General features: G+C 39.1%; 2 protein-coding genes across 3 annotated transcripts in view; one reads left to right on the top strand and one right to left on the bottom strand.

Moving 5' to 3' along the window:
- Window positions 1–19,690: 19,690 nt before the first annotated feature.
- Window positions 19,691–119,763, top strand: CERS6 (ceramide synthase 6). Of its 2 annotated transcripts, XM_015634271.3 has the most exons (11): window positions 19,692–19,962; window positions 51,787–51,892; window positions 54,105–54,235; window positions 70,154–70,211; window positions 84,316–84,366; window positions 86,919–87,011; window positions 93,287–93,415; window positions 96,541–96,647; window positions 110,457–110,613; window positions 111,613–111,636; window positions 113,917–119,763. In XM_015634271.3, the coding sequence occupies exons 1-11, from the start codon at window positions 19,793–19,795 to the stop codon at window positions 114,076–114,078; spliced, it is 1,188 nt and encodes a 395-aa protein (XP_015489757.1). In that variant the 5' UTR covers window positions 19,692–19,792; the 3' UTR covers window positions 114,079–119,763. The 2 variants fall into 2 exon arrangements, with proteins under 2 accessions (XP_015489758.1, XP_015489757.1); XM_015634272.3 differs by lacking the exon at window positions 111,613–111,636 and having other exon boundaries at window positions 19,691–19,962.
- Window positions 119,764–124,847: 5,084 nt separating this feature from the next.
- SPC25 (SPC25 component of NDC80 kinetochore complex) overlaps window positions 124,848–128,775 on the bottom strand; it is a 4,164-nt gene continuing 236 nt past the window's right edge. The window contains exons 2-7 of the mRNA XM_015634280.3: window positions 128,408–128,577; window positions 128,254–128,319; window positions 127,362–127,508; window positions 127,112–127,216; window positions 126,720–126,818; window positions 124,848–125,780 (exon numbers count right to left, since the gene is read on the bottom strand). Coding sequence (XP_015489766.1) covers window positions 125,647–125,780; window positions 126,720–126,818; window positions 127,112–127,216; window positions 127,362–127,508; window positions 128,254–128,319; window positions 128,408–128,561 — 705 coding nt within the window. The 5' untranslated portion in view covers window positions 128,562–128,577 and the 3' untranslated portion in view covers window positions 124,848–125,646. The remainder of the gene's footprint in view (window positions 125,781–126,719; window positions 126,819–127,111; window positions 127,217–127,361; window positions 127,509–128,253; window positions 128,320–128,407; window positions 128,578–128,775) is intronic.

Raw genomic sequence — 128,775 nt, 5'->3', positions numbered from 1 at the left:
ACCACTGAAAAATTAACTACTCTAGGCTTACACAAGATTTTCCTGCAATACAAATAAAATAGTTTTGGCTATGTTTGCTTGAATTAACATTTGAACTGCACATAGTACTAGTCCTCTTCAAAGCTGCCTAGAGATTCTGGTAAAATCTTTATCCAACTATGCAACTTCTGTGAAGCATTGATGTATGAATTAGTCAAAGATCAGGAGGAAGGTCTTAAATAAGTTTAAGCATTTTTTTTCCTCAAATTATATATCAAATTTATATCTCACCAATATTTCAGATTAAAAAAAAAATGCAAGAAAAAATTTACCAGCTGTATTTGCAGGGAATGTAAAGATGATTCATGAGAGATGCAGGACTCAGTCCTACTGCCTAAGGCACACTGGATACAGTACAAGTGATGCACCAGCATACGAATGATGACACCCTTCAGGAAACTCTCCCTGCTGACCAAGATGATCCTGGTCTGGAAATAGTGCTGCTCATTCATCATCACCAGTAGGACTTTTCTTAGGGCACACATCCAAACACATTTAAAAACCTGTGTACTCCAAGGACAATGTGAGATCTCTCAACAAGTCTCAAAACTCTCTATTACTTTTAAATAACAATCTTATATTCTACAGAGCTGGGCGCTGATTCAAGTGCTGGACAATATTATGAATCAGGAAAGTAACCTGTATTGATTTGTATTAGTGCTGATCTTATATTCCTCAGCAAGTTTCAGGTGACATTTCCTCTTTCTTGATGAATTATAAGTTCATATTTCTTGTAGAGACAAGTCAGACAAGCACAAAGAATTACCACTTTCAAATGAGAGGTTTCCAAACAGAAAGAGCTACTGTTTTCTCAGGTTTTGAAGCATTTTAACCTTGTGCCCCAAAAGTTGCCAAGCTGGCTAGCCTGGATGCTAGAACCACTTACTTATTGGAGGGAGAGTAATACTTCAAGGCAGGCAGACAGGCTTCCTACGGTTACCAAATCAACACAGTCCCAGGCTCCACCACCCCATCAGTCTTCAAGGTCTCTGCAGAGACTGCCACACAACATCATTTAGCAGTGCCCCCAAACTGCAAGGAGAGAATGAACTGATTTCTCTCAGCCAAGTGACAGGGCCAGGGACACTGAAATCAGAGGCAAATAGACCTACCTCACTTGCAGGCTGTCAGTTCTAGGTTTGAAGGTTGATCAATGCCCTACAAAAGATGTAATCTTCATATTTATATTGTGTCTGCACTGTACCAGGCACTGCTGAAAGCTGTGAGGTCTTCCAGCCCTGGCACTGTTGAACAGGTCTGCCAGCCTTGGCACTGTTGTCTTTCTTCAACAGAAAAAGACTGTGTTTTTCTCTGATTGTACCAAATTAAATTTGGATTATGGAACCAAAATTTGCATCTATTTCATTATTGATTTAATAAAATCTTCTATCAGAAAGCAGAAACTGTGGGCCATGCAACACTGAAATTGATAAATTACTTAAATAGGAGCTGAGAACAAAGAACCAATTTTTAATTAATTACCAACTCTGAAAATTGTCCCTAGTTTTCTGTTGTGGTGTATGTTCAAACTTGTTTATGGCTTCTACTGTAAGAAGTGTCTCAACAGAGTTCTCATATGCCACAAGTCTTAGAATCAACCAGGAAATCTCTCTGCAGTGTCATTATGGCAACTTCAGTGACCATCATAAAATTTAAAAGTAAAAATACTCCCCTTTATGTTCCAGTCATTATTATTATGACACAAGTGTTGGAGGGAGTAAGAGAAAGAAGAGAAAATGGAAATCACTACACTTTCCAAAATCATAGTTAATGGTTAGACTCCATGATCTTAAAGGTCTTCTCCACCCTTAACAATTCTATGATTCTAAGGCACATATTTATTTTAACCAGTATTACTGTAATTTGGGCCAAGGTTATTTAAAACCTCTCTCTTGCCATTTGTCTGCATTTTGGTTTTAGAGTACAATGTTTTGGAATGGCAGCGACTGACCAGAGTAAATGTTTCTGGAGGCGCACGGGGGCTTTGTTTGAGTAGATCTCACTTGGTGTAATGGTGTTTCTAACAGGTATCCTGGGGGCCCTCAGCTCTCCATACGACTGAGGGTTATAACTGAGTAACAAGTTACAGTGTGCAGTTAGTATTACAGGAGGTAGAGTCTATCAAGCAGCATGCCAGCTAGTGAAACACTTCTAAGGGCCATACTGGGCAGGTCCCAGGGAGAGCTTAGGAACACTGAAGAGCTGAGCTGCCAGATCCTTCCTCCGCTGAAAATGCAAGAGATCAAGCTAGAGAATTCTGCACAGACCAAGGAGATTAGGATGCCCATAAGATCCAAATTCAGAACTAATTACCAAGAGTCCTAGTGGACCATAGGACTCTGTCAGTAATGTCATACACTACCACACTACCTATTTACTGTGGAAATTACATTTTTTCCTGTTCTGCAGACTAAAATTAGCCCTGTTTGACAGCTGGAGAGGAAGCAGAACTACAGTGATAAGAAGCGTTTTGTCTAAGGCATTGCTGTGTTCCTTTCACAGACATGAAGACATTAACTCATATTCCCTGTCTCTCAAGCTAGTTCTGGTCCCACACTTACTCTTACATCTTAATCAAGAGATCCTTTTTCTATGCTTTCTACAGATTTCTGCTCCTGACACAATGATAAATGGTTGCAAGCATTTAAGTAACTTTCCAACCCTCTGTTTTAAGACAACAGTGGAATGTGCTTGAAATGAAGGCCAAAATCAATTTTTGAAAGCTGAAATGAAGATATAGAAGGAGCTTACTCTTCTGATAGAAGAACTTATGTGGCCAGTTGTTAGGCAGCTCTGCTAAACTGGTTTCACAAAAGTATTTCATAGTGTACTCATGATGAGAAGTGCTGCTGAATGGTTCATTTTGTGTAGAGCAAAGCACTTTATTCACAGCTTCAAAGGAATCTTTGATCAGATTATTCGTACAAGGGTTATTGAAGGCTTGTCATGGCTGATATGGCCAGAAAGTGTCAAACAAGGAGGGTAAGCACATATGCTGTGGTATCACTGAAGCTATCAAAATTTTCCCATTAATACATTAATAAAACAGGATAAGTATGTTTAATTTAGGTAACTAATAAGAAGCTATTTGCTATATTTTTTTAAAGGATTAAAATTAAAAAAAAAGTACATTTAATTAATTGAATACACTTGACTTCCAGGGGTTCCTAAATAAATTTTTATGTAAGGTTTTAGAAATCTCACAGGAGACAGGCTTGTTCCATAACTGCCAAAAAAGACAGTAGTAAAATAGCCTTAAAAACTTACCCTACAGTCCCCCCCAAAGTCCTAATTTTCTTGCACTTTTTATATTGTGAAACTGTAACATAAAGACAAAAAAAAAGAGGTATTTTTAAAAAGTCTGTTTTCCTTTTATCACCCCAGTTTACTTCCACAACAGAAAAGAAGCTGAAATTATATAGGAGGCTGGCATCTAGGAAATAATCTAGGGGAAATTTTAGCTTAGAAAAAGAGAGTGGAATATTTTTAAATGGTCTCTTTGAAGTTTGTCAACTGAGACAGAATAGATTTTTCAGTGATGAGATATGCAATTTACGGTAGATTGAAAGTACAAAATTAAACTAATCATATGTCTCATAGGAGTCCAAACTAATTTACAACTTAAAATGAAGCATCACTGCAGGTTTCTCAATGGGCATTTGTGGCCGAAAGAGCAAACAAGTCACTAAAGGGGAGAAAAGGAATAGCAAATACACGTGATGGAAAAAAAAATCTCTCATTGCTTGTATTGACACTGCAGCATCAGCTGCATAGTCTTTGTAACTACATTTCAAAAAGGATATCACAGAGGTAGTTAGAGTGGTTTCAGAGAAAAAGGTAAATCAAAAAAATATGGGAAGGGTATCGAGGGAATGGAAAAACTCTCACATAGAGACAAGTTAAAAATACAAGATATATTTGCTTTAATGCAGAGATAAATAAGAACATGGTAGATAAAAATAATGTTATGAACTTACTTGAAGCTTTCTATCTGCAGTACTTTCACAGGAAAGAACAAGACAACATGCAATTACATTAAAGAACAGGCATACAAAAGTGATGAGGCTCAACACTGGACAGCTAATATAGTCTTTGTATTTCTCCAGCATGAGGAAAATTTTGAAGACTGACAAGTGATAGTCAGAGTTTATCTAAATAAAAAATAGCCAGAGTTTTAATTATACTCAAAGCTCTCTGAAAGGTATTTTTAGGTAATTTAAAAATCTCCATTAGATCAGGAAGAAATCTAAAGCATGTGTAGGTGAGAATTGAAGACACAATGTTTCCCTCACAGGCTGGCTGCAGAGGTCTTACATATTCTTCTGAAACACCTTGTACTGACTGCTGGCAGATAAAAGAAATCCTTGGTCTGATTCAGCTGCCAAGTTCTTGATTTGTTCCAGGACACATTAAAATATTAAGTTTTTGACCTTATCTTTCAGAAAAGTATTAATTGCTTTAATTGCACTGACAATCAATCATCATGATACAAAATACTAAAGTAGCATGCGCCTGATGATGAATTTCAGACGCTAATTTAAAAGGCTGGAATGCACTTTCAAGTCTGTTTGCCATGGCCTGCGCTATGTGTCAGAAGAGCTGCAGAGCCTCCTCCCAGGCCACCCGCAAAGGCTGTATCTGCTCTGAGCCCTCTGGGCTGGCTTCTCACCACATGGCTCTCTCTTTCTCACTCTTGTTTTATTTCAGCTTCCTGCAGTCATCAGCTCGGCTCTGCTCCAGAGCCTCTGCTCTGTTGTCCTGCAGGCCTCACAGTAGAGCAGGCCAAAGGATTACAGGAGGTTCTCCCAGCAAAGCAGAATTTCGTGTGCAGAAGGTGTCTTGAAGCCTCAAACAGGAGAGGCCTCTGTAAAACTGTATCAAAAGGAAGCATCCTCTGGCTGTAGCTACTTGAATTTTTTGGGTATCTTTGCTCTTTTTCATAGGGATATTGCTTTGTATTTGGGACAAGGGCAGGGTGCTTGGAAAGTCTTTGTTTAAGTGAGGAGACCCTTTGGTGTGGAGCAGGTTAGGTGTGGGTAGAAGGAAGTAGTTTGAAACTATTTGTGATTTAGAGATCTCCAATTAAAACACATCAGAATACAAATTACACGACTTGTATTTCAAAACAAAGCAGTTATAGAAGAATGAATATACTTCATCCAGATATTATTCTTAACACAGTATTTAAATGGTGAGCAAACACCCAGTAACTGCTTTTGTTCTGGTACAATGACAATCTGTGGTTTATAGGCTGTTAGCTTTTCAAGCTAAACCCTAGACCTTATGCTAGGGTTAATTTTAACCAGCTCATCACTGCAAACTTTTCACAGCTTGGTTTACACTAGGATTGGAAAAGGTGTTGATAAACAGTGCATGTTAAACTGAAGCTTTCTCTAGCAGAGTGTCAGTAGAGTAAGCACAGCCACAGGGTACATAAGGATAACAGCTGCCAAGTGAACTGAAGGATTTTTCATGTTGGGGTATCCCTTTCTCCCCACTCCCAGCCTGTCAAGATGGCTATGATCTTTCTGCCAGCAAATGCCACTGTCTGAAACCCTTGCATGCCAAAAAGTTGACTATTTGTAACACTTGGTTTCCACACAGCATGAGCACAAGGAGGCCAGATTTCCAAACGGCTGAGTTTGCCTTATAGGTGGGGCCACATCACTCACACTTACAGAGAGTTACACAATATCATTACCAGCCTCCTACTTTCTTGCCAGAACATGGTCACCAGGCTCCCAGGGTTGATGGTTTGGCTTTTTTTTAATTGTGGCCTCAATTTTGCATAATAGTCTCCTAGACATCTAGCCTACTGTAACATATGGTAGATGTTGCACATTCTTCAGTAAATTGCTATTGTGAAGTCAGGAGGAATGCCCCAGGAGAACATTGTGTCTTTGCTATGTGAATGTATGCAAAACAATTGGAGTAAAATGGCTTCTCACCTGGGGAAATCTGTCACAGAAAAGAATTTTGACATGTAATGACACCTACAAGGGTCCACCAAAGTGAATGACTGTGAGACAGTCCCACTACGTCTGCCTTCCAGAACCCTGGGCATGTAGGCAGTATGTGGGCTGCAGCTGTTGTTCATCCCTATGGCATCTTTCCCTCCTGGCATGTTCACACAGGTGGCATTGCAGTCTGCAGATCTCTTTGGAAGTGTGTGACTCTACTTGTTCACATTCAGTTAGTGTATTCCCATTCATCATCAGCTGCAAAAGGGAGTGGATCCCCTGCACCTTGACCTGATGGCCCATTAACATGGGAGGCAGGCAGGCAGCACCTGTGGAAGCCCAGGGTTAGGTGAGATGACAGGGCAGTATGGGCTACACTGCACAAAGCCAGGTGCTCCACCAGGGCCACCCCTGTGGTGGGACACCAGGCACCCTTGTAGCAGTGACAGGTAGAAGTCAACCAATAAGTAAGTCATTTTTGTCCCTCCCAGCTGCCTGATGATCCACAGCCTGCTTTCCCCCAGGTTATCCTATCAGAAGACAAAGAATTCAAAAGGTGCATTTAACAGATTTTTCTCTGAGTAAATCCCAGTCTAGAAGCCTGAAGCATAATGGAGTGGCAAGTCAATTTTTTTTTTCTTCCAACTGCTAATCTTCCTTAGCTTCTGGATGTCTTTTTGCTGATTCTCAGAAAGGGTGATTTGTAGGTGTTTATTGCTGAAATTTGAAGTGATTTAAAATGAATGTTTAAATGTAGCATGACTTTCAGAACTAAGTTATTAATATATTAAAAATTTTCTAAGCAGTTAATACTTTTTAAGGACTCTTAGAATTTACTAGCACACTTCATATATTATAGTTTATGAAGAAATGTCAATTAACCCACACAATGTGCAGTCAAGATAGATGAGGATTAAGTCCCTACAGCCATTGGAATAGCAGAGATGCAATGACCTGAAAATTCTATCTTTAGTTCCTTTGCCTGTAATTAATATAAACTCACTAGTGAAGTGCCTTTCCCCTTTTTATTAATCCCTTCTCTACAGTTCTGAATCTCTGAAGCAATTAGGACAGACAGCATATGTTTTCTTGATTCTTCAGATCTGACTTCAGACTTGCAAGGGCTGCCCAGCCAGGCTTGGTAAACTAGAGGGTTGGGAACAGGATACAACCATCCTGGATATGTGCAATAAATTTCCAGTTATGCAGAAAATGCCAAGATGTGTAACCAACCAGCTCTCCAGCTCCTATTTCTTGCACATTTTCCTTCCTTGCACATTTCCGAATATGCATTATGTCTCTTCTTTACTCAGTGTCAGCCCTTCCACATTAAATTTTGTTTGTTGTTGTCTGCCAGCCCACAAGTACAAGAATCACTGCAAGACTATGGAGAATGTTCTTTTGGGCTTGGAGCAGAAGCTGAGAATGACTTGTGACCTTGTCTGCAGTCACAGAGGCATGGATCAGGATAGGATGACCAAAATATTTTAACAGGGAGCAGAAGTTAGTGCTTCCATGCTGTCCCCCTTATTTCCAGAGGCACATGGTGAAAGCAAAATCCTACTGTTCTGACTCCAGTTGCTGTGGATTGCACACATTTTCACACATACTTTGTTTCTGGTTTGCATTTCAGAGCCACACAGCTATCACTGGAACCGGGAAATGAGTAGAGCTGTAAATGCATGTGGTTAGCTGACTAGGAGAATATTTGAAACTGCTCAGATCCTGATGTGGCTATCAGCCACACAGCTCAAGGATATCAGAAAAAAGGGCATAACTAACAGAGGCTCTGAGACACAAGCTCTGGTGAATACTGTGAAGTAATTCAGACTTCAGGTTGGCAAAGAACTTCATTACAGTATTCATTTTTTCCCTGTGAAATTAGCTAAGATTTAGCCTCAAAGAAAAGAGGAGTGTAGTTCCTCATTTGTCTTTGAAGACAAAAAATGCTGTATACTGTTTCTGCTATTTTACAAATGAAAAAATTAAGGTTAAGGGATGTAGCAGGACTTCACTGAGACAATAGAATTTCAGAAGTAATAGGATACTTATGGTGCTTAGAGTTGCAGGAAGACTAAGCTGTGTTTTGGTTTAGAAATCTTGTCCCACCAGCTGAGTTATTTATAATGTTACACTCCTTTGTGTATCTCCTTGCATATAGCTCATTTTTTAAGAAGGGGGGGTCTTAAAAATGATGAAATATTCCTTTAAGAAGCTCTGAGATCAAGGAGAACTAGAAACCTCCAGTTAAATGAAATGATGGAGAAGGCACAAATCAATGTATTGGGAAATAAGCCAAGAGTCATGGTGACAAAAGGATCTCTTAGTCACCATCTCAGAAGCTTATAGTAGGTCTATGGAAAGAAATATATCTAGTGACTTAATAGGCAAAATTGATAGGATTAGATCAGTGCTGAGAAGCAGCTGTGTGAGCAGCATATATATAAGATGGAATTACATTAAAAGATGAAGGTCTCAGGATTTAAGGATTTGGAATATTAAGCTTAGAAAAGTAGTAAACTCAGAAGTCAAAGCTGCTAGACAGTTGGTGTTTGGCACAGTTTCAGTTACTGCACCAGGGGAAGAATAGTGGCATTTAATTGGCATAGCTATGTAGTTTGAGCCACGTACAGAGATGCATTTGTAAAACCAATTTGTAAATACAGAGGTGCTGCTTGTAAAACCACCAAAGTATCTTCAAGTTATGCATGGGGTTTTTTTTAAACACCTTTAATGGCTAGCCTGGGAAGGCAAAGATTTTTAGGAATCTTTTCTTCAATGTCCATCCTGATATGTGTTAATAACAGCAGACAAGATGAGAAGAAACTTGCTGTTAACGGATTGCTTTCCAGATTGCTGGAAAATACCACAGTGCTCATGGTCATTTCTGTAGTGACAATGGAACAATTAACTGTTAACAAAAGGTGGATCTGCTTTCCATTTACAGTACTTCTATACAGGTAACACAGACATACTGTCAGCTGTCACCCAAAATTATGACATGGCCAACCCAAACAGAGGCACTCAGTGGTTATTCTACTAGCACATCTCACTCATGGATCATGGCTCCATAAGGTATTTTTGTAGTGCTTTTAGCTACTAGATAGGGAAATAGCATATGAAGTGTCCCTTAAGGTAAGTGCTGTGGACAAGCTACTGATCTCTACTCCTTCCAGGCAGACACAAGACTTATCACCCTTAAACAATTTATTGTCAGGTGCAGTTCCTTTCATATCTGCCTCACCTGATCCTTGAGTCAATCAGAGTTACTATCAGAATTCAGTCTTCTGTTAGTGCTGCTTTCCGCTCCTCTGAAGTCAGTGGCAACAAAATTCTGTTGCTGGAAGTGTTTCTCATGTACCTTTCAGTCACTCCTCTCAGCTTTTTGCAGAATTAACAGCAAATGCTGAGGTAGACGAAGATTGAAAGATGAGGTTTTAAAACCACAAATCCATTTATCTCCTTGGCAATATGCATTCCTTATGGCTGGTACCTTTTTCCATCCTAAAATTGAAAATCTGGTGATATTGTTTCACATCCAAGTGGTATGAGATGTATCCTTGCTCATATTTGCCTTGCTGGCTTATGGGATGACTAAACATGCTGAGAAAGTTTTGGTAAACATGACAACTATCTTCAATGTTTCTGGGTGAATGATTTTAAAAGCATATTTTTGTACCTTCTTAATTCCTATTTAAAACAGCCTCTACCTCTATACTCTTTGCTGGTTTCTTTTGGTTCCTAGGATAATCTAGTAATCAAATCAGCATGAAGTCAAACAGAACATCATAATTCTGTGAGTGCACTAATAAACACAGTAACTGTCTCAAATAATACTGCAGTAAAAAGATACATATTTTCATGGCTTAAATTTTCTGAACATTGAGTTTGAATAACAAGTAAGTAGCAAAATGATCACATATACAGGAAAGAACAGAAGGGAGGCAGGCAAGTGAGAAAGAAAAAATTGCTTAGAAACTAATAAAAAGTCTGCATAAAGAAGGTATTAAGAAATTGTTGATGCAGAAAATCAAGGAACTAAACATCAATTACAGATTTAAATACCTAATTAATGTGCTCTTGTTACAAAAGAACACCTGCAAAGCACTGGCGGCTGGTCTTTTTACAGTTACTGATTGGTGGAGTAAAAATTAAAGGGAGGAAATTGTCATTGCCGAGAGTGGTTAAAAGGATTGACAAATTGACATTAAGTGCTCCCTCACATAGTGACTATCCACACTGTTATTAGCTCAGCCCATCCTTGCAGACGCTTGCACTTTGTTCAGTGCTCAGCTATCCCTTAATTCCTCCTCAGTTTGTTCTATATCATGGAATAGGTTTCATGAAATACAATTCAACACAATAAAATAAATTTACTAAAGGAAAATAAAGAAATATTTTCCTATTTTACTATATTTCCTTTAATTTTAAAAGTTATTAAAAATAAAGTATATAGATACTGACAAAATACTTGTATTTATGGAGTGGGACTCTTCTACATTCTATAATACTACAGAGCCTGAGTCAGTTTACTATAATGTATAAATCTTATAGGATATGTGATGGGGGTTTAATCCCAAGACTTTGTTTGGACCCTCTGCTTTCAGACTGACTTATGGAATATTACTGCAGTGAAATAAATACATCAAACATGCTATTATGGCACATAGAAAATATTGCATTCCTACTGGAAAAAATAGAGGATTATAGCAGTTGTATTGTGACTGTAACTGCTGACTGACTTCAATAGGATGTAAACACTAATGTAGCAGGAAGGCACAGTATATGACCCAAAATAACATGCCAGAGAATTTTTATTTTGCTTTTCAGTGAAAACTCAAGGTAGAAACTGCACAATATTTTCATTAAAATGGTAGAACTGTACTTTGGAGGACAAACTCCAAGCTGTACTTTGAAGGACTGGAAAAACATAATACAGCATTTGAGTGTTCTAAGTAAGTGGCATTTATTCAAAGGCAGGTAAATGGGGGGGTGGTGGTATTTTGGAATTCAATGCAGCTTGAAGCTCTGTATGTCTGACTCTGCTTAACCACAGCTCATGTGAAGAGTTTTTGCATTTGAAATTATATACAGGATGCTCTCTGGCTTGTTCTATTGTTTCCTGAAAAGGTTAGCTATGGAGCAGGCACATCTTATTCCATAAGTGAGGCAAAAGCTCTGTTCCCCATTTGTAAGGGCCACAGCATATTACAAGCAGCACAAATTGAGCTGAAAAAGAAGACTGAATAACCTGAACTGGTTGTGGTGAGACTGGAGAGCTTCTCTTCCCGAGGGCAGAACAAAAATAAATTGTACTTGGTGATCAAATCCTCTGGAAGGATAAAGAAAGATAGTATTTACCTTACTTAAACTATGTCCCTGTAACTCCCTTTCCTACTCCTCCTGCCAACACTTTGGCACCAAGTCAGCTGCATCTTCTTCACCCTCTGCTGATATTCTAAGTGCACAGTTAGAAATGACTGTATTGTGATTTACATTATTTCATTTGTTTCTGTGATGAGTTCATATTTTTAGAACCAGCATTTTCTTCCTGATGTTTAATTACTTAGGGTTTTAGTAAATGAAAGCCTCTTCAATTGATAAACAATCGCAAATAATGACAGTGATGAGAATGCTAGTTAAAAGATTATGATTAAAATTAAGGTATACCCTTTCTTTCCCTATGGAATATCCTTTCCAAGAAAAAGTCATTGTATTGACTGAAACTTTGGCGAATTTTTTTAAGAAAAGTCTGCCAATATTAATTGATATTACTCAGCTCCCTTTATTTGCTTGGATCAGAATACTCCTGTTTAATTTAGCTGTCTTGATGTGAACCTCATCCACCAGGGAAGCTCCCAAGCTTTTGCAACTGCATTTATTCTGATGTTTTATAAAGTGGGTTAGCTAACAAAAAGTAGTTTCCAATGTACAGTTTATGATTAGAAAGTACCCAAATTCCAGCCTGGCCCCCTTCATTGTGCAGAAGGAAAGGCTTCTTCAGCACTGCAATAAAAGCTGGAGTGTAAGGAGGAAGCATTAGCACAAGCAGTGTTTTGCAGCAATGCTGATCAGCACTGTAGTGTGATACCTGAATTTGGTTAGTCTGGAATGAAGATCACCCATGTCAGCAATATCTACCTTTAACTGGGAAATGAATTAAATAGTACAACTGCACTGCATGTGGCAAAAGGGTGTACTCCTCCAAAATTCCACTTCCAGAAAGTTATTCATTGGTGTACCTGATTTGTTCAGGTCAGTTTTATAGAAATTCATTAGATGGTACATCTAATCAGTTAAAATAGCCTTCTCCTATTTTTTTTTTTTTTTGTTTCAAATTTATATGAAGTTTAAATGTACAATAGTTACAGCAAAATAGCAACAGCCTGATGACAAAGAGAAAATAATAAGCTCAGCCCCTGCCTTTGCTGTTAGTCTGATAATATTCCTTAGAAATCAGAGACAAAACTGCCACTGACTTTAGAAACAGATTGCAAGGCCTTTGGCAACATTGTTGAAAGCCGTCAGCAAGGCTTTCAATGTTGCTTCGAACAATATCCCCATAGGCAAACTCAGAAAGTGTGGACTGGATGGGTGCACAGGGAGGTGGATTGAAAACTGATGGAATGGCACATCCCGAAGGGTCATAATCAGTGGCATGGGATTTAGTTGGAGGCTTGTCAGTAGTGGTGGTCCCCAAAGGCTCAGTCGTGGAGAAAGGTTTACCTTATTTGTTGGGCTTTTTGTTGAAGGGACAGATTCCTACTCAGCAAGTTCCCTGATGATACAAAGCTGGGAGGAGCAGCTGATATCCCAGAGAGCTACACAGCCCTTCAGGACCTTGACTGGTTGGAGAGATGGGCAGACAAAAACTGAAATGCAAAAAAAGACAAGTGCAGGGTCTCTTAATTCTGCATCTGTGAGAGAACAACCCCATACACAAGTACAGACTGAGCACCTGGGGATCCTGGTGGACAACATGCCGTCCATAAGCCAGCAGTGTGTGCTTGTGGCCAAGAAGACAAATGGTATCTTGGGCTACATTGGGAAATGCACAGAAACTGATGCACAGGAAGTTCCACCTGAATATGAGGAAGAACATTTTACTGTGTGGGTAACCACACACTGGAACAGATCGCCAAGAAAGGTTGTGGAGTCTCCTTCACTGGAGATATTCAAGAACCCTCTGGATGTAATCTTGTGCTCTGGGATGAACCTGCTAGAGCAGGGAGGTTGGACCACATGACCCGCTGTAGTCCCTTCCAACTTGACTCATTGTGTGATTATACACAAATGGCATAAGACCACAAAACCACTAATACCTAGTGGATTTGTTTCTTAACACTATGTGCTTTTAAGAACTCTGGCTTCTAGGTCAAAAGCAACAAAGACATTAGAGCTTTGGAATCTTTTCTAAAGAAAATCACCTCAACTCTGAGGTTGTGCTACATATGTTGTGCTAAAAATAAGTTTCTAATAACCACTTTTAGTCCTGTTTGATAAAATGTTGATATATGAAAATGTTTGAATGGTGGATGGCAGCTTTGGGTATCAAGAGGAAGACAAAGGCTCTGAAGAATACAAATGTACTGCAGACACTTATTGGAGGAGTGTTACCCACAGGAAGAGGTAAAATGATGGCACCGGTCAAAGACTAAACAACACATATACAACATTAAAACAAGGCATATATATAATGTTTTGTGTAATAATATAGTACCTACGCACAAGACATGGTAGACAAAGTCTATTGGTGCTTTTTGTTTTCATGGGAGGGATAAAAACAACCCCTTTTTCATAGCTGGGATGAAGGTACTCTCATTTTTCTGTTGATTAGTTATCTGCCATGAACTTGTAAAAGAGAGAACACATGCTGGTGTTGAAACAAAGCTGGGAAACCTCAAAGTGTTGTTCTCTGGTTTTGGCTCTCCATAAGTCCAGAGAAAACAGAAAGAGAGTATTGTATTTTCAACTCAGAAAATGCTTAAAGCCATGCCTAACTAATCTACTGTGTCAGTGCCCATAATAGCTGTGTGGCCTGTATCAGAGGGAGGAGATAAGAAAGTCAGCTTCCATTTGTGGAGTGGGGACTGTATTTACAGGACACAGTAATCTGTCACATTCACTACAGGGCATAAACAGTGCTAGTTACCCCAGGAGGGAGTGTGGCCCATTGTGTTATCCTTTCAGCTTTCTGATATCTTTTCCACTAAAATGATTTAAGTGCAGTAATGCATGACCTATAATCTTGGGAATTTTGACACAGTCAGTATAGCTAATTACTATCACTAGTCAGTATAGCTAATTACTATCTAGAGCTTTAAAGATAAACTTGTACCAAAAAAATACTGTGTCTGATTTCATCCAGTCCTTTGGTTTATATTTTACTTCCAAGTCACATAGAAAGTAAAATAATCTTATTCTTGCAATGTCATTATGAAATAAAAAATGGATGCTTTGGTTTAAAAATGTCAGAATTTATATGTGATAATTTGTGGAAATTAAAATGTTAATTAAATAAATTCAGCATTAATTTAGAAATATTTTAAGTCAACCCAAATGTGTATTTTGGGTGAAAATAAAATTCTGTACAGCTGTGACACAAGCATAGTGAAATTCATAGGGAAGATGTGAATTTTAAATCTGAATGATAAGAAAACACAAATTTATTGCCAGCCTTTTAACTGTCCCCTAGCTCCTAGGCAAATAGTAATTTACATCTAGACGGGGTCTTAAAACCAAATACTAAATAGCATTGGCTTCATTCAGATATGAACACAAAGTATTACCAAGTAACTACCAGATAACATTGTGACTGATGTTAAATGAGCTCTGAAGAAAAATCTGAGGTGACCAGGTAAATGTTCTTCTGGGCCGAATGTAATTACCTTGGAAGCTGTCTGAAAATGACTAGAAAATAAGAAAATTTAGTTCTGAAAGTAATTTCTGGAGTTTTTGGGATTGTGGTTTAATAAAACAGCAAATGACTCCCAGGCTGCCAGGATTGGAACACAGCTCACAGCCCTGAGATGGGAGGTTCTGATCTCACAGAAGTTCATACTGACAATGTGAATTCTCTGTAAATGATATGACAGGTCAGCATTGTGGTAGCTGACTTTTTATGCTAGATTAGAGTTCTCATTGCATGGAGAGTCAGGTATTGTCTATCCCCCTCACAGCTGACACAAAGCTGGCAGAGACTCCAGATTGCGTGTTCATTGGCAAGTTGGACACACCAGTGTGGCTGGTCAGAGCTCACATTTCACTGAGCATTGGAGACAAGGCCTGGCTTCTGAGAGTCTGCAGTCCCGCAGAGCATGTCTGGATGCTGAGGAAACAAGATGCATACAATGTACAGTAAATTTTAATGTTATGCATGTTTGAAAAGTCCTTTTACTAAGTAAATTCTAATGTGCCTCTATAGCCCAAACCTGGCCACATGAATAGACATGAAGCAGATGTTTCTGAAGGTCCAGCTGAAGTGTGACACAGTGTATCTAGTTTAAAATAAAACAGCAGTTTTTCCAGCTGCTTGTCTTTGCTGAGAGTCGTGCAAACCCCATTACAAGTTTTTTTTTCAGGATAATTTATTTAAAATTGGTATGGAAGACTCTGACTACTCTTACTGTAGTTTGAGTGGGCCTAGTTCAGTGTAGAATACATTGGGGTAGTTAGGCAACATTACAAACAAGTTAATTATGATGGCATCCTAATTAGGACATACATTTTGTCACGCTTTCTTTGGAAATGTAGAGCAGGAAGCCAAATCAAAGTGAACAATGAAGACAAATTAAGCACGGAGACTTACTGACTCAAGCAATCCCTGCTTCCTCCTCTCCTTCTGAACCATCCTCATAGGAAAGTTCTGCTCCAGCTCTTGACTTTAATTGGAGCCCAGCACAAAGCAAGAACCATCCCAAGGCTTGTAAACCTTTCTTGCAGCTAGGGCTATTTGTCCATGTATTTTTCCATAGCAGCCAAACTAATAACCATGACATGTCTTTCCAAGTGACAAAACTTGCTCATCTGCCAAGATAAAACATTTGGAAGGCTGCAGAGTGATGTAACCTGGGGACACCTCCATATTGCTGTATTTTAAGTGCTATTATAGAGAGCTCTGCTAGTGATTTGAATTCAGGGCATGTTGTTTGGTAATTGGGTGAAGCCAGACTGGTCTCTTCAGACTAATCCACCCCACACAGGAGTCAGGACTGATGTGACTGCCCTGGCATAGCTTTTGTAATGAAGACTGCTGCTCAGTTAGTGTGATTCATAGGTGAAATTATTAGAAAAGCTGGCAAAACTAGTAATACAAGAGGCTAGAAGGGAGCACAAACCTGCCAGGACCAGCAGGTAGCAGACAAGTTAGAAGAAAGACAGCTCATTTCCATGACTCGTACTGACACTGCTCCTGTGCTCATGGTCCTTCATCTTTCCCAGGAGGGCACAGAGCAGTCACACAACATCCGGACAGCTCTTGGCCCTTCTCCTTGGTACATGATTAGCAGTCTAATGATACTGACCTATGGCACCAATGCTTTTATAAGTATCAACCATAGCCATCTCTTGTGCTTAGGAACAGTGCAGTTCAAATTTGGATAGCAAGTGTCAGTGGATTGTGTTATTGGCACCTGAACTACCCAGTTCATTAAAGGGACCGGTCCAGAGTCTTATAGTTGCCTTTGTGCAAGCCTGATGCCACTCTAGAAATACAGTAGACTAAATGAGATTTTTTTTAAAAAATGGTCTGATTGCTTTCAAATCTTCTGTAATCCTTTAAAATAAAGGCGGTTTTCTGTAGCTTTTCTTGTTTTGGTGAACAAAATCCTCCAGGTGGCCAGCAATATGGCTCAAGGTCTTGAACTAGCAATGTGTAGGCTGTCAGTTTTCCCTTTTCCTTTTTGGAATGGTAACATAAGTTCAGTAACTTTTAAGGTATCTGTGCATCTATTTTTGTTTAGTTATTACTAGCTCTTAGTACTAATTACAAAGTGCCCAGGCTGGGCTTTTGGAGAACCAGTCTTAGTTTCAGCCCTTTACCTTCTTTTAGGACAGCCAAGTTTTAGCACTATCTTGGAGTAAGTTCCTTCAAGATATGAGACCACATATGAAACCACGGTTTTGAAAGTTCTTCATAAATGGCCCCATTTTGTGATACTACAACTTTAGGAGGCATAAATAAAAGCACTGTGGTAATATCTCCCTTTAAAGAACAATATTCAGGCATTCTTATTTCATAGTCATATCTTGGCTACAGCTACAGTTTTGAGAATTCAATTAAAAGCTTTTAATTGGTCATCCTTCTGAACATTTCTGAACTGTCATTCATTTTCAGATACACCTAGAGATCTATTCTCCTAACATAATTTTAGCCTGACACAAAAGTCAATCAGCAGGAATTAACCTCTTATGCATCATCAGATTATTACTGTTGCTAGGTTCATTTTGCAAAATATTTCCTTTATCTGTACATAAGCAAAGCTGAGCACCAGCACTTGAGTCTCAGCACTGACTGGGAAATAACTACTTGATTGGAATGAGAACAGACATAAATATTGAATGTACTTCTAAACTGATTGGAATATTGAAATAGGCTGCAAAAAGACAGGTCACCTTCAGCTGTGGGATAATGACACCGATTTTCTAATTAAAAATACCTTTGCCTTAAACATAATTATTAATGAAGGAAATGGTTTTCTGTGTATTAACAGATATTAAAACAATATCTAAAGAATGTTTAATCAGATTTCAAAGTTGATGCTTCTGAGGTCATTCTGAGTATGTGCCCTCATACCTCCATTTAAAACTCACTTATCCACATCCATTCAGTAAATGGAGTGATCTGGATGACTTGAGAAGCATATGTGTAAGTGCAGGAGCCAGCTCAAGTTTTTGTGAGAATGTGCTGAAAGATAAGCTCCCAGGGGAAATTCTAGGAGAGTTCTAGGTCAGCTGGAAGAGAGATGAAATCTGACTGTGAGAACAATGCAGAGAAGTTGGAAAGAAGAAGGATAAGTAATTTTTTAGTACTGGATAAAAAGTCTTGATGATTTTAGCAAAGAAATGTTTTCTTATACTCAGAAGATCTTATTTTTATGTGAGGAAAGCTTCATTAGGGGTGTGGAACTCATGGTCTGCTTTCCCTCTGAAATGAAATTACAGCAAAGCCCTGGATTTTCACAGGTGACGTCAGAGAAGAATCCTGAGAGAAAGTGAAGGAAAATATGGGGTCAGGCAGATCTGGCAGTGGTGCTAGAACTCACACTCTTTTCCAGACGATTTGAAGGTGTCTGTACTCTCTCCCCTCAGGAAGCAACCAGAAGAACTGAATTGGAATAATAATAATACAGACACTTAGGAAATTGTCTCATCAATAAAACAGGAACATTCACTGGCAGGTTTACCTGCATGGATCGTCAGCCATCCTGCCAAAGCATTTCCTGAAACATCCCTGAAATGTCCTAGATGGAAATTATCTCCATATACAGAATTTGTTTGCTTCCTTTAAATTGATATGGCATTTTCCACAGCATTATGTTTGACTTACGATTTTATTCAGCACAGAAATGTCAGCACAGACATGAGGAGCTGTGCAATTAATTTTTCAGGAAGGGAAAATAGAGACAGTGGGGTGAAAAGAGCAAGTTAGCATAAAATATAACAGCAGGATGACAAAACTCTGAAGTATGGCATGTGCAGAGGTCTGTGTCTCAGTATTCAGTAGCCTGATGGAAGGCATGATGATACAGTGAAGAAAAAGAGAAGCCATCTGAAATAAACTGAGGCAGGACAGAAAAACAGTGATTTTACACGAGCTACTGTTTTAGGTAATTTTGTGTGTGCTGGGACCACCACACAGTCCTGTGGCTATACTAAAGCCTGCTATAAAGTTCGGTGGAATCAACTGTAGTTCTTCTCTCACAGCATATCTCTAGCAAGACATGGTAATAAGATAAGGAATCAGAGGTAAAAATCTACATAAAACTAAAACTGTTTTCTTTAACCAGGAATGCAAAGCCACAGTCCTAACCTCAGTCTTGTTCCTGATGAGTCGTGTGATTTCTGACGCTTTTCCATGCCACATTTACACACTTGCTGTACCCGCGTTCAGTGTAAAGTCATTGAGTGTTTGAGAGTCCTTCCAGCCGGGACAGTCCCGTTCCCGGTTGAACACCTCAGCCGAGAGGGCCGGGAGCAGCGCTCCGGGCAGGGATCATTCTCGGGGACTGGACTGCGGAAGACGACCCCTGCTGCCACCTGCCTACTCCGGCTGGGCGACTGGAGCCTCTTTCCAGGCTCGCCGGGCCCCCGGCTGGGCGGCGAAAGGGCGGGAAGGTGACACGGCGCGGAGCCGGCAGGGTGGCGGGGCCCCGGGCCGGCGCTGAGGCGGAGGCTGCGCCCCGTGGGCACAGCACTGCCGCCGGCAGCCTCGGCCGCGGGGAGAGCCCCTGGGACGGGGTCCCTCTTGCTCGGGCCGTGTCACTTCGGTTTCGGGCCGCGGTGCAGTCTTTCGGCAGGGGAAAGGGGCGGGGGAAGGCGGCTCCGGACCGCCCGGCGGGGCCCCGAGCAGCGGCGGGCGCGGGCGGGAGCCAATGGGTGCCGGCGCGGCCGTGTGACAGGCGGGGCGGCCGCTGCCCCCGCCGGGCGGGGAACCTGCACGGCGGCGCTCGGCAGCATCATCCGCGGCTGCGGGGCTGACACACGCCTCCATCCTCCTCTCTCCCGGCAGCCGCTCACACGCGCCTCGCCGCGGGCGGAGCGGAGCGAGGGGCGCCGCGGCAGACAAAGCAAAGATGGCAGGGATCCTCGCCTGGTTCTGGAACGAGCGGTTCTGGCTGCCGCACAACGTCACCTGGGCGGACCTGCAGAGCACGGAGGAAGCCGCCTTCCCGCAGGCGGAGGACCTCTACCTCGCCTTCCCCCTGGCCTTCTGCATCTTCATGATCCGGCTGCTCTTCGAAAGGTAACGCCGAGCCCCTCGCACCGCCCCGGGCTTGGCTGGGCTGGGCGGGCCCAAGGGCAGCGGAGGAGCCTCGTCAGCCCAGCGTCTTCCCCTGCCGCTGCTTCTCTGCCGGCCTTACCGGGCCCTTGCATTATCCCTGCCTCCTCGGTCGGTCACGTAGCGAGCCCGATGCAGGAAGGTGGAGGGCTTCGAGAGGCAGCCGGCGCGGCGTTCCCGCTGTCTGCAGCGCGGCCCGGCGCGGGCGCTAGGAGGCGAGGTCTGCCCGGGAATGGGCGCAGCCCTCCCGCCACCTGCGCCGGCCGCGGCGGGCGGGGGAGAAGGGCCCCCCGGCACCTGTGCCCATCGGAGCGCTTGCCCGCGACCCACGGGCTGCGGAGGGGTCCTGTCCGCCCCCCTCACAGAAGCTCCGCAAGAAGAGCAGTGACGACGGGCCGCGGCGGGAAGTGGTCCCGGCAGGAGAGTTTGTCCGTGCCCCCGCCGCAGGGCCGCTCTCCCCAGCGGTCGGGAGCGACGGCGGGGAGCTGGGGGCCGGCGGCGGCTGTCAGCCTGGGGCCGCAGGTGGGAAGGGAAGTTCTTGGCGAGGGCAGCCCGGGGCAGCGAGGCTGAGCAGAGTTGCGCGTTGCCAATGCAGATGGTATCAGTGAGCGGTCCGTGCCGGGTATCGGGACGCTCCTGGGGCTGTCAGGATGGGGAAGCTCAGTGATGAAACGCGCCAGACGCTGGTCATCTCTGAACCAAACTCACCGTTCTTCGAGGCTGCTGAACTCATAAATTGCGTTTCACAAATATATAAGTACGTGTACGTGTACTTAAACACAAGGCATCAGATTAGCCATCGGTCAGCAGTGACTGTATTTTCTGTGAGTGTTTCCTTGCGGGTGCTGAGCAGGGCCGCCTGTCACGGGGAGGCAGCTGAAGCCAAGTGGGTGCTCACTTGCGCACGCTGCTGCGCCGACTGACAAAGGTGGTGTTCCCTCAACAGCAGAGAACAAAAGAACGATTCCTTATGCCAGCACCTACGTGTTTTCAGTGTTGTCTTCTTAGGCATGCTATTAGGGTAGTCAGGGAAGATAAAGGAAGACTGGTAGTTACTACATGCCAGAGAAGGGCTGTAAAGATTCTTTAAAAATGGTAAAACAGATAATCTGCCAGGTACCACTTCAAATTTCCCAAGCATTCCCTCTCCCTGGTTGCATTGCTAGCTTGTTTGACAGGACCATATTTGTTTTGAAAAATAAGCTGTCACGGTCTGTTATCTTCTGTGTTGCTTCACAGATTTACTGAACAAGACAAGCAAAAGTCATCTGCCTGAAAATCTGAGGCTGTGAAAAGTTAATTGAAACAATTGAGTTAAATACTGCAGTATAGTTACAACTGGAGTAATGAGTACAATTACAAGTATTTAGATGATGTCAGATAATTGATTTTTTTTTTCAATCTGTATGATGTGTACTTATGATTGTTGAAAGTGAGTGCATGATATTGCATCTCTTGTCATCTGAACTGCAATATGCATCACAATAGGACTGTGCTTTGATGGAGGAACAGTTAGAGAGATAGTTTCAGCCTCAAGTTTAACTCACATTTCTGCTACTCCTGATGTGGCTGTTGTTAGTATTGTAGAAGCTACTCTGATTATGTAGTAGTTTGTATCTACTTACTCTGATTATTTTCCTTCATTCATTTAAAGTAATGTTTAATTTTGCAATGCATTATGTTTTTAAGTGTTAGTTATACATACAGATGAGAAAACCAGTATTTTTAAAATTCTCTTTCATTCATTAGACTGTTTTTGAAGTTTATATCTAGAAGTGTGTTCTGCTAACCTGATTGTAGGTGAGAGACCTCCAAAGATGTTTTATTAACAATTACTTAGACAAGTATTTTTTCCTTTTAAAATTAAAATCAGTTTCAAAACTCTGCTGTGAGACTAGGATCAGGCTGTTTTGTGTGGGATTAATCCACACAGCATGGCACAACAGTGATTTTTCGTGTAGAGCATTTTATTAAAGCAGGCTGAGCAAAAGCAACTGGGCCTGTTTCCAGTGATGAAAGCAGGAGGATTGTATATGACTTTGAGTAGGGGAATGATCAAGCTTTATTATTGCTTATTGTTAATTGTTTTTTTCAGATTTCTGTGCTTTGGTTGTTGGGAGCTACAGAAATCCTTCATGCACATCATCATCCTGCAACATGCTCTTGCAAACGTTTAGCAGTTGCAATGGTAGCAGCTGAAGAAAAAATAAAAATAGATTCTGTAACACATTTTAAAAACTTCCAGGTTTATTTTAGATCTATGACTGTACTGTAATACTTGTAACATCAGTGTATTCTCTATTTTGTTTTGCAAGGTACCCTAACTCTAGTACAGGTGCTCTCATAATTCTGTACACTGGCAGGTAAGCAGACACAAGGTGTTAAGAATCTGATTATGTGTTTTATATCATTATTTTCAGACTGCTTCATAGCAGCTGACTGCTAGGCTGCTGGAGTAGTATGGTTTATTCCTCTGCTTCATAGGAAGGGTTCCTGACTTCATGAATCTTCACAATAGTAAGAAATACAGTTTGGGAGAGTTGGACATTATGTGTCTTTGATTACAAAGTTCTTGACATATTTGGGGGCTACAACTTGCAATGCTGAAAGTTGATATATATGTTTATATTCTATATGCATATGTATTTGTGTGTACGTATTTGCAGGTGGAATTGAAATGATAGACCTTGGAAATTTTGTTCTTTGCATATATTCTTTGCGTATTATTTACAGAGTTAATCATATGGGGATTTTTGTTGTTGCTGTTTGTTACTGGTTTGGTGAATCACCTAACCAAACCAAGAAAATAATCTAGATACTTCTTAATTTTTTTTTCTCCTTTGAAATGAATTACTTTTTATTGATTTCCTTGTCTTGCTATCCCTGACCAGCCCTCTTGAATGAAAGGAAAAGGTAGATTAGAACATTAATTGGATGTTTAGTCACCTCAGCAAGTGGATCTGATGATAATGAGTGCTCCTGAAATAAGCTTTGGTCTGAGGTATAATCTCATTGCCATGATATTTAGTATACCCCCTGTACTGTACAATGCCTTCAGGTGATGTAAGTACTCAACAATAAATCTGTCTCCCTAGACCCTTTCCAGTTCCAGTGTGAGACAGGTTAAAGCTGAATTGAAACTGGTCTTACTAATAGCAGGGTGCTGTAGTTTTGATTGGCCTAGAAAAGATAAAGAAACAACTGTTATTTTGGGCAAATACAATTTTCTTCTTTTTTTATGGGATAACATGGCTCTTCTCCCTCTGTGCTAGACCTCACAGCACAGAAGCAGCATCCTTTCCTAAACTCCTAAGCACGTCTTCTGTGAGGAGCATGTGCTTTTACAAAAACAGTATTCACTCAGTAATCAATGTGCTTGTTGGACATGAAGACATGTTTGTTTTAGAGACTTCTTTCAAGGCAGAAGTTGACGGAGTCCTCCAAAAGGATTCCTGACTAAACAGATTTCTGATGTGGTCCAGCAATCTTCTGAGTCAAGTAGTCTGATTTTACTGCTTTCATTACACTTGGCTCATATACTGAAGTTACTCGTGTTTAATCTTTGCACTGTAGTTACACTATATTTATTTCCCTCATCTTGTAAGCAGCAGTTTGGGCTCAGAGCTAATGAAATCACTCCATGAATAAGCAAACTAAGCTTATACTGCTTTTATTGTAATCTGGCCTTGGTGGGGAGCAGTTCTCAAAGGTGGTGCTGATATTCTGCAGTTGATGGAATGGCTCATAAGGTCAGAGATAGCTTGATTATATATAGCAACAGCCCTCCAGCTGCACTGACTTGAACTGCCAGCCACATCATTTAGTATTGCCCCGATCAAGATACTCTAGACATTGAGCATATGGAAATTCATGGCTTTTATATGAAACTTTGCTTTTGTAATGATAATTCAGTCTCAAAGGTAACCTCAGCTGATTTTCATTTAGTATGACACAGCAGAAGTCCTAGTGGATCTGGGTGACATGATACAAGGACTTTATGGGCATGTATATATATTTTTTGCTAACTCTAAAAATTCATTTGGGTGTCAGTACATACAGTCTTACAAGTGTTTCTGGTGTGTAGTGCATAAATACAAATTTAATTTTTGTACTCCCTAGGACATCTAGTATCAGTGTTTTTTTAAACAAAAAAGAAGCTAGACAGGATACCAATTTTGGAAGAGTGTACAAACTTGCTATACTTCCAGCAGCCCAAAACCTCATCTGGAGAGGTTGGGTTAACCACTGATGGTTATTTCTGTTGAAACCTTTTTCTATAAATCTATAAATATTCTGTAATATTTATAGATTTTTTGCTTACTTCCCTGTGTGTTAGGCAAAATCCGATCATTCAGGTGTAATTAATTTGTATCTAAGTGGATGCATGTGTTCTGACAATAACTTTCTCAGTTCTTTATTTATTTATTTTTTTTAATTTATTTTTTTCATAAGATGACATGTAGGGCCTTTTTTTTCTTGATTGCTATTTACTAAAGGCTTAATTCTGTTGAAATTGAATAGGACATTGAAATTGCTAATTTTTATAAAAAGACAGGCACTGAAAAGAAAATAACTAAAAAACCTGTTTCTTTTCAACTTTAAACCAGTTTCATTTAAAAAAGTAACAACAGAGCCTTAGCAGTAAATAGCTTTAAAATACATTCATATCTTGCTGATTGTTCTATCCTTTTCTGTATATTTCTTTAAGTTACTTATTTTCTATCATTTATCTTTATATAACCAGATTTTGTTCCCTAGGGTTGCAGGGTTGAGCTTCAGCCACTGACACTTGCAGACTAACACTTCCCAACAAAATGATTGTTTTACCTGGAGAGCTGTTGTCTATCTTGGCCTGTCTGTCTTAGCAGCTCAGACCAGTGCAGTGTACACTCACCCATGCTGGTCCTGCCAGTACTGGCTGATGCTCATCTCTCTTGTGTCATGCATCACACATAGGCTTAGAGTGTTCCTTTAAAAGAAGGTGGAGTGGATAAAATGCACACTATTTGCATGTCCTTCATATAGGGCCATTTACACATGTGCATTAGTGTTGATCTTAAAATTAGGAGTTAAATGGGAAATGCATGCTGAGCTCCAGAAGAGAATGCCATTAAAAGTGATTCCTAAAGTATCCATGTGAGAGAAGTATGACAGCTAAACTACAGCTCTGCCACTGGAAAGGTTTCAGTGACAGGTCACTAGTGGGTGCTGGGAGCCTATTACTGAGGCAGAGCCACTGTTAGCAGGGTTTTGTCTGAGTGCAGGTTCCAGTCACTGGTAGCAACTCCAATTTGGTTCCTGCCTGCATTGTAACCATGCAATTGGATCCAAATTACCTGTGTCTCTTTCTGCTGCTCCTGCTTCTGCCTCTCTCACTGATTAACAGGTGTTTGCCAAGGATTTGTTCTTGGAAAAAGAACAGCTTCTGGTATGCTGCCCCTTTCTACACATCTGCAGACCAGATAAGACCAGGTCTTATTAGTCCAGACAAAATATTTAGTAAATTAACATTTGGGATAATCTGTTCCCTTAAATCTATCTCTATTCCTGTCAACAGGGTTGAGGCCTGAGCTGAACAGTGTTTATTTGACCATATTTTTGCGGGGGGAGGTTTGTTCTTTTTTCTCAAGTTGTTAAATATCCCATGCTTGCAGTAGGTTGACAGTTTATTAGCATTTGGTGTTTCTGTGCCTGTCTTGATATGGTCTTGGAATTTTGAGAAGTTAAAATTACAGCGTAAAACTAGATAGCTTTTATAAGTGATGTAACCTTATATAATATCCAGTAGAATGCTTAAGACTGTAGTTGATGCCTTATGGAAAATCAGATGCATATTATGTGTATCAACAATCCCTTGGAGGTGTTGATCTAACACCTGGATTGCTTTGTCTCCCACCAGAGTGACTTTACTCACTGGGCACTTAGAGATTTTGGGGGACATCCAGGTCAAGGGAAAGGAATGGTCTCTGATCACTTGAAACAGGAGGAATCACTAATGCCTTTCTTTAAGGTGAGCAGAGTTTCTGACAATCAGATGGGCTGAAAACTTCTGTGCTCTGCAAGGAAGTGTTTATAGCACACAGTCCTTACAGAAGACTAACTCTACGCTATATAGCATCCATCAGTTTCTGGAGATGCCTTTCTGGTTATTTTGAAGTAGTCAAGTTGCAGCTAGGGTGAGAGAACTGGAGTATTTAGCATGGTCAGTTGTAATTTTAGAGATGATTTTCAGGTGGACCTATAACACAAAGTTGTGACTTCTGCACAAAAACCAGAGCAAACTATTTTTTTTTGCCATATGTAGTTAATACTTTCTTAATAGCAAATTCTGCTGTTGTTAACTTTAATATTTCTGAGCAATTGTAAAGCCTCACGTACATTACTGATGTAGCACAATCAAATTTTAACTCTCAAGATAATTGTACAATCACTAAGAAAATTTAAGAATTGTGAAGGAGAGTAACATCCAGTTAACCGTGTTATATATATTGGCTATTTATCCAGGTTATGTTTTGCACAGGGAGGAATGAAATGCTAAGGGTGTCCAGACTACCTTGTATTAATGAAGTATCTTTCAGGTTCACTAACCTAAAATTTGTTTTAGTATTATAAATGATGTGCATTAAAGTTTGGTCTGAAGTGATGAAAAGCTTTCTTTGTGCTCACAGGCCACACTAGGATAGGTAAAGCAGAATACCTAAATCACTTGCATTTTTTCTCAGTGCAAGTGCAGAAGACTTCCTTTTAATAATATCTTCACTGTATTGATTTCTCCTGTATGCATGAGGGCAATAACCTATATATAGTACTATATTACAAAAAACAAATCTAGCTGACATAGTGAACACTGGTGCACAAACAGAGGTTAGAGCTTGGAATGCGTTCATTGGCATAAAATCTTACATTCTGGCGGCTACGTATTTATGCTTGCAGTAGTGTTTATCATTTGCAAAAGCTAGTAGCTGCATTTTTATCAGTAGTGAAACAACATAACATGGTGTCATCAAAATCTACTCACTACCCATTTGCCATCCTCTGACATAAACTTAGTATTTTTTAGTTCCACAAGCAGAAAGAGAAAAAGGCTTAATAGAAATGATGCTGAAATCCTTCAGCGTTGGGATCTCTTCATTCCCATTCCACTTCTGTTCCTGACTGAATTCAGTTCTATATGACATTGAGAAAGTTCAGATACCTGAACTTTCACTGGTACTGTTGTTTATTATATCTGTGTGTCTCCTGTCTTTTCAGTGAGAAGAGAGTGGAAGCAAAGACTGCTCTCAGTTTATAATTTCCTATGTTGTTTGACAGAACTTTAAACTATGAAAACTGCTTTTGTACCAATACTGTATACTTTGAAATGGTACAAACAAGCTAAACTGCCTAGGCTAATGAGAGATTCTTTCCTGCAGTGGCAGGGAATTGCTTATTTTGAAATAAGACTGTCCTCTATAGCTCAAAGTAAAGAGCTTACTCAAAAGCAGTTCCTGATCACAGAAGTAATATGAAAGGAAGATCAGAGTGGTGCGTTGTAATATCCCTTGCGCTTGCTTTTCCTTATGTCTGTTGTGACTGCGTGATGTATGTACTGCTGAGAAGCAGTTGCCTCCAAACCTGGAGATAGACTGGTGTGCTTTTATAAAGGGACTGCTTGAACAAGGTATGCTCCTTAAGATGCACAGAAAACAGCCTTGATATGGCAACTGCTGAAACTGCTGGGCAGTGTAAATGTGGAATTCTAGTCTAAACCAGTGGGCATTACAGTATGACAAAGCAGACAAAATTAAATCTAGATGAAATGAAAGTGAGATTAGAAATTTTGGGGTGGTGGGTGAGCTCAGGTAGTGCTTCTCAACCAAGAGGAGATCTCTGCAGCTGTGGAGCTGAAGGGCTCCAGCCTCTCATCCATCAGTTGACTATCAGGGCTGCAGCTCTCCTGAGCTCTGCTATAGCAGATGAGACCAGTGCTTTGTCAAGACCAGAATCCCTCTTGCAACTGGTAAGACCAATTGTTTCTGTTGAAAACAAAGTTCTAGGAAATGAGTGGGTCATGAATATGTGCTTGTTGACAAGCTTTTCTGCATTTGTCCATTAGCTTTTCTCAAACTTCATGCTTCAATACTTGTGGTTGTCCGAAGCATGCTGCTGGATGAGATGATCAGGTCCAGTTGGGTATAATTAATTCCTGTTATGGGCATCATGTTGGAAAGAAACTGTTGAGAAAAAGAAAAGTAGGTGGTTAGACAACAAGCAGAAACGTGTTGTGTATATATTGAAGCAGCAATTGAGTGGTAATTTAGTGGTTGATTCTTATCTGTCAAGTTTTCCCACACAGTAGTATGAAAGAAGGGTGAGAACTGATATGATAAGAGAATAGCCTGAAAATATGAACTTTTCCAGTATTACAACACTTGTAATAAATTAACAGTGATTGCATTGTTATGATGATAACAAATTGAACCGTAGATGGAGTCCTGGGAGTGCTGGTAGACAAAGATTCTTCTTAGAGGTGTACAGTGAAAGGACAAGAGACAACAAGCAATTGATATGCAGGAAATTCTTTCTAAATAAACTTTTTATTGGGATGGTAGAGAAACACTGTGACAGGTTACCCAGAGGCTGTGGAGTCTTAAGTTGCGGACAAACTTGAAAAACTTGGGCATAGTCCTGGACTGATTAACCATTCAGCGGACTTCATGATCTCCAGACATCTCTTCCAACCTTGGCAATTGTGTGAAATCATAAACCTCACTGAATGGCATTAATTCAGGGCTCCAGGGTGCTCCTGAGATTTATGTCTGGATGAAGTTTGTAAACTGTATTGGAAAAAAAGGAGAGGATTAAGTTGAAGTTCATTGGAAGGCTACAGAAGAAAATTTGGGCAGAGAACGTAACATTTGATTGAATGGAGAGCTGGATTTTCCATTTTCTGTAGGATGGATCTTTTGGTTTTATTGTAGTTTGGTGTGTGAGCAGATGGGATGTAAATTGAGGAATAGAGCTGGATCTCCTCTGCCTAAGACAGGAATTGCCTTGTGGGTACCCAAAATGAAGTCTGAGTTGCTTTGAAATAAACACATTCTCTTCTCATCTAGGATCAATGCTTTGAGTCTCCTACAACATTGAATTTGATTATAACAGGCCATTTTGAGGATAATTTTAGTTTTTTTCCACTTAAGTTGTTTCTTCTCAACACTGCAATATCCTTAAGATAATATTGGGTTTGAAAAAATTCATGGAAAGAGGTGCTTAGACAACAAAAAGCAGGTATCACATGCCTTACTGGAAAGGCTTTTATTCCATTTGTGTTCAGGATAACAAGAGTAAATCAGACTTAGGAGAAAAAAAGAGAGAAGCCAGTCTTTAGTTTCACATTCACTAATTCTTTATGTTGGTAATAAAATGCATAGTTAAAAATATTTTTGTATATGTGTTTGACAGAGAGTAATTTATATACCACAGTGGCATCACATCACTCTGATGCAATGTGCTTTTTTCTATTTTTAAAAAATATCATTACATCAAAAAATAGTTCTAAGAAGTAAAATATTGACTGCTCTAGAAAATGAGATATTTCAAAATGTCACTTTTTGGGGTTATAATGAAACAGTTTGATTTTTGACACAAGAAATATCTCTTTTGTCCTAATTAGAGGTAGTCATGTGTGCTAATCTGGAATTGTTGTTTTCTAGAGCATTTAAAGGAAACATGAAAAATACTTGGTTTTCTTCCAGTTTGGAATGAAATGGAAAGTTAGAAATGTCAAAATTTCATCAGGAACAGATGTCCTGACTTTCAGCCAACACTGATAAATGGGTTTGGTTACAAGACAAGGATGTAGAGATAAAAATGAGATCTCTATAGCATTTCCAGGCTCCAGAATCACACATTCTTCATCAGACTTAAGCAGTTTGTATCATGCATGATACATAGAAAGTTTCATTGTGTTTTTCTGTTTGTTTGTTTGTTTCGGGTTTTATTGGAGGAAAAAAATTACCTCTTAACAGGTTGATTTTCTTGAAAATAGGCTGATGGTTTGTTAGAGTCATGGTGAGAGTCTGAATCTCTAGCCTGACATTTACCTTCAGTTGTCAAGTTGAAGAGTGTGCTATCAGAAATAGAATACTACTTTATCTTGCTTACTCTTCCATCGAGAGCTGACTCCAAGGTTTGAAGAGAACCCAGCTGCTTGTATCTATCACATAAGTATCCCTTGTGTTTTGCCTAGTTTCCCAACAGGAATAATTCAGGTGTAACACCAGAGTGGTTTAGAGCTTTAAATACTACTAACAAATCTCTTAAGTAAGTTGCCTCAAAGGAAAGAAAACTTCAAATTTACCTTGAAGCATCTGCTTTTACACTTATTTTTAAGGGTTCTCTAGGGTTTCAAGCTAATTCTACCAAGACTCTTTGGTGAAAAAACAATGTGGTGGTCATCCTCATCTCAAAACATGTTTATCAGGAACAAACCATAACTTTTTTCACATTTTCTTTCTGTAGTCTTGTATCTATACCAGGAAATGTTTTTTAAATGGTTTTAAAATAACCCTAGTGCATTGACTAAGAAAATGACATCTGCTAAATAATCTGCCATCCTCTTCCAGCCCTCAGACTAGAGCACAGCACACTGAGAAGCTATATACAGAGAGGAGGTATCTGTCAAAGCAAGGACATTGTCAGCTATGTGGTCCATAAAGTGATTCTCTGATTTCAGTCCTCCATATCCAGTGTTTTCTGCACAATATGCAAAGGACCTCTGCTTCCCTTGAATACCTGTGGCGGACTTGAGACCTTGACCACAATAGGAAGGATTTTTATGGAATTTGTTTGAAATTTTTGTTTACTTATGGTTGTGGGTTTCTGTCATGGGGAAGGCTTGTTGGAATGAAGAGCCAAGGCAGTAGTATCCAACATCTTGCCTTTGTTTCCTGTTCACACGTAGAAATTTCAAATAAAAAGTGAGATTAGCTAATCTTCTATAAAAACAGTCTTCGGAATCCAGATATTAGCACTTGCATCTTGTCTTCTTTTTCAGACCTGTGTTAACTTCACCTGGGGCTCCTGTGAATCTCTTGCAAAGCTTTAGGGCTGCCTGGTACACATGGACTAGTAAATCCTAAGTCATACATTTAAAAAGAATGGTCAGGGGTTTTCATGCTCCCATCCCAGTGTCTTCATAGAGTTTCCTGTGAAACATCCTAGACTTCATACGACAGGCTAGTTGTCTTCCAACATTAGCATTTGTTTTCCTAGATGAATTTTAATGTAAAAAGAACATTAATTTTATGAAACTGTATTACAGGCATAAAGAGTTTTGTCAGAGTCTTACCAAATTATTTGCATACAGTAAGGCCTGCAGGAGGTATAAATTACAATTTCTTCGAGGGTGCTTGAACTGATTTGAGGATCTGTACTACACTTAAATATAATTTATTTACTCAGATGTCCTGAGTCTGATCTTCTGCCAATATAAATTAGAAATCAACTTTTGCTGAGTTTGGGTGTTTTATCAGCATATAACTTCTGTGGAAGACCAGCTTTATGACATTATGCATGGTCATGTGTAGCCATGGAGTTTTAGTAATACAGTAATCTAATCTAGTAATTAGGTTGCTGTTTTAGTAATTAGGAAGCAGAAACAATTCTAGCTCTATACCTATATATACACGTGTGTATATATAAATATATTTAAAATATTTTTTTTTGCACTGCATTTTTCTTTCTTTGACTAAGTGTCACATTTTCCCCCCTCTGTCATTTTTTCAGGACTGGTAGTATGTGTGCAGCCAAAAAGTATTAATTTTGTCTGAAAATCCTCACACATAGAAGGTTACTTAACATTTGATGTCAAATAGAATGACTTGCTCTTTCTCCACAGAGTCAGAAGTGTCTCCTGCGTGCTGTAGGGTGATGGAGCAGTGAAAGGGACCACATGCTAGCCTGAGCTTCTCTCAGTCCCTTAACAAGAACATCTCTAATAGTGACTGAAGACTGAGCCTGAGGCTGCTGGTAGGCACCTTGTGGACAGCTTTGCTGTGTCCTGCCTCAGTTCTGCCCTTGCACAAAGCTGCTTTATGGAGGAAAAGAAGGTCTGATACATCTGTGCAGTGGCTGGAACTCCTCTCCACGTGTAGGGTGGCCTGGAAGCAGTATTAAGCTGTTGCCCAAGCAGGCAGTGTGCTGCAACTGCATTGCTGTCAGTCCATGTGACAGGTAGCTTAATGTGAACCCAGGCATTCTATGTAAACTGTAGTCACTGCCAGAGTAACAGTATAAGCAGCTATTAAGGGCTCTCAGTACAAACAAACAGAAAAAGAAAAGTGTGATCCTTATGATGATGATGTTTGTTCCACATGGTATGATTTTGTGATTTAGAGAGTACAACAGGGTGTGTGTACATGTTGATATTAAAATAGGTTGTAATGATGTCTTCCATGACTGTCTCAACAAGTCTGCCACTCTGCTTCACAACAAGGCTTTTTTTGCCTTGCCTGGTAGTGCTGCAGGTATTTGTTTACACTGAATGACATAAAGAGGTCTCTTAATGAGTACACTTGCATAATAAACAGCACTTTCATTGGATCCACCCGTATTTTCTTCCAGCTTCCATTCACCAGGCTTTCTTCAATTGAAGGCTTGGCAAATGTTCCCTCTCAGCTTTGCCTACAGAAGAGCAGTTACCAACCATAAATCACAGGAACGGGCCTTGCATCCTCCTGGCCCTCCACACGTCTGGCCTGTTGGAGAGTAATGAAAAGTATATTGGTCTGGTTTTGCTGCTGACATTGAAAGAGTGAGGCTCCTGATCTCAGGAGGTCTAAATTTGAGTATTACAGTCAAGTAGGGGACTAAAACTTAGTGTGCTTGTGTTATCTGCTGATTGTTTTGAATAATTTATTATGGGGCCTGAGATTCTTTTTTTATGTTATGAGCATAACTACAGTAACTTCTTACTGCTTCTAAAAAGTTTTCATATTTTTTAGCGAGGACTATCACAGATAGCAAGAAGTTTTTGGAACTTAATGCAGAGTGAGCAATCCTGCTGAACTCCTAAGCTTCTTTCCCCCTTGGACAGTATACTCTAGTCTTATAGATGCAGTTGCTTCTGTCCTCACAGAATTTCAGAATGTGTCTGGGATATGTGAGGATAAAACAGAAGCAGGAAGATGGAAAATTTCACCTTCACACTGCAGTTTTATGGGATAATTTTCTCCTCTCTTAAATAAGACTTACAGTGATTGGCAATGGCTCTCAACTGGATGAAGCATCCACTTCTAAAGGAGCACCATTAATCAGTCCCATTCCTGGCTTGACAAGGGCAGATCTGGAAGAAGATGAAATTAACTACAAAACATGCAGGGCTTGTGGGAATCCTTACCAGAAATCTGTTTTGGAGAACTCAAATATTGAAAAAAAGGCCCTTTGCGGTTCTAAGCTCTAACAGCCATTGAAGACTTAACTTTTTTTACTTTTTAAAACTTTCTTGAATATTGTCTTGCCTGGAAACTTTATAGCTTATTACTTAAAAGAAACAAAAGAAACTCTTTATGGTAGCAAAATGAAAGCTATCTTAATTTTAATGGTATCACCTTGCTTTACTGCCCATTTACAGTGTGCTCAGAAGAGTCATACACATTTTTCTTTCCCATTTCTTACTTCAGAAATTGTATTGAATGCATAGTAATAACAATAGTGATAGCAGAGTTGATTATTTGCCTGTTTTGAAAGGATGTTTTCTGATGAAGGTCTATAAAGTGAACTTAATGCACATGAACAGTTGAGAAAGCTCTGAACAATAATACAATGGCTGCTTCACTGTCTGTGTCTAGTAAGGGTGTGTAAAAGTGAAAAACCAGCAGAAGGAAATGCAGATGCTGTTCTACATAAAGCATGGGATAATGCTTGGTATGAGGACCTGTGAGTAGAGGAGAGCTGTTGTGGCAGTGTTCTCTATACCAAAGGGATGTGTCCTCTTTATTTGGCTAAAAAGAAATAAATTTTGGAGCTCATTAAAAATATGGATTTTAATAATGATTTTGGACACCTGGATGGTATCTAGGACACAAAATAAAAAGTACTTAAAAAGTTATTCTCTTGCAATTGTTGTAATTTTAATGAAGGACTTTTTACTCTTAGGCTTTATTTTTGACAATAGCACACTAGTGGAGTGTGCTTCAGCTCTCAGTTTGTAGTTACGGATTTAGATCTTTGTTCTGCAGCTGGATTATTTATTGTGTAAGCAAAATAATGATAAAATGTAACTTCTTTTGGTCTTACTGCAGAGCAAGCTGAGTGAATTTGGCATTCCAAAGCCTGCCTCTTAACAGCATTAAAAGAATGAGTAATAAAAGTAGAAGTTGGAATACTTCTGTGCCATCAATAAATATTTGCATCTCAGATGACAGATCACGACAAGTCAACCCCCTCATGAGTGTGAGTAATGTAGATAATTTTTGTGGAGATGCAGTGCAGCAACCACATGACTTGTGGTGTGACAATCTGCTGCTCTTCAATATCTTGACACTTCTGCTGCTTACTTGGAATTTAAAGTTTAGAGAACTAATTACTCACCAAACTCTTCCTGTACTTGCTAGGTAAAAATCGTTAATGGAGAGGTTGAGAACCCGAAGTGGGAATGGGGCAGAGAAGTAGAATTGGAAGGAGTACACAGGTGTATTTTGGAGTGGGAGAGGGGAGTGGGACTAGAAAATACATTGTATGTGGGGAAAACATGACTGTGATGTAAGTCTGTTCACTTGGGTGGAATGTGGTGTAACCAGGCACACCCGTTTGTTTGTGTCACCAGAAACAATGTGTTTGCAACTATTCCCTTCAGATATACTTCTAAATTCAAATGAATATGAGAACACTTACATTCTAGGCAAGGAAGAGGCTTGATGTATGTATGTCTTGTCTTTCTTAAGTTTTCATAAGACTCACCTGAAAATTCTTCAGAAGAATTCAAATTATACCTTTTTTTTTTTTTTTTTTGGCAGCAAGAGACCCACAGTGTTTCTATCATTGCAGTCCTGTCCTATGTGGAAGGGTGTAGCATGCTCAGGTACCACCCCCACCTTCTTGCAGAATCTTTAATGAAGACAGATGACAACTAAGAGATGCCAGCCTTGTAATGTGACCCAAAATTACTATGGACTGGTATCTATTTATATCTTCTGATAACATCTAGAAATCTGTTATTTGGGAAGGACAGCACCCTTTCTTCTCTTTCCAAATTAAGTCAATAACATCCTTCCAGGTTTGGTTGGAAAGTGAAGGTTCTGTTATTTCTGGAAGATCTTAGTAATAGATTGGATCATTGTCATTCACCAGAACCCTGGATGTTCAGTGAGACCAGGAACTGGTCTGAAAAGCAACTGAAAGGAAATAAAGGAGACTTATGTTAAGTGTCATTGGGGAAAGTGATTTGCATCTGTAGAGGTTAAAAACAATATTAAAATGAGCCAATTTCTGATTGGGGAGCTGAGAGTTCCAAGAACAGAGGAGTTAGAGCTGAGGTGACAAACTTCAGTATCGCCAAGAACAATGGGAGACCTTGAGCATGGAGCAAGTTGGTGAAATTTGAGTCTGTTGGGCCTTTTGCAAGAAAGATATTGTTATTTGCAATGAATTGTCTAAAGTGGACTTTTCTTTGCCCATTGCAACTGCCTGACAAACTCTGCTGTTGGCAAAGGATTCTGGGATTTCATCAGGACCGATAAAAGGATTCTTGATTTTAAGATCAAGAACATTTCCAATCGGCCAGGCAAGGCATCCTTCATGTTCTTAAGTTATCACAGTACAAAATCTGCTTAAATCATCTTGGAAACCTAATAGTGCGCTACTCTTACAACCTGATTAGGACTAAAAGTTTCTTTTATGACATTAAGGATAATGCCAAATAATTGTTCTTGTTTAATGGTGTGCTGTAAGGGAGGATGTGTGCCTGTGTGTGTGAGAAAAATGGTAATGTTCTCTAGTAACCCAGAACAGTTATGTTTGCCTGGATCATCTAGAAGCACAAGATGTTTTGAGCAATTAATTTATAGAGTGAGCAGATGTTCATTATGGCAAGAAACCCAATAAAGGACAAGAGCTATTCTCTGAAACATAGAGACTCATAGATATTTTCCCAATAACGGAGGCTTAAGGAAAAAAATCTGCAAATTCTGTTTGCTTACTGAGAAAAACCGATTTCATAAAGGAGATCTTCTGTTGTTATTAGACTGTCAGTCATAAGATACATTAATGATCTAACAGAAGGTATTTAAACAATTGAAAAAAAATCACTTTCTTTACTTGAAAGTTTGAATGTTCTTGAGAGCTACTGTTAAATTGTATAAAACATTAGTTTGAGTAGCTTTTTAATAAATTAAGGAAAAAATAATTTCCAGCTTAATATTTGTAATTTCAGCCATTATTTTAGAAGTAAAAATACACTTGACATCATATAGGAAGAAAACCTAGCTGACAGTGTTGGTCTGTTAGACATCATTAAAGAATAGCACCAGTTTCTGATTGATTTGCAGAACGAAAAACCATACTAATGCAAATGAAGTTTCTCAAGTTATTGTACAATTTATCTATTGAACAGGATAGTGAAAAAAACACCTTTCTGAATCTCAGACAGTGTTTCTCATTGTGGGGCAGTATTTAAAATGAAAGATGAAGGAAGTATCATTTAGATAAATGCATATATACTATCTCACCACTCTTCAAAGGATTAACACAAAATGAGCTTTGCATTTTTGTAGAAGCAGATCTGGTTTAGACCATCATGCACAGCAGAGCTCAAGAAGAAATACTGAGTATTAGTACAGGCTTCAAAACTGAGTAAGCTAAATGTTGCTACCTGACAATGTAATGGTTCCAGAATGTTTTTAGTTTGTCAATTCTATTATAAAAGCTTGTTTTTCCTACCTTACTTTGTCAGCTCCTCGTATTTACCTCAATTCCATAACTGCCATTTCTTTGCTTACCTTCTGATCCAGTGTACATTCTACAGAGGGTTCAAATTCCTAATACCTTTCTGGGTTCACGTCCCCCTCTAAATGTGTCACTGTCAAAAAACCTAATGAAACAAACATGAACCAATCAGCCCAAAAGTTTTCTTCAGGATAGTTTTCTTCCATAGTTGTTTATCTAAAGCACTGAAGCAATAATTGTTCGTGGCTTGCTGAATTAAGAGTGAAAAATTATTCAAGCCAATGAAAGTTCAGCTGTAACTGCTATAGATAAGATACTGCTCAGAAGCAAAGGCTAAATGGGGCTGGTTAAATGAGTTATGTGTATGTAGCATAGCCTACTTTCAAAGGAATTTAGCCAAGGCCAGGAATGATAAAAGTAAAAAAAAAATAAAAATAAAATAAATTGAAAAAATCAAAGACAAAGGCTCCCTGTGCACATTCTAGAATTTAGGATGCAGTCGGTGTAGTCTGCTACTCAGCTGTATACTGTGATCCAAATGGCGTTTCTGGGTGGTCTGTGATAGTCCTGGGTTTGCTGGTGAGAGAAAAAGGCTTTAGCAGCACAATAGAAACTCTGCATAGCACCTGTGTGGAGAGTGAAATTCATAATTTCATTCATGATTTCCATTGATTTGAACTAATATGGCTCAAGACTGGTTGTGAATTTTTCCAGCCAGATCTGCACGTGTCACATTCCACAATGGTCATTCATTTCCATCAAAGAAAATGAGCGAGGCTTTCCTGTCTAACAGCAGCACCCTCCCTCTGCCCCTAGCACTCGCTTTCCCACCACTGGAGTCCCTTGGCTGCTGTCCCAGCCCTTCTCACACGGAAGGCAGTATCAGCAGCAGCAGCAGCAGCAGCACATAAGGCTGCTGTTACCACATTGGTTAGAGGAGATGCTTGCCAGTAAGAGTTGGGACCGGTCCACCCCAGCCTTCAGCTGTCAGTCAATGTCCTGTGACCCTGTGGCATTCAACCGTATGGAGGTTGTGGTATGTGGCTTGCCAAACCAGTTGGTTGGCCATCACTGCAGTAAGTCAGGAAGTTGATTTCTTCACTTTCTTGCAAGAACTTGTCAGGTAGCATATTGCATGTAGTGGAAATAGGGTTCAAGAGTGATTTGTTTTAGTATTTGCCTGATACAAAATGGCATTTTTTTATTTTTTTTTATGATAATGAAATAGAATCCCTTCTGTCTCTGCAAGAGGAGAGAAATTAATAAAAATGAGTAAGCGGCAATTGGACTGACTTGGTCCCTACATTTTATGAAGATTTAAAAACCCACTTAATGCCTTTGTGACAGTGAGTGTATGAATTCCAGTGTATGAGTCCTTTTATACAGACAAGAATTGTTTAAACATAGAGAGGGTGATGAGTAGACATAAACCTAGTATTATAGTTTCTCTTTGAAATTTAGTGTCAAAATGGAGATACTTATGAGATTTCTAAAACTGTTCACCATGAAGCTGTACAAAATACACTAGCAAGATGTCATTAAAAGCAGCAGATGCTATTATGGTTTTGCTGCAAGCATAGAAAAAGTGAAAGCACAGCAATTCCTCTATTTTTGTCTCTTTCTAGCCTATATTTGTCTGTCTCTTGCCCCTTTCCTTCTACATCTATTTTCATCATTTCCTACATCTATGTATCATTTGTTTGATTGCTAATGGACCCTAGTAGCATTGAGTACATGTGCTCTAGGATTAGCATTTGTGAATAGGAAAGACTATAATGATTTAATTTTTCCCTCTTCCATCTGTAGATGCACAGATAACCCCCCTGATATTTACCAAGTAGAAGCAATTTGATACCTGCATGACAGGTCTGTTAATTGATTCCTTCAATAACTGCTGAAATCTAAAGGGGAGGAGGGCTGGGGAGGACTGGCAGTGAGGTTGACTAGCAGAAGATTTGACCTAGTTTTTTTCAATCTGCATGGCTGTGCAGACAGACTCAATTGTAAATCTGCTGCTTTAGAAGAGCTTTTATTTTTTTTCCCCTATGTGAACAGCTGCATTAGTTTTGAATGTTCAAATCTGGTGTGTTAAAATGTAAAATTTTGTTATCGTTGTCACGAAATATGCATGTGTGGTGAGGAAGTAAGGGAAGGCAACTACTTCTGAAGGTGAATTGCTGTTTGCTGCTTTCTGCCCTGCTGCTCCATCTTCTCCTGCATGACATTACATGCTTGCTCCTGCCTGCAGTATTACTGCGTATGTGAAATACGCTCACTCTGTACTTCGCATAGGAGTTATATGGTACACAAAGCTAAAGGAGGTTGAAAAACTTTTGTTTTAAAGTTTTTGATAGCATCTCTAAACTAATAATTTGGCCTTCTTCTATCTATTTATACTACTTGACCTGGCCTTTTCTTGGTTTGCTTGTTTGTTTATTTTTCTTCCCTTATTTAGCAGTGAAGCACCAGGGATTAATACTCAGTTCTGCAGCAGCATGGGGATTCATGACAGGCTTTGACTAGAGTTTTTATCCTCCAGATGCTCTGAATAAACATTACAACAGACATTGAGGGGGATATTCAGTTGCTGAATAGGTTTATGTAAAGTGTTTTTCTTCCTTTCGATCACAGATTCCTTCTAGAGGGCTTGATTAACTGAACACACGGCTCTGGTGTTGGCCAGCTAGAGATTTCTTACTTGTTCTGCATTTCTTAATAACTGGCTTGGTTCTTGAGCCACTTGCATCTGCTACAGGAAAACCATAACAAATTGAAAACCAGGAAACTAACTTCTGTTCCTGAAGCTGTTGTGAGATACAGCTGAAACTGTATCAGGAGATTGCATAAACCCATCCCTGCTGTTTACAGCTTGGCTTCCTATCTCTCTGCCCTGAGGCTCTCTCATTGTGCTGTAGGCAATGCCCTGGAATATGGCTCTTTGCTGCTTTGCAGTTTCTCACTGTTTGCTTGTGATCTCTGCTCCCTTATTGTACTGGCTATAGTGTTGGATTGTTTGGACAGGCCCTTAAAAAGGGCAAGAGTTTGCAGCTCTCAGTTGGCAAGGAGGGGACTGCAGTGATGGGGAAAGAGCAAAGCAAAGGTGGTGCTCCCAAAAAAGGGAGGTTCTGTAGGCTTCATGGGAACTCCTCCCTTAACCAGCCTGTATATGCCAGTCAACAATATTGTCCTGCATTAGGCTTGGAAATGGGTACGTGCTGCTGTGACCTTGGTGTAACACTATTCATCATCCCTCCTCCCCCCTTTGGTTTGCAAGTGCTTCTCTCTGAAGTTGGAAGGATATCCCTATAGGTAGAAGCTGATCTTGCAATTGAGTAATTTTATCACTGTTTCCCATTCTAAAGGAAAAATTGCAATTATACCATAATCCCGGGTATATTCTGAAGACTTTTGCTTTTCTTTGTGTGCCTGGCTGTAGCTGGTGGAGTCAGCAGTCATGCTTTTTGGGAGCCAGGTTGTGTCAGTAACATTTCTCTAGGGGATGGTGGCTGATACGCACGTCAAGAAAGTGACTTCCAGCCCAGGAGCTGAAAGGAGGTGCCTGTTCACTGGAGCTTCTCTGAGTGTCTTTCTTTGGCATTGCATCTGCTGGCCTGACATTCCCAGTCCCGTTCTGAGCTATAGTCTTGGGTTGAGGTACTTGGTCGTGTATCTTGGATGTAGACATCATGTCTAATTCGTTCTCAAGGGAAGACAAGAGTTTGGTCTGTAATTCTCTGTGAAGTTGGTAATTACCATGTGCTCAGTGCTTGCAGCAGTTCAGGCACTGTGCAGATGTGCATGCTGAGTGCTTTGGAGTGTATGTAACAGGGAAGTGTGAGGGTCTTGGCAGCACACTGGCCAAGTGCATATGGTGGCCTATACGTTTATAATATCTGCATCTGCCTGGGTAAATAGACTGTTATGGGCAGGCCTTCAAAAAGAGTCTTGCAGTAATTCCTGCCTTGGTATTTCTCCTCCCTGTTCCATCTCCTCCTTTCTTTGTCCTCTTGCCAAGTGTACAGCATTCCAAAGTTCAAGTGCAGAATATTACACATGGCTAATCTCTAACCCAGCTGGGTGAGAGACTGGCTGTCGCTTCCATTTGAGTTGTCAGATGAACAACCTAGATAACATTCTGGATAGACTTTGTGCTTTTTTGGCCGAGCTGCCTCGTAATTGTCCATGTGCACGAGAATGCTTAGTTTACTGCAATAGCCAGAGCAGTGGGAAGAGCTCTGGAGATCTGTGGAAGAGCTGATCCCAAACACAGCAGTGTGTTCCTGTCTTATGTTCTGCTGGGAGGGTTTTGGAGGTTGGACAAGCTTTGTCTGTGCCTTCAGAAGCATGTTCACTGCTGCTTTGCTCAAACTGCACCCAGACATTGCCGTCAGAGCTTGTTAGAAGGGAATTTTTTTTTCCTTTTTAGTTATACTCTTAAACAAGAATTATTTGATGACTAACCCTAGAAATTATGTTTCTTGCCATTAAAAAAATACAACTAACAATCTACAATTGTGTAAAAATCTTCTATTATGATATAACTCATATGGGTTCTCAGTTTTGGTTTTCATTCCAAGCAACATGCACTGTGGTGGGTTTAAAAACAAATAAAAAAACAAGACGGCCCTAATGATCCAAAAGAGATGAAAAGGCTTATGACACCCTAAACGGGAATACAAAGAGTAATAAATACTTTCCACTTGAAGCTTTTGAATAACTATTATCTTACACGTAGTTTGTGTCCAGCCAGGGCAGATAGGTGCTCTGTCTAGTTTTCAGCATGGGGCACCTTTCTTCTCCTTTTTTTCAAACTCTTAATAGTAAAATGCCACCTTTTCTGTTGCTGTCTTAGCACCACTTATTTGTGGCACCTAATAGCAACCACTGGGGGACAGCATTATAGTGTCAGGTCAGGCTTCCTCAAGAACCCATCTGGTCAATTTTATTTTTTTTTCCTTCAATTTCTGCTGGTAGAGGTGAGCGTTTATGTTGCAATACTATTAGGGAACCATGTTTTAGTCAGGATCCTGTAGTCAGGTGTCATTTGAAATTATAGTGTGCAAAGCTGCTGACAAAATTCTTGTAATGAGCTAAAAGAAAATATGATTGCAACAGTTTCTTGTGTGTTTTGATGTAGAAAATATACTTGCTTATGGATCCAAAGTAAATAATGCAGAAATACCGAAGATATGAGATTACTTCTTTTCATTAATTTGACACATGCTGCAACGTGTTCAGATGCTGTGAAAACCAGTGGGCCAGCACTGTTGTCACACGGTGAGCTCCTCTGATGACTGGTAGCTCTTCAGCTCATCAGTGCATCCCATGGCATGGCTCCCTTCCCTGGCTGAGGTTTCTGGCTGCAGCTGCCCAGGGAGTCGTTTCCAAAGTGTCATTTGGATGATCTGCTAACAAATCCTATTATTTGTTAATAGGATTTGCTCTTGCACTGTTTTGTCCGGTCACTAATTGTTTTATCATGCATTAGGAGTACAAAGAGATGCTGTCAGCTGTGTTTTGAGCTTTTTGCATGCAAGACTCATTGTTTGCCTGTGATGACAAGTTTTGCTTTGGGATGGCCTTAGAGCGGAAGGCAGAAACATAAGGCTCTGCATTTCAAACTGCAGTGTAGTATTTCCTGCGCTCTGGTGGGCATTAGTTTCCCCAGCTCCCCAAGTTAGGGTCAGAGGGTCAGTAAACTCATTTGGAGGGCTGGGTGTACTGCACTTCTATATACAGAGCTGCAGCTGCCTTCCAATGCCTTCCAGATTGCTTCCCTGCCTTTCTGAAAAAGTGTCCTGCTGAGCTGGCAATCACACAAGAAAGCTTTAAGAATATTTGGTGATAGAATAAAAACGTGAAAATGTACAGGAGAACTTGGAAGCTAGTGAGGCCTAGTTGCTTTTTGTCTTTGTTGAATGTTTTGATCACTCCATGTGGTATTTAATGATCATACAATGCAGGAGGAAACTACTTCTTGAAAGAGGTCCATCTGAGCTGGTTTTTGAGATTTTCCAAGCACTACAAGAGTGTGTACCTATCAAGAGGCCAGTGGATGGCATGCCTTCGCTGTTCCTTTACTGTAGACGTGGGGATTGGTCACGATTTTTTTATTTTTTTTTTTTGCTCACATGTTAAAGATGTGACCAAAGTAAAAGATAAAGTAATGCTGCAGGGCCTGGAGGATTAGAACAGTGTCATTGTATTAGGGTAACCTAGTGCAATTTAACAATTAATTTGTCAGTCTTTCTTTCTGCGCTCTCTTTCTGCGCTGTCTTCCCGCCCTTTTCCCTGTCTAGCATCAAATTCCATATAGACCATGTGTCTTTTCCTATATAGATGTTTTATGGTTGGTTCTTTTCTTTGGTTGTCCCACACTTGCTGAAATGAAGTGACATAACAGCTCTGTATTTTGGAAGGTGGCAGAGGGGAGTACGAAATCTATAGTGTCAGGAGTGACAAAGGATGCTTTGGGATTGACTGATCATTTTTATCCAGTGCAAGAAATAGCAAAACCAAAACTTGCCAGCAGTGAGTTCAAAATGAAGTGGGATGGTTATCTCCACAGAGTCTGAATTTACACAGGGGAGCTCTGCCACAGACTGTGGAAAGTTTTCACAGGCTCAATGAACTACTGGTGCAGCCTGGGGAGGAAGGGTCAGCTCTTTGGGGACTGCTATGTGCAAAGATGCCTTTTTTGGTCTAAAAAGTCCCTAAGCCACAACTTTCTAGAAGTTGGGAGAATATTTTTGTCTTCACTGACCTTTAGCAGTGGGCTACAATTTTGGAGACTGAATTTTACCATTGACCCTGACTCGTGTGTCCTGATTTTAGTGCAAGAAGGGTGAGAGTGATACCTTCAGAATTGTATTGCCCATACCTTCTACAGCCTTGGTGATGCTGGTGGAGGGCAGCATGTGTGAGAGGTGGAAGGACTGGAGTCTATCTCCCCTTCTGTCCCTTCTCCTTCTCACTGATCTATGCTTGGAAAGTTACAGAGTGACTAAACTTTATTTTTAGAGATTACAAAGAAAGAAAGAATTAGACAGCTGGCTGCAAAAATATTTATTTGTGACCTTTGTCTACATATGTGCAGTGCTTGTTGCTATTCTGGAGCATGTAGTTCCCTCTGGCTTCAGTCTTAGAGTTTAAGAAGAAACTGAAATGCTAATAACTTTATGCATACGTATACTACAAAAAATTGCCTCCATATTTGGAAAATAGGACTACTTCTGTTTGTAAAGTGCTGGCCTTATTTGTTTCCCATTTTTGTAGTAACATTGACTGGAAAAGCAGTTGGAGCACTGGTAGTAGAGGATGGGCTGGGGTGGTCCCATACTGGTGGCCAAACACCCCCTGCATGAGTCAGACCCATTATGAACTAACCCAGAGAAAGGATTAAATAGATTTTCCATCTCTGTGGGGCACAAAGGTTTAGCAGGGTGTGTGAGAAGGATCAGGAATTGGGTCAGTGATCAGTGGGGTCTGGCCTGCAGCTTGTGATGGGAGCTAGCACAAGGTAGTTCAAGCCAAATGGTCGTGGTTTTTGTTATTGGATCAAAATCTCCAGAAAACTGGAGTATTTTTAACTTTGCATCATGAGGAAATGTGTCCTTTAGATGTGTATATTCAGTCAAAAAGGCAGGACAATATAAATGTGAGAAATCCACTGCAAAGATGAAATAGTTTTACAGTAATTGAAAGAAAGGCATGGGTCAGTCATATCAGTTGTGTTTCTTAAGAATAACTCTGTTAGGACAAAGCATTTCCTAATACTGCTGTTGAGTGATAAGTATAATTTGTTTTATTTGCTTAAAAATTCTGTGGGTTTGCTCTGTACTAACCAGTAAGTCTGAAAGCTGAAATACAGATACCAGATCTGATTTTTTACACAACTACCTTTTACCTTAGCTTTTGTTTTTTTGGAAACCCATGTAGAATGTACCATATAGTGTTTAGTTTGTATAATTTGATGTGAGGTATTGGGATGATGATGCCGGTGTGGGAATAACAGCCAATGGATCTCTATGAGAGGAGAAAAGAGAAGAGAAGGAAAAGCATTGAACATCTCAGATGAAAGGCAGGTCCATATGTGTGCTTTTCTGAAGTCATTTCAGCAGGGTTTGGAATAGGTCCCCTGGAAGGGTTGGCTCTGTGCTGTCCTTTGCACTGCCCCCTGAGACAGTGATTGGGATGCTCTGTGTGAGAAGGCTCTTGCTGACATACAGAGTTGTGTGCTTGGCTTTTTGCTTGGGCAGATGGATTCCTTTGAAAAGCTTTCATTGTGGGAGTTCTGGCCCATTTTTCAGCACATCCCAAAAATTTCAGTGAAGTTAACTTTCCTGTGTACATATATTTTGGATGAGATTTTCTCCATTAAGACCCCTGCCTGTGCTTCAGACATTGTATCCTATTGGACTTTCTGTAACATAAGTTGTTGTGAAACATAAACCACTTCTGGGATAGGTATACTGAAGGGACAACCCTCTATATCTACTGGATTTGTTCTAGGACTATTAAGATTTTTCTGGGGTTTGTGGGGGGTTTTGTTTATTTTATTTTAATTATTGCTAGTACACGTAACTTCTGAGTTAAGTAGGTCAGCTATACCAAAATAACAAAATGGATTCAGCAATTGTTTTTGAGTGTTGTGGCAGTAAATGGGTTGAGCATCTGCTCAGAAACAAGCCTCTTCTGCGTTTATCCAGCCTTAGAGAAAATTTAGATTGTTTCTGTTTAAAACCAGCAAGCAATGTCCAACAAGTTAGACAATTGTAATCATAAATCCCTGGAATAATCTGTGTTTAGTGAGCATAAAGTAGATGAGCTGGGAAAATTTGCTTTGCATCACTCTTTCAAAAAAGGAGCCAGATTCCTCAAAACAGATTTGTGTACATCTTTAGCACAGAGAGGAATTTTTTTCTTGTTTAACTGCCTTCCCCGATATCTGTAAGTATGCTGATAGGAAATCATGAGATTTTATGGACATATTTGATTGGCAAGGAATAGTTTGTTTTTTGGGGTTTTTTGGAGCTCACAGCTGGCTGGTGTTAGCAACATGAGCAGCCTTTTATTCAAGCACCACTTGAACTATGCCAGTGTCTGAGAGTTTTTACCTGTTTCACATATACTGTATGTATGTAATCAGAGCTGACCACTTAACTAGAGTTTGTTATTGCAGTGTGGTTGCGATGGGAAGGGACCTCTGGAGATCCTCTAGTTATTCTTGGGATGACTCAGATATGCTGCAAACCTTAACATTCACCACAGTTTTTTTGTAATTATTCTACATAGATGCATCCTCAGCACAGGACAAGGAGACTCAACCCCTATTGTGCATTGATAGGTAATTAACTCAAATGTTTTTGTCGATGTGAAAGGCTAAAACCCCCTGCATATTCTTAGGGTAAATGGGGACTTCATAGCCAAGGTCCTGCCTGTTTGGTTCATGATGTTTTTTATCTGTTAGTAGAGGTCATGTAGGAGCAGTCTCCAGAGTGATTTTGTGTGGATCCTTTGTGCCATGCTGAGTTATCTTCTCAGAAAATAGATTGTTAGGGGACGGATGGTATGTAATAACAGGCCATTAGTTGTGTCTGTTGGTCCATAATGTGACCTACTTTTGATAAAAAGGAATGACAAAAGGGACTGTGTTTTAATTTATTTAATAATTTAAATAATTCAACAACAATTATATATTAATATATAATATATCATGCATAATAATAAATATTAATTAATAATGTAATAATAATTAATAATTGTTTAAGCTGTGACTAGCCAAGATTTTTTAGGAAAGTGTGAAATAAGCACTGGCATAGCTTTTCTCACTTGCACTAATGAAAATTTCTGAGTGGTCTTCTGTATTGAAATTGGCCACAAAGTAAAGCTGCTTAAGTCAGGGAAAAAATGTTCTGTGCTTAAAATACTGCAAGGGGAAAAAAAAAAAAAAAAAAAAAAAAAAAAAAAAAAAAAAAAAAAGAAAAGGTTTACTAATTTGTGGGATGAAATGTGCCTAAATAAAAAAAATTTAAAACAAACAAAAACCACATTAAAAAAAACCAACAACAAAAAACAAACAAAAACCCATACCCCTAAACTTACTTTGTCAGTTATTGCTGGATTTGGACCCTGGTAAGATGCTTGCAGATCCTTCCCTCTGATGCTGGCTTTATTTTAGATATGCCAGTTTTAAGTGCAGAGGTGTAAAACACCCTTTTTTCTCTATCAACCACCCTTGTTTTGATTTTGGTTCTGTTGAATGGGTAATCTTATCCTTTTGCAAAAATAATTGGTTAATGTGTATCACTTACATGGTCAATTATTTTACCATGAGTATTTCTTAAATTGATGGTTTAGAAGAAGCCATTATTTTCTTTCCCTGCATTAAAAGGAGCGTGAGTTATATGAATCTACTGTTCATTAGTGCTGTTAGCTTAATTTTTGTTTGGTTGATTGGCTTTTCTGGGGTTTTTGGCCCTCTTTGGAAAGCCTTGTTAATTCTTACAGACCTTTAAGGCTGTTTAAAAATTTCCAAAGCTGTAATCCCTGTTTACCTGCTGTGGGCTCTGTGGTGGTTTAAATATCGTCAGAGCTGCTGAGAAACTTAGACATGAATTTGCTAAAAGGCTGCTGCTCTGGTCAGCTCAGAAATGGCAGGTGACCTGCTGGTGTGAAAACACTGCATTCACATCCTGTCAGAGGGCTCTACAAGCACATTCCCTGTGCCCCAGATGACTAAAGATTTATATATCTGTGTCTGGCCAGATTCAGGGCAAAGATTACATGTTACATTTAACACAGACTTTGCAATTGCAAATGCACATCGTCCTCCCAGAATTGTGAGGGGTAACATTTCAAATTAATTCTTGCAGGTTTGGGGTTTTGTTTTCCCCAGCATTGGTGGTCAGGTGGGATGGCTGCTCCCTCATGAAGTAATTGTGCCTGCTTGAGGAAACCCAAAACGGTTCTTGATTAAATTGACACACTTGTGGTGAGACTGCTGTTTCTCTTTATACCCTGGGATCATTGGGTTTTCAACTCCTTTCTAGAGAAAAGCTGATCTCTTAAGTTTGGGCGAATGAACAAATGAGTGAGTGGAGAAGGACAGGCTGGAAATCGCCGGGCAGCGCCTGCCCGGGGCCGCTGGGGCTGGCCAGGGCCCTGCGGAGGCCCAGTGCCTTCCGCGCCCGTGCTCTGCACTCACCCAGCTGCGGCTTCTGCCTTGGCTTGGGCTGCTTCTTACATGGTGCTTCTGACTGTGAAGGAGGAACCTGCCTTTAAAAAGGTTCTTGAATTCTGATTTTCATTCTCTTGTTTGTTAGACTTTCCTTTCTAGATTCAGAATAGATGGAATAGAATTGCTATATTCAGCAAAATGTGTTTGTCCTTTAATTTCTGCGTAATTCAGCTTTCAATTCCTCTGTACTGAAATCCATTAAAAAAGAGATATCAGTGTGGTGTTTGTTCAGATTTCCATGTTTTAAAGAGAAAAGCTGGCAATATACTCAATCCATTCTCCTTACTCTTTCACAATAGTTACTCCCTCTTAATTGCAATACCTTATGCAATAAATAGTCCCATGGGTTTCATTAAGACTGTTTAGGGAATTGAATACCACAGTGTTAGCAGAAATGGAAAAAATGAACAGTGCTTTTAAGAAGTGCAGCATTTGGCAAAACACTCATAGTTTGTACATGTATCAAACATTATTTATTTTTTTTTTACTTACAAATCAAATTATTACAGAAGAGTCAAATATTAATGGTGCTTTTAATGACAACTGTGAAGTTTGGGACCCTAATAAATGAACTCTACTTTAGTAAACTACTTTGAACTCTACGATTGTAGTCTCGAAAAACAACTTTTATACTCTAAAATACAGCTTGATTTGGTTAAGTTTTTGTATGAAAAAAAAAAAAATCACATTTTACAAGTTCCACGAAAAATAATCACATGGACAAAGCTTGGCTTATGCATACTTGAATTAGTGGTCAAATCTGTTCAGTATTGCAGGTGTATAAAATGTTTCAGTTAAAACTGTTTTCTCTTGAGTGTCCTAGCAGGACTTTGATGGTTTTTTTGTAGCTTTCCTTGTCCCTTCATCACTGACATAGCTGATAAAGATAATCCTGTGTTTTCCAGCTGTGTACTGTGGATAGGCTCTGCTTTAAGTCATGTGCCCATTCCTCCCATGCATTTGAAAAACATAAGCAAGAAAGGCAGAAAAGCTCATGTTTGTATTTAGAAAATGTGTTTTGTTTTAGGTAATGGGTATAATATGTATATTATGATTTAAAGGTTAAAAAAAAGCCCACTGGGTCTGTGATTTGTCCTGGATTTACCTAGGCTATTCATTAATATGACATGTATTTTCAACAATGTCATTTAAGCAAACCCAGCTGGTTTGCTTAGATTTAAATGAAGATCAGCTCATCATGAAACTTGTTGGAATTACTTCTTGTTGAATTTTTTTCTAACTGGGACTTTTTATCTGCTTTTTTCCTTTTAAATTACCATGTTTAGGGAACTGCCTTTCTACTGGAGTTATATCATGGCTCTCACATTTCTTCGCTCAGGAGAAGGAGAAAAGCAATACAGAAGTTGAAAGATGTATTTTATTAAAAGAACAGCAAACAAAACATCAAAAACACAAAGCAAACAAAACCCCCTGCCCAACCAAACAAAAGCAACCCATACCCTCCAAATAAGCAAAAAACTCCCAAATCCTGTCTTATTTCAGAGGAGACTGACTTAACAAGTGCACAGAAAATCCATCTGAAACAATTTTTATTTTTGTGTTTTTTAATGACTCTTATCTTGCTGTTAATGGTGGAGGCTGAGCTTGGATTCCTCCATGAATGCATAAAGCTGCTGCAGTTGTCTTTTATTTATTTTATTTGTTTTTACTCTCAAGACATCATGCCTACAACATTCCCCTGCCCCTCTACTTTTAAATGTTTCCTTTTATGGCTTTGTAAAATTAGCTTTAACACTGATTGACATCGCCTTTATTGTTTTTTTAAGGATTGACATGTCTGGCTCTATGGCTTATTGTTCAGGAAATTGTTTTTATTGTCTTTAATAATGAAGACTTGAATTTCTGTCTGTTTTTCAGCTTTCTGATACAAAACATAGATGCTAAATTCTGAGCCCTGTTGTTACGTGATGATGAAGTGTTTTAGATTTAAGAATAGAGAATAGAATAGAATTTAGAAACAAAGTAAGCTTCTGAAATAAAATTCCATTGGCTTCTTCAGCTGTCTTACTGGTTATCAGCTAGCAGCAATGGCCAGAACTGATTTGGTTATTGTCTGTGTTCAACTTTAGAATACATTTCTCATTTCTTTAATCAGCTTTAACTAACATACAGGTTTCCAATGTGTCTTGATTAAACTGTGTTTACATCTAACATGTGCAGAGCTTACATGCTTCTCTTTCATGAACAGAAGGCTGGATTGCCTTCTTGATCTTAGTAGTAAAACTAGATTCATCAAAGCTCTTAACTCTAAAGCAGGAAATTTACATCTGATACAATGTCTTCAATTTGGTTGATGCTGTAGGGCTAACATGATGGTTGTAATCTGAAATCAATCTAGATTTGAAAAGTTTTACATAGTATAACTGTTTTTTTCTTCTGTAACACACTAGGAAGGAATAGTAAGATCACTAATGCATTGTGTGTGCTTTTGAAAATTTATCTTCCCACTCTCAGTCACCAACTTTATTTCAGGCTATATAATTGCCTTTCATATGGAAATAGTGTCAATATATTAAGAATTTTCCTCCAGGAAAACAGGGTGATCTGGCCATCCCATCTTTCTTTACCAAATGCTATTGCTGTAACCGCTGTAACATTGCCTAGGAATTAATTCCCTTTAATCAGCTGTGCTGTCTTAAACAAGGCAGAAACAGCAGTTGTAGCTCATAACAGTGCTTAAAATGGGGCTTGTGTGTGGGTAAGAATTCCTGGATTTTTTATAGCTTGTGGTCATTCAGCTGGATGAATCTGAAACTACTTAAGTACCAAGTGTTGTTTTGGTCCATGTTGGTAAATGAAGTTTTGGGAAACAGAAGCCTTTTAAGTGAAATCATGTGTTATATTGTTCAAGTGTGGCAAAAGTTCATAGTGTTCAGATATGAATGTGATTCTTATACAGAGTTTTTATCTTGGAATGGGAATTCCAGATTTAGACTCGGAGTTACAAATAATTTTTTGCGAGTAGAGTGGTGGTCTTTGAGTATATGTAATACCAACTATGCAATTCAACTCTTAAGATGTCTCAGAGAACTTAGGGATTGGTGTTACGATTTTGGACAGCCTCATACTTTAGAAGAGTATTGCTTGTGTCTCTGTACCATGTAAATTTTATGCTTTTAGAAAATAGTATTGACTGAGCAGCTTAAGTGCTTGCTGCCTTTCATGATTCTGAAATTCCATTGTGCTAAAGGAGTCCTGAGGCAGTAGCTGCTTTGGAAACTGATTTTTAAAAAGGCTGTGTTTGGAGGATAATATTATATGCTCCCCATCTCTACAAGCTGCCCTGCTCTTTTCATGAGTTGGTGCTTCTCTAGGAGGCATTCCTCTCATGCTTTTGTTCCAATCTCTTTCTTCACAACATGAAAGAAAATCCTCTGTTTCATGTGTTCCACAGAGTTCCTTTCATCCTTCAAAGTGCTGTTCCTTACTTTGCGATGTAATTGCCTATATGAGCTTGCTTTTGAGCTGTAAAACTGAGTACTGTTTCTGCTGGCAGGGTTATAATGCTTGCCCATTTACCACATGCCATTGATTGATGACAGTAATGAAGTAAATAACTGAAGGATTTCACCTGTTTTCTTCTCTCATTTTTCTGTTTCTCACAGGTTCATTGCTAAACCATGTGCCTTAGGCCTCAAAGTCCAAGCCAATGGACCACAGAAAGCTCAACCTAATGCTATCCTGGAAAAGGTTTTCACAGCTATTACAAAGGTAGTGTGTCTAACTAAAATATTTACCTTATGAAGTGGGATGTGGCACTGTAAACTATGTCTGAACAAAGCAAAGCCAACAGATAAATGCAGTGCTGCATTTTTACACCTGAAATCAGAAATCAAATATTGGGTATATCATTAATATGCCAGCTCGAGTGGTTGTGTATCCTTTTGTGATGTTTCCTTTAAGCTTTCAATCAAAAAAAATTGTCACAGAAACACTTTGTAGATGCCATATGGCCACCTACATTTTTTTTTGCTAACTGTTTTTGCTTCTTATCTATTTTGTATAAATTTGTTCAAAATAATTGGGGTTTTGAGAAAAAAAAAAAAGGCTCATTGCAAGCCAGTAATATTGATACTGAATTTTCCATGAAACTTCTAAGCTACTCCTTCTAAGGGAAGACATATCTTGCTGGTGTCCTAGCTACAGGAGAAAAACATAGAAAAGTGGGAGAAACTGACTAAATAATGTTTTGTTTACAGTTTGCATATCTTTTTTGTACAAGATTTTCCCCTACAACTTACATATCTGTCTCTACATCTCTCACCATATGACATCTTGACTTAACCTGTTTGTTTTTCTGCCCATGCTTTTCAAGCATCCCAAATTCTTCTGCAGGAGCTTTCCAATCCCACCTTGGCTCCAGGCTGTAGCTGGGCACCACTGTAAACTTCAGAGAAAATTTAAGTCAAAAAGGGAAAAATTGGGTTCAGTGTCACAGGCAGTGAAATATGGTGTGGATCTGTCTTGCTTGTGTGTCCTACACTATCCAGAGATCACCATGGCACTTGCTATGACTTTTGTTCTGTTTTCAGGGAGGGAATTGCGTGTGCCTTGTTTCTGAAAGCTGCAGGATATACTCTCACACAGACTCAGCTGAAGGAAGAATGGTTAGGTTTTGTTTGTTGTGGGGCTGTTTGTTTGTTTTTAATATTTCCTTGTAGAATCTGGTAGTCTGTGAGTGTGAAGAGCTCCAAATGAAAGTATCTGCATTCATTCTGCAAGAATCTGGTTACTGCTCTCAGAGAAACTGTCTCAATTTAGCTACCTGCCTTTTTTGAATCTTGTACAGAAGTTCACTCTAGTCAAACTCCAAAGAGCTGCAGCAAACATTTAATTTCTCTAAGGTTACAGAAATTGCTTTTCTTAATCTTCCATTGAAAAACTGGCCTTGGTTGACTTGAGATGAATGGCAAATATTTCAACCTTCTCTTGTCTCATCCTTTCATTTCCCTCTCCTTCCTGTGTTTTCTTGGAGGGTGATGGACACAACTTCAGCTCAAAAGTAGTTCTGCTGGTTTATGTCTTGCAACAATTAAAAATTTAAAGCTCTCTGTTGTAAGAGCTCTTGTACTTCATTCAATATATATATCTGGCTTGCAGAAATAAAGCTAAAGTTCCAGAAAACAGATTGTCCATTTTTCTGTTTATTTAAAAAACTGTGTGATCAGGAGAAATATATAAGTAGTACATATGCTTTACTGAACACGTAGAATTGCTGTATGACTGAAGAATTATCCTGTACTGTTCTTCAAATTAAGGGCAGACTCATTTTCTTTTGCCTTACCTCTGCACAGGTTTGCAGCCACAGTAATGGTATGAGACTTCTACATTTCCTGCTTTGGAGAATATTTGTGTGTATTTAGTTTTATAGAAAATGATTCTCCCTGTTGTCAAGGTGATTTTCTTTTTGAAGTTGTCACTTCATTTAACAACCTCATTTTTAACATTATCATGCACAAATATGGGATTTATCTTCTTAATTGTGTAAGTCAGACCATCTTTCCTAGTGCAACAGTTGGTAGGATAAAGATCCTGATGTAGTAGAGTGGAACAGGTATTAGTATGTGGCAGGCAGTGAGGTGCTTTTAAGAGCCACTGCTCCAGAAATGCAAGGCATTTTATGGCTGCTGAACTTCACTTCCAAGTTTTCAAGCAAGCTTCAATACCATTGTCCCTTTAAAGCTTTTTATTAGTAATGGACCTGCATGTCATATTACAGTGTCTGTCCTTCTAGGTTAATAATTGTCATTGTAAATATATTCTGGCAGGAATCTGTCAGTAGAGATTTCTGTGAACATTATTCTGTGTGTCCATGTGTCAGACAGCCTTGGTAAGAAGACAAGAGTAAATTACAGCATCTCTGAATTTAAAGTGTTAATGCAGTTGAGCAAGAAAATCATATTTGTACTTCTCTGTTTTGTAGCATCCAGATGAGAAAAGGCTGGAAGGCCTCTCCAAGCAGCTGGACTGGGATGTACGCAGCATTCAACGTTGGTTTCGACAAAGACGCAACCAGGAAAAGCCCAGCACCCTTAGGAAGTTCTGTGAGAGCATGTAAGGATGCATGTTCTCTTCTTGAGTCTTGTTGAGCCTATGTTCTCAAAAATTTTCCCCTTTGTTTTTCACAAGTACTTTTGTAGAGAATTAGAAAATTATACAAATTGGTAGTATATAATTAATGATAAAAGTAATCTTCATTCTCTTGAAGGAGTCAGATTGTACTTTTCAGGTATTTTTAGTGGTCAAAAGCTTTCAGAAATAATGTCATTGTGATTCTATACTATTGGGCCACCAGCCTGATCCTTTAAGACAGGTCACCTGGTGTTAGTGTGCTGACCTTACAGCCCTGCATTTAGCCATACAATCTGATGGCGGTCTGAGATGAAGGAGTAAAGATGAAAGGCAGTTGGGTTGTTAAATAAAAAGAAGACAAAAGATAAATTGTTTAAACTGGTTGGCCCTTTACTAAATAGAAGAATTTAAGTGTCAGAATGCTTAAGTATTTTCTTTGGTATTTACAGCTAAAATCCTTGTTCCTTAATGTTAAATAAATCAAGGCATGATGAGATTATGGATAGACCTAGTCATTTTGTTGCCAGCAGCTGCTGGCCTTAGAGTTATTAATTTTTGAGATCAGTGAAGAACAACCTTTTTTTCTGCAAGGGTTGTAGTTATTAACTTGTCAGCTGTGGCGTCTTGGGAAAAATTATTGCTGTATTAGCCTTAGAGCTGGCATATTTGGGTGGTATATTTTGCTTCTTCGGTAACTCAGCTGAAAGATCTCGCTCTCTTGCACTGGTGCCAGCACATTTGGGTGAACTTAATAGGTAGAAAAATTGAAGCATGCCATGAAATACTGGCATGGATAGGATAATAATGGGTGATGAATTGCTCCTTTGTGGCATAAATTATCAAAATAGGATGCAAATGACAGCTATGAATACAGACTGGAAAGTAAGGTTAAGCTGTAGTGAAGTGCTGACAGAATATAGTGCCAGCTTTGTTTAGAGAGAGCCATTGGCATTTCTGCAATATGTGTACTTAACAGTAATGATAAAACTTATCCAGAAAGAAGCAAGATGGCATAAATAATAGGTGGATACTTAAGGTTCTATCTGTTCATGGTTTGCAAGAAGTGCATTGGGAGCTGCCTCTCCATTTCTACATGTGTGTAGTGCTGTGGGAAGGAGGTGTTGCTTTGCGCTGGGAGCATTTCCAGTGAATGTGTACCACCAGCTTGACATATCTTGGACAAAGTTGTTGGCTTGTAGTCAGACTACCACTGGGAGCACAGGGTTACCCTTTTTTCCCTTCAGTATGGGTGTTAAAGTTTGTTTAGTTAAATGTGTCCATCAGAACACTAACTTCAGAAACTTTTGACCAAAGAAATCCTTTGGTATGAGGTCTGTAACCTTTTCATAGCTATTGAGCTAATGGGGTGGCTTTTCAGATATAGTGACTGTGTGTGGCAAGTGCTTTGAAACTCTGAACTGCTTAAAGTATGTGTTCCCACAATAGTCATGGGAAGGACTTGAGTCTTCAGCAATTTGGGTGCCAGTGGAGAGTTTTGACAGAACGAAATGTGCCCTTATGAAATAAGCAAGAACAGAGCAAACAAAATGACAGTGATCTCTGCCTACACCTTCATACTGCTGAGCTGCTGTTGTGCCTCCAGAGAAGGCTTTAGTTTTGCTGGCAACAGCACTGATTGATTGTGGCTGGGGAAGAAAAGTTAAAGAACCCACAGCAAATATGGATCTATTTAAAAAGAACTCCAACTCTTTTTACATGGAGACGATTCAATTTACTGCTAGACAAAGTGTTCTTGAGCCCAGAGTGGCTTTTCCATGATGAAAGGGAAAAGGAGCTGTGCCAGAAGGGCTCTAGGCAATTTTTGACTGCCTTATCTTTCTTGCAAATGAATAGCGTGGGCACTATCTAAGGTAGAGTAGCTTCAGTGTGACAAAAACTGAGAGTGAAATTTAATGATAAACACACTTGCCCAAGATGAATGACGCCAAAGATTCAGCCCCAAACACACTCTGCCAGTAACTTCATTATTGGATTCTTATTGTCACAGATTTCTCACTTTCTCTAACCTTTCCCTTCTTTTCAAGCAATTGCAATTATTTGTAATGCAATATTTATTTTTTTTTTTAACTTTGTAATTTGTTAGTCATAATCAGAGTGCAGAGAAACTCCAAAACCTACACTACTTCTTGAGGGGGGAGGGGGGGTGTTTGTTTTGGTTTTTTTTTGTTTTGGTCTTTTTTTTTGTTTTGTGGTTCGTTTTTTTATTTTTGTTTTGTGGTGGGTTTTTTTTTTTGTTTGTTTGTTTGGGGTTTTTTTGGGTTTTTTTTGTTTTTTTCCAAATGGAATAACTCCTTTGCTGCCAGTCTGTAAAATATTCAGGCTATGGGCAGATGATGGTTATATGAAGAAAATGGTAGTAATAAAATCTCCTGCTTATAGATACTGCTTGTGTCACAGCATTATAGTGAAAATAAATTACTTTTTCAGGAACCTTAATCAGTATTCATGCCATAGAGTTCTGTCTGTCAATCTGAAAGAGGGTGTAATTTGATTATTAGAACCATAGGGACCCTAATGGTGAGACTTGAGTGGTATGTACCTGCTTAAACTTTCAGATGTTATGGCGTAAGTATTTATATGAAATAGATAATGTCACTAGGTGGTGATTAATGTATGTAATCACCAGGTGGTGATTAATGATCCAGTCAGAAAGTAATAAATGCAGCACTATGTATTATTTTACTAGCAAGTCAGTCCTTGTATCGCAAGGACTTGGTGATTCTGGCATGAAACCTGGAGTTAAAGTCACAGTTTGTAGTGGGTAGGAAAGGTATCCACCTAGTATAACCTCAGACTGAAAAGCTCAGGCCTTCAGCCTACTATATTAGCTGCTGGGGATAGTCTGTCCATAGCTTTTCTTTCTGTTTTGTAAATTTGCGCTCCCTTCTTCAACTAGATAGATCCAAGATGCATAATAAAGGAGGAAACAAAGTGGTCAATTGAGTGTGCAAAATGGACTTTTCTACTTCCATGTATTTCTGTTGGCTTTTTATTATTCTTTTCTCTTTGTCCTTATGGCACAGCCTAACATCAAGAATATTACTTTGCTTACTGCCAGACAGAATACAGGATCCAAGAATGCCTTTGTCAATGTTTGATGTGTCAGAAAGCCTATGCAGTGGCGATTCCCAAACCAATTCCAGTGTCTTCCCAGTTCCAGTGTGTTGTTTCTGCTCATACTTCCATTGTGTAGGTGTATCTGATTTTCTCAAAGACCTAGTAGTATAGAAAGAGACAGCTTTCTGTCCTCTCCCCTTGTCCAGAGCAAAGGGGAAGAACCTGTGATGCCATAAGTTATTAGCCTGGGATTTTGGAATGTCATCAGGCCAACAACATGTCTGTCCTACAGCTATGTATATTTAAGCAAGCTGTTTATTGGAGGCATTTATATGGTTTCTAAGGAGTGGCTGGAAGAAACATATGGCCAAGAGATGTTTTGAGTTTATGCAACATTCTGCATGTGAAAACATGAAAATGTGCAGACTGAAGAGCCAAAGATCTATTTTTTCCCCTTCTTTATTCTCTAGAAGCTTGGATACTAAAGTGTCTGTAAGTAGTGTGTCTTATAGTTTTGATGTAGGGGAGAGAAGAGCCTCTGTCTTGTATCCTAGCTAGACATTCTTTTTCCTAAGGAATTGAAATTTTGTTTATGCGTGTTGCTTTGGAGGAAGATTTTATCCATCTATGACTGTATATATGTGTGTGAGCACATGAATGTGTATAGCTATAGAGAAATACAGATTGGGGTTTTTTTCACTTGTTGCACACATTTATGTGAAAATTTTATGGGCTGTTTGCAACTTTTTGGGCATACTGCTTTTCTCAACTAGCAAAGTTGTACTGGAAAAATAACTGTGCAAGGGAAAGAAATTAAGACAGCTGTTTGGTTGTTGAAATTCTGAACTGTCCTGATACAAATCTTAACAAAAAGAATTCATCAGCCTGGGCTTTGTTTTGAACAGTAAAGTGCTAGAAAATAGGCTTTTGGCTCTGAATTTTTAATAGCATTAGGCTCTCCTAAACCAGCTTCTGAGACACTTCTGATCTGAGTGAAAATATGTGGTAGATGGTACTTTGGGTCTATTTAATTCTGATTTATCAGCTGCTCCAGTGGTACATGGAATGAGGGACTAACCAGTATTTCATGACCAGAGAAGAGAAGGGGGGATTAGTCTGTGAAGTTACACTACATGCTCATACAGCAGGTGTGGTAGTTACTCTTCAGTGGCCACAGAATTTCACTATCTCCCTTATTTTCCGTTGCTGTTTTCTATGGAACGGGAATTGCTGTTACTTGGGCAATCAGCTATTTGGTATTGTGTTGATAAGTGGATTGTGACAAGTAGGGAGTAGGGGCTTAGGTGTTGGCAGAGTCAGATTTGTGAGGCAGCTTGTGTATGGAGGACATAGATGTTTAATGAAATATGAAAGGAGTTGGAGTCTGTGAAATAGTTCCAGAACAGGGAAGATGTGACTTTGCTGAGTGCAAGAGGTGTTTATTATAGCTTCAGGTGGTAGGGCAGTTGAGAAAGGAGACTCTTAATTGCTGGCAAATGGTTACTGAAGTGCAGAGTAACAAAGGTGATCTGGTAGTTATCTATAGTAAGCATATAAAATACTGCAGTTTTACAGTGGTATTGTAAGAGTTGCATTTAGACTCTGGAGATGACACATTCAAGGACCTATTACTCTCTTAAGAGAATTGCGTCTAGTAACGTCACTGAAGAGTGATGTGCTTAAATGCAAGGCCTCTAGAGAAGGTAAAAGTGAATGAGTTATTTCTACTGAGACTCATGTCAGGGAAACTAGAGCTGTGCAAAAGGGCCTGGAGTCATGTTTGACTATGTAAAAACCAAGACAGAAATCCTGATCTGTTTTACATTGGGGTGAAATATTACTCCATAAGAGTAGCACTCCATAGCTCTGCATGTTACTGATTCCTTTGTCTACTACTGTCTAAGCCATATATGAAGTCAGTGCAGAAAAGTATTGATGGAGCCTTTTATTTTGTGTAAATACATATTTTTGTATGATGTCATTCAGCAGTGGTTCACTGATGGCCTCCTGCTCCAAGGGAAAGACGGTAAGACTGTACTGGTTGCCTTGAGTTACATAATATGTAGTAATTTGGAGCTTGAGTCCCTGGACACACAAAAAAGTCATTGGCTGGCAAGTTGTCCTAATTTTAAATTTGTGAGAACACAGTGCAGCCACTGACAGCAATTTTAATTATTTTAAATTTTAATTCTTCTCTAACACTTGTTCTCTGATGAATCAATAGTAAACATCTTCCACGTACCTCCTCTCCAGCACATGGTTTCCCCAGAACTCACACTTCCAAAGGCAGACTCTTGTAGCAGCTGGGCAGTCAAGCCCAGCTGCTACAGCCTGGTTTGCTGTGGGTTTATGCTTTCAGCTTTGCCTCTTGGAACATCTGTATTAGGCATACTTGGACAGGCTGGCTCAAGCTGTAGTTCAGCAGCACTGTCTACCATTGTAGGTCCAATAAGCAGTAAAGGTCGCCTTCCTGAGCTCTGCATCCTTGCCCTCTGATTTGGCCTGCCAGACAGCTGGCTGTACAGCTGTTTTATAGGGTGAAACACCATACTCTCTGGGGATAAATGTTACCCTGCATGCACACATAGGTTGCTCATCACTCAGATTTCCCTGTTGTGGGTCATAAGCTTGCTGGAGTTCTGTTTCTTGTGGTTGGGGAGAGTGTGTATGCAGTCAAGTAAGAGAAGGGAAACCAGGGAGGCATGGGAAGTTCTTGTATCCATGGTGAAAGCTCAGCTTTTGATGTGATGGAGGAGAGAAGCAGGGGAAGCAGCTTCAGCCACCTGGACCCTCCTGATGTGAGAGAGTGGGAAGACATGCTGTGGTGGAGCAGGACATGTTGTGCCATGTGGTCCTCTGAGTGGATCTCTTCCTTCTGCCAGCTCTAATACAAGGGCTTAGGTTAACACAGGCTGAGTGAATGAATATTTTTCTACTGAACAGATGCAGCTGTGGCTCTGTTTATACCCTTTATCTCATTATTCCTGTCATTTTAAAATTTGGAATAGTAAAATACCGTGTCTACTCTTGTTGCTCTCCTGTCCTGCTACATTAAAAAGCTGAATCATCTGGAGAAGAAGAAGGTGGAAACAGACTTCTCACAACTCCATAGTATGCTGCTCAAAAGGCTCCAGTTAGCTCAGGGCTCATCTGAAACAGACCCAGCATTGGGCAAGGTTGGCAGTTTCCCTCATGATTCCTCTCCTACTGTGTCTGCCATACCCACATATGAATCTGGTCTGTGATCACCATTCTGTCTTTTTAAGCTGGGCCTCAGGACTTCTCACTACCCAAACATGGTATTGGGAAATTACAGTATTGGTTAAGTGTCAGGAGTTGTCTGCCCTCTTTCCCTGCTATTCTGCTGGAGCAGACAGGCAAATATGTCTGTGCCATGTCCTCATAATATGCTCACTGTATTTTTAGACTTTAGTGCTTTAAGCACTTATTATTTTGCATCTTATGAAATTCCCTCTTCCCTCAAATTGGATTACTTAAAACTCTGAATTCCCTGCCCTTACTGCCTTCTGTGACACGGTTTTTAACACAATTAATACATTTAAATTAACTCATGTGCTCATGCTGCTAAGACACAATCACTTAACATTATCATTCTTCATTAAGCAAGGTTATAATTAACTAGGTTTCCATTCTCTCGTGGGTTGTATGTGCTCACCATTATCTTACATTTTGGAAATTAAATAATTCTTCCCTAAGTTCTAGTTAATGTGAACACAAACCCAAAATTGCAACCACAGTATCACAAATTAAGATAACTAAAGGAAAACTGAAAAGACTTCAGGAGCTACTGTTCTATGCACCTTAAATTGTGTAATTCTTCAGCCTCAGCTTTAAATGAAGTTGGCAAACACTGGAGACAAGTGGGTTGAGATACTGAAGAGTTAAGTGGAAGTAAGATGTTGTTTTACACACAGCAATGAATGAATTTTATTTTATACACTGCAAATCCTTACTCCTCTCTTCTCCCTTGTACTTACATTGTTACACAGTTTTGTCTCATATTTGATTGGCCCTCCATTTTATAGGTACATAGACTATGCCTCTTCACAGAGTTAAGAGAATTAGCTTCCACGTTGTTTAGCATTTTTCACTTGCATATAACTAGGGATATAACTACATTGTTTCCTGTGTTAGTAAATTGTCTGCCAGCGCAAAGGGGCTTGCAGTGGCCTGTAGCTGAATATATGTAGTGGTAGTGATCTCTGTGAGAACGTGTACACGATGCTGACGGAGATGAGAAACTTGCTAGTTCATGTAATGCTTTTTGGGATGATGCTGTGGTAGGTAATGTAGCTACAGGCATATGATAACCCAGTATTTGATACAGCTTCTGTCTTCTGCTTTGGTGTCTCAGCATATACCTGCTGTGACAGCTCACAGAGCCCAGGCTACAATGGGGACCTTTCTGGTAACTCCATCTCTATGCTCCTGTTTTGCATTTTATGTAAATCCACAAACTCATTACATTTTAGTGCTACTATCAGTGTGACAGGCTCTTCTGCAGGCATGTTTATTTTTCACTTCCCTGAAGTTCAAGAAACTAGCAGTTTAAAAAAAAGGGTATGTTAAGAGTTAAATTTTTCACTAATCTTTTCAGAGGATTCAAGTAATACATCAGCTCATGTAGTCCTGGTTACTGGCAGGTTAAATCTTCTAAGATCAGGCCCTGAAACAGCCTGAAATTGACTATCAGACAGGAAGTATTCAGTATAAGGTGATGTAGAAAGTGTGCTTTGAAATTCTTAATGCTATCCCTTATAGTTATTTAAATCCTTTAAGACTAACAAATGTAGTTTAGTTAAATGGTGCTACTTGGTAAATTTGGGTTTCTGTCTTCTTTAGTTTCATTGCTGCTGCTCTGATAAAAGCACTTTTGCAGGAAAAATAGTACAAAAATTTCCTGTCCCTGTTTCTTTGTACAGTGCTTGGAATACTGAGGGATAATAAATCTTTAAAAATGAAAAATGGACCCAAAAAAGCCTTCACTGTAATAAGCAACTTGTAGAGGTTTTTCTAAAGTTTTCAGCAATCCCACAAGCAATGAATGGGAGACACGGAAAGGGAAGGAACATAAATGACACAGTAAATATACTTCTTCTGCATGTAAAAGGGCAAACAAAATTGACAAGATGAGGTTTGAATACACTGTTAAAAACATTGCTTATCCTCATATCTTAGCTATGATAGCCCTGCAACTCCCACTTAGAAGTTGGGGAAGTTTATCTACTGAAATGGAAGTACAGAATGTGAAGAGGCAGCAGACCTTCCCCAGCAGACTGATCTCTACCCATGCAGTCAGAGGGTGAGTGGTTGCCGTGCACAGATTTGGTATGTGCTGCATGGATGGAAGCACAGCTGGAAATTTCTCCTCGGGGAAATGGGGATACAGTACTGACACCTAGCCTACCTCCTCAAAGATAATACACCTAAGGGTTTAGTATCTGCTCTAGCAAGCTAAAAACCACTCTGGGGCACACATAATGCTACAGGAAAGTAACACTCAGCATGGGAACAAAAGAAAACAGGTGATGCAAGTTGGTCTAAGAAGGCAGTTACCTGTCACAAAGATGCCTTTTGCATACAAATATGTTGGCCGTCATGGCTAGGAAAACATCACTAGGTGAAATTCAAATGCAGTCTGGAAGATTCAAGATTTCATTCCTCTAGAACTGTAGAAGAGTGGGACAATGATGGGCTGTTGTGTCTGAAAACAGGTGACTTGTGAGATAGTGAGAACGGAGAGTAAAGTCCCTGTTATAAAGTTTTTTGAGTTGATTTCTCTCTCCAAGACTCATCAGCTGTTTGTATTGAACATCACTGATGAGAAAACAGGTCTGCTGATCAGACCACAAGGAACAGTGCGTGGCAGTGACATCTGTTTTTGATGTGTGTGCTTCCCATGAACTTTCCAGATAGTATCTCTTTGTATGGCAGGATTTGGCAATGATCATAGATCTCTGAGGTCTTATCACTCCTTTATTTTATGTAGCCCTCAAAGTACTCAGAAGAGAACAGTTGCATAACCATTAAACAGAAACTATGTAACCTAGAATGAGTTACCAAAACACCTTTTGTATTATGCATATTTTCTGGCCTAATTATATAAACACACTTTATTATTTATAAAACTGCATCACGTCAAAATTTAGTACTGTGTTTCCTTTCCTCTTTTCTGCACTACTAAATTCTGCTCTTAGGACTTCCAGAGCTACATTTTGAGCATACAGATTTAGGACAGGATTGGTCTGAAGTGGAACTGTAATACTAAATATTAAATAACTGATTCAAACTGCAACCAAGAGGAAAATCAGACAACAGTCAAATCTTAATGCAGAAGACTGAAGGGGAAAGCAATACAGTGTTCTCAATTTATCATACTTGCTATTTTGTACATCTTAGTGAGTTGTGCATAACTGTCTTCTTCCTCGTATAGCATCTGCTTAATCACAGTGCAGGAACTATTTACCATTTGCATGGTCCAGACTGACTCAACAGTAATGCCGTGCCAGAAGAGGCAAGAATGTTTTATTCATTCATTTATTTTCCTATGTATTATTTTTAATTAACATTTTTTACATCTGCTTGCACCTGCACTTCTGGAAATGCAGAAAATTGTAATTACAGAAATCTGGGAGAAGGAAATTGGAACAGTGGAGGTACTTCCATCAACCATACAGTCATACTTGCAGTTTTGAATGAGACTAGGTACCAGGATTGAATATAAGTAAAGATTTAGTGGAGTGTAGTGTTTGAGCTGCTATTTATTGGATGGATTAAGCATTATTTTTCAGTGCTCCGTCTTGCATTTTTACATGGTTTATTGCCTAAAAATAGTATCTTTAGGGGAATCTTTTGTTGGTTTATGGGAGAAGGCTTGCTGTTTTGGTTTTAACTTACAGTATAATAGGTCCGTTGACAATGTCACAAATATTAAGAAGTTGATTCAGAAGGTTAGAGTCCATTGTTTTTTTAGGATCATCCTCTAAATATTTGTCTTTAGAGGTAATCATCTAGAAAGAATGTATACCTCTGGCTATGTCAGAAGCAACATTAATTGGATTAAGTCCTCTTGAGTGAATCAGAAAATTGAAGGCTGTCATACTGTATTTGGGGAGCAGAAAAACACAATTTGAGGATAAAACATAGGTTGCTTTAAGTCACAGTGAGCATGTCTGGAACTTAATGATGCTTCCTATTTAAAAGAAATAAACCTTGAATACTGTTTAAACTCAGCCTCAGAAATGCTTCTTTGGACTTTGTCACAGTGCATATACTTTTCACAGCCAAAGGAAATCATAGCAGCAAAAAGTAGTTTTCAGTCACAACTAATGATTCCATCTAAATGTTTGTGCAGTTCCTTGGGACTGGGGATTAAAATGGGAGAGCAAGCTATGTAATGGTAGTTCAAGTCTTCTCATCTCCAGAACGAAGACCTGCAACTGTGGAGTTTGCACGAGGCTCAGTTTGATTTTCAGCCCAAAGCCTGAGCCCAGAGGTCTGTCAACCACTGCCAGAAGATGAGCAGTGAATGATGGAGAACAGCAAATCTGACACTTCACTGAAGTCTATTTTCATGGGAAAATTTGAGGCATCTGCAGTTTCTCTGGAAATAGTTTTCAGAGCCAGAGAGACAGTTTCTTCAGGCAATGTGGTGAGCCTATGACTAGTTGCTAAATATGATGAGTTTTTTTTAATGCTAACTGTTTTGAAATGTGGCATTGTTACACTGCTGTTTGTGGCCCTGACTGTAGCAAACCAATAGCAAAGGCATCCCTGTAAATAACACTTAAAATTCTGGAAGCATAATGACTTTTATGTTTTTAACATTTTGCATTTACTGTGTTTGATGTTTTGTTGTCAGCAATTGGGTAGCTTTGGATCCTTGCACACCATTGCTGAGCAGCAGCACTGGTTTGGCGTCAGAGCCATAAGCACTGTGCACTGTGAGGTGGGTGCTGCAAAGTTCTGCTGAAGTGCCAGTGTTCACAGCCTGGCCATTCAGTCTTCCCGCAAAAGAAGTGGAAAAAAGGGAAACTGCAGGAGCAGAGAGGCCTCCTCACCCTTGTCGTAGGTAGGAGTGTCCATTTTTCCTAGGAGGGCACCCATGCTGAGCTAACTCAGCTGGCCAGCAGGTCTGTGGGGAGGATGGCATCTTCCTGACAGAGCATGAACCCCATGTGGTGAGTTCTGCAAAAAGTATGGAGTAGGGGTGCTTTGCTTGAGCACTACTTGATAAATTGTTTTGGGTTTTTTTTGTTAGCTGAAGTTTAATTTCACATTTCAGAGCAAAAATTCAGAGGAAAATTTGAAAGACAAAATTTCGTTAGTGTGATGAAGGAAACCTGACAAGACACATGCATGAAAAGCGCTTGCTCAAGTGGGCACTTAAATAGTTTTTGCTGAATTGAGCATACTGTGGGGTATATCAGGTTAGTTGGTGGAGGCTCTCCAACTTTTCCATCTTTTTATATGATGTTCTGTGTCATGCTGAACCATCTTTAAAATTTCATTAGCAACTCAAAGTTAAAAAGGGTTGAGAGGTTAAGAAACTGACTATGCTCTGGATTGGGAATGCATTCAAATTCAGAACAAGAGCAGTCAGATCTGTTGCTGCACCTTTGAGGGACTCTACAGCATTCTTTTTAAGACGACATTAGAAAAGAATATACTTTCCTGTTATGGAAGAGTCACTTTTTAGATTGACTTTTTTGCTGCAGTGTGTCACATCAGCACTGGCCTGCGAAGCAACAGCACAACCTGAAGAATTTGCCAGAAGGTCCATATGTAAACCATTTGATCTCATTCAGAGTTTGAGCAGACCAGATGCAAGCCTGATTCAGTTTGGAAGTCTTTTAGTGGAGGACTGAAGTGAACCTCACCTATTGTGAGCAGACAGATCAGGTCATTCAGAGCACTTGTGCCTTGAGTGTTTTCATCCAAGTTTGCTGGATTTAAACTAACTTAAGTCTTTCAAGCAGCAAACTTTGTGTGTATACGGGTAATTCAGATTTTTGTCTCTATGCAGCTGACCAAAGGAATGTTTGAAGTCTGAGGGACAGAGTAAATTCTTGCAAAACAGAGAAACTTCAGTTATTTTCGTCTTTCAGTTAAGCATGAATTGATGTGGCAGTTGCCCATGATGGAGTGCCTCACTTTGTGGCCTTCTTTGAATGTCTTTAATAGGGCAGAGAATATAGCTGGGGGAAAAGGGGAATAAGAGATATTCTAGTATATATGCATATATATATAGGTATAAGCATTTTCCTAGTCTCTTGGACTCTGCTACTGCTGCTTTAGAAGTTGCTTTACCTGTTGAAGACCAGCTGTTACCAACAACAGTACCCAGTGATATGTGGACACTCAGCAGGAGCTGCTGATGCTTAAGGAGGACCTTAAGCAGCATATTAGAAAGGATACTAGGACATTTTATACCACTGGCTAGGCATCTTCCCTTTCCTGGGGTCTGTTACTGTTCAGATTGTGCTTAGGCTAGGGGAACATTAGATTTGGGATTATTACCTAGGACAAAGTCAGGACAGCACTTCATCAACTCCTATTCAGTTTGTGAATTCAGTTGGAATAAGACTCAATAACCGTACACTAAAGAAAGATGTCCTTCTCTTCTATGATGTCCTGTGCAGACAGAAGGAGCGTTTTTCCCAAGTTCCCAAAGTGCAGCGATGTTTTGGACGCTGGGCCATGCTGTGAATAGGTGTGATTACTGCTCATAATTTCTTCCCTTTATTTGTATTTCCTCATCAGTGGTCTTCAGTGAGACCCAAATAGAGGCATAAAGATGTATGTACTGTAGATTGAAATCCATCATTCATATTAGAGTACTTGTTACAAGAGAACTGATTTGAGAATTCATCTTTGGAGGAATCTTGCTTGGACATATCTGCACTGTATGAAAGGTATTTCTCACATACATTCTGTCCTTGTCTGTACAATTTTGAGTGAATAATGCAGCTTTATAACTTTGTTCCTCAACCTTTTCTCCCTGGACTTAATCCCAAATTACTGAGTATGCATTCATCTATTTTACCTTGGCCTATGGATGTTTTACTGTTAAGTGCAGCAAGGAACCATCTACAAGTACTGGTAAGAGAATCTGGGGAACTCCTTGGACTTTCTTGTATGAGATTGTGATTCCATTTTGGGTATTAAGATGGGAAAATTGCCCTTTAAAATCTGAAGAAAAAGCAGCTAGCTGCCAGCTACAGAGCAATAAAAGTCCTTTGTTGGTTTGCTACCACTGGAGTTAGCTTGTTAATAATGATAAACATGTCAGGGGCCAATGGCAGCTTTGCTTACTTTGGAATTTTTATTTATTGGAGTTTGACCAAGCCAGAAGTTTGTAGAATAGCTTTCATGCTTGTTGTTCAGCAGGAATGAGCTTTTTTTTTTCTATCAATATTTTTTTTCTTTAGGAAGTTAGCACTTTGACCAGCTTCGTCTATCACTCAATTCTTAGCCTTGTTTCATCTTCTGGTGCTAAATCCAAGTCCAGTTGTTTAACAAATTAGGGAAGAACATATTATATCCTCGGGTGCATCTATCACCTTTGTAGCAATTGAATGGTTGACTGTTTTCTGTAGGCCCAAATAATAATAAGAGCACCCAGTGGCTCTTGGCTCTGAGGGTTTTCTGAAGCTCTAGAAACTCTCCTCCAGGGCAATCCATGGCTTTAGTACAAATCTATAGCAGTGTCAGTGCTTTGGGAGATGGGTAGAGAGTTAGATGAGAATATCAGTGTTTCTTAATTTGCCTGTTTTGAGAAAGGGTCTTTTTATTTTTTGAGGGGTGGTAGGTGCAGGAAGTTCTGCATAGCTTTCCAAATGTCCATGCAGACTGAAAAATCCCTGATACCCACCAGCTAAAACTCATCTATTAACATATTTCAAATAGACTGCCTTTGAACTTCTCTGTGGAATATTGTATCTCCCAACAGCAAGCTAGAAAAGCCCTTAAGCATGTTATGAATTTTTCTTGGAGAAATGTGGAAGGTGATAAAACTCTTCGCAAGGAATTTATCATAGCTGCTCACACTTAGGAGTGAAAGAAGGGCACTGAAAGTGCTCATCAGTGAATAGGTTAGACAGGGTTTTCCTCCTCATATTTATATTTTCAGTGACAGCCTTCAAACTTTCACTAGATGATATATATAACCTTGAAACTAAATGTCAAGTTTACTGGCTGTAGACTGGCCTAACCAGAAACTTTCCACCCAAATAAATCCTTCCTTCATAATAATATTTTTCCTGTTTCTTACATGTGCATGATCTGAAGGTTTCTGCTAGCACAACTAACATTTTGTTTCCAAGTACTCTGTTTTCACAGTGTCTTGGAAGTGCCAGCATGAAAACAGTGTGGCATGTTATTACAGTGATCAAACCCTTGAAGAGTTTGCTCTTTCTGTCATATGGGTTTAATAAATTAATTTCTGCCATGCTATGGGGACCACAGTGTAAAACAGTTTCTGTTCAACTGAAGTATCACAGTTTAAATCTCATTGATGTTCTTACACTCTCCTCAGATTGTCAGAGGATTATTTATGTATGACACATCTATCTTTCTAAATACTTGTAAAAGTAACTTTGAAGGGAAAGGTTTGGATTCACAAAAAAATTTCATTGTTTTACATAGGAATGTTTTCAGTTTTGTAACCATTCCAGTAATGTTTGAAAGCGCTCCAGTGCCAATTAACTGGAAGCTAATAGTTTTGCCAGTGGAGAGAAAGTTGTAAGTGCTATGAAATATGTCATTGAAGATGATTCATGTTGCAGCATTGCTTCACACTAAGGTAGCTAAATCTCATCCTGCTATAAATGTTATGAGTATTACTTCTCTGGTGTTTATGTTAAGCATGTGTGTGTAGTCAGTCCAACCCTTGGGGGGAAAAAAAACCAACAGGAATTCCTCAAAGAATTTATACTGCGCAAGGTTATGATTTTATTTCCTTAGACTTCCAGTAGCTATTTCATAAGTGAGTAATGGGTCCAAAACATAGGAAATTACTGTATCCATCTTCTTTTCTTGAAGACTGGAGAAAGACAGAGGAGAGGATGATTTTGTATTAAATCTCGTGGTGGTTTCCTTTATTTTCCATGGCATCCTGTTCTTAGCGTCTAGTTTGCCTCTATCTGAAAAGAAAAACCAGAAGCTCAGCAATTACTTTGCGTGCATTTGGGAAAATGTAGATCATTTTTATCAAAGGATGCAGGGGAAGTGGATGTAAATTATGGATATATATCTGTATCCAGCACATCTATCTGATGCAAATGCACTCCCTAAAACCAAGCATGAAGTGCTGGAATCTGCCAAGTGGATTTCCAGCTGATTGTGAATGACACTTTTCATTACTAAAGAATCTCTTTGACACACAGTACTCCCAGGTCACCTGTTGAAGTCTAATAGAATTTCTTCTTGTCTTTTTCCTGGTGTCTAATAAGAGATGAACTTTACTGCAACAGATGGGTAAATTGTCCTGTCTCCTCCACTGTCCTGCTAGTTTTTATTAAACTTTTTAAAACTTAATTATATTTGAAAATACGTGAGGATTTTTTCTCCTGTTTAGATAAAATTAGCAAGTATTTTCAGAGAGCTAATGAGAGGCCAGGAAAAGCAGATAAATGAGCACAATGCTTAATAACAAAAGTAGAAAACCAGACTAACTTTTGCTTCAACTTCTGTTAATGTAACCAGGGTGTGGTGGTTTGGTGGTGAAATAAGAAATCATGTGTTGAACTGTAAAATATGTAAACCTGGTATCCTAGAGTTAATCTCTTGTACCTTTTGCAGGTGGAGATTTACATTTTACCTTTATATATTTACCTATGGAGTACGGTTCCTGAAAAAGGTAGGCACTTATATTATTATGCTTTCATAACAAATCACACACTTGAAGTTTTGTGCAGGTATAATGTAGAGCACAGGAATAAAGTCTAATGTTCATGAGGAGTGAAAATTAAAATTTAATTTGCATTCATAAAATGCTTTGCTACTAGTATTGGTAAGGAATATAAATTCTTAATCAATATTTAATGGGGTTTTAAAAGAAAATGGTGTAGCAACATGCCTAGTTCACTTGATTATGTTTTATTATATGCATTAAGCTGGCAGTAAGGCGTACCAAAGTATTAATCCAAATTTTACCATCATCCTTGCTTAAATGCCTCTGACGAAGGTTACTTTTTTACTAACAAACAAAATGGATTAGTTTTTAGAAAAAAAACCAAACAAACCTTTTTTGCCTATTCTTTGTCTAATGTACTGTGGGAAGAAGTTTCTGTGGAGTTGCCCATCAATGCTATGTTTCAGGTGATTTAAAAAGAGTATTGAAAGCACTCTGACATAGGTCTGTTAACCCTGCAGTAGAGAATAATATGGATTTATGGTGCAAACTCTTTTTACAGTGTGACTAGTTCTCAGAGATTCTTGCAAGACAGGCCGTATTTCTGTAATTCTAGGACGTGAAATTAGGGGAACATGTGCACTCAGTGTGTTCACATGATCTTTGTTTTGGTCAAAAATTTGACACAAGAGAATGTATCCTGAATGTCTCTTTTTAAGAGACGTTTTTTAAGTACTTTTTAAGTACTTTTTAAGTAAAAGAGGTTGTACTAATATTTTTTATATCTGTGGTTCTTGAGGCTATTGCAGGTGCAAGACAACTTGTTGAGAGCAAGAATAATGATGTGTCTGTGTAGGGAGGGCACATCAGAGCTGTTCACAGCTGTTTAGCAGTAGTCAGTCCCAGAGGAAGTGTGGGCCAGAGCAGCATGCAATTGCATTCTCCCTCTGCCTCCTTGAGCACTTACATTTTATGTGTACTTCATCCATTAACATGTCGCATGGTGGCTTGATCCCGTAGCACTGTGTGTTTCAGAGCATGCCCTGCCGTGTGATGGCTAATGCACTGAGGGGATGAAATAGGTCATCGTAATCAGGATTTGAAATTACCTGTGTCATTTCTGTTACTTTATGAGAAGAGAGAATCAGTGTAATTGTAGGTTAAGGGTTCAAGTTGTCCACCTTCTACCTCAAATAATTTTTCCTAGAGCAGATTCGGTAATGAGTATTCTTCTGTGTGAGGAAAATGGACCAAGGTACCAACTTTGAAAGAGAAGATGAAGCTTTCTTTGTTACTAGCTGCCAGCTCCAGTCTTCACTGTTTTCTAGAACAGTTTTAAATTATTTGTGACTGCAGAGTGGGTGGGTGGCCCACAAAATGATTTAATGTGAAGTATTCACCTTCCCACCTAATCCTCATTGCCTCCATTCTTGGTAAAATGGCAAATGCTAGATGTGACCATCCCATCTTAGTTTTCAGACTTCTGAGTGAGATTTTTTTTTTTGCACTGAAGGACTGAAGCCAGAATTTACTACAGCGTTCTTTGTTCTTTATAAATCACTAATATTTGAAGCATAAAAGATAAGTAACCAATTATATTTCCACCTTGAACATGTATATGCAAATTCTTCCCTTTCTGAGTGAAACTGAGATTTTTTAGCTTTACCATTTGTTTTATTTGCATGTCTACAAAAACACTTCTTTGCAGAGCACCACACCAGTAGTGACATCAACAAGACATTAAGTTCCAGTGGCATTAAACTGAATGCTTTGCTTATCATTAACATAGAAATGAGATAGTGTTTTTGTTTTCCTCGGTAATATTTGTAGTTAAATAATGGTGGCTTTGCTCATTAAGAGTTAATGGTCTGGCTGTGCTCCAATTAAATAGAAAAAAATATCATTATCTTTGGTGGTAAAGAAACAGTGCAACAAGTTCAGGATTGGCTTGTTTCTTGCTTACTCATCCTTGGTGCTAAGCAGTGCCTGTACAATGCTGTAAAATGAAAAATCTTTACAAGCATATGGAAGCAAAGCTTCCAGGTGACATATATAGACTTTTCACATTTAATTTCCTTCCTTTAATTGCCCATGAGAATTACAAACTCACAGAAAAGGATGAATTTTCTGTGAGTCTTCTGAAGTCTGTACTGAGACTTGGAAACCTGAAGTTGCATGTAGGTATTCTACTGGGAAAAGAATCATCTGCCTGGATAAACAAATCTTGCTATTTTTCAAATTTAGTGCTGAAGTAACACAGATGATACAAGCATGCTGTGGCTATATTTAAAAAATGCTGGGTGCAACAAGCTTCTGTATGTATGCAGCTGATTGAGTGTCCTTCCTAATGAGTCATCCCCTACTGAAGAACTGAGAACTGTCTGGTGGGTAGTTACAATTTCTAGTGGTACATGTAGCTTGCAAAAGAACACGTTGAAGTGTAAATTTGACTCCAAAAGCCTACTCAAGGGACATAAATGTATGGAAGGCCAATAGAAAATACCAGGGTAATATGAAGGGAAAAAAGCCCTGACAGGTAGAGCTGCACTTCTTTTATGAAAGTTCCTCTTTCTTGAAACTGTAGAATGTTTCAAATGAAGAAATTAAGGTGCTTATCTTCATGCATGCACTAACCACTGAGCCAGCGAGTTTCTGAGTGACAGCAGATGTTCTGTTAGTGGCCCACAGTTTCTGTGTGCACGTAGAGAGAAACTGGCCTCATGCTTTTTTGTGAGAGAGAATGTTGCATTCTGCTGCTCAGCTGAGTTGGCTTATTCTTTGCATGTTTTTGGAATAAAATAGCAGCAGCAATACATGCACCTGTTACAGCCCAGAGAGAGTAGTGTAGGTTTGTAAATGCCATTTCAGATTGCTTGTACTGCAGAATTTTAGAGCCTGAAGTCAGACCACCTTAATTTGAAATACAAAAAATTAACTTGTCAATAAAGTGGTGGCTGGTTATCGACATTGTATCTGTATTACAGGTCACCAATTATTGAGACTGTTAACTTTAGACAGAGAAACTGATTGTTATGCACAGCTACTTCATAAAATTAAATTGCTGAATTCAAAATATTCAGTGGTCTAGACAGTTTTCAGTCTTTGTAGCAATAAGACAGACTTGATTTTGTCATAAATGTTCCTCAGCTATTGGAAAGCTATTCGTAGAACACATTGCAGGTTACATCATTTGGAGCTGAAAAAATTACCTCCATCAGAATAGTCAGTATTTCAGTTATTGTTTCCATCTTCTCCTGCCATACCTGCTGCATCTACTTTTTCATTAAACTAATGCTGCTGGATATTTTGTGGAACAGAACAATAGAAAAAAATGCAGCATCTTGGGAAAATTCGTATCGCTGTTTGGATTATGTCTGATCGTCTGATTCGCAGAATAACACTCCTTAAAGCTGGCTAATTTTTTTCTGGTTTTAATGCTGAGATACCAAAGCATGAGTTAGAAAAATATTTACCACCTTGGTTTCAATCAGAACTGACCCTAGAAAACAACACCATGGCAAAAGCTGGGAAGCAGCTTCAGAGCCCTTGGTGTTCTCCTTTATTCTTGAATCAATTGAAGCAAGCATTCTGTTGGGCACTTTTTCTGCTCTAGTCTGCATCTGTTGTGATGTTTCCTTCCCACGTTCTTCCTGAAAGGTTTTTATATTATCTGTTACTGAAGCCTTGTAATTCCTTTTGTTCAGAGAGCTTATTTGCCCAATGCTGGATAAATGTTCCCATTTAAATGAAGAATGCCAGAGGCCACTGTGAAGCCCTTTTAACACTATGCTGATATTTGATATTTTACTGTGCTATTAACAGAGGGATAATGTGATACATAGGCCACTAAGGGAGGAAATGAAGCCCGCCTTTGGCAGATTGTGCTTGCTTTAAAATTGATTTGGATTCTCCGGGGAGTTTTATTACCTTTTTTATTTTTTACTCGTAAAAACAATTGCTGAGTTTCTGTAAGTGATAAAAAATTTTAAGTTAAAATAATTTTGGATATTAAAATCAAATTATAATCTTTTTCCTTTCCGTGAAAGCAGGGCTGAACATTAGGTGATAAATAAAACAATTTCTAATTCACTGAGTGAGCAAAAAGGAATACCCATGTTCCAGGGTCTTTTGAAGAATGCTATTGTGAGAAAGGGGAAATGCCATGTTACATTTTTAAATAAGTGTCACTAGTGGAAAAGGTTTACAGGAAGATCACAGTTAGATGCCATCTCATGGAAAAGGAATTTGTTTCAGATGTATTTTCAAAAGGGCATAAACATTGTTGAGGGCATTTAGGAGAGATTAATAGAGTGTTTTGGATGCTTGAGATGTAGATCATGAGTCATGCTGTGAGAAAGATCAAAGCCACTGGAGAAACTTAGTTTTAAATGACCACAGCACCTCTGTGTACATCAACAAGGAAAATGAATGCATTTTGGACAATGAGGCTTTGTAAGAGAAGGCGAGTCAGCATAGGAAGTAATTCACTGTGTAAGCTGTTGGAAGTTAAGATAATAACTGGATCAGGCAAAAGAGGACAAAGCTGAGCAAGCTGGCAGAATTTATTTGTAGCTGAAAGGAAGCTGAAGGTTTTTGAAAGAAAAAGCAAAATGAGAATATCAATGGTATCCAATTCAGTAATAGGACACTGATGGCAACAGGACTTTCAAATGTAGACAATGGTGACAAATTTTACATAATCATGGGAAGGAAAAGCAACTTACTAAATTAAAAAATACATCTAGAATTGAATTTCACTTTATCTGTTTTGAATCCAGCTGGGGGTATTTATTAACATCAGAGTAGTAAGTAAATGCTATGTAATTTGGCTATTAATGCTGTGTAAATTTGGCAAGTTAAGCTGGTACTGAGCCATATACAGCATCTCCGCTGTGTGTGCATTACGCTGTCGTTCAGGGCAGTGAAGGAGGGAGGGAGGAGCTGCCACACCTCATGTTCCCCTGTGGATTGGTTGCTAATTTTGCCTCCAGCACAGTATTCATTTTCTTGGCAGCTCAGCTTTCTGAAACACTGAAATTTTTTCAGGGTCACATCATAAAAATGGCAGAGCTAGAGGAAATACTTCACAAAGTGTTAGATTTGGGCAATTTTATGATAAAAATAGTTTTAATTCATCTATAAACTAAGGTGGCTTATTCATACCTGTAGCAAAGCATTAGCTCAGCACTCTATTGCCATGAGCTTTTCATGTTTTTCTATTCAAATTAATGAAGCGGTCCTATTTTTCACAGCTAATTAAACCTGAGCAAAGACTACATGTTTGGATATAAAACCAGGTTATTACTAAAGTAACTAGTGCTTTGCATTGGCCATGTTCAGTTGAACTCACTAATGAGGGAATGAATTGGAGGAGGATAGCTATATTCTCAGTTAAATTAGTAAAATCTGTAGAACAATATGTATTTTTATACCATAAATAATTCAAGTCATTAAACTGCTTCATTTTAACTAGTAGAGGAAAAAATCTTGGCAATATATAAATACATTATCGATGATCTCTTGGGGTTTTTCCTGTTATATTCGTTTCTAAGGTTACTCTGTCAAACCTCTCAGAGCTTTCTCATTTCTTCTGCCTACTGATGCTCTTGGCCACTGGCTGTTAAACAATGCCAGGTTAGCATGGGGAAGTACTGCTGTAAATTTAACTCTAATTCAGAATTTTGCTTCTAATTTTTAACTGCTGTTACTCACAGGTAACTTAAGGAGTTTCAACAGGGATTTTTGTCCTATCCCCAAGAATTGTAGGCTCAAGAAGGTGAGGAAGAGAAAGTTTTTTTTCTCTTGCCCAGTTACTTTAGGTTTTTTGCTGTGGCACAAATTTACTGTTTATGGTTTTATACTAAAACTTAGTACAAATTTGCAATTTATGAAACAAAATCATTTGCAGTTTATGATAGTTCCCCAGTTCTCATCCCTACCAGTCAGTCTTAGTGCTAGTTGTTTTAATAGATCAATTGCAGAAAACTGCAAGTTATGTCAGAATAGATTCACCAGCAGATGACAAATGGAAGCAACAGAAGACTTGTGTCTGCACTTCCTCAGCAGGAGGGGAAGGTGAAAAACAGAGGGAGCATGAATGTAACATTTTATGTAGGTTTAGACATTTTGGGAAATTATTTTGGCTGTCTTCATTGCTTTAGAGAAGGAAATGTTATTATGGTCACTGACTCAGAACTGAGCAGGAAAAAATTCCTTGCAAACTGTGTTTTTATATTCAAATTAACATTTCCTCCTCCTGTCTTTCTGTTGGAGGAAAATGCAATATGAGAGAGATTCTCTCACTGGGATTTTTTCATTTAGTACTTGTGGCATTATTACATACACCAAGAAGTGTGATTCTTGGGGTGTTCTCTGCAGGGCCAGGAGTTGGACTTGATGATCCTTGATGGGTTCCTTCCAACTCAACATTTTCTGTGATTCTGTCAGTTATAATGGCATCTGCAGCCCCATGGGTGAATTGCCCTGATGCAGTATATATGCACCTGAAAAAAATGCAGTAGTTGCAGCAGTGGAAGGGAAAGAAGCTACTTCAGTCTGTCCTTACTCGTTGTTGCTTAGGGTTATGCTTCCTTCTAGGTGTTCTCAGTGACCAAAGTGCTTAGAAATGGGTTTCTGTCTAGTGACCACACACTGGTGTGGCTTTTGGCCTGCCTGTTCCAGCAACATGTCTGAAGGAGTTCTGCTCTCTCAGTCATCAGGTGGGACTTGGTGGCGTCTGTGCTGAGAAGCACAACCCTTCTGCCGGGGTTTTAGTGGCAGTACTTGAGAGTGGGGAGTTCACTAATGAAAGGTCTTCTTCACCACCTGCCCATAATGGCACCAGGTGATGCAAACATATTCTTGCCTCTCTAGGGGTAACTATTTGCCCTGAGAAAAGCTGTATTTTCTATTAAAAATTCTGCAGTTGCAGTAACTTTCTGATTTTCAGACTGTCAGGGATGATTTTGAGATCTTGCTACAATGTGCTTATATGGAAATACAGCAAAACACATCAATCGGGGCTTTTCTTTGGCTTTTCTCTATACAGTGTTTTTCCAGTAGGCAGTGTAGGGTTCATAAATACCACAATCTTAGTCTAGGCATGAAATTTTATCTTGGTGCTTACCTCAGTATAGAGTTGCTCTCATTATTAAAAATTGTCTCTGTCCCCCTTTGTGGACTGTATGCAGTGGTAGAATGGCTGTATGTCAGTGAAGCAAACCATGGTGAATCCTGCAAAGAAAAGCAGCTGCCTAAGGATTTAAAAAATGCAGCATCAGGAGTACAATGAATCTGGCAAATGCCACCAACATATGGTATTGGAAGGCAGTGGCTGGCAGAATCAGACACATGCACTGTTCCGGCAGAGCAGCCACGGACAGGACCATAATTATAGAAAGCAGATATGTAATGATGAGTTTAATTATTAACCACTTTCCCATATGCCTTTGAGTAACCATAGTATCAGAGCACTGGAAACCCCGGAACTTCATTGAGGCTGCATCCTGTAGGAGTAGTCTGAAATCATGCTACTCTGCAATGATCAGTAAGGGTTGAAGTGACCTATTTTATTTTATTTTTTTTAACTATTTGCTCTTGGGATTTTTCCTGGTCTCTTAAAGGTATAATTTTATGCAGGTCTCCTTCCTACAAAGGTAAGGTTATCTAAGTGTAAACTTCAGTAGTCTCTCTTAACAAATTAATTCCAGGCGTGCAGTTATATGTTGTCTTTTTAAATAAAGTAAATCCATAAATATCCTCTTAGATGCAAATGCTAGGCTAATTGATGTGGTCTGGCATTGTGATCAAAAATAGAAGGCAGCTGTAAAGCTAATGGGTGTACATCTGCTTTGCTCCATCAAAGGGATATCAGGCATCTGGAGTGCTCGGGTGAATGTGTCCACTACATTTTATGCAAAATTCTTACAGTGTAGATTGAGAAACTACAAAATACATTGAATAGTACTCCTGGGAACTTTAGTCTAGCTCCTGTAATATTTATGTAAACGTCCAGCTGCTCTAAAATGTCCTAGCACTACTGGCCACTCAACTTGCTCATGACCAAACAGACCTTGAAACTGTTGCTATGGCACATGAAGGCAAAAGTTTATACCAGTTTTGTTTACTACAAAGCATCTAGCAGAGCAAGTGTCAGAGGAAGAAGGTACACAAGAGAGCAAATATTTTGATGTGTGGGCTTTGTAAGGGGACTGGTAGCTGTCTGGGAGAGGAGGAGGAGGAGATGCTAGAGTCACCAGTTTCTCTGGTGTGTTCTTCAGTTCTTCAGTGCATTGCCTTAAATCAATATTAGGACCCTTCCAGATTCTACTTATCGGTTCCTTTAGCCAGCTTTGTTTTCCACGTAAGCTGTAAGTTGAAAGTAAACTTTTATCAACACAAGACATAAGCTCCAGATCTCTCTAAATAGTGTTTTTAAAGAGAAAAGTGAATGTGTATGTGGAGTTTACTCTGCCTTTCCAAATATCACTTTATGTAAATACATCAAAACTTGAATTTGTATTTTTTTCTAAAACCTTTTCTTGAGCACACATATATATACATTTGAATGTCAAGTGCATCTTCCAGTGATTATTATTAATCTTGGCCTTTATAAGTTCTTCCATATTTTATGGTTTCCCATTAGCAGTAGTATAATTTTTAATTGTATTTGGAAGTCAACATTGCAGATTTCTGAGAGGAAAGATTGAGCACTCTTCATTGCAGAAACATTTTTGCCCCTAAAACCATTTTTCTTACAGACACAAAGCACTAAACTCTAGAGAAAAAAACCCCAGTTCTGCAGAAACTTAAAACAGCTTGCTTAGTCACAATATATGAGAAGAGAACCTCAGGAGGTTCATTGACAATGTGTCATATTGTCTTCACTTCTGTAGCTAGCTATGCCAGGAAATACCAATGACTGCTTGGATATGTGAAGGATTTATGAAAATTCTATTCCTGGTGTTAGAAGCAACTGCATCCTAAACCAAATTAGCAGTCACTGGAAGGAGGAACATGCACAAAATGATGCAAAATAGTAGCCATGGATTTTGTTGTTTTGCTCAGTTGTCCTTGTTCCCAGCATGGTGATTTGTCAGAACTGGGTGGATGGAGGGAAGCATACATCATTTTGATGTGTAGGTGACTTGCAATGGTGCTTGCAATGTGTCAGTTTATTGCACAGTTCAGCCTGTGTTCTTGGCATCATTGGCTGCTAAGGTTGTGCCCTCAGAGCCTGCTGTGCATGGCCAGTAGAGACTGGAAACTGTCTGATGTGTTTTTTAAATTAGTGAAACTTCAGAATGAGAAATTCTTTAGTAGCAAAACGAATACAATAGTAGCACCGATGTTACTATATTCCAGGCAGTTTTTCGAGGATAGTAGGAAAAAGCAAATGTTTCTAGAAAATCAGAGAGTTTCCAAGACTGGAATCATAAGTCTGAAGTCCTTGGAGGCCAGGCAGACTTAGTGGACGATGACAGGAGCTTTGAAAAGCTGACTCAGAAAGTTCTGGTTGTTGCTTTATGAATTTTCTGAAAATCAATAATAATGAGGAAGAATTTAATTTTTTTTCTGCTAGAGAGAAAAAAGCTGCAAAATATTGTGGAAAAGAAAAAGGTCATTTTCTGTAACTTTTAAAATGGTGTCTTGTTTTACAATAATTAATACCAAGGAGTTTTTCTGTAGTTAAGAGGAAAAATAATGTATTTGTTTGTACATTATATGCAGAAGCAAACATTTTCATGGAAATATATGCTCCTTAAGAGTGAAAGGCTGCAGTAGTCTACAGTTAGGCTGATCTTCACTGAGCCAAGTGAGAAGATGGGGAAGGAGGCCCAAGATCATTGCGGAATTTGTATCTGAGAGACTAAGTTAATGAAAATCTCTTAGGTTTGCCATAATTTTGATAGTAGAACATAGAGCCCCTGGCAGAGGAAATTAAGGAAGGATGCTTTTTGTGTTGCCTGGTAATCTAACTTTCTTTCTAATGTCAGCAGGCATCCAGCATACCATGTCAAGAGGATGCAGGCGTTGCAGGAAAAATAAAATAAATTGAGCAATGCAATTTACCTTTAAGAAAGAGCTTATTCAACTAAGTGATGTGCAAGAGAAATGTTTATTAATACATTGAAAAAGAAAAAAAAATTGCTGTAATCCCTAGCCATAACTGGAGAAAAGTGAGCATTGAGATACTATTTAATTCAAACAAGTAGAAATGCACAAAACCAATAAAACAAAACCTCACAAAAAAAACTACTACCCAACACTCCAAAAACCTGTTAATTATGAATAATTCTCCTTCTGCTAATGTTATGGAAGGTGCTGTTGACTAAAAGGCTATCAGTTTCAGTTCCTGGATAATAAAAAATGCCTGAAAAGTGCTAAAATGTTACTGTATTTTGCAGTGAACAGAAAGCTGGGGTGCTCTCCTCCTCTGCTGTTGCAGTTGCACTCCTGAGTAGATGAGGTGTGAAGCTCAGGATACACCAAGGGGTCTGTCCATGTGAGCAGGAGCTGCTGTTCTGCCTGCACTGGGAGAAGGCAGCTGCTGTTGAGGAAAAGGCTATGGCTGTGTCATGCACTGTACACGTGTATCAGACAGTCAGTGTTTGCTCCTGGGGCAAGAGCAAATTGCACACAGTGTATTTGGGGCTAAGTGAACGGTAATGAAGAGGAAATCTTCCGGCCTTACTTTGTACCACTTGTTTCTGTGAAGAGCAAGGACCTGCTGTAACTTGATGAATGTAGGTACAAATGCTGAATGAGACATCTTTGGCATCTTTGCCTATATCAGCCCCCAGAAAATGACATCAGTAGAGCTGTGCTAGAAGTATATATTATCTTGACTGTAATTAATAGGGCTAATTTCCGTTCCACTTAATATTGCTTGTAACTGTCAGAGACAAATGATACAAAATTGTATTCAAACACATTAACCAAGCCAGATAAAAATCTTGGCAGTGTAGTGAACATGTACACAGTGAATGCTTTGTATTGTGCTGGTTTTGTTCTGCAGGTTCAAAAGCTCCCTAATTTCAATAGAAACTTTAAATCTCTTTTTTTAGACGAAGGAGATCTTATTTTGATTTGAAATGTGTTTTTAACATAAACTTGCTCTAGTGAAAGTGGAGATTTTGTCATGATGTTCCTGAATTTTTACATGTTGGATTCTGGTAAAAACAGCAGCCAGATTTCTTTATTTGACGGAAAAGTCGGAAGATTTTTCTTACCTAAGAATTTTGGAAGAACCTCTTTAGGAAGCTACACCATGGTCATGACTAAATCAGGTGCATAACAACTTTCTGTGATACTTAAAAATGTGAAGGCTTTTATTGTACTGCTCCCCCCCCCCCCCCCCCCCTCCCCATTTACTATCAAAACTGACCTTCCACATACTAGATACTAGCAGCATTTTGAGCAAGACCTGGAGATTTTCACTTCTTAGTGCTTTCTGGAAGCCAGGAGCCTAATTAGATGATTACTCTAGAAGTAAGTGAATGAGGCAATGGACACAAAACATCCCAAGGCTTCTCGCTAAGCATGCAAACATCAGAGATAATTTTGGAAGGGGTTTTTTTTTGGTTTTCTATTTATGTTTTTTACAAAATCCTCAGTTATTCCCTTGTCTCAAGAGAAGTTTTATTTCTGGAAGAATTCTTTAAAATTACTCTATTTAATCACAGAGTTGGAGAGAGATTTGATGGCATTTTTAACATATATTCCTGTAAGGGAATTATGGTGCTTTGTTCCTTAATTCTGTAATCTCAACAGATTGAACAACTGTTTACATCCTCTGCCACTGATATTGCATTCATTTGGCACTGCACCTAAGTGTGGTAAAGCTTCAGTTTTCATGTGACCTCTTATGTTCCATAAGACAGGATGTTAGCATTGTAGGGCTGGTACTCTGTGTCTGGCATATTTGGTACTGAAGGTTTTAGTATTCTGTTTCCAGCTTAAGGGGGGAGGACCTTTTTGTTATCAGGATCTTTGCATTTCCTCTCTTTTCCAATCCCCTTGTGTACCTCTCTTCCTTAGACATTATACCAAGAATAAGAAGTAAAATGAAAACTGGGTATTCAGCAGGCAGCAAAAACAGAAGGCATGCTTTTATGTTCATCCAAAATGGATCTGTTGTGGAGCCAAGTCACTGACCTTTTCTTTTCATCCATCATGGGGCTTTCTGGCAGAGCTGTGCTCTGCTTCATGGTGAATTTGCCTGTTGTGAGGAAGTTTGCAGATGTATCCTATGAGCATACTCAGGCCTCACTTGAGCCCTGGAATGTCGATCTTAGGTCCCTTATGATTTATCCACCCTTGACTAATGAGTCTAGGTCTCATACTGCAGACTGTGTGAGCTTTTTTAATTAAGATTGTTGCTTCCTACTGAAACGTCTACAAAGTATTCCACGGTTGCGAGGTTCACAGAGGAGTAAATAAGATGGTTCTTGGTCCAGCTATGACCATGTTTTACATGTAGATATTGATTGCTTTTTTGTGAAGGTCAGAGAGGAAGGCTGTACTTAAACCAAGCCCTTCCTCTACCTCTTCACATAACCAAAGTGCCCTTCTGCTAAAGCTGTAAAGAGCAACTCAGAGATGCCAAGGCAAGTCAAGGGGATAGGAGACTGGGGAGGAAAGAAGGGAAGAAGGTGGTGTAGGACCCCTGCTATTTTAAGTGCTCTTGCCCACGGAGGATCCATTAGGTTTCCAAACAGCTACTCAGAAGCATTTTTTCTGAGATGGCAGCATGGCTTTCTGAGTCCTGTGTGGCTCAGAAGGGGCATATGTTCTGCTGCATTGGTCTTTGAGGCTTAATGCATACATTACATTATTTGTCAGTAATGATACCCTTCAGGGCTTTTTGATAGGCTCATCAAGTGAGGCCCATTTTATTTAGCAATCAGCATTTTAATGGCACATAAACCTCTGTATCTGTAGCTCCTGCAGCAAGCATCTCTATGAAGAAATGTTAAGATGTCATAATATTTGAAAGAGAAAAATATGCATTTTTTGGCTAGGACCTGTAATTTAGTCAGCAAAATAATTGGGTAGGAAGCATCTCTTATCTTTTGTTGAATATGATATGAAAGACAGTTACAGCTTTTCAAACCTGGCTAAAACGATGAATTATCCTAGAATATTTGTGTGGATCTAATTTAGGCAGCTGTCAGACAGAAATATTTTAGATTCTTTATATTGTCTGGCGGTGTGGCTGTTTCCAAAGACTTTTTCATTGCATGAAATGAGGGGAATTCATTTCATTTACTTGTATAGCACAGTAAATACTGTGGAGATGTTTGAACCAATTAATTGGTTCCATGAAGAGGTTATTTCTAATGGTGGGAAGGATAAGCTTGGATGGACTTTAATCATTCTTACAGCATCCTTGAGAGGTCTATTGGAAGCCCTAGGAGGTGTTACTTCAAATGTTGGTATACCTTTCAGGTTGCTCTAGGAATTACTCTTTGCCATTTCAGGAGCACTGAGGGTATGGGTGTGAAAATTTTATTTTATCTTCTTTTTCATTAAAGGGCATATTCAAAAATCCTTCCTACCTAGCCTGATTCTCAGCCTGGGGCTTTAACATTCTGCCTAGCGCCCGTTTTCTTGCTTTGAAGCTCACTCATTGTATTTTGGATGAGTTTGGTGTCGTGGTTTGCCTGCACTGAGTTGCTCCACTTGATGGTGAAAACAAGACCATGACTTCTCTCAGGCTGTGAGGATTTATTTGAAAAACTGTGATCTCGGGGAAGCATTTAATGCTGTGTGTGCTGTGTACTGCCTTAATCCAGGAGACTTGCTAATGATGATCTGTCTCCTTTATGCTCAAATGTAGAGCAGATAAGGCTATGTAAAGATGAAGGATGGATCCTGTATGGAAGACTGCCTATATATAATGACACATGCAAGAAATCTTCTTTAAAGTATTCATGCTGTGAAACTATGTGAAGTCTCTTTGTTCTATTCGGTTTTCAGAGCCTACATCAAAAAATGCAAATTCTAAGCTGTTCTTATATTTTTGTCCATAGTTAGTATTAAATATATACACTTAACATAGCACAAAGTGGTTTGTACAGACCTTTGTTTTGCTTTTTCTTTCTTTCAGACACCCTGGCTCTGGAACACCAGGCAGTGCTGGAGCGGGTATCCATATCAGGTAAAAGTTAGAGTGCTGTCTAAAAACAAGCATGACACTTCTGCAGAGCTCTGTTTTTATTATGGTGGAGCTTTGTGACAGTATGTTTGTGTGAATTGGCTACTCAGAATTTCAGAGCATTGCTAAATTCTTCCCATCTTGCTTGAGTTCAAGATGGGAAAGATGAACATAGCTGTCACACCTGAATTCCACACTTTAAATACCAAAAGCTCCAGAGAAGAGTTTGCAGTTGAAGGAATTTAACCTGTGTAGGGTATATTTTCCTTTTTTTTTTTCCTTTTCTTTTTCTTTTTTTTTTTTTTTTTCTTCCCTAAAGTGCAGGGAAGAGGAAAAAAAACAATTGCCTGACTAGAAAGTGTGAAGAAGAGTACTGTCCAAAGGACACAGGAATCAACAGCCCTTGACAGACTGAACAGAACTGTGTTTGGATGTTACTGTTCTTGAAGGTCGTGTCTCTGTTGGAAATAGTTCAGTGGAGACAGTTCAGCAGAAATCTTGATCCAAGAAAGGTTGAAGGAATTTGGTCATTGTAGCATCAGAAGAGATAATGACTTGAATTCCACCCAGAGACTGGAGGGTGAACCGAACAACATAGGGAAGCAGCAGCAGAAATTGAATGGGGGAAGTGCTGAAACGTAATCCCTCAGAAACTGTAGGTATGATTGTTTCTTAGATTGATATAGTTACAGTCACAGGTGCCTCTCAGCCCCATTTCCTGCTTTCTTTGTGTTATTACATGCAGTAAGAGGTTGACTGAAAACAAAAGACCACAAAGCATACTGATTGAAGAATATACATTTACCAGACTTACCAGAAGAACCGTCATTTAGAACATTGGATGCAACTTTTAGACTATGGGAGCTACAATTACTGTAGCTAATATCATTCTTGTAGTGGCGAGGGTCCAACATAAATCAAATTGTCAAAGTCATTATGAAAATCATTGTCTTGAAGATAAAAATGTCTACTGTGTGCTAATCAGGGCTAAGTACTTGGTTTTCAATTTGTTCTGTTGGCTTTTTTCCATAACTATATAAAATTTATAGTATTTTGTTTGCTACAACTCCTTTGTAAATTACTCAATAATGCATTGCAGAAATCCAGCTGGACTTTACTGTAGATACAGTCAAATGGATCATTTGGGTGACAGCACAGCCGTAAGCACTACTGAGGTTAAGTCAATGGAGAACTGGAGCTTAACATTTGAACTAAGTTAAACACACTGTTGATCCAAGAAGGAATCTGTGATGTCTTTAGAATTGCCCTACACTATCACTATGTATGGCTTTAGAAATACTAATGCTGTTGTTCATAAAGCAGCTGAAAATCTTCATTTTTTAGTAAAAATTTTCCCCAGTGAGTTCCCTTGCAATAACGGGTATAATAGTTGCAGTTTGTTGCAAGCTCTTATTTTCTTTCCCTTTTTTTAATAACATGTAATTAAAAGTCTGTTGGCAATCTCTCTAACCCAGAAAAAGCTTATATTGGCCAAAGAAATGGCTTTAAAGGATGAATTTTGAGTTACATTTTTCATAAAGCATAAGCATATGTCTGTATTAAACACCCGTAGAGCATTTCCTGGGAGTCCAAGGACTGGCTTTCAGCTGCAGAGAACTTCTTTGTGAAAAGGAATGGGAATAAAAGGTGCAGCCAAAATACCTCTTGCCAATGGAAACAGCTCATAGCCTGCTTGGGTACATAGTTGTGGCAGTGCAAACTGCTCTAGAGATGATTTATCTAATCCCTTGGTAGATGCCCTCAGGAGCTTCTCCTTTGCCAGTGTCCCTGTCTATCACTGCCATGGAAGATGTGACTATTGTGGAGCAAAAAGGCACACTTGCATGGAAATTAGAGTAGCTCCTTGGACTGGCTCTCTTAGGCTGAGGGTCAAAGAGTATGTGTGTCACCACGTACCTTCTTTGAAATTACCCTGGGTTGGTTTTGGTTGCACATTATTATTTTTATTTCTTTTACATTGAAACAACTCTGTAACCATGTTGTGTATCAGACAAGATGCTTGAATAAATTTATTTTATTTTCTTCTTTCCAAACATTAATATGTCCCCAGAAAATGGTTAAACTATTCAAAAGTAAGTATTTCTAAAGAATCCTGCTCAAAGCCCACATTTTCATCATGAGCAGATGAGATTATATGCTAGCATTACTTTTTTTTCTAGTCTACTCTAACATTGTTCTTTGCTATGCTTTAAGCCCCCATTACTGATATCCAGCAAGATGTTTCAAGTAAGATTTCAAAATGGATTTAGGATTACTCAGAATCTAGTTTTCTCTGGGTTCCAAATGGACAATATCATCATTTTTGGTATTACAGTATTGTCAGGGCTAAAACTTTAGCAGAGAGTGTGTTGGGGAGCTTTATTTTTCCAAAGCCATCAAAGTTTGAAAGAGGCAACCATCATAATTTTTTTCACATAGGGTAAAAAGTATGTATGTATAATTCAATAATCCCCTGTGATTAAGCATGTCTCCTATAGACCACAGCTGCCTATAATGTCAGACTCTGTTAACCTTTTCTCATCTCCATCTTTCAGCCACTGATGCCTGACCTTCATTACTACTACATAGTCGAATTGTCATTCTACTGGTCCTTAATGTTTTCTCAATTCATTGATGTCAAAAGAAAGGTAAGAGCAATGATACTAAAAACACTGAAAGCTTTAAGCTTTAACATATCATTCTTTACTTGAGCACTGTATTACATGTGCAGTGAACTGGAAATACAGTTCTTTCTAGTGTTCAACTCTTGCAGATACTAATCACTGAGGAACTGGGATTGTCTTGCTCAGTTCCTTGTTACTATAATGTGAGGTTTTTCTGCACATGGAAAGAAGGGCCTGGAGAAGATACTGAAGTGCAAATGGCAGAAGCCAAAATAACCTGTTTTCATGCAGTGACTTGAATGGAATTGAACAGGTAGTATCTGGTAGATGTACTGTTTCTTCTAAGAGTTAAAAAATGAAATACCAAGAAAAGGGCAAGACTGCCTCATAAATTCACAGTATCACTTTGTGAGATAAGATCTATGAGGGCTTTCAGTTTTTTCTACAAAAGGACAGCAAAAACATTTAATATTAAAAAGTGATATTATATTTATTTTTTACCCTTACAGTCATGTAGTTGAGCATTGCAATTAGAAGGTTGTTAATGACAAAAAACAAGACTCTGTCCAAATAGAAATCTTCTTCCAGAATTAGGTGCAACCTGTTCCATATTCCAAGTTCTCTCCTCCGAGGAGAACACTAGTCCATAGCAGAACAAGCAGCACAGCAGTTACTCGGTAATAACAGTCTGTTGAGCTATTCTTGCAGAGGTTTTAATGTTTCAAAATTAATTTTTTTAAACATTTGAAAGGATTTTATGATATCCTTATGTGCTTTTTCTAGCTGTCATTTAAATAAATGATTGTAGGCTATGGAAATGCTAATGGAAAAATTCCTGTTTATTAGAATTTTAGCAGGAGTATAACTCTGAAAAGAGTAAATGAAGGATGCAGTATGACCTGAATAAACTTACCTGTCATTTAGAACCAGAGAGTATTCCTGGGAGTCCTATGCTAGAGCTACCTATATAGAAATGCACTCATCTATTATTTGGATTTCCAGATTATTCCAGAAGTAGAAATCTCAAGAAAGCATCCACAAAATTTAAATCCCTATTGGAGAACAAATTGTAAATAAAACAACCAATTTATGATGAATGCATATAAATCCTTTGCTTTCATTGTCTGTAGATGTTAAACATTCTATGAATCATGAGCCTGAAATGAGTATAACTTCCCTGTTTCACAAACCAAGACAGAGAGAAACAATGCTCAAGGGAGCTGTATGATAGAGGAGATGAATTTAAATCATGATTAATATTGGCTAGTATATTCAGCTGCAGGGGCCAAGACTATTTCTTAGTTATATATAAATGAGTTGTTATCAGAAAAACTTTAGGGCAATCTGCTATGGAAATAGGATGGGATGTGGAGGTGGGAAGTGGATCGCCAACTCACTAACAGCCAAGTAACACCCCAGCCACAGCTTTGCGATGCTTGAACCTAGAGCACCAGGTCCAAGGAGTGTCCCAAGCACCTGCTGTATCTGAGAGCGTTCAATGTCCAGCAGAGAGCAGGAGCACAACATCTGCAGTGCAATGATTGCAAGTCAAAAGGCTTGCACTATCAGCACCATGCAGGGAACAGTGGAGATGCCGTATTTATAAATAACCTATTAGGTCACTCACTGGCTTGGACTGTGTACACAGCTCTTTTTGGAGTGTAAGCAAAATTGAAAATGAGGAAGATCAGACTGGAGAAATGCAGCTGTGCCCTGGTGTCACACAATAAAATTGTTCAGAGTGCAAGCTGCCAAGGAAACCCACTGAGTTGAAAAATGTTAGTACTAGAGACTTAATAGTTGACAAAAAGGAGTACAGGCTTGACAGAGACACTGGTTCTTGCAACACTACTGTAGTTTTCTTTTAAAAGAAGGATTAGTTTAAAAGAACATGGCAACCTTGTAATGCACCCAATATGCAATGTATGGAATGGTGTCATATGAACTATGGATCTGTTTAACAGGAAGCAGGAAATTTGCCAGCTAGTATTGGATGTTATTGTAATATTTCACAATTGGCGTGTATGGAGAAGATTAACAGTTCTCAACCTGAGTAAGTTATTGATGTTTCTGTGTTACAGTGAAAGGAATATTTTTATCTAAATCTTGGTTATTGTTTTAGATACTTTAAATTCAGCAGCTGTGGCTGTGTTGCATTCTGGGATAGTCAGAAGTGCCCAGGCAGTCTTGTGCACTGCAGGAATTCAGACAAGTGATTTTTTCCAAGTGCTTTTTTTCATGTTTGTCTGAAGGACGTGGGTTTGTCTGAAGGAGAGGTGCAGTGTGTCCTTGCTGGAAGCAGCAGCCCTCAGCACTGGCCTAACTCCAGCACTGGTCTTTTACTTACTGTAGATCAAGAGAAATGTACCTGCTGTTTTCCATCACCATTTTATTCTTCCCTGATAGCAAACTGATGACTTCAAAGAAAAATTCCAGGGGTTTCTTGACTTTCAAATACTTGTTTATCTTTATCTAGGTGTTACAAATTCCACCTGATTGTCTTTGCCTGACTGGAGGCATGAGCAAACTAGGCTGTTGCACAAGCCTATTATTGGCATTAAGTTAGTGAACTGTGTGTATCAACTTCTGCAGTTTTATTAATGGCATGCTTTTAGCTTCATAAATATCTACTAGGTTGCTGTAATGATATTCTTCCTTAAGGGTGTTCATTTTCAAAGATTGAAACCTAGTATGAATTGGTGTTTTATCATATTTTTCCAGCTTCCCATGCTCCTGTTTTGTAAAACACTGGGGAAAAAATATGGAAGTTGGTTAGGTTCACAAGCACCCAATGAAACTTAAAAGCAGTGAGGCTTATTTACATGATTTCTGGATATCTGATGTATTGTTTAATAGAAAAATATTTGACAGGTGCATTTAAAGGAACGTATAAAATTTCTATTCAGTGTTTTAACAGGCTTGTAGAAGGTCTAGGAGACCTTTCTGTATATTCATACCTTTTATTTCCAAGCATTTGGCAATTCCTAGAGCTTCCATGTTTTACTTTTTTTTTTTTTATTTTAAATTACAGTTCACTCATTCCAAGAATAAAATTATCTGTAGCTTCTAATTTTCTTGAATACCGAATTTTGATTCTAGAAAATTTACACTATATTTTGCTAAATATGAATACTAGATTTCTTTCTTCAAATAGACTTTTCATGGTAAAGAAAGACACACAGAATTGATTTCTTTTGTTTCAGTGGAAGCAGTTTGGATTGCATATGTTTTGCAGACTTTTCCCTTTCCTTGCTGATCTGTAATACTAGCCATGAAGATGATATTTTGCCCTTCAGTGGCACTAATGCTCTATTGCCCCTTGGCAGTTCAGTCAGTGAGTGTGACACGTTAAACAAATGTGAGTGGCAGAGGCATCAATTAAATGCTGGGGGCTTGTCTACAGCTTGAGACCCATGGGGTTTCTCTGCTGTCTGCTCTATGTTCTTCCCACTGATGGTGTCTAGAACATGTTCTTTCTCCTATTCTTAGCCACAGATTTTCTTAACATAGGCACACGACATCTTCCAGCAGTTACAGCTGGAGGCTATGGATCTTCTGTAAATAAATACATCTTCCACAAACATACATATGATTTGAAATACATTAACTAAAAAAAAAAAAAACGCACCAAAATTAAAAAGCCTATTCTTGTACAGCTGCTCTTCCACTATATATGGGTGAAAGTACTGGAAGTACTGAGTAAGCTGGGAACACAGATACCACTTGGTATCTATGTGTTGATTACCCTTGTGTATAACTAAAATCCAACAGGTGACATCTTCAGAAAATAGTATTAATTAATGACTTAAAGAAATGTCACAAACAGGAAAGAAATATTCCCAATAACGAAGCAGTCTTATTCATATAATTGCTACTTTTTTCCAATAGTTTTCCATAGGTCAGTCCAGCTGTTTCAGAGGTGGCAGAGTCAAGTAACTGTCCCTTTTAAGAAACATCATTACAGAAGGAGTTCCCCAGACAGCATTTCTTTAAGACTCATGCAAAAATGCAGAAGACTTCTGCCTGAGAACATTAGGATTGCTTAGGAATAATCCATATTGTCAGGAATGCCTTGAAGAATATCCAAGAGGGACTAGAAATCCAGTGTTTGTAGAACATGAATGTGTCAGCTGTGAAAATAGAGGAGATTTTCTACTTGACTTTTTGCCCCATTAGGACTGCCTATGTGCTAACATAAATGCTTTTGGAAGGAAAATTTAGAACAGTGCCATAGTATATGCAGATGAAGGAGGTGAAGAGCTAGGCTGCAGTATGGCCATTGTGGCTTACTTCTAATCCCATGGAGTAAGGTAGGTGCTTTACTGGTTTTATTATAGTGAAATGGTGAAATGGTCACCATGTGTGGGTTTGTAGTTACTGAAATGACTGAGATGCCCTACCCTTGTTTTCCCTAGGACACTCAGAAGGGGAGACAGCCTTTAATTGTCTTTTTATTCTGTCTGCTTGAAGGAAATGGATTTAAAGCAATAGCTTGATATGACTGGTGAATGTATTTTATTGTGTTCCATGCTTCTGGGGGCCAGATAATCTGATTAAGAAATGTTGAGTGCATACTAAACTGTCTTATGAGTCTCTGCATTTAGTCTTTTTATCTTTTCTCCCCCTCCCTGCCCTCCTACCCTTCTTCAGTTTTATGTTGGAGGTACTGGCAGTGCCTACTGAAGAGTAGGAAACAGGATCTTGTAGCACCTGATAGCATTAAACAGAAGTGGTAGGCTGGGGGCAGGTCGTGTCCCTCTTCAGTTAGTTAGACTGCTCAATCTGCAGGTTTTTCCATGGACTCCAGGTGTCCATTGCAGGGAAGGCACATGCTGGTACTGAGAGGCAATGGCACTGCACGTCCTTAAAAACAGCAGTGCCTGCTACATTCCCAGAGAGCTGTGGGAACACTGTGCAGTTATACATCTCAGTACTGAAGAGACAGTGCAGTGAGGGGCTGGAGCTGATGCTTTTCCAGAGCTGCCCCTGTGTTAGCTGGAGCTCATGGCACTCTCAATAGGGCCCTCCTGCCCGATACAGGTACCTTCAGTTCCTTTGCAACCAGGTGCTGGCCCTCTAAAAACACAGTTTTGGTTTCTCTGTTGTGGGTCACTCAGCTGAAGACTACCACAACTCAGCAGGACTGGCCCACAAAAGCTATCAGAAAGCCAAATTCCACCCCCCAATACACTTGGTGAGCAGGCTGCCTGAAGGAGCTGCTCCTATTGACTGCCTGGATCACTCTCCTTTCTGACAGCACTCTGCGTGAGCCACTAGGTCCTCTGGGAGTTGTGGTACAAACTTTGCATCTGGTGCATAAAGAAACTCCCCAGTTAAATATTGCCTCTGATCTTTTCTTAAGGTTTTTTATATTGCTTTCTCAAAACTGTACAGGTAGTTCTGCAAATTCCAACAAGACTTTTTTACTGACTTGGTGCCTTGCTGAGAAGAGTTTCATCTCTGCAGGTCCTGTTCTCTCATTAATCAGTCTGGGAGCCTACTTCAGGCAGGCAGGTTATTCCCTCTGCTTTATCTGCCCTGTGGCAAATACCTGGGATGTGATGTTACTTCTGGGAGCTTCAGGGCTCCCAGATTTTTCAATAGTAACAGTTACTTTCTGGCCAAATAACTCAAAATTACTGATCTGGAGACCAGCTAACCTGCATCATTTGGGAGACAGGGGGTTAGAACCAATTAGGAAGAGATGCACCAGCTCATTTAAAGACTTTTCTGGCCCTGTTACAGTGTGAAGACAAAGCACCTTGATTTGAAACAAACAAATTAAAGCCCAGATCTGGGATTCTCTGTTTTCCTTGGCAGGTGCCTGTTGTTCTAGTGCACTGGAAATGTGTTTAGTCTTCCCTTGTAGCTATATTCTTTCTTCTAAATGGTGCATTATTTAGCACTTGGTTATGCATATTGTTATAATCATATGTTACTTGGTGCATAAAAAGTGTGGTGGAATTAGATTTGCATGTACATATGCCTTTTCAAAGTAACTTCAACTGTAAATGTTTACTTTATTAGGTTAAATTACTATGAACTGAGAATTGTGGTCATTGCCTAGCTTTCAATTAGGTTTTTTGCATTTGTTTAACATACAATGATTATTTTATTCAATCTAAATGATATACAGAGCAGGGTATATAATGCACTTATATAGTAGATATTTTTCTAGCTTAAATATAATGCTGGATTTAAGAAACACCCATCCAGTTTTGTATATGAGTACAGAATATCAGTGTTTGCTTCATATTTTATTTTTTTTGTGTGTATTTTCCTTGCTTCTGCTGTTCTAGGATTTTGGAATCATGTTTACACATCACATTGTAACAGTCACCCTGATTACCTTCTCATATGTAACCAATTTGACACGAGTGGGAACCTTGATCTTATGTCTTCATGATGCAGCTGATATTGTCCTAGAGGTGAGATAATTCATATTTCATCCTTTCAGTAGGTAGAATATTTTTGCTATGCAGAACAAATATTTCCTTAGCCAGTGTAAGATAGTAATAGTGATTAATATAGTGTATTTACTTGCATAAATATCTTGTGCTTGTAGCAGGATGTGTTTCTGATTTCAGACTGGTTTATCCCTCGATATACTGCTTGCACAAAGCAGAGACTGGTAATGCATTGTATGCCAGGGAGGGTTACATGCAGATTTTAAATACAACATGGTAAAATCAAAATCTAAAGTTTCAAAATCCAGAAAGTGGTGAAAGTGGATCACCTGGTTCTTAACCCGTGTGACATGGCATGTGGAGCAATAACTGTCTCCAAAAGAATCAAGGTGTCACAGTGTGTTTCTGCTCTGCTTTGCTGGGAAGAAGGTGTTTTGACAATTTAATGGCTTTTTTGGTTGTGGCCAGTGATCTGACCTCTGATTTTCCAGGTTCCAATGCTTCTGGATCCCAGTACCAGCATTAAGCAGTTGTATTTGGAGGAGAAGGGATGATTTAAATTCTTTTAAGTCAAGTTGGTCTGCAACTTCCATAGTGGTAACTTAGACATTGCATCATTCATTATCTGCATCAGTTACTAGACAGCTCTGGGTCATGCTAGAATTTGGCTGTCTCTGAATTCTCCTCCAAAGTTAATAACTATTTTGTCTGAAATTATTTTTTATTCAAGTACCTGTAAGGATACCTGTTTTGGAAGAATGTAGACTCACTGTGTGAGTCATTGCAAAATCAAGATCCTGCCACTCTGATTCAGTAGTGCTGTGAATATGGTTTTATCTTTTAATCTTTTTTAATCTAGAAGGCACGTGACTGCCTGAGATAGAAGGCAAAAGAGAATGTGAATTTTTCATGATAAAAATAATCACATATTTGAAAGCTGATTTTTCTGCTTTAGTAATGTGTATGGGTAGCTGTGACTTCACCTAAACTTTCTTCATTCCTCTTTTCTCACCACCAGAAAGAAGTACTTAAAGTTGTTTATTCTAGATCAGACCGGTGTCTGAGGAACTACGAAAACACTGGAGAGCAGCTGTACTAGGCTACCTAGAACTTTACCCTCTGTTCATTGACTAAGACAAAGAGGAATTGCTGGTATTCTCACCAGAGTTGCAAACATTGACCAAATAGGCTTCCTCATGAGGCACATACTTAATAGCCCTTCTAGTAAATTCTTTCAGTCTGGTTTGATTGGAAATTCTACTAGGGCAGTGGGTCACAACACTGGTGCCATATGAGAGGAGATGGACTCTTGCACACTGCTGACATTACAGAGGGGAATGTCAGTGCAGAGGAAGAAAACTATCAAACTGCAAAAGAAGTTGGTGAAATATCTTGTCATGATGGGTCAGTCGTGCACCTGACCTGTGCTACCTATTACATATTTGTAAAAATGAAAAGCTATTTCTGGAGACCACTAGATGCTTACCATCTATCATTTCATAATGAAACACATCCATAGAAAGCTGGAATGCACCCTTTTTTATTATTCTCATTGCAAAATGTAGTGTGCATTGGTGGGAATACTGGAGGCGAGATTTTTTTTTCTGCAGGTCTAAAGATTTCTGGAAGTATGGAAGAACCATAGTAAGATTTTCAAGAATATGTAATGTTCTTGAAAAACATTTGTATTCAGTTGTAGTCATGGAAATACATCCAGAAATCCTGAACTGAATTTTCCATCATGTGAAAAGCAGGAAAGTTAGTAATGCTTCTGCTTCATATGTTGGTACCAAAGTGTTCTCTTTTCCTTCAGACTAGGCTGTGAGTACAAACTGCTAGGAAATTTATTTGTGTCCTCTGGAAAATAGGGCTGGTTCAGAAGGGTTGTGTTTTCTTCACAGTGCTGGTGCCTTTCCTCATGTTCTAGGAGCTTCCTAACTTGGTTTCTTTAATGAGGAATATTCTTCTTGTTCAGATTTTTAGTAGGAACATTTCAGAAACTGGGTAACATCCAAAAGTGCATGTTTGGTTTTGGCACCCAGATTATCTGTTTCTCTGCTTTGAATTCTGCATTCAGAATTGTATTCTGTATGCATAGTTGTGGTAAATTTGCTCCCTCTTAGTGCTCTGGAAAGCCTGCACAAGTGTCTTCTGGGATATTGGGAGCTGGATGTGGGTCCCCTCAGAAAGGAGCTTTGAAAGGGTTCCTAGTGAATTTAGTGGAATCTCTGGATACATTTGACAGAAAGCAAGAAGAAAGACTGTCCCTATCTCAAAGCAGATGTTATTTTAAAATAATTAACTGCTTGCACACATTAACACTGTGGAAGCAGCATAAACATCTTAAAACAAGCATCCCTCCCTAGATACCATTTTCTTCAGAGAGAAAAGGGTAAAGAAACTTCTGGGAAGATCAGTGTTTTAATAAGCAGTTTCAGAGAAGAGTAATGAATTAGTAAGTCCTTCACAGGGAAAGAATCAGAAGACTGCATGAAGACAAGTGAGAAAAGCATGTAAATATAAGCATAAGGCAGCAAGTTAGAAAGCAGAAGCTGTAAAGAGAGCCTTGGAAAAAGACTTGAAGGTGGGGGGTGTAATCTTTGAAGGGGAAATTATTCTGTATGGGTAGATAAGGAAGAAGAGATGCTTTAGAAAAGCATAGTATATGGGATGTACTGAAGGAATTGAGACAAAGTTTATATATAGCAGCTACCAGGTCAGAGAGCATGGGGCACATGGAAGGTAGATGGATGCTGAAAATGCCAGTGGAGCATACCAAAAAGGTGAAAGCTAAGCAGGTAAAGAGGTTGGGGACAAAGACACCATAACCACACTGGGGTTCAGCAAAAGGTTGAGAAGAGTTCTGCGAATCTGAATTTGTAGAATCTCAAAAATTCAATTGAGTGGGAAAAAAAGAAATTAAATACATATTCTAGTTTTATGCAGTCTGGTTTGGTTTCTTTTCCAAAAAAGATATTTTCCAGCTGCTTGGTGGAGAGGAGTTCCAAGATCACTGTGAGATGGCCCAGTGAAAATGTTAGCAGTTTCATAAAAATGTGGTTTCTTCTTTTTCTTACAGCTTACATACAGTAAAAGAGAATTCAGTTGTCCTCATGGAAGTAAAGAGACATCTTTTTCTTTTACAGGCTGCCAAAATGGCAAACTATTGCAAGTGTCAAAAACTGAGTGACCTCCTGTTTCTTACATTTGCCGTTGTCTTCATTGTCAGTAGGCTTGGCATATATCCCTTATGGTGAGTAAGGACATTGTTTTCCTCAAATGCTAGGCATGAAACACGCTTGAAATAACTGTGTTATAATTGAGCATGATTCATTGCCATTACTCTGTTTCCCAAAGCACCAGGGAGAGTTACAGACATAACCAGGTGCTGAAATAGCCTATTTGCTAGAGTGCCATTGTGTTTACTGTGTGCTAGATGAGAAACATCTGGGGCTTCTGCTGGTGTTAAGGTAGAAATGAATTGGAGACAGCATAACTTCAGACTAGCAGGTCGCTGGCTATGTTGGCCATATGAGAGGCCAAATAGAAATGAGAGGAAAAGCTTTCAGTGCACACTTCATGACCACTTTCAGCTTAAAGAAAAACACAGTGGATTAAGTAAAGTATGACCTGCTGAAATTGGCATAAGGTTGTTATTGCCATGCAGATTGCAGTACCTCAGGCTACTCCTTTTCCACCTCTCCTTTGAATTGGAGTTCCTGGGGCAGCTGTGTAACACATATGTCTAGAAGGCAGTTGCACAGGTCTTATTGTAATCTCACATCTGCCCAGACAGTCAGCTGTTTGCATTGCACATGCTGGCTTGTACATACACATGATGTAGATATGCATGCACACAGACTGAACGTAGGATCTTCTACACACAGAGGGCAGATTGCTAGTTAGGAAACACATGTTTGTACTTCATTGTAAAAATGCATTAAAGTTTTTCTGCAACCTGTGCACTCTATATGAGGAGGACTGAGAGAAGGTGTTGGCCATGGCTCTTTTCTATTCTCGAGCCTTTCTTTCTTGTTAACAGAACTAGCACAGATATCTGTATTTCTAGGAAACTAAGAGAGGTCTTCCATTGCATCACGAGATAACAATGACAGTTTTGTTCTTGGGAAACACCAAGAATGCCAGAAATTGTACCCTTTGCAGAGTTTATTTAGATTACCACTGAGCTCCTTACTCAGATATGCAGAGGATTTACAGATGCCAGTGTCAACCTCCCTACTACAGTTTCCTTTTCAAACCTCTCTAATGATATCTCTTTGAGGTTTTGTTAATGCAAACAGGGTAAGACCGAGATGCTCTTAGGGAGCTGTGTCATCAGCTCTGCTTAACCCTACAATGTACAAGTCTCTTTTAGCATTTGATGACTCCAAAGATATTGTGATAATGCCTGGTCCCTACTGTGCTGTGAGTTGGTGAGCAAACATGACAAAACATGAAAATGGATAGACACGCAAACTGCATGTTTGGAAACACTTGTTATTTTCTTCAAGGAGCAATTTTTTCTTTCTTAAACAGTTTTGCTTCCCTTCCTCAGTCCTTCCTTGAAGCCAACTAGGCCATACATAGAATTTCTGTAAATTAAGTAAGCTAATGTCTCTGCTTCTGTGATCTCAGGTATTTCATAGGATTTCACCTGTCCCTTGCTTTCTGTTTTATATTGAGGAATGAAGGGAGGAACCAATTTCACCAGTGCATTTCTGCCACTGGAGACTTCAGTACCTGACTGTGCTTAAGGGAAGGCTCAGTCAGATGAAGACTGGATGGGTTTGCAAAAGGGGAGTCATACTTGGCCAACCTGATAAGCTTCCATGATGGAATTAAATTACTGGCTTGTAATGACATGATTACTGGATGATGAGGCAGAGTGCACCCTCAGGAAGTTTGCTCATGTTCCAACCTATGAGGAATGGCTGATACACCATAGGGTTGTGCTGCCATCCAAAGGGAAGGACCCTCAACAGGCTGGAGAGACAGCCAACAGGAACCTCAGAAGTTCAGCACAGGCAGTGCAGAGCCCTGCACCTCTGTTTTCTGGGGGCTGACCACCAGGACAGCAGCCTTGCACCAGAGGAACTGGGGGTTCCACTGGACACCAAGGTGAGCATGAGCCAGCACTGTGCCCTTGTGGTAATGAAGGCTGGTGGTACCCTGAGCTGCATGAGGAGGGGTGTGGGCAGCAGGCTGAGAAAGGTGTCTATCTTCCTTTCTACCAGCCCTGGTGAGGCCACCTGTAGAGCACTGTGTCAGTTCTGGCCTCCCCAATGTCACAGAGGCATAAAGCTACTGGAGACAGTCCAGCAAAGTCACCAAAATTGATGAGGGGACAGGAGCACCTCTCACATGAGGAAAGGCTGAGACAGGTAGGATGGTTTAGCACAGAAAAGAGAAAGCTCAAAACAGGTATTAGCAATATAGAAATGCATGAATGGAGAGTGTAAAGAAGACTGAACCATGGATTGTCCATGTACAGGAATGCAGCAGCTGACAGTGTGCTGTGTACTCCCTGTCACAACCAGAGTGGTTATCCTGGTGATCCCTCTGCCTTGTCATGGTTTAACGCCAGCTGCCAACAAAGCCCCAGGAAGCTGCTTGCTACCTTCCCACCACTAAGATAGGGAAGAGAATCGGGAGTGTGTAAGTGAGAGAACTTAGGAGCTGAGATAAAAACAGTTCAATAGATTAAGGCAAGAGCTGTGCTTACAAGCAAAGCCAAACAAGGCTTTCATCCAGTACTTCCTGTGGGCTGGCAGGTATTCAGCCTGATCTCCAGGACATCAGGGCTATGTGTAATGGTGACCTGGGAAATGCAAACACTAAGACTCTAAACGTGATCCCCTTCCTCCTTCCCCCAGGTTTGTATGCTGAGCATGACACCATGTGGTGTGGAGTATTCCCTGGGGGGCAGCTGCGCCAGCTGTAATCCCTTCTAACTCCTTGTGCACTTCCATTCTCCTCACTGAGGGTTGTGTGAGCAGCAGAAAATGCTTTTGTTCTATGTGAGCATTGCTCAGCAATAACAGAAACATCCTGGAAGTACCAACTCTGTTTCCAGCAGAAATTGAGAATATAGCCCTGTACTACCAACCATGAAGAAAACTCTCTGTGTCAGCCCAAAGCAGTGTAGCCCTTAATCAATGAAAAATGCATTTATTTATTTGAATATGCAAATAGTTTAGTGCGGTATATATGATCTTTGATTTTTTTAAGACTGTTTTATTTCCAGACCAAAGCCTTGACATATGTATTCCTAATGGCTACCTTTAGATACAGCCAGAGGCAGTTTCATTGTTCGCAGCTGTTCTGTAGGCAATGCATGTGGGAGTCAGAGTTAGCAGGGATGAACCATGGGATACATGAGCTTGTGTCTCCCAAATCCTTTTCCTCTGTGAAACAGCAATTCTAAATCTTAAGCTCTATTAGTTTGCATGTCAGCAAAGATGACTCACTGGAGTGGCAGCAGGCCAGGAAGTATAGTTTTGCTCTCCTTTGCTGAAATTTCAAAATAGCAGAATTTGGTGCCTGATTAATATTACATAAATATGCAAATTTTTCTAGCATAAAAGCTGAGAGGTATAAAACCAGTGTGAATGTAATGTAAAAGCAAGACTGTAATTTATAAGAATACTTCCCCCATCCAGGAAGGTGAATACCCAAGACAGGCTTCCAGAGACGTCACTTCCGAAGCACTGGTGTGCTGTTGTGCTGCCGCTTTGCACAAGTGCCATTTAATTTTGCATAAAGGTGCTAATAAAGAATTCAGAATGTATCAAATGCTGTTGTTTGAAGGGTGTTTAACAGCAGGGCTAAGACAAAAGAAACTGGCAATTAGGTATATATTTAGCAGTCTTTCTGCAGGCATCTGGAGTTCATTTAAGCAATAACTCAAAAACCCCAGGATACTTTCTGCCTCCTGCTGCTACATGAATGTAGGAGTAAAGCTGCTATTTTCACTGACAAGACATTTTGCTTGTGAAATTCTCCCACTTGCACATAATCACTGTTCTAGCAAATTACAACACAGAACACAACTCTACATGACTCAGAGGAAACATGATGCCTTCTCAGGTGATACAGGATTGTAGGGAGAATGAAAGCAATCTCAAACAAAATAATTATATAAATTATGCAGGCCTTTGGCTAGTCTAATCAGGCTGGTTAAAGCAGTTACTTCAAGCTCTCGGGGAAGCTGGCCTTATATTTATTTTACCGGGTTAAGGCACAAAGCCAGTAAAATTCAGGCTCTTTCAAATTGCTCTGATTAGTTACTAGCATGCAGTTTTCCTGAGTTTTTCACTCCTTTTGATTACTTTTATAATGAGTTATATTGTCTGGGAACGATGATAGGTAAAAAACTGTGTTTGAGTGACAAGTACTGCTGTCAAAGGCAAGGACACAAGTGGAAAGCCTTGGCATTCATGTGACCTGTGAGGTCTCAGCATGTGCATATTACATACATGCACTGAGAAATGTGAAATAGTGTTTTAACGGTGCAGATTTAAATGAAAGCCTAATTTAAGCAGATTTTAAGGAGCAGAGGTCATGTTCTGCATATGCTGTCCCCCAGGTTCTCATCTAGGCAAATTTGGTGTAATTCAGGTTGTCTGTATTATGCCCTTCTGTTCTTCATCTCTTTTTACACTGTCAGTGTCCAGAGTATTGCATTACATTAAAAGCTGTGAAGATGGACTGCCAACTACTTTGATTAGTTGTTATAGTCTTGTTTGATGTCAGTAGGTACATCTTAGCTGGATATTCTGTTTGTGAGTCTGTTTGGAAATATTCTGGGGAAAAAACTGGAAAAGATAATTCTCACTGTTAAAAGTCAAAGTTGTTTCAGGTGTATGTCTCCTTATCAACTGCAGTGTATAGCTCATTTCTGCTAAATGAGGTTTTGGTGCCAATGTACTTTATAGAGGTATGGGTCAGCCAAGCCTCAGAAAAACAACTTTATTCCTTGCTGTTCTTTCATTTCTAAGGCTTGTTCATGACTGTGCATACAGTCTGGCTTATGGCTGATATCTGTTTGCCTTTGTGTGGCAATGAGTATCTGCATGAACCAGACAAGCCTGGCATGATTCTTCATGAGTTACATTTAACTGCAGTTCACCATGGTGAGCCTAATGAACCATTGTTACTTTTTACCAGACTTTCAGTCATCTCTGCATGACTGGCAGAATAGCTCCTCCTGAGTTCCACCATTGGCTGAACACTAGCATGGGGCATAGCCCTGTCCTTAACGCACACACCGTGTTTCCAAATAGTGATAGGGTATTGTAAGTCTGCACTATTCCCTTTCATTTATCCTGGAATCTGCTTCTCTCTGAGCAAATAGGGCAGTGCAGAACACCCATAAGAAGCAGCTGCTACAAAGATTTGGCCCTCTCTTTTTCCTAGTTTTCTTCTTTAGCTGATATTGACTGAGTTGAATTGTTGTCTTTCATGCTGGTTTTCTTTTCTGTCACATTTTCTCCTTGGATTACGTATGTTGTATGGGAAGACAGCATGTGGACCACATCAGTCACCCTGCTTCACTCCTCTGAGCATACTGGTAAAATAGAAAGCTCCAACCTACCCTTAAAAGCATCCTACAGTGCCAAAGCAATATGTAGGCAGTAGTTAAAGCAGGAGTCCTGGTCAGTTATTTCACATAGTAAGAATTCAGGTAGCCAGATGAATCCCAGCTGCCCAGACCTTGTCTGCACTCTGAATGAACACAGTTGTTTTGCAGTGGTTTTAGTTACTCTTGTTGGATTGTAAATCTTTCTAGCCTAGCTAGTATAATGAAATAACTTTTTTATTAAGATAGTATCTTCTTACACTTTCTCAAACTCATTTTGCTCAGAATATTGTCTAAACCAGAGCACAATCATAAGTTGCTTGTGGATAGCAGATACTGAAAGAATAAATTATGATTTTGATACTTGATTCGTGATGCTATTCATACTTTCATTGCGTGGATGCTGTAGAACTTGCAAAAATTATCTGCTGTGCTTACATATCAGTCTGTAGTTTCAGCAGGCAACTTATAAGCAATCAGTTTATCAAGAGCATTTAATAACAAGGTTTTGGCAAACTAACAGTAGTATATTCAGAAACTCATAGGCTTCAATTTATGGATTAAAAAGAAGGTTTAATTAACTACATCTCTATAAATTTACTCACAACTCCTGTCTTAGCTCTTTAGCAGAGCGTGTATAATGTTGTCATCCTATCTGCTTCTGACAAAACATTATCAGATGTTATCCTTTCTAATGCCTAGTTTTTTTATTTCCTCGATTTTTTTACAGCATTTGTGAACTCAGGCCTCTGGAGTGTTACAGGAAGCATGGATGAAATCTTTGGAGTACCAGGTTAATAGTGATCCAGCTATTTACAGGGAAGCTATAAGAAAGGGAAAGGTTAGAGGTGTCATTCACCATTATGGGCTTGCAATGTAAATAACAAAAAGTGGCATTTGCTCAGTGTTGCTGTTTTTAAAATTTTCATGTGATCACAGCAGGAAAAAATTACATTAAAAAATATTTCATCAGACTTTCAAAACTATTCTTATCCTCATTTTTAGTTTCTACTAGACTACAGTTTCTACAGTACTCTGTGGCTATAGTAATGCTTTCTGTTGTCAAGGATTGCCTACTCAGTTGGTGTTCTTACTTCTCCTTTTATTAAGAAAAATGTGCTGTCTAAAACCAGTGCTCCAACTGGAAACAGGACAGATACCTGTGCAGTGGCACTTCTCATGCTCAGAATTATTCTGCCAAGTGTAAATGTGTCAGGGCAAGGGAAGCAGCATGGGTGTTTTTCTTGGGGCTAGACATCTAAGCCACTTTTAAATTGGCTCAGGTAGGTAGTTTGAACTTGGGCAAACATTCTGCCTCTTCTCAGCACCTTTTCTCTTAGAGGTATCTTTAGCACCAGGGTTTGCTGTTACTGGCAGATATTTTGTGGCACTACAGAGTCAATACAAAAGCAGAACAATGCTACTGCAAGCTTCTGAAGTATGTGGGATGTAAAAATCATAGCTCTGCAAAAGCAAGAGAGTAAGTTAACTTACCAGCTTGAAATAGTAATTGACTTTTGAACACCATGATCAACAGCCATGATGGAGCTGGCATCTTGTTTGTATTCAGCTAGGAGGAGGTCATTGTGGCTGAACACCCTGGGAGAAACACAGCCCCCATGTAAATGAGCACATTCTGTGGGTTTCCTCGGTGTTGCACAATGGCACAGTTTGACCCATAGTATCTCTGAAGATATAAATAATTATTAAGAAAATTGGATTAAACTGAAAACTGTTTAGGGATGATTTCACATACATTGTTATGGCATATAGTTAACACAACTGCACTCATTTTTTGTCATCAGAAATGGGCACGAGGATGGCTTTTTTATACTCTGATACTCCGTTTTGCAAAGATTGGAAACTATAGTTTACAACAAATGCTTTTCCTCTTTGGAGAATAACTTGCACTCCAGCAAAATGGATCTTGATATGTGTTTTCTGTTCCTCATGTGAGAGTTTTATATGTACCTGAAGATTTTCAGACTTCTTAGTGTCATTCTTAGTGTAACATAGTTCTTCAGTACTTGTGAGTTATTATCATGGGCCTTTACACAAGCATTTTGCCATAACACATTACTGATACAACATCTTGCTGAGTATAATTACATTCTGCTAGAAAATTTGATTTCTCTCCATATCCTGATATCTATGAAGGACTCTTTGGAGGTTTTAGTTTGGATTGTGAAAGTGTCTATGACCTTGTATCTTTGTTTTTCTGTCCACAAGACTGTAATGCTACTATTCATACCAGTAGCTGCAAAATCAGCTAATGAGCAGTAACTGCTGATGAGAAGGAATTGAATGAAAAGCACAGCTGAAACCAGAACAGTGATGGTTTGATCAGGTCTCTTCTACAGTACATCAAACATGAATAATTTCCTGCCTGCTCCATCATTTTAGTTAAGTAATTGGAAATCCTATTGATCTGCACACAGGGCTTAAAATAACAGTTTCAGTGGCAGGGCTGTAATTTCTGCAGACATGTTGTTCCTGATTAGTATTAGGATAGGAGCCACCCATCTCCGCAGCAGCTGAGCATCTGTTAGTACCATGTCAGGAAATCCTCTGATGTGGGGCTGCTGGGGTGAGCAGAATGCCATGTGGTGGTGACCTCGCTGATAAAATTGAAGTGTGTGGATTTAAGGTTGCTCTGCATACTGACTCAATAGTTTATATTCTTTCTGTCACTGCATTTTGCAGAGATCTGTTATCAGCTCTCTAAAAAAAGGAGAGTAATAACCATCACCAACCAGTCTGATGAATCAGTCTGAAGTGCTGTTGATAGATCATCTCTCTCTTTTTCTCCCAGTCTTTCCTTCCCTGCTTCATTACTTCTGTGTGGGTGACTGGTTCATCTGACTCTTCTCTGTTCACAGTGGGTCTCTGCTACTCATCTTGTATTTGCCATGCACTGATACTCTGGAGGGCTGAAAATGTAAGAGACAGCAGGATCTGAAAAGGGAAACAAGCTTGTTCTCCCACTCAGCAAGAACTAAGAAGCAGAACAGTGATATAGACACAGCAGCTGGCCAAGCTGAAACTCAGATGAAAAACTTGGCAGTATAGCCCTTATGTACTGGATTTGCTATAATTAAATATTTAGCTGCACTGCAGCTTGAGGACTCCAGTACGTGGAGTGCTATAAACCGAAGTTTCTTCAATTTTATGACTGCTTTGTGTATGATTCCATATACTTCTCAGGTAAAAAGCTGTTTAACTCATTTGAAATCTTATGCAGAAACAACTGTGTGTAAGGCCTGTTGTGTAGCACAATTAAAAGTAACTAGGACAGCCTGGGATATGAATTCCTATTAGATTTCAATGAAGGTCTAAATCCCAGAGATTAATCTTGACCACTGATGAAATGTATATGATTTATCATCCTGTGGCTGATCAACTTGTGCATACTTGTGTTCTCACACTCCACTGTTCTTCATTTACCTGTGAATCTCTGTGATATTTTTTTCTACCTGTCAGTTTTATGGCATCTGTTAAGGAAGTAGTCCACAGTGTTTTATAAACAAACTAATAATTCTCACATCTTTATGTGGCCAACAGGGTGTGCCAATACTTTGTGTCCATCTTTACCAAAAAATGAACAGTGTAAAGAAATTCGAAAATTTCTTAGATCACGTAAGTTAATATAAGAGCTAAATCCACAATTTAGAACTCCCAACTCTTTGTTCTCTGGTCATAGTCACTTTTTACCACATATAATGAAGAATAAGCAACTATGTTTTGGGGGCAGAATTAAGTGCAATTATTTGGTTTTTTTAGGGAAAAAATACAAAAAAAGGCAGAAACATTGAAGTATTTCTGGTAGGAATACTGTTGAGTTACTGTACTAAATGGGATAATTAATGTGACTACATAATTGCATAAATGTAATTACCTGTTCTCTTGGTAATGTGTGCAGTATTGAAAGGTGTTCCAATACAGGTGTTATGGTGCAATATAGAATACTGTTGTCTAATATACATATAGTAGAGATAAATACATTTATTCTGAATTTATTAGACAAGCTGGGCTTGTCTAAAATTGTATTGGGCTGTCTTTGGTCATATTTGAGGCTTCTGTCTATTGTGCTGTGTTAACAAAGTGACTTTAATTCAGCATGTTGCAGCAGACTATGTTGGTCACTGGACAGTGCTGCAGAAGGGAAGGCAACTTGCAGTAGCACTAATTTCAGCTGCGCAGTTTCTGCTCCCATTGCATGTGATAATAGTGCCCATCATCCTGCTATGCATCATTCTGCAGATTTTATCACTAATTTCTTGCTTGTCTGGAAGAATACCTATTCTTTCCACGGGATCCTCCTTTTCACCTCTTTTTGTTCCTCTCAGGATCTTTTCAGAAGCAAACACGGCACATTTTTGTCAGTTCTCAAACAATATAGATAACGATTTTACTCTTCCACCCATCCCTCTCTTTCTTTATCTCACTTCATGTTTTCATTCTCGGTGCAAGACAAGGGATCAACTTGCCAAGAATTAGTAGCTGATAACCAGGAGCCTGGATTTGGGCCCACTAAGTGGTGGGAAAGGGAGTGTAATGTTAATGACTCAGTGTGGACTTGTTACCTCTAGTGTCCCAGTTGCTGCTTCCCTGGATAGAGACTAGAGCAAAAACCTGTGTTACTGTTGGTGTGTTGCAGGTGATTGTTTAGGAGTTGATGAAAACATACTCATTTTATTCCGAGTGTTAAATTAGAATGGTAGTACAGTAAGTACAGGATTACCTCTCCCAGTGGCTCAGATATTGTGGCAGTGTTCCTGAAAAAAATGCCACAGATTTCTGTAACAGCAGATTGGATCTTAAGTGGTGAATTCAGTTTTATTTGCTTTCATCAGCCATACTGCTTAATTCAAGATGCTAAACTGAGTGCTTCACACAGCCAGGTGCACAACCCTCCTTGGGATGCATTTAACAAGGGAAGAATACTTTCCATGAAATTGTGTTGTGTTCTCCAGCTATCAAAATCTTCCAGGGGCTCAGGAAAAAAAACTGGCAGAAATTATTTTCAAAAGCAGAAGCTGACATTTAGTTTCAAATTGCAAAGATGTGAGAAATGCTGACAAAAGTTTTCAGAAAGGTAGAGCATTTGCAGCTTAAAGTAATTTTTCACTGTGACCTCAAGTCCAGCTGCTTCAAGTCAGATACCCAAGAATCAAAGTTTCCATCATTCATTATGAAAAGCTGGGATTTAACCACTGTAGAGCTTTGAAAAATCCGAGCAAGCGTGTTTACAGATTTAAGTGCTTTTCCGAGTATTTGAATTTAAGATTTATTTGCATATACATCTTTTAGACACTTTCTCCTCCATGTAATCAATTTTCATGCTGCTATTTACAGTCCCTATTATTTGTGGAGTTGATTAAAACGCTTCCATTGAATACTTGTAGCAGCGAAATTGATGGAAAGTGGTCTAACCTGTCTTCCCTCCCCTTCATCCTCAGTCTCTACAAGTAGAATTTCTCCATATATTCTGACTCATAACCACACGAATTTTCTTCCCACTTCAGACTTTTAAAATTAAATACTTCTTTTATTTTGAGTGTTTATTTGCTTGTCTCCATTTCTTCTGTAGTTTTCTGTATTTTTCACTCAGTTTCTGCTCTGTAGGTACTTAGACCTAGTCTTAGCTTCATGTGAACACCTAGCTTGCACATCAGACCACTGAAGCCCCTAGCATTGATGAACAACTGAGATCCTTTCCACAACTTTAACGGGGAATTCCAGTCCTGTGCTTAGTTTGCCAGACATAAACAGATTTTAAAGAAGTCTGCTTTTTCATTGAGGCTTATTTCCCTATCTAAAACACAATATATGAGTCATTTACATGTGCAAATGTTTTTGGTACCAGAAGCACTCATTTTGGCCTTGCTTCCTTCTTGACTTCTGCAAGAGTGGACTAGCTCACTCTAATGCTGCTTTTTTTTTTACTTGATTTCTGTTGATGTTCCCAGAGACAAATTTGCTCCAGTTAATAAAAATAGAAACAAAAAAGTGCAGAAGCTTCACTTACAATTCTGTGGCATTTAAAATTTTAGACATAAAGACAGTTGAGTTTCAACAATGATAACTTTATATAGAGTTGTTGATTTCAGGTTTGAATTTGATACTATGGTTAGAACTGCAGTAAGCACTGGTGAAGTAGAACAGTGCTGACTCCACCTCTGTTTTGATATAATGAGCGTGTCCCCTTGAAGTGTAAAGTGGGGTGTTGGTGTGACAAATAGAGCTACCACTGGCAGAACAAATTGCACAAAGCTGAGACTGAAGAGTTCTACCTGACAGAAGCAATAATATGACAGGGTTTTTGCAAGCTGGAAGACATTTTCTGGTGTTCATGTTAGCACTCAGGAACACATAATCACGGAATGATTGTATGAAGGTGCTTTATTAAAGAGCTCTGGGTGTCAGGGGTGCACATACCCAAATCTGACCCGACGTGGTTTTGAGTTGAACGTGTTTTTATACTCTATAGTTATATAACTTTCATATTAATTATTAAACTTATATTGTTCTGTTGTATGCATTGATTTTACCCAAACATGGATTTCTCGCCATCCCCCCAAACCCCTAACATAGTTTCTCATGATTCTTTAAACAATAATTATATCTAATCACATCTAACAATTATATCATTTATCATACACTGACTACACAGGTGCAGTTTCACATGATCTTAGCAAGCACAAGGCCTAACATTTCCCAGGGCCTACTTTGAACACTTTTCCCAGGGCTTGCCAAGCCTAACTTTCTTTCTAACTCCCCAAATTTTCTATGATTTTAAAATCTTTTACTATCATTCACACCATAAACAGAAGACACTGTAAAAACACAGCTCTATAGGATGGTTATAAAATATCAACTTCTGCAGTGTAAAAAGGCAAAAATAAAAAGGTAGAAGTGTACTGTGAAATACTCCCTGCAGTATTAAAGGCCAGTGTATTAGAAATCACGGGTTGATTTTTGACCAATGGCGTTACACACATCAATCATTAGCACTAAGCGTTGTATTCTGGATTTGTTGTCTGTACAACAAATTTCATGTTAGTACTACTTGAACCGGTTTTATGTTGCTGGAAAGAATTGTGGCAAATGTGGTTGTTCATTAAAAAGCTGAGACCAATATCAGTAACTTCTCCACTGAGCTGTGCTGCTCTGGAGCCCGGGCAGGGTCCGGGGCCATCCCCTTCCCGGCTGGTGGCCCTGCTGGCCGGGCTGAACGCGCCATCTAGTGACTAGCGGGCATGGGTTATTTAAAACAAGGAGAAAAGAACAGAAAGCCAGCAGAGTTTTTAATGATTTCCTGCATCAGAAAGGAAACTGGATGAAGGTTTACAAATCCTTATATTACCACCCCGCCCCCCGCCCCCCCCAGTTAACAGTCATTCCTAGGTCGCTATCTGTTTTTAAAAATGACATTGTTTCTATTGTCTGTTCTCCTCTCTGCTCTCAAGCTGTTTGCTAAGATAGATTGAACTCACCTGCTGTGGAAGAGTGTTTGGGTAGAAAGTTAGTACTGTATTCACAAAGCTTCAGAAGTCGTTATCACATCAGTTTATTGCCTGCATCTGAAATGCTGATTCTCAAAAATTTGGTTCAAATGTCTAGAACTTCCTGAATTTCTTAGAATTGTAAGAGTGATTTGGGTTGCGAGGGATCTTTAAATGTCATTTAGGCCAACCCCCCTGCAATGAGCAGGGATATCTTCATCTAGATCGGATTGCTCAGAGCCCTGTCCAAGCTGACCTTGAATGTCTGCAGGGATGGCGAGTCTGCAACCTCTCTGAGTTCCGGTGTTTTACCACTCTCATTGTAAAAATCCTCTTCTTTAGATCTAGTATGAATCTACCCTCTTTTAGCTTAAAACCATTAGCTGTTGTTTTATCTCATCAGGTCCTACTAAAATAAGTTTGTCCCAATAAGGAATCTTTTATAAGACTCCTTTAAGTATCAAAAGGCTGCAATAAGGTCTCCCATCCCTCACTGCCCCATTGTCCACCTGTCCTCTATGTAACTGCTAAGCCTCACTCTTGGTTGTGCATAAGTGGTATGCAAATTGGATTTTGTGCAAAAAGGGGCTAATATGGCGGCACCAAACTTCTACTGGTGGCAGTTGAGATGGAATAACTTTATTTCAAAAATGTGGAACACACTAATTTTTCTTACCAATCAGGGAAGTAGTTATTTGAGTCAACCAACATCTGCTAGCTGTACAGATGAAGAGAAGAAATGCAAACTGAGGATCTTTGTTTTCTGTATGCAATGGTTACATATCAAGTTGAATATTGAAAGCAATATTTTGATGTTGTTTCTCTCTGAAGAAACAGTCCAAGTCACTATTACTTTGAAAACCAACTGTCCGTGTGGATCCCATCTAATCAAGTACTAGTTGTTTTGATTTAAAAATAACTTCTTTGAGATTGTTTGCTTAAGGAAAGTGTTATTATTTTTCTGTCCTTTTTTTTCTAGGATATTAAATACAACATTGTTTGAACTGTATGAAGCTCTGGGCAATTTTCCTGCCTTGTGGGTCTTCAATGTGCTGCTTATGGTTCTTCAAATTCTGCACTGTTTTTGGTCTTACCTAATCATAAAGGCAGCCTACAAAGCTCTTTCAAAGGGCAAGGTAAGACAACACGGTTCTGTTTCATTATTTTAAGTTTTTCATTATCAGTAGAGGTCACTTTTTGTTTGGGTTTGGTTTTTTTTTTTTCCTAATCCATAACATGTTACTGAAGACACATCTTGTTTCAGATAAACTCTTCTTTCCTTTCCTGGAAACTTTTCCCCACTCCTAATGATTGTCAGATAAATTAATAATACTCTGTATAGTGATTGTCTTCATATGTGCTTCCACATTTTATTTTTACAACGTGGTACACTGAATTAAACTACATCAGGGAAATCAGATTAAAGAAACCCAACAAGTAAACTGCTTTCTTGGGGCTGTCAGTTCTGTTTTTCGTCTTTATAGTAGTTGTTAGCAAAACGTTCATTTCACAGCTGGAAGTGATAGCAATAATAATACAAAATGAAATTCTGCTGCGTTTGCTAGTGGCAAAGTTACAGATCACAGCCTCTTCTGGGTTTTGGTATTAATGAGGTATTGCAAAAAGTTATGTATTTTCTTTCTAGTATTCCCAGAGCAAGACTGTTTGGGGTAGAATTTAGTGTCTTGCTGCCAGTTGTACATTTGACAGGAAGATGTCAGTCCTAGAAATACGAGCCCCATTACAGATGCTGTGCAGACACAGGGCTTATATGCAGATGATAGAACGAATCCTTACAGATCATGTAAAGTCAGGACACTTTGCCCTTAAAGAGCAGAGCTCATTGATGTGATTGACCCCAAAATGAATGGGATTGTTCTCCTGAAAATTGCTTTCTATGAAGGTACTGGAGAGCTCAGCCATGAACTGGCAGAGCCCAGGATCTACCATTCGGTCTGTGAAAGACAGTGCATTCACAAGCTGCATTTTGCCTGGAAGCCACACTTTTGTCTCCTCTGCTTTTAGCAATTATTAGCCTCAGCTGTCCTGTCTGAATTATAGCAGTGACTTCAAAGACTGCTTCCTACTCTCTCTTATTCTGATTGTTTATCCTTTCCCTTGTGCTGTACTGGAAGGCTGGGAAGTGGAACCCCTTGCATGTAAGTTCCTTTAAATTTACTATGCAAAAGATTTATTCTGACACACTGGTGTTTGTGGTGTGGGTTGGTTTTATTCTTTTAATTTGTAGTTTCTGCTTGGTATTTATCCACTGTTTTTATTTATATATTTAAGTAAAGACTATCTTTAAAGGCCGATTTTACTTCTTGACTATGCATCACCTAAAACCATTCAATTCCACTTTTATCTGTAGTATCTGGGTACTATTATGCTGCACCTTTCTTAGATAGATTAGATAGATAGATAGATAGACAGATGTGTGTGTATACATATATAAATATCTGCAGGATAAGAATCTGCTCTGTCAGCATTCAGGACACATACTTGAGACTGCCAGTCCTTCACCTTGTAGTTCTAACAATTGCACAGGAGAAAATTGAGATTTTACAGTGTTAGAGCAGAGTTAGACACTTGCAGTAGCACAGTGACTGGGTTAGAGATGGATATGTATTGACATATATACAGAGGATTCATCTTCCTTCAGATCTTAACTTCGTCACTTTTTCTTCCTATTTCTGCAATAAAAATAAGGACTATTTTCACAACACATTACAGATACCTTACAAATAAGTATTGCAAGATGTGTTGTATTCATATCACATTTTAAGTGCAAAGACCCTGTTTTGTTGCTGCATTTTAAAAATAAAGAGAGCAGATCCCATGTTTAGCAGAATTGGCTGCAGCATAGAATCTTATTTTGATTTTTGGCTTTGGGGCAGGAACCTAGCAGAAGAATTATCAATTAAGAGAATTCAAGTTGATGCAGAATTGTTCAGTCATCTGGTCTGCCATCACATAGATCACAGGTGCTCAGTACTGTGTGCTGAGACCATTCTCTTCTGTCTGATAAGGGTACAGTTCTAAGTGTATTTCTGTACCCCTACCAGCAGCACTGTATAAGTCCCTTTATATGAAAGACACTGAAGTAACCCATTAATTGATGCTCTGTAAAGTATGGAACCAAATTTCTGACCTCAGCTGAATTCCAGTTTCACAGGTGTCAGAATTGTGGGCTTGTTAGACAGTGGCATTAAAAACTTTACTTATTGGGAGCTGTATGGGAACTGTTTTCTTTTTTTGCTGGTTCCAACCAAAATAGTGTCACTTAGGTACTGTGATATTGAAAGGGTAACACTGGGAGCCACAAAGGCAAATGGCTCTTTCTGGGATGAGAGTGGAATTGTCATGAAGACTTTCCAGAGGAGAGGAGCATTACTGTAAGCAAAAAATTACACCCAGTGGCCCTGTTCTTCAAGTGTTTTTACTTCTTCAGGAAGAAGAATTCACCATGTGTTTTTCCCCCTTTTATGTCCATTTGCTGTAGTAAAGTTGGCTGTAATTGCCCAATTGTGGCAACCAGCACAGCATGGATCGATCATGAAGAAATTGGGATGCAGTTATACAAACAAGAGTAGAAGCAGGCATGAAAATGGCATCCTTAGAGCTCCATGCAGGTTAAACTTCAGACCTCTTTCTGTTGATGCTATTTTTTTGTACTGCATCTTGTGGACTCTTGCTGGATTTGGAGATTTTTAAGATTTTTCAAAGAAGTCAACTGAAAGTTAGCAGGAAATCCCTAGAAACTAAGGTCCCTCTGTTTCTGAAATACCTTTCCAGTGACATAATGAGGCACACAGTTGAACTGTGACTCCTGTGTTAGGGACTGAACTGGACTATGTCTACATTTTGCAAGTGGCATTCTCACTACATATCTGAAGTCAGAGACTGGAGTTGCCTGGTGTGGTGAGTTTTATTTCAAGCAGTACTCGTGTGTCCTCCTGTGAGCACACAGCACAGTTCCCTGGAGCCATGTGATCTCCAGTGAGTTGGCAGATAAGAGGCAGGAGGTTGGGTTGAACATTTTGTATTACCAGGTCAAAGAGCAGCATTCCAAATGAAGGACAGGAAATAAAGTTGTAATTAGTAGGAGGGCAGAGGGACAGAGCCTCGGTTGAATCTTGGAGCTCGGATTCTTGTTTACTTCAGTCTGTACAAAACCCTTTGCCTTGAGCACTTGGCCATACTACCTTCACTGCACCAGTGCTGAGTTCTCACCCTGCCTTTGAACGTGCAATATGTATGTGCAGACATCTGTATTTGAAGTGAGTGCAGGAAGGCAAAGGCAGAGAAGTGTGCCAGAGCTGAGATTCCCTTCAAAGCTCAAATTGAAAAAAGTGTGAATTCTCTGTTTCTCTTGAACCAAAAAGCTGAGTTGTTTCCTTACAGTCACCTACTGTCTTCTTCTTTTCCACATTCTGCAGGTAGCAAAGGATGCCCGAAGTGATGTTGAGTCAAGCTCAGATGAGGACGAAACAGCACCTCGCTCAAAGGCCCCGCACAGCACTGTCACCACAAATGGGACCAGTGGTGCCAATGGGACAAATGGGTATCTTACTGGTGCCACTTCCTCAGAGGAGCATTAATCCCTTGGTTCAATCATGAGACACAAACAGAATGAACTGTTTGCTACTGGAAGTAAATTATAAATTGTGAATGCAGTTTATTCATGTATTTCAGCATCAGAAAAAATTAGGAGTGTCAAAGCATTCTGATAGCGCACTGCCATATTTCCTGTTTGTGAATGAAGACAGCACACCATTCTGTATACGTAGGCATGCTGTATGTGTATGTAACTGACACAATGGGAGCAGTATTTTCACTTGTACTGTCTGAAATATTATTTATTTTTTATTCTTTTGGGAACTTCTGGACAAAAGGGAATATCCATTCTCAAACTTCATGTCTTGGTTTCTCAGTAATGGAGAGCATCATGCTCAGATCTCTTCTGTCCATCCCTGTTGCTTTTGCTGAATCTGCTATAAGTAATAGTTGCTTGATTTGTTACTTACAGTAAGATAGAACATAGCTTTATAGATTTTAGATCTGCTTCAAATATTTTTGCTATCTTTGTGTTTTAAAGTACTGGTTTTGAAATTGCCTATCAAATCACAGTTACTGTTCCTCCAACATAATTTGGGAAAAAAATGTGGTAATTGTGGGATATTATTTTAGCGTAATTTAAAATTCAATTTGGTGGTTAATTGCATTAGAAATAGACTGGATTTGTTGTGCAAATACCAAAAAGCATTGTTGTCAGCACTTAGGTTCAATTCATTCTTACCTTTTCTATTGGACTTTCAATTTTTGACCTCTACAGATTTTAGCTTTTTGCAGAGATTCCTTGTAAAAAGGTGTTTCTTCAAATGCACCATTCTGAATCCAGACTGAACTCCTGAAATTGTTTTTGCGTGTTCACCTGATTGAGAGCAGGGGTGTAATGGAAAAAACAGCAGATGAAAAGTTCATTGCTTCCTCGGACACAGCTTAGTCTAGGTATTGTTCTCAAGATTATTGCCACTTCCTTGGCAAGGTGAAGAGAGAGAAGGCAGAATGTCATACATTACTAGAATTAGTTTATTTTACATGTGTGAGAACTTGAGCAAAATTCACGCAAGCTTTGAATGCTGAGCAGTATTTCTTCACCCCTACAAATAAAATTAGGGGGCACCTGTAAAATAGTATTGCATTCCTTTTTCATCCAAGATTTACATATAGTGTCCCAAAGAAAACAAAGTAACGCCCTAGGTAAATACCTTTTAAATATTATATACATACTTCTTCCCGTCTCTAGATCAAAGTTTGATGGAGGATGCTAAGGATCATACAGCTCTTGAAGAACACTTCTGTGATTTGTGACAGCAATGCCAAAAGTAGGCAGTGTTCTTGGGTAACAGACTCTATGCAACCTACTGTTCAACAGTATTGTGTGTGTGCAGACAGAACCAATGTGCTTATAGACCAAAGACTTACACACTCACACACACACACACACACACACACACACACAAAAGTTTAAAACATAAAGGAAGGAACAAACCAGGAAAAAAAAAATCTTAAACATGTCTTCTGTATACAAAGGGATTGGAGTGCTGTGTTCAGCTGGAAACCTGAGCCATGAGGTCATTTCTGATTCCTTCCACCTATGCAAATAGTAAAATTCAGATGGTTTCTGATGCCATAAAACATGTTTAAAGACTATTTTATACAGACTTCATTGAAGAAAGTGTGATGTCACTTCTTTATTTTGAAAACTGAGATTTGTCCTATTCTACTGGTAACTCTTAAAAACTTCTAAAACTTATTATCCATAGAAACTCCTGTGTCTTAGGAAAAAGGAGGTGTTCTAAAAGCAAAGTCAGAATGGCATGAATGGAAATAGTATCTCAACTTAGTAAAGAATAAAGGTAAGAAAACTCAGAAATTGTAAATCACAGAAGATCTAAGTTCTGCTACCCACAGAGCACCCACAGAGCATCTTTTGAAAAAGCCAGATAATCTTGTAATCCAGCAGCTGCATAATTAATATGTCCATGAGTATATCTGAGGGAGCAAGAGAGCCTTATTTAAATTTCCTTCTCCCCAGAAAGTTTCTCTGTCTCTAATTTTTTTATCTGTCTCCTGTGCATTTGATTTCATATAGTTACCTGCAGGGTAGGTTATACATGTGAAAGTATGCTGATTACAATATAAAGTATCCTATCCATGGTGTTTGCAGCTGTATAGTAATTACTGTAAAGATGATGCCAAGATTTTAAAATAAAACCATCCTGGGATATATTAAATTAAGATTTTAACTGTGAAATCTGACCTGCTAAAATGTTAGTGGAGAATACCAGTTTAAACACACCTTTTTCATGGTGTTGATTACTACCTCCACTGAACCATTTCCCTTTCATAAAGATGGTTACAAAAATAGGATTCTGGCAAAATATTTTGTCTTGCATGAGAACAGAATGTTGCTCTGAACTGTCAGCATGCACAGCACAGACCACATGCTGCAATGTTGGTGATACCAGAGCATAGAGAAGTCCCCAACAGCAATCCCTGTGCCAGAGGCCTTTAGTCCCTGTTGGTCCTCTTCAGCAATGCTCTGTAATGTTCATTCAGATGTAGGGTCAAGACTGCAACCCTTGAGATAATTTACCATCACTGCACATGCTGTTAGGGTATCATAGAATCACAGAACGTTAAGGGTTGGAAGGGACCTTGGAGAACACCTAGTCCCACCCCCTCTGCCATGAGCAGGAACACTTCACACTAGACCAGCTTGCTCAAGACTTTATTCAACTTGGCCTTGAGCCCTTCCATGGTTGGGGCATCCACAGCTTCCCTGGGCGAGTTGTTCAGTATCTCGCCACCCCTGAAATAAAGAATTTCTTTCTAATAACTAATCTAAACCTTTCTTCTCTTTGCTGCAATCCTCTCATCAGCTTCATGGTCCTTCTCCAGACATGCTCCAACAGTTCCCTGTCCTTCTTATGTATGGGACACCAGACCTGGCTGCAGTACGCTGGATGGAGTCTCACGAGAGCAGGGGGACAGAATCCCCTCCCCTGCCCTGCTGCCCACACTCCTGTGGATGCAGCACAGGATACATTTGGCTTTCTGGGCTGTGAGTGCACACTGATGGTTCACATTGAGTTTTTTGTCAACCATCACCCCCAAGTCTCTCCACAGGGTTGCTCTCAATCACTTCCGTGCCCAGCCTGTAGGAGTGCCTGGGATTGCCACAGCCCAGAAGTAGCACTTTGCACCTGGCTTGCTTGAAAATCATGGAGTTTCCATTGGCCCCCTTCTCAAGCCTGTCATGGTTCCTTGATTCCCACTGTTAAATGGTGTATCTGGGATTGAAATTCTTCTTTTGAAGTTTAAATTCAGTTGCATCTGTGATATGCTAAAGCGTGTACACAGTTACCTTGGTTCTGCTAGCACCCAGTGACATACTTATCCCCTATAATCCTGGCTTTTTGGAGTCTGTTCTTAGCAGTCTAGGATAAACTTCATACAGATATGTCTGGAAAGTGAGGTAAAAGATTCAAATGACACATTTGGGGAAATAGGGTAAGAGGAAGCCTTAAGCCCAACTTCACCAACCTTTCCTAAACAAGGACCGATCCTTCAAGCTAGAGGTTTATAATAAAAATTAGTAACTCACGCTTTTTTCTGTCTCTAGCAGGAAGGACCAATTAATTTAGTGATCAGACATGGCAGCGTGCTTTGATTCATCATTTTAAGTAATGGGTGCGAAAACTTTGGCTTCATCTTCCACTCTGCAGAGAAAATGCCATGCAATTGTTTCCTTTTTCATTTGATTTTTTTGATTTTTTGATGAAGAGCTTTGCAAGGTGCATTTGGAGGCCATCAAGTATTTAGAGGTTAATTGAACATATTTTAGAAGATCCACTGAAATTATTCGCATGGTTCATGGTAAATGTGAGACCTTAAAAGGTTTTGTGTATTCACACCTTTTGTAGAATTGTCATTTAGTAATTCTAGATATGAGAGTTTGTACTCTATAACCTCTCTGTCTTTGAGTTCTATGCTCCTTGTTTATAGTACAGTACATGACACAGTGATTGAGATGTTGAAGTAGAAAAATGAGGAAATTAGAGTTTATTAGTAAATAGTAAGAATTTGTCTTCTTTCCTAGACAGCCCAGATAATAGTAAAATAAGATTCAGGTTATCCTTTGTGTACTGTTTTCCATATTGGATTATTTTGTATTAAAAAAAAAAAAATACATAGTGGGTTGGTGGTTTTGTTTGGTTGTTTTTCATAAAGAACAACATTGCAGAAAATGGTAAAAATACCTGATCAAAGAACAAGGGTGGACATTGGAGTCTTTTGGGTCTTGGTCAATGTTAAGTAGTGCTAGTTTTAAAATACCAAAGTGCCCCATGCTGTTTCCTTGTTGCCCTTTTGTAGTTTTTTCTATCTGTTATTTATTTAATGATTCCAGCAGAATTGGTACAGGTGTCATAGCTTCATATTTCCTGACTCAGCCTGTGACCATTCTGTGACCATGTGATTGCCAATGCCAAATGCTTTTTCTGAGACCCAAGTACATGCACTAAAGCTTTGCTTACAGTGAAGTGATTCTTGTCTTAAATCTGTATCTGATTCAGGTGAAAATCACTTTCTGGTTCTGAACAGGACATGAGGGCGAAAGCTGTGACCCTGCAGCACGTCACTGATGATCAATGCTGGTTGAGACACTGTGTTTTACACAGAGTGCTCTAGTAGGAAGCCTAATGCTCATTTCATTCATTTTCTCATTACCACAGCCTTCTGTATCTCAGAGAAATATGGGCTAGCATTGGTTTTATACAGCTGATGCTTTGGTATTTTTTTAATCTCTTTGCTACAACTCATTTTTGTATGTCTCCTATTGTCTACTTCCTGTGACATTTGTGGGAGAGGAGTATTCAATACTTTTTACCCTTCCTGTAATGTAAACCCTCTTAGGCCTAACTTCAGTGTTCTGCAAACTACAGTTGCCTTTAAACCATGAAGTAAAACCAGTTTGTATTGATTGTTTTGACTGATTTTGATTTGGAACAGAGACCTAATGGGAACTTCAGTAAGACAATGTTATTAATTTTTCTCTTTTCTTTTAAAAAGCTCTAGTGGAGATTTGGAAAGGTAGTGCACATGTATAGCCTTTAAACTGTAAAGATTTCTGATTGTAGTTGCAATGAAAACACAGTGTTTGAGTGTGTCTCTACAGAATTCTCAATCTTTGAAATTGTTTTCAATTAAAAAACGAGGAAATTCCGTGAAAGGATGTTTTGGAGTCATGTCTATGATCACACATGTCAGACATAAGATACTGTTTTACATGGCTGAAAATGGGTGCACCAAAACATTTTATGGCTTCTGAGATTCAGATTCTTGCTGTTCTGGGGTTTAACTTTACACAAGCTGTCATACCATACTGTTCATGTTGACTGCTGCAAGTCAGGGTGAGGTAGATGACACATTCTCACCTGTGTTTTCATGACAATCCTGTGCTTGAGCAACTCTTTCAGAAATGTGGCAATGTGTAGGAACTCCACTGTTCTGGATACAGTTATGCACTAGCTACAAGTCTTTTCATGTATAGCTATTATGTGGAACTTTGGGAGTTACTTTGTCTTTTATTTGGCTGGGTTTGGGGTTTTTTCTAATACAGAGAATAATTATTCCTCATAAAATCTGGAACCAACCAGTATTGTGGGCTATTTTAATTTGGAGACACTTTCATAATAAACATAAGTATTAGAAATGTAGTTTTTGTTTCCTTATTTTTATTATGAGATGCAGACAATTTTTTCCTTTGTTTTAGCTCAAAGATTCTTAATCACACTGTCAACTCCAGCACTTTTTTGACACATCCAAGTATGTCTTTGCTGTGTTCATCACTGCAGTATTTTATGTTATTTCTTGTATGAAGCTGTTTGCAACAGGAAGTGTTGGAAGGACAAGTTCTCTATACAAATTTAAATTTTTTCATTACAAAAAAAAAAAGGGATATTTTCCTAGAATTTGAGAATAAAAATTTTGCATGGTAATAACTCCTGAATGTCCAGCTGGGCTCACTTTGGGAAAGCTATCTCTTCTCAGTCTAGGTGAGCAGAGTTTCTTAGAAATATACATTCAGATGTTTTCTTTTAGGCAAAACTCAAAGCAGCACCTACTAACCTCTTGTGGAAGTGAGGGAAAAGAGCCACTCTTGTACAGTGTTCTCCTAAGGAAAATCTGAAGCCCACCAAAGCCCAACACTTAGTAAAGGTGATCCCTAGTGTACTACAGTCCCAAGCAGACTGTGGACTAACAATCCCAAATCAGAATTGTGGACTAACCTTAGAGAAAGCTGGAGCCTAAAATGACAGGTAATTGTTGCAGAGTTGCAGTTGACAGCATTGAGAATTGCAGGCCAGAAGAGGATTTTCCTCTTTCCTTTCGAAATACGCCTTATCAGATGGCTTATCTACCTTTGCAATAAGTGTAGGAAAATACAGGCCAGTAAGTCATGCTGACACAACTCTTAAAAAAATACAATTACCAATTTGCTGCACTGTCTTTCCATTATGAGGTTGTGTCATACACGGAGATAGACAAGCAAATTTCTCTCATTAGCTTTTTATGGGACGTTAAGTATTAGTTGTTTGCCTGTTTTAAACCTATAATAATCAATGTATTATGCTGTAACTTACCTAGTAAACCACCCACGAGGTCACCTATCACTTTGACCTATTCCTCTCTTAGCCAAAAGGTTAATGTATGCAGCCTTCTCTTAAAAGCTTGGATTCCTTTATGTTAATTGCAGTTGCCATCAGTATGAAGTGTAGCATGCTTCTAAATCAAAATAATGATACATAGCTGGTGTTCTAACAGACCTATTTCTCTGCTCAACCAGTTGTTCCAGCTGAGGCTATGGTGTAGAAGATAATAGATAATGAAGAATTGAGCCCAGGATCCAGTGCAAAGTAATCCACTGTGGCAAGTCAAAGAGCGTGTTTCCATGTAGAGTTACCCATCAGTCATAAAAAGGGTGAGTAGTAATTAGCATTGTTCAACTTTTTAGTCTGTTCAACAGACTAAAAAGGAAGAAAATCACACTGATGCTAATTGTATCTTAATTAATCATTTCAGTGCATGACTATTTATATATATATTTAAAAAAGTCATGTGAAAAACCACCCCACACATGACTGAGACACTATTTTTAGCTTCTGTTGGTCTCCCCAACAACTTTTGAACGTGTTGCTCAATTAGTCCAAATTTGAAAAGGAGATTGTGTTGCAGTTATCCCTGTCCTTATAATGTACTTAAAGTCAGCAGTCAGGTAGAGAGGAGAGACACAGAACAATGAACTGGGCGAAGGGTAAACAGTGTTATGAATAAGGTGTAGTGATTGGCTCATGAAAATGGAGTTATTAAGTATGGTGAGAAGAAGTTCTGTTAAGGTTTACAGTTCTTTTGACGTGTACTTTCGTGGTTCCGATTAGGTTTTGAATCCTTTTCTGTTCTCCCCTCCATCCTTCCCTTTCCGTTCTGTGATTTCTGGCTGACAGGGCTGTCAGGGCAATGGGGGGCGAGCGCTCGCCCCTTGCGGAGGCGCGGCGTGCTGGGAGGCCGGGCAGGGTAACACCGCTCCGCACCACGCCTGCACCTCGGAGCCTTTCCACCGGGGAAAGGCAGCGACTGACAGACCTTGGGAGCAGCCAAATCTACAGATAAGGACAAAGCCACGGACTGTGCGAGGTGCCGGGAGGACATATAAGGCCTGCTCGTGAATATTAATGAGGCTATGCAACATTGAGTGTATAAAGAAGGTGAGCAGAAAGAGTCTCGCTGTGCTCCCAGCGCTGTCCCTCCCTTTGCTTTGTAATTTTAACGGGTTCTAATTAACTTTTATTTACTCATTCCCGCCCGGGCTCGGAGTTGCAGCAGGCTGCAACTGGTGTCCTGCAGCTTCAGCAGCAGCAAAGCAGGGGCCAAACTGCATAACTCAGGAGTGGTTCTATGGCTCTGATCCTTAGACTGTAAAAAAGAGCTGAGATCGCAGTGAAGAGAATGGCACTATTTAAGGACAAACCCACAGATCTGTAGGAAAATTAGGCTTCAGTGCCTCTGCTTCTGCTGCAACAACTTATCTCTGTGTAGGGCTGTCAGAGTGATTAGGGATAATATGGATAAAACGAGTGGTGTCACTGTCTGGCAGTCAGAACCATTCCTCCCAACCCTTCAGGCATACAATCCTGTTTTAGCAGTAATGCCTCATGTAACTGAATTTCAACTATTGCTTTCAAAAAGATAAGACTAATACTGGAATCATTTAGCATAGCTTATTCACACGGTTAAAATACATACTCTTACTCTGCCTGTGGGACTGATTTATGTGTGCATATGTTTGTTATGTCAAGTTCCACAGGGCTTTTAAAAAGTTCTAAATCACAGCAATGTTATGGTATTACAATGACAAAACTAATTTAGACAATTTCAAGGTACTGCATAAATTCAGTTAATTGACTCATTAGAGAAGACAGTATGACACAAGTACAACGTAACTTCTGTGTCTTTTTTGATTTTCACAAATGTAGCCAGTACCTGTTTGTTTGCTTTTCAAAATACATCTAACAACATGCAAGAGTAACCACCTCCACTCTTGTTTGAATAGGTGTGTAAAAAAATTCAACATCCTTCCCCCAGATTTTTACAATATGAGATAAATTTATGAGGTGCTGAGCACCAGTATATCAGCAGTTTGCTGTATGGTCAGCATTAGTTCACGAACCCTTCCATTTCAGACTTGACCCTTGGTAGCTAAGTATGGGTCAGCACTTTGAAAGTGAAAGCAATGTTCAGCATTGGGCAAACTGATTTATGAAAAAAACACTAAAAAAGCCTTTACTGACTTTCATTAAAATCTATGTCTGCCTTAAGATCCTGCTAATAAATGGTCCACCAGCATTAGCTGATTGTGTGTCACAGCCTCTAAGCTGCATATTGCTTTTGTGCTCAAGGGCATTCCCATCTGCTCTTCGGGACATTTCAGTTTGTATGTGTACTAATCAGCACACTGGGTTCCCAGTAACTGTATCTGTTAGGTATAGATAGGTATTCTATTCTGTTATCCTAGTTGTCTTTACTATTATTTGATATCACTGTATTGTGTAGCTTCGTAACAAATAGAAAATTCCAAATTATCACAGATCCAGGTGTGTGGCATTCTATAAGCAATTAGTGCAGATTTAAAGCAAAGGTTTTAAAATGAAAAGACAGATCTACTAGAATCAGGCTGTTTCATGGAACTCACAGGCCAGTTTTACTTTAGAATAAGTAAAGAAGCAAAACTATTGTATACACTTTCCTAGCTTTAACCCACTTTTGGAATGTTTGGCTCTGTTTTAGTAGAGTAAGATCTCTGATTTGCTCTGGTATATATAAGCAGGTACATTATTCTAGCTCCAAAAGGAGTTCTAAAGATTTATATTACAACAAATATTTCAAACTTCTTGCTTTAGGCATATACACAGGACATTTACAAGCAGACACATCATATTCTCTAGCAAATAATTTCTAAGAATGTATATTCCAATAAAGCAGTTGTCACATGTTTTATGTTCTGTGCATGGCAATCTTGACAAGTTCATTTTGTCACCACTCATGCATGGGATTAACAAGAAAAGAAAATGGCACTAAGTTTGAACATCTGTCTTTATTACTCAAGGCATTTAAATTTCTTTCTCCTGTGAGGATGATCAAATAATGTATGTTACAGAGGGTGTCTGAGCAATACGTACACTCTTAACAATTAAACAGCTCCATTTTAAATCATGGAAATGAGGTGGTTGTGTTCTGCCTGCCTTTTTGCTTTCGTGCAGCAGCTGTAAACTATTTAGTAGAGCATGCTGAAGTTTACTTTCAGAGCAGCTCAGAGGTGCTTGGCACAGACAGGTGAAGTAGGGCAAGGGTATGCTTCAAAATGAGTAGTCATTCTGGATATGAGAGCACTGCCATTAGTGAGAAGCCAGAAGGCACAGGCTTTCCCACATGGAAGGTAAGGGCTTCTGTACAAGGAAGAGATGCCAACAGCAGCCATTATGCCTCAGAGAGATGACACAAGTGGAAAGTGCAGAGCTGCCCCAATACATTTTTTGAAACTCCTGGCTAGTCTACTGACATCCATAAAAATACCCACAGAATTCTTTTAGTGGTAGAAGCAATTAGTTGAAAGAAATACCCACAGCTTAAATATTCCTGTTAATCTAATTGAAAAGCAAGCAAATCCACTATAATGAAAAATGACTCTTGAAGTCAGGCTCCCATCCCTCGCTTCTTTGTCCCATTGCCAGTCACAGGATTTTCAGATATGGACAAAGTAAAAACTGAGGATTTGTTTGATTTGATATGTCATTATAACAGTGCTTAGTAATTCTCTGCTGGCATTCTGTTCTAAAATTGCAGTGTAAGCAGTTAGCACCGTTACCCTTCTTATTGGCTTTGTGTATAACTGGCTGTAACACAAGAAAAAAAAGAATAGGGCACACCACAGAAAATGATGCACTACTTAGCAAACAGCAAATTATGATCTGTAGGGAAGAAAAAATGGAAGATTTTATCTTTTACTCTTTTTTTTGTTAAATTGCACTCCTAGAAGCTGAGGGTGTAGTCTGTGGTGCATCCATCAAGCTATACGGTAAGTTTAGAGAAACAAAATTATTTAAAATACAGTTCACATCTGATTGGGAAATATTCCCAACCATACTATCTGATCAGACTAGGTAAGATCTGATCACCAGATTTAAACATGTCTAAATTACTAGGTCTTACATATTGGTTTTTGATTCACTAGGATTTCTAGGACTGAACTTAGTCAAGACTTTATTTGAACTGTGGTATATTATCAAATGAAGCATTTTCTTTCTTGTTGCAGCAGTCCTTTTAAATATTCTGTAAAAATAAAAACACTTTATGAGACAGAAAAATATTTTAAATCAAAGCTGAGCACTGTGATAGTCTTCTTGGTAAGATGCAAAATATAGACATGATTTATTTGTCACCACTGTATTTCATACTTTAATACATTATAGTTCAAGCTTTGCTATGTCAAAAGATTTCCAATGACAAAGTTTAACAGACCAGAAGAAAAACAACCATTTAGATGCATGAATAGAAATGCTAATACTGTAGAGTACAAGTTAGGATAAAAATCAAGACAATGACCTATGACACAAGTAACTGAAAGCAAACTTTTTTTCAATGAGTTTCAGGCCTATTTCAACCACACAGAAATCTGAAAGACACATCAATGCTTTTGGAAAATATACACAAACTAGAGAAGGTACTTTATTTTGATTATCTCCCTGGGGTAGCTAAATACAAATCATTATATCATTATCATTATTATTAGATCATTATCATGCATTATCATAATGCATGGAATGGATCAAAATTTACAAGTCCAGAGACATTCAGTTAAGGCAGTAGTTGGTGATACTGTTGTTTGAAGAATGATCCAAAGTGTGTGTAGATAACAGTAAACTAAAATAATGCTTTCATTATCTTTATTTAGAAATTAAGAGTCAGACACAGATAAATACACCATTTCAGCAACAGGAAGGAAAGAAGACTGCTCTACAGACAGAAAGAGGTACAGACTGGTTTCATGCAGACTGTTTATATGATAAAGCAGTGAAAGCTTTTCTGATGTTGGCAACAAATGCAGAAAAATTGTTAGTTTCTCTCAGTTTGAGCTGTAACTCTGCAATGCAGTCCAGAGGAGGAGTACAGGAAGTCACTAAAATGACACAAATTTGCAAAAGATTAGACTATGATTAAAAAAATAAATCGATATCAGTGTTTTTCTGCACCTATGAAATACTAATGTAGCTTGTTACCTTTTTATGTTTTAGGTTCCACCTGCGTTATTTTTGAGTGGTCTCATTTTCTTTCAGTAAAGAGAAAGCCTCAAAGAACATAACAGTATTTTTGATTTCTGACCTCCCACTCAGTGCTGTGCTCCTAACTGAGCTGTTACAGAAACTCCCTGCTCCTAGCCTGCTCAAAAACTGAAACACATTCCTAAACCATTTTGTTGCTCTGCAGGTAAGCAGACTGTAAACTGATGTAGCCCAGCATGTGATAGACTTTTAACTTCAACAGTTTAAATCTGAATTAGTAAAACCAGAAATCTCTTCAGTTCGTACCTAGGGGCACGGCAGAACTCTGGTAGTATCTGTCTAGAAGCTATCCAGCACTCAAATTCCATAACTGAAGTAAGATCTATATAGCCAAACCAGCTTTGAGATCCAGAAGGCTGTGCCCTTACAGAAAGGGAATGCTGGATGTCAAGTTTTATTCTTTCACCTATGTCACCTTTTTTCTGCCTACTAGGCTTCTGGAACAAGTTGAAATATGCCTGTCAGCATACACACCCACTGTAGTAGAAACAAACTACTAAATGAAGCATTCTCATCTCTGTATATCCTTTTCCTGCTTTGCTTGATACAAAATAAACAGCATCTCCATAAATGGAGGGCAGTGAAAATAAGCAGTTGTATTTTCACATAAGTTAACAAGACCAACATAATCAAAGAAGCAATGTTACCATTGCAAGATTTTTATTCAGAAATTGGAAGACTAAAGATTACAGCTAAACTGCACTTTACTCCTCTCCTTTCTGCAAACAGAGGTGTCAGATTCAATCCTCTTATTTAAGTATTCAAAATTCACATACCTTCATAGTCCCCTTGTTCATTTATGGAAAGGGTACACACATATGGCTTGTTAGGATCTTTGTGGTCAATGTGTCTGAATATAAACTGTAATTGCTCATCTAAAATAAATACAAGCAGAATTAATTAATACCATTAATTTCTGCTGCAGGGTCACAATGACTAAAACTCACAATAAAAAGTTAGGTTCAATTAATATTCTTAGAACACGGACAAATTATGCTACCCTAGTCTCTTTGCAAGACAAATGCATTTTAGCATATTTTGCCATTTGAGAGACAACTGTAGTAGCTGGGCTAAACCAACTGATCAGGTGTGTAAACCATGTGCTCTTCACTGCACAATCCAACATGAACCACATTGTATCAGTACACAGGAAACTACAGAAACTTACCGTGAATTCTACGCATCTCCAATCCAAGATGCTCTTTAAACAATGTTTTAATCTTGTTCACTTGTTCTGCTTTCTCCTTGGCAGCTTTATTTTTAGAAGATTTTACTAGAATTTTAAAATCCATTGTAAGTATCAAACGCAAAATAAGGATATAAAAAAACATTTAGAACAGCAGAAAACCAATAAAGAACAAATGCTGAAAACAACCCCTCCTTCAATTAAGGAAATTTAATTATTATCCTTTTCTTACTTTCCATTTTCTTCATCAACTCTTCTTTAAGTTCTTGGATGCTGTCATTCAAGTTTTTCTGCTGCTCTTCTTCTTCATTTAGCTTCGATTTTATTTCTGTCAACTGCTCTTCCTTTTCTGCTAAGTATTTACTCTGCTGGAGAATCTCTGAAAGGATAAAAGAAAATATGAACATATGCAGTAGATTAAGTATGTCCCTGCCATTTAAAATTTAAATAGTTTGAAATTATTTATCTGAATAAAACACAGTGGAATGCATGGTACCTTAGCTGCAGAGAGACATCAGCTCAGCTATACCAAGAGCATTAAATGAAAGCTTAAAGTGAAAATTATTCCTAAGAGAAGCTACAAAGTATGGAGCTGCTCTGATCCTTTAATCAGATGAAGTTTGTTTCTAGTGCCAGCACTGTATACACCTTCAAAGCATTAAGATGGTGGCTCCTGCCAACAGATAATGACAGAAAGCCAAGAATGCAAACACTGAGAGTTGCAGTAATTTTTGCCTGATAGTCTGAATTTTACAAAATTCAGACAAGTTAACCCTAGACTGATGAGCTGACAGTATTCTCTAATACAGAAAAGGCATAAATAGCCTCACAATATTTAGCTTTACAAAGCAATTTACTTTTCCTACTGCAGTCAGAAAATTCTGACACTCTGTTGTTTTAAATACTTACACTTTATGCAGAAAACTTTTATTTTTGCATCATTAAAAGATTTTCAACAAATAGCTTTTGACTTGAAATTTACATTGTAACCAACCGATTATGTTTGGGTTTTATTATGTATTCATTCTGATGTTATTACTTACCTTTTTATATGTGAAGTTAAACATATTATTCAGCTGTATTAAATTAATTTTATAAAAGTTGGACACAATAAGTAACTGTACCATTGTTATACTCCTGAATTTTGTCAATCATCAGGTCCTCTTCTTTCAGCTTCTTGGACCATTTCTCTGTAAGGGAAAGTTGCTTCAGTTATCTGAAGAAGTTTGATGATAACTTGCACACAGCAGAGTTAATACGAGCATAGAGCCGTTTTACCTGAAAGAGCTTCTATAGTCTCCTTGCACAAATCTCTCAGCGCTGAAGTCTGATTGTTCTGTTCAGCTCCATAACTGATTTTAAACTGGATCCAAAACTCTTTAATATCGTTTTCAAAGAGCGTTAATTCATCTTCCGCCGCTGCATTACCCATAGCTCTGTACCAACACCTGTAAGAGGACAGATGTAGCGTCAGGCACAGGAGGCAATGGCAGCAGGTGGAACTCACAGGACAAACGCTCAGAGCTGGTTTTACCGCGCCGCGATATCGTTCAAACCTCTTCGCGCAAATTGTTTTTGTTGCTATCACTGGCTCAGTGGGAGCTGCGTTTCCCTGGCAACTCTCCCAGCGCTCGGCTACTGCGCCA

The sequence above is a fragment of the Parus major genome, chromosome 7, assembly GCF_001522545.3.
Source record: "Parus major isolate Abel chromosome 7, Parus_major1.1, whole genome shotgun sequence".
NCBI classification, from domain to species: Eukaryota; Metazoa; Chordata; class Aves; order Passeriformes; family Paridae; genus Parus; species Parus major.
Note: the sequence above shows the minus strand (reverse complement) of the source record. Positions and strands in the feature narration are given on the sequence as shown.

Coding starts and splice junctions, on each gene's coding strand:
- CERS6 (XM_015634271.3), top strand. CDS start 19,793: ATGGCAGGGATCCTCGCCTGGTTCTGGAACGAGCGGTTCTGGCTGCCG. Junction 93,416..96,540: donor CAGCTGATATTGTCCTAGAG/GTGAGATAATTC, acceptor TTTCTTTTACAG/GCTGCCAAAATGGCAAACTA. Junction 111,637..113,916: donor GGAAGTGGAACCCCTTGCAT/GTAAGTTCCTTT, acceptor CACATTCTGCAG/GTAGCAAAGGATGCCCGAAG.